We start from the raw sequence: 136,948 nt of genomic DNA, 5'->3' as shown, positions 1-136,948 counted from the left end.
AACCAAGGGACGTTACATTTGGCAGTTTTGATTCTGATTAATTACAATGATCTAGACAGAAGGCTCCCAAACTGCTATGTTACAGTCAGTCCTTAAAGCCTCCCTGATACCCGGCCCTTCCTGAGGCTGGGAGGGCCCAACTCTTTCTTGAATCCCCTGAGGTATCCCACCCAGTATTTGCTCTCCCCACCCCCATTTTCTTTTGTTTTTAAATAAGCCGGAGTTTGCCTTCAAAATAACCACGGGTAATACAGAACTCCTTCCAGAAGTAGGTCCCACCTGCTTCAGCAGAGGGGAAGACTGCCCTGGACTCAGAGTCTCACCTTAAACCCAAAAGTCCGGATAGTTTTCAGGCGGCTACTGCACCGCAGGCCCTGTACACGTAGCTCTTTACACTCCCACTTACACTAAACTGCTGTGTATCACCCTGTTTTCTTGGGATGACGACAGGGCCCAGAGAACATTTTAGAGGCACTCCCCCTGCTGAAACATGCGACTCCCCTTTTTGCCTCTGACTTCTACTCCACATTTGAGACCCAGCTGGGTCATCTCAGCCTCCAGACCCAACTCCCTCCCCCACGGCTTGCTTAAGTGCCCCCCAGAGAGCTCTACCCGCCCTCTCTGCTGAGCTCCTACACCACAAGCACCCTGTACCGTGATGGTCTAGTACCCTCTGGACTGAGCTGAAGGGCAGGGCCCGGGCTCTGCTTGCCTTTGTGCTCACTCACTCCCCCAGCTCAGCACAAGGCACTGGACAGCGCTGCTGCGGCTCAAGGCTAGCTCTCAGGGAAGGTGTGTTAAGTGAATGAATGGATGCGTGTGAAGCAGAATAGGAAGGGCAATTTTCTTTATTTTCCAGGAATTCAAAATTGACCAAGCGCCCTTTTGGATGCCAGGCACGATGCTGGGCCCCGCAGGGGTAGAGGGTGAGGGGAGGACACAGATGATTACGATGTGCTCTGACCACCCCCCGCAAGGAGCGCTCAGCACCCCGAGGAGGTGGAACCCATCTCTCTCTTTCCTCCCCGCAAATGAACCAGTTCTCCAGTGATCCTACATGCTTTTTTGCCTCTCTCCCACGCTAAACCCGGTCACGCGGGGCCTGAAGGAGGGGGACCCAGGCGGCTCCCTTCCCCGCATGCAGCGCGGCCGGTCCTGCCCCTCCCGGCCGCCCACGAAGCTGCAGCGGCGGCTGGGGTCCTGCGCCCACCGCCCCCACGCGTGGAGCCCCGCGAAAGACTCCGCTCACTCCTGCCTCGGCGCCGCTCCCCTCCCTGGCACCAGGGGGCGCTGCCGCCTCGCGGTCGTCGCCATGGTCACCGCTGGCGGCGGAGTGGGGTTTACGTAAAGGACGCAGCGTCCCCCGGGGGGCGGAGGCGGCCTTCGCGCCGGCGCCGGCGCCCTGAGGAAGCGGCGTTAGTGAATTGGGGCCTTGGGGAGCCCAGGATGGAGGTGGCGGTCGCGGTGGCGGCGGCGGGCCGAGCCCTGCGGCTGGCTGGAGGTAAGGGGGGCCGCGGGCGCGGCGGGCCGGGCCCCGGACTCGGGCGCGGTGTGAGCGGTGCGGCAGCTGGGCAGTGTCCAGGGCGCGCGGTGTGGCAGGTGTGAGATCCGTGGAGCCCCTGGCACCAGTGTGGGAATGGTGACACCCGTGGCACGGGCGTGGGCAGCGTGGGTCTGGCACAGGCAGCGTGGTTTTCCCGGCACGGGTGTCAGAAGACTCACCCCCACCTTGGTGCGGTGGTGGCTGCCCAGGTGTGAGGCGGGCACAGCCCTCAGTGCAGATTGATGATGGGCACAACACTTGGACCGGTTCTGGAGTGGCGGTGGCCAGCCTGTGGGCGCATGGTGGTGCCCCTGGCAGGGGTGTGAGGAAGTGCTCTCATTAATAAGGTGTCGGATGGTTCTGGCCTTGACATGGTCTGGAGTGATGGCACCCGGGGCTTGAAGAATTTGTGTCCTCAGCACGGCAGGAGTTCCTAGCGTGACTGTAAGAAATGGCCCTGGCACAGCGTGGTGCCAGGGCAGCCTGGCCCTGCGAGGGGAGAATCCGTGGCCCTCAGACCCTGGTGGATGGGAAGGGTAAATGCCCATCCTCCCACTGTGGTGATGCTGAGGGGCATTGCCTCTGGCACTGCGGGCCCACCTTTAATATCTGTTGGGTACACTGGACTGAGGAAGGCAGAAAGCTGAGAGAAGGTTGGTGTCCTTTATAATGGACGTGAAAGAGAGATGCCTGGAAATGCTTCTACCCTGAGGACGCTGTTGGTGATCCAGATGGAGACCTGTCCTAGCATTGTCCTGGGCTCATGAATTCATCTAGCTTTGGGGAGGAGAGGAGAGGTGGACAGTTCTCAGGTCTTCTCACTCTCCCTGAGCATGCGTCCTGAGGAACGTGCAGGGCTGAGAGGTGGGCCACGTCGGTGGGCAGGGGGAGGTGTGTTACTGCATCCATCTGCAGTCCCCGGGCCCTGCCTTCTCCTTCGCTCCTGGGTGTCTGGGAGTTGCCTCTCTTCTATGACGCTTGGAAGCCTTTGGGTCCAGAGGCTCATTTGGGTGATGTTTGAAAGACGAGTCTGCAGCCACCAGGAGTGTGCTAGGATTGCATCTGCCCTCACCAGTCCTTTGAGAAGCTCTGGGCGAGGGTCACAGTCAGCGTCACCTGTGTTCTACTTCACAGAAGGGCAATTTACGACCCCCAGAGAAGTCTTAGGATGTGGGGGAATTTGTTAGGTCTTTGTGGATCTCTTGGGGGTAGAAGAATAAATGAGGCTGGGCCTGGAGAAGACCTTTAGGAGTCCAGAAAGACCAAGTTGAGGGTATGGGAGACTAGGGTGGGGGTGGCAGCTCACTTGCCAAAGTGGGTGCTTGGAGATGCTGCTGAGGTTCCTCAAAGCTAGAGGTTGTCCAGTGCGTATGGAGCCAGAAAACTTGAATTCCAGCCTTGGCTGTGTGACCTTGAGCAGGTGACTTTATCTCTCAGAGACACATCAGAAGGTGGGCGCAGAGGATGAAAGATGGTGCCCATGGAAACCCTTTGTGAAAGGCTGTCCAAAGGTCAGGGATTATCATCAGGTAAAGAGACCAAGGCAGGAGGCAGAGGAAATGGAGGCATGGAATGTGATTGGGGAGGAAGGCGGCCCGGAAGGTCGAGGGCCTGTCACAGGGAATTAGAGGCCCTGAGCGTAAGGGCTCCTGGTGGGGAAAGTGGGATCTGTTGACATTGTGAGTCAGCTGCCGAACAGGAACCAGGCCCCAGGGCTCCAGAGGACTGTCCAAGCGTGGCTGCAGCAACTGTAGCATCCTGCAGGAGTGGCCAGAGCAAGAGGGAGCGCTTCGCCGGGGCTTGCAGATGTGCTCGTGGCCGCGCAGGGCTGGGAGGTGTCCTTGGCTGACAGATCCGGGGTACCTGGGTGGGAGCGAGACTTGGAAGTGTCCACTTTCTCTTGAGAATTTCCTTTAGCTCTGGGTTCAGAGGATAGGGGTGGGGAGAAGCTGCATCAGAGTTTTGGGGGCTGTGGCCTGGAGAGAGCCCAGTGGGTCAGAGTCACCAGAGGGATGCAGGGCTGGGTGGTCCTGTGAGCGAGGTTGAGGCTGGTTGGCAGGAGGCTGGGGCCCATGGGGGACGCCCTCGGATACACGGGGCAAGGAGAAGGGGTGATGGGCACCCTCATAGGGGTCTCTGAGGGCAGACAGGTGTAGCAGGAATTCCCCAGGACGTGGGCCCACTTCTGCCTGAAGGGCCTTCCCAGGTGGAGAAGCTGAGGGTGGCTGGCAGTTGCTTTACTTTCTGCCAGTGGGGCCTAGTTCCTGATAATGGGCTGCAGAGCCTGGATTACATAGCCCACGGCTAGAAGGCTTTGCACTGGAAGGCCCGATTCCGTGAACCCAGGCCCGGTTTCTCCAGCATTCCATGTGAGTGTCTGCCTTAGCCAGCAACCCATTTCACAAGCTTGGTCCCGAGGCAGAAAGTTTTTGTCCTGTGTCCATGCTGCAGTGTCAAGCCACAAAGGGAGAAAGAGGACACGGCCCCCCAGGCCCCTGCCCAGGGGTTGCCGCCTGGACACTGCCTGGCGCTGCAAGTGCCTCCTTGGCTACTTGTTCCCAGGTCATCCGTGGGGTGTCCGAGGCCTGTCCCACGTGCTCCCTGGGCCCCTTTGGCTGCCTCCCCAGGAGTTGCCAGCACTTGAGCTCCTGCTTGGAAAGCTCTCCTAGTGCAAGTCCATTAAGAGGAATCCTCAGGCCTCCCTGATGTGAATATTCGGCATTCACATCCCCTCAGCTCACCCACCACACCTCCGCCTGTTTGTTCTGATTTGTGGCTCAGCCTCATGGTTTGGGGATCCAGGAGCCACCCCTTTGCAGCCACCCCTTGCCATCTGCTTGGGATGCTGGGACTCTGCACAGCAGAGCTGGGTGGCAGGCGGGGCAGATCGGAGACGTCGACAGGAGGAATTGGCCTCTGTTTCCCAAAAGCAGAGCAGGGCTTTCTTCCGAGTCCTCAGGGTTTGAGGCCGCAGGGAGCCCAGCCAGGTCACCACCACCCCTCGTCGTGCTGCACAGCTGCTGACTTTGAGCAGATGCCAGCTGGGGCAGGGGGCTGGTAACGCGGGAGCGGCCATCGAGGGCAAGTGGCTGTCTGGAGCTGAGATTGTTTTCAACTCTGGTCCTCAGTCCTGTTCCTATTTCTTTGTCCGTGTTTCTCCAAAAGTTGCTTAACTCAGCTCCTGGCAACCTTTCCTTCCTCAGCCACCTCATACATCATGGTGCCCAGCGGCTCAGCTTCAGGGGTGCCAGGGAATCGGGCATCTTTGGACAGAGGCTTCCTGGGCCACAGCTGAAGGCCCGGACCTTCCCCGCAGTCCCTCTCGCCGGGACCAGAAAGGGATCTCCCCTTAGGGTTTAATCACCTGTTGGCCCACGTTCCATCTGAGTTCAGTTTCTCCCTGGAATAGCTTTACGTTACACTCTAGTGGACCGGGTGAGTGGCGCTGGGGAAATATCAACGAGCGTGCGGTCAGAGGACGATAAATCTTTTAGAGCCGTGGAGCCCAGGACATTGTGGGATGTGGTTACATCTCAGCGGGTAGGGCTAAAGACTGTTAATCTTGATTTTCCTTTTTCCTTTCTGATACCGACTTTGGCTGGACTGGATCCCCCTGGGTGGACAGGACACTGGGTGTGTAGGCGAGGAGGATCCAGGAAAGCCCCTTCCCTGTGGGGTCCTCTTGGCTGCTGAGGGGGGTCCAGGGAGGTGATGTGGAGGGGAGTGGTTTGGCCACAGGTGAGGGCGGTGGGCAGGAGTGCCCAAGTCCTCTGCAGGATCACGGTGGAGACGGGCAGGGGTGGGGCTGTTGTCACTGCACGGCTGCCGGGCGACTGCACGTGTGCAAAGCCGCGTGTGCCCGTAAGCAAGCGTTTCTGTGGGAAGTGAGGGCTGAGGGGGTGTGGAGCGCCTGGTGGCGGGGGAGCTTGTGGGCTCCTGTGTCTGGCTGGCCTGGTGTCAGTGGGTGTGTGCAGTGGGGTGTTGCTGGGCCCCACGAAGCAGGAGAGAACTGTGGGAGTCAGGGGGAGGTCTCCTTCCAGCTCCAGGAGGGTGAGTTTAACGTCTCCATGTGATTCTTACGAGAGCAACCTTTCTGCTTTCTCAGTATTCCTTAGAAGGACGCCCAGGCTGGGGATGTGGCTCTCTGACACCCATATGTACTCACACACGCCTGCTTCCACCTCCTCCCCAAGCCCACTGGGAAGTCAGCCGGAGACAGTCCGCCCGGGTGACAGAAGAGAGCGCTGTAGCCCAGAGGCCTTACGGCTTGGGACTCTGAAGTCAGACTCGAGTTTGAATCCTGCTATCTCTTTACACCTCAGTTTCCCCATCTGTAAGATGGGGACAGTAAAACCTCCCACAGGGGTGGTTGTAAGAATCCCATGCCTGACGAGTGGAGAGCTCATGATGGAGGCAAGCACGTTTGGTTTATGTTTTTGCTCCTGCAGGCAGGATCTTTTCCACAGAAACGCAGTTACATTGTCATCTGCTTACATTAGCAGCAGGGGAGATATCATAGGTCATGTCCCTTTTCTCGATAAAGAGAAATTAGCTCCACCCTACCCTTGGCATGGATGGAATCTGGCCTATCTGTTAATAGAATCACATGCAAGATAATGTTTTGGCCCCTGGGGAATGGTTCCACTCCGACTGAGTTGATAGTTATTTCTTGAGCACCCACCGAGGGTTGGGGTCAGTGAGGGCCATGAAGATGAGGTGGACACACTAGTGCCTCTACGGTATAGATTCGGGTGTTCACAATCTATTGGGAAGATATGAGATGGACACAGAGGTCTACGCTGTAACGTCAAGAGGCGGGTGCTACCGGCGGTCAAAGGAGATCAGGGGAGACTTAAGTGGTGGTGACCTTTAACCTGGGCCAGCCAGGTGATTGTAGAGGAAACGGCAGCAACGGGGGATATGGCTGGGAAAGCGAGGGGTTGACCGTTTGTGGTCTGGCTTGACTATGGGCGCCGGAAACGGAAGTGAGGAAAGGTTGAAACCGTGAGTTGGGGCTGGGTCCCCAAGAGCCACAACAGTGAGGCTGAAGGTTTGGCCCGTGAACGTGGGCAGTCCCTAAAGTGTTCTGAGCGAGAGTCTGGCAGCCAGTGCCGGCGGGACCTGGGGGCAGGAGTGGGGAGGCCAGATGGCGGCACTCGGGCGGGTGCCGGGTTTGGAGGGCTTGAACTGGGGCAGGGGCCGCCCTGGGGAGGGCGGGGAGAGGCCACCCTTACTGATTTGCGGAGGGGAGGTGGAGGCCCCAAGGTCTGTCACTTTGGTCAGTAGAGGCCGGGGCTGGAACAGGGCCTCTTCCCTGCCTCTGATGGCGGCTCCCACACTTGACTTTCAGCTGCTTTGACTCCGGTGGGCTCCAGGCCCAGAGTGTGAGTGGGAGGCTGTTGGGGATCCCCTGAAGGAGGCTGTTCTCGTCCCTGAGGACCCACTGAGGGGGTTCCAGTATTCTTAGCACTTATTTCCAGGGCTTGGTCATTTTCTCACCAAATTACCCCTTGAAATTTCTCCTGCCTGAGTTCAGCCCAGGAGGTTACTATTCTAGGAAGTTTCATCAAAACCCCTCTGGGCATTTGAGAGCTCTCTGAGCCTGGGGGTGGGGGGGAGGGGAGAGAGGGTGGGGAGGGGGAGGGGTGGGGGAGGGGAGAGGGGGGAGGGGGAGGGGGAGAGGGGTGCGGAGGGGGAGAGGGGTGCGGAGGGGGAGAGGGGTGGGGAGGGGGAGCGGGGAGAGCGGGGCTTATCTTCACCTGTGTTTTGGGAGCTGCTCCTGAGAACCAGTTCCTCCACCTGGAGATGCTCCTGGCCACAGAGCCTGCAGGCCGGGGCCAGAGAGGCTGGTGTAAGGTGAGGCGGGATGCCGCCTCTAATTCATCTTGTCCTCGCATCTCCTGGAGCCATTTAATTAATTTATGATTGATGTTCCTGGACTTACTTGAGGTTAATTTATTATTGATGTCTCTTCATTATAGACAATCTACCCTGCACCTCCCAACACATGGCTGCCCCTGCTGGGCAGGCCTCACGGTGGGGTGAGCTTGGGTGGGGCTGCTCCTCTGGCCCCCACCCCCACCCCCACCCCAAGGACAGCACCCTGTACTTGGCTTTTGCTAAACCCTCTCAGGTTTGGGGGTCGGGAGGCCTCAGGGCATCTGTCTCCAGGAGCCTTTGCCCAGCCACAAAATAACAGTAATGATAGCAATCGTTTCCATTTTGTGAATTCGGGGAACTCAGCCTGGCACAGCATACAGTATAGACGGGATCCCATTTACTCCTTGTAATAGGTATCCCTCTACTCCCCCCATCCTTCTACCCCTGTCTTACAGGAGGCTCAGACAGGGTGAGTTACCTGCCCAAGGACACACAGCAAGTAGGTGGGAAGCCAGAGTTTGAAACCAGGACCCCTCCCTCTGCTCTGTGAGCCCTGCCTCTCCTTCAGGCGCACACAGCCCCCCCCCCCGCCTCCCGTGACGCCTTTCTTCCAGCCCCACTTCACCCCGAGACTGTCCTACCTGACGTGATCCGGGGGCAGAGCGCCGGCGCCCCTCTGAGCGTGTGTTGTTAAATGTTTGTGGCTTGTTCCCCTCGCTAATCCATGTCCTCATTGAAGGCTAACAGTGATGGCAAATAGCACTTACTGAGTGCACACGCCAGGCGCCATGCTAAGCACTTTACATGCGTTCGCTCATTTAATCCCCGTGACCACGCGAGAGGCAGGTGGTATTAACCCATTTTATAGGTGAGGTTTAGAAATGTGCTCTAGGCACTCAGCTAGTAGAGGGCAGGGCCTCCTGGACTCCAGAGGCCTTGAGATGCAGGGTGCTGGTCTCGTTCTTCCTGTAATTCTCACCTCTCTCCATCTGCTCCGGCCTGTGTATCAGATATCTGTATATTTATCCAACGCCTCAAACCTTTCGCCTGTCTGGCCTGATGTGTCGGGCGCCATCCTTTGCCATGCGGACCAGGAGTACCTACTCCTGGGATCCCAGGATGGGTGATTTTAGGGAGACAGCAAGGCAGGTGGAGGGTGCTGGGCCTGGATTCTGCCCCTGGCTCTGCTGGGCAACTTCAGATGAGTCACTCAGCCTTTCTGAGCCTCGGTCGCCCCGTTTGTATAAGAGCAATCCAATGATACTCTCTTCTCCTTCATGGGCTGTCCCCATGCTCAGAGGTGATGCTGGATGGGCAAGACACTGTACTGATCAAGGGTTAGAATTGCTTGTGTGTGAGATTCAGAGCTTCAGGAGCTGGCGTGAAGGCCAGGAATGCTTAAGCCGGGGCATAGTCCCGAGCCGGGGCATCTGCACCCACCCTCTGAGTTGCCCGGATGGGCTAGTGAATTCCATGGTTTGCCAGCTGGAAGGCCTTGCTCAAGGACCCTGTTGGGCCAAGAGCTGGGCAGGAGGTCCCTAGAGTGGGGGCCAGACCGCAGTCTGGTGTCCCAGTTGGCTGACCAGTGCCTGGGCCCTTGGAGGCCGCCCCACCTGCGCTGGGGCCTTGGGTTGTGTGGAAGTGCGTGGGGCCCACCTGGGGTTCTGGGCCTCACCACCCCTCTGGTCTCCCACACGCCTGGGCAGCCTGACCAGGTCGCTTCAGGCAGGGTTTGGTGAGGAAGGAGGATAGTTCACCACGCAGCCGCCGGGACCTCTCCTCACCCCTCAAAATATGCGGAAAGCCTGGTGAAGAGGTGAGCCTGCGTCTGTTCCAGAAAGCGGTGAGACTGTCAGCCTCTCGAAGGCGGGCTTCCCAGGGCGTTGGCTAAAAACCCTCTGCTTTCTCATCAGCTTTACTCCGAGCACGTTTCAGCGCCGAGCTGGGCACGGGGAGCGCAGCGTGTGCTTTCAGGGCTCCCCCGGGCCCCGGAGAGGAGGGCAGAGGCCTCAGACTGTGGGTAGGGGCGAGGCCTGCCTGGCATGACTGTTGGAAATCTGTGGCCGGGCTGCAGTGAGGTGACAGCTGGTTTCACTTCCCAAGTTTCCACCCTCTGCAGGCGGGGATTACATCAGGCTCCACTTCATCCACGCTCCTGCACTGCCCTGGGACAGCTGCCCTGCTGCAGCTTCAGGCCGGCTGCAGGACCTCCTGGCAGCCCTGGGCCCAGCAGCCGAGGACACTGTCCTGGCCTTTGCAGTCTCGCCGGATGCGCTACCTCCCAGTTGGCACTGCCCACCTGGCCCGCTCGGGACTGCCGGGTCTCCAAGACGGTGCTGCCCTTTCGTTCCTCCCATCACCCACCTCTGATTCATTTTCTTTCTCTTTAAATTCAGTGTAACATAGGCCTGCAAACATGGACTTTAGCATAAAGCTCTATTTGGGTCCACTACTACTTGGGCAAGTCACTTAACCTCTCAGAGCCTCGGTTTCCTCCTCATCTCTAAAATGGGGGATCTAGTGGGATGTGGCACACCGGGCAGCTGTCGGGATCAAATGAGACGCTACCTCTTTGGAAGTTCCACCCAATGCCAAGAGCACTGTCAGTGTTACCTGCTGTCCACTCTTCTGTCCCCCCAGGCAGTGCTAAACTTAGAGGACCCTCCCTTTCCTGGGGCTGCGTCCTGCAGCCAGGCAACCCTTGCACCACCCCTGGCACTTCTCAGAGCTGGCAGTGTCTCACCGTCCCTCTGGCACTGACCCTGTTCCCGCCCCAGCAGTCTCTGAGGCTGCCCGTCCTTCTTTGGTCCCTCTCCTAGTTTGGTTTCCTTCCCTTTGGCACCTCTTCCATCCGGCTGCCTTTTTTTTTGGTCCACCTTTTCCTCCCCTGAGGCCTTTGGGGGAAGCCAGGTTTTTCCTTAGACACTCTCTGACCCCCCTGTGCCAAGTGGCAGCCCCCCAGCCCCTCCCGCTCCCCTCGGCTGTGGGTGAGCTTGTGCATCCCAAGCATGGCAGTCATGACTTGGCCTCACAGCCAAGAACACCGGCAACCTTGACAAGTCCAGAGTCCCGTCCGGTCCGTTCCAGCCCTGGGAGCCGGTTGGTTGGGGCAGCGACTGGAGAAGGAGGCCAGCCTGCGGGGCCACAAAGCCCCGCCTGAGGCTGGAGGTTCCCGTGACAGCAAAACCTCCCTGTCCTCCTCGGTTCCAGGGACGTGTGGAAGGAGAAGGCCAGAGTCAACCCCAGTGTCCCGGAGCCAGAAAAACCAGCCGCATCTGGAGTCTCTTTCCTCCTGGGAAGCCAAGGAATTTTTCTCAAGAGGTGGTTTCAGCCTCATACCTTTGAGAGAACTTGGTCTTCCGCCGACACCGTCCCTGGGACTGGGGCCAGACTGCGGAGCAGGGATAGTCCTGCCGCTTGTAAACTCCCGTCCGCCCGTCCTCAGGGACGCTTGTCAAGCAGCTACTGCACGCTTAACCCTGTGCCTGGAGCTGGGAATAAGAAAAGTTACCACCACTTCCTCAGAGAGCTCCCAGGTCAGGGACAAATGTAACAACAGCAACAATAGCAAAGCGAGTCCTCTCTGCCAGGCACCTTCCTAAGTGCTCTATGTGCCATAACTCATTTAATGCGAAGGCTAGCGACCGCTCTCGTGCGGTGGGCGCTCACCGTGCTGCTCTGTGCTGGGGCACTGCCCTGGGAGGGAGGCGCGTGTGTTTGACAGCTGAGGGACAGGTTGAGGATCTCAGCTTCCCTGGAGAACTGAAGGGACCTGCTAGAGGCCGTGTACCTGCAGCCGGCCGGCTGGGCCTCGGACCCCCGTTTGTCTGGCCCCTGCTCTCAGGGTGTTCCTTCTTGCTCCCCCATCTCGCATCAGGTTCGGGGACCCCGTGAGCCACAGGAAGGACAGACAGGTTCCTACAAGAGGAAGACCCCCTATGGCCACCCTGTTGCTGAGAAGACAAGCCTGCCCACTCCTTCGCCATTGCCCGTGTGTGGGCCCGTCTGTGGCTCGGACCCTGCGCCTCGCCGCCCTGGCAGGTAGCACAGGAGGCTTCCTCTCACCCCCACGCTCCCTGCCAGCGGCGCTGAGCCGCGAAGATTGCTCTCCTTGCTGCCTGCCCACCGTACCGTGCAGTTTAATAAACGCCTAACAGAGGGCCCCCGTGCTCTGGGGCCACCTTCTCCATTTCTTGGCCCCTTCAGAGAGCCTGACCCCCACCCCCATCCCAGGCGAACCCCATTCAGCAGGCTTCCGGCGGCGGTAACTAAGCCGGGCGCCCAGCCCACCACCTGCTCAGTACGTTATAAGAGTTTAACCTTAATGGTATAATAAGCTCCCATCATAAAGCAGCTGGAGCAGTGCATCCTGGGATGTATAAATTATAGGAGCCCTCTGAAGTTGTAACTGGAAATGGCAGCAAGTGGAAGGTTGAAAGGGGCCGGCCTCGTTGGGCTGAGCACGGCTATTCTCTGCTACCTTTCAAAAGGCCCACGGAGCTGAGTCTGGCTGCGAAGAAAGTATGTCCTCAGACCAAACTGAACTCCTGGTTGCTCCGCCCCGGTTCCCACTTCCTGCCCCCGACTGTGTCCGCAGAGCCTGCGGGCTTAGGAGGCGGAACCCCTACCCCGGCCTGGGCCGCAGAGCGAGTGGGCCGGGAGGGAAGAACACAGGCGTGGACGCAGCAGACAGGGAGGCCCCCCCTCCCCGCCGGCCCGCCGTTTCCCGGGGAGCGGTTGGTCTGACTCCCCCCCCGCCCCCCCACCCCCGCCGTCTCCGAGGTTTCATCTGTAAAGTGCAGAGTCGGAGGCCACCTCTCACAGTGGTTGTGGGGCTTGAACAGGAATCCTTAGGGGGTGTCGTGATTTGGGGTGAGGGGCTCTGGAGCTGGACCGTACCGCTTCTAGTGGCAGCTCCTGCGGGCGGCACTTGTGAGACCTTAACCAAGTCAGTTAACCTCGCAGCTGCAGAATCTCAGCTGGAAAATCAGGGGAATAATTGACCTGCGTCTGAGGAGTGTTAGGATGGGGTTAAGGTCTCAGCAAAGTGCTGCTTTAGGGACTTCCCCGGCGGTCCAGTGGTTAGGACTCCGAGCTTCCACTTCAGGGGGCATGGGTTCGATCCCTGGTCAGGGAACTAAGATCCTGCAAGCCTCGAGGCGCTGCCAAAAAAAATTAAAAAATTAAAAAGTGCTGCTTTAATGGGCACACAGATCCCCAGAGCTTGCCAATGCAGATTCCCGTTGAGGCTGGATGGGACCCCAGATCTGCTCCTCAGGATGTGGCTCATGGAGCACACCTTGAGCAGCCAGGGCACAGCGTTCCACCCATAGGAAGTGCTTACTAAGCGCCAGCAGTGCTCGCCCCTCCAGGCACAGTGCCCATCGCCGGCACCCACACAGGCTTAGCTGAGCGCTCCTGAGTGTGGCCCATGAGCCAGCCGCAGCACCTGGAAACGGGTTAGAAAAGCAGAATCTCAGGGCGCCCCTCCTCCCTCCACTGGATTAGCATCTCTGGAGTGGGGCCCAGGACTCTGCAGTTTAACCAGCTCCGAGGTGCTGCCTCTGCTTGCTCAGGTAGGAGGAGCATTGGTGGGCTTCATCCTCGAGAGTAGGGCTTCTCTGAGTGCAGGGAGGTTCAGAATCTCCTGGGGTTGGCCATGATGGGGCTTGCTCAGCCATAGGCTCCTGGGCCCTACCTTGGACCAACAGCTTCAGAATGTCTGGTAGGGCCTGGAAACCTGCATTTCCCATCTCCTCCCTGCCGATTAAAGTTTGAGAGTCACTGGAAATCACTGACTGTCTGAGAGCTGTGGAGAAGGGCAGGACCCCCATCCCCACCCCTCTCCCCACGTTCTGCACAAGGCCCCGCCTCTGCTGGGGGAGAATGAACCCTAGAGAGAGCCAGGAGCCCTGGGCTGCAGCACCACCCCATGGGGGCCTGGAGCCACTCATCCTGGGGCCCAGCTGTGGGGCTTTTCTCACAGGGAGAAGAGGGAAACAGCCTAAGGGCCACCAGTAGGGAACTGGTTGAATAAACTCACATACTCCATGTGCATGGACTGCTCCACAATAATGAGGGAAGGTAGGGCTGGAAAAATGTTAAATGAGGAGAAATGTTCACCTTCTCTAGCTCAGTGAAAAAAAGCGGTAGGTACGGAATGATCCCATATTTGAACAGGGAAAAAAAAACTAGACAGATGTTAATAGTTAATAATTTTCCTAGAGGGATCATGGATGATTTCTGTTTTCTTTCCCTTTCTCTCTCTCTTTTTTTGGTTTCTGTTTTCTGTGGAGAACATATACTTTGTGATAAGAAGGAAAAAGTAGGCATAGATAAGCATGTCTGGTCCAGGGTCCTCAGGACACAGGTGCCAGTGGCAGCCCCAGACTCCCAGGACAGTGTTTCTCTTGCTCGGCCTACCCCCGCTGGGATATCCTTCACCTTGGTCCCTCCTTTCCAGGCTGTGCCCAGTGTTCCACAGTCCTTCCTGCTGTTTCTCCCACTTTTTCACTTCCTCTCTGCTTTGAGTCTTCCCTGGTGATGGCGGGGCACGTCCTCCTCTTTACACAAGAGGAACGAGTGGGGAGGGGAGAGCCGAGGGATGGGAGGCCCCCCGGCTTGCAAGCCTCTGGGGCAGAGTTCAGTTTTCATCAGGGCATCGCCTAGGAGCCTAAGCCTAAGTTCCAGAATCTAGGCACATAGAATGTGCTTGAGAAGTAATGGTTGAATGAATGACGCTTGGAATGCAGCCAACAAGAGGACAAGGACCCATAGCTGTGTGACCTTGGGCACATCAGCGCACCTCTCTGGGCTTCAGAGTCTTCATCGCTAAGAGTCAGGGAGTCTTGAACTCTGATTTCCCCGGGCCCTTCCAGCTCTCCTCTCTGGTGAGTCACATACCTTCCCACTCCTGCTCCTTTGCCTGATTTTCTAAGCAATTTGTGTTGTCCAGGAAGACCCCACCTGTCTGTTCCAGCTGCCCAGTAAGAGTGTGTGCAAAAGCAGCTGCTCAGGGCAGGGCCCTCAAGGCAAGAGACAAAGGGAGGAGCAGGAAGAAGGGAGACCCATGGTGCTGAGAAAGCCACCAATGGTAGAGGGCTTGAGGGCATTTGAGCATTCCTGGATCTGATATAGTGGCCTCCCGTGTGTCATTTTTCATCGTCTCCTGACCGAAGCTGCCTTTATCCCAGTGCCTCTTGCCTGGCTTTGCAGCTGAGACCCAGTTTCCATCAGGCCCCAGCAGCCCCGAGTGTGGCCCTTTGAGCTGCTGTTTTCCAATGAGTGGCTCAGTGGAGAGAAGGGGTGGGAGAAATCCATTCAAGCCATTTGTTTTAAAGACATTTCAGTAAACTCATGGGATTTGTGGTTACATCTTTTCAATGTTCTTTCAAAGAAATGGGTGGGTTTCTGGGTCTCTCCAACCACCAACTCCCCTGCCTGGCAGCAACCTAGAGGCAGGAGTTGGGAGCTAACGGCGGTGCTCAGCACAGAGCGCTTCCAGGGCAGAGGAGAGGGAGACAGGCTCTGTGCTGGCTGGGGCCCAGCCCCTGCACAAGGTGCATTGGCCCCCGGGGGTTCTGGGAGGCTTCTGTGTGCGGGGGGGCAGGGGGAGGTGGCGGAAAGAGTGAGCCTGGTTTCGCCCCTCTTTCTGCCTGGTGGTGAACTCCTGCTCAGCTGTGAGCACCCTCCTGGAAGCCTTCTCTGTCTGCCTTGGGCTAAGCAGCTGGCCTTGCTGTGGGGTCCCTGGCATCAGAGCCTTGTACTCACTGACCTGCGTGTGGATTTCCTCCTCATTCTACACTGTGAGTGCCTCAAGGTTGGGGCTTGTCATCTTCGTGTTCATAGCCCCAGAGGCTCCTTCTTTTTTTTTTTTTTTTTTTAATTTTATTTTTGGCTGCATTGGGTCTTTGTTGCTGTGCACGGGCTTTCTCTAGTTGTGGTGAGCGGGGCCTACTCTTCGTTGTGGTGGCTTCTCTTGTTGTGGAGCACGAGCTCTAGGCGCATGGGCTTCAGTAGTTGTGGCTCACGGGCTCTAGAGCGCAGGCTCAGTAATTGTGGTGCACGGGCTTAGTTGCTCCGTGGCGTGTGGGATCTTCCTGGACCAGGGCTCGAATCCACGTCCCCTGCATTGGCAGGCAGATTCTTAACCACTGCACCACCAGGGAAGTCCCCAGAGGCTCCTTCTTAAGATCCTGTTGAGCACATCTGAAGCCTCGGCTGGGCAGGTCTGCTTCCCCACCCTGGTCTTGGAGCCCACCTGAGGCAGTGGGTGGGGCGGACTCAGAACATCACCCTCCCCTTACCTATGCCCAGAAGGTGGTCCTACCTGGGCAGGTGTCAGGCTGCAAGGGATGGGAGTAATGGAGTAGGTGGCATTCAACAGTGAGGCACCAGCCCGGCAGGACCTTGCCCACCAGGCCCCCTGCACACTCAGGCAGTCGGAAGCAGTGAGGTGACCGCTAATGCCAGACGCCAACCGGTCTGGCGGGTTTGTGGGGACCTGGCCGGGTTTCTTGAGGGATGGGGTGTCCTGCTGGGAGCAGGCTTTGTGCCTGTCCTCTCTGTCTTTACCCTTTCAGGCTGCTCCTCTCCTGGCTTTGCTCTCCTCTTGGCCCCGCCTCCCTCCACTTGGGCAGAGCCTTGACCCTGCCCTTTCTGGGGTTCAGGGCAGCCTTTAGTGGAGGTGCCCAGGCAGGAGACTAGCCAGGGCCCCACAGGAATGAGGTGGGCCCGTGAAGGCCTAGAGGCACTGAGACCCTGGGAGGCAGGATGCCCAGTGGCTGGGGAGACGACAGGCACGGGGCCGGAGCTGGCAGTGGCCTTGGCGACCGTGCTTCCACCCCCTTCCCCACTGCTGCGTCAAGCATAAGGGACCAGAGCCCCGAAGAGGCCACAGGGCAAGGCCTAGGGCCTGAGCCCTCACTTGTAGGGCTCCTCTGAGCCCTGACTCCTCCCTGCCCCGCAGCCAGGCTCCCCTTTCAGGGAGCAGGAAATGGGGGCGTTCTCTTGCCCTCTGCCGGGAGGGGCTGGGCACCCCGCTCCGTAGGTGTCAGCGGCACTGTCACCCAGCGGTGGGTGCCGGTGCCGGGATTTCCCTGGCTGACTCACTCACCCCGGCCTGGCTGTGCCTCAGCCCAGGCAGGAGCTGTTTGTGAAGGTGTCTGGGTAGCGAGAGCGGCTCACACAAAGGGAGTCCCGGGAACCGGGCGAGTGGGGGCCGGGGGGAGGGGGGCAGTTCCCTCCACGGAGCCCTCAGGCCTCCCTCCTGCCCCACGGCACGCCCCCCGCCCCTCCCCACCTAACCCCACACCTCCATCATGCATAGTGACCCCACTTCCCAACACGGGAGGAGCCGTGAGGCATCGAGGGTCCTGAGCCCAAAGAGCGGGCCTGGCCGCTCCCTGCCTCCCTGAAAGAGTCCCCCAAGGGTGATGAAACGCCTTCCCTCCAAAGAACAGAGAAGCTATTGATTCCCTTGATCCCCAGGCATTTCACAGACAGGGCGGCCCGATGGGGGTACTGAGAGGCAGGAAGTGGGGCCGGCACAGTGACCCAGCCCAGGGGCCAAGGACCCTTGGAGAAAGGGTGAAAATTGTCGGCTCCCCTCCAGAAGAATTCACACAGGCCTGTGCGCAACTTCCGGGCCCACAGATGCCCCGGAGCACAGCTTCGGCCCTCCGGGCTGCCAGCGGCCTGTGCCGCCCTCCAGAGAGCAGGCTGCGGGACGAAGGTGTCGCAGTTACGGTGTGTGGGGGGCTGGGGAGGACCGAGCAGACAGAATGTGGAGCGCACGGCTGGAGAGCGGGCCTGTGGGGGCGGCAGCAGCAGGGCCGCGTGGGGCAAGCCGGGCTGGGGGTGGGATGGGATGCACAGTTCTGGGTGATTGCCCCAGAGCTCCTGCCTTCCACTTGCCGAAGCGAGGGGGAGTCGCCCCCTGACCTCTCCAGGCTGGAATGGCAAGGGCCAGCAGCCCCCCACCGCCCTGGGGGCCAGGCTGCCAGGGCTGAGGTCCCTGGGCGACATTCAGGACCCTGGCACAGTTCAGTCTAGGTGGGCAGGCTTCTCAGCCCCCTACCCACCCTCCTGGTCTGGTGAGAGATGCAGCGGTTTTTGTTGGCTGGGTGCCGGCGGGGAGCTCCAGTGTCTCTGATGAGCGGGCTGCCTAGCCCCCTGGCCGGCATGTCCAGCCTTGTTGGCCACACTAGTCCCTCTGTGAGCAGGCTGAGGACAGGGTGGCCCGGGGAACGAATGGGGTTCGTGGGCCCAGCCTCCAGAGCAGTGGGGCTGCAGGCACAGCCACGAGGGCAGGGCTCTCCCTCCCCGGCTCTCAGCTCAGCCCCCTGCTGTGGTCGGGCATGGAGGCTGCTTCGCAGCAACCCGAGCAGGCAGGGCACGAGGGAGGCCTGGCCCGAACTGGGTTGGGCCCTCGAGACAGGGCCAGCACACCTCAGCCCTCCAAGGGCAGCTTTCTTTAAAGACCAGAGGACAGCCCTGCACAGGAGCCTGCGGAGGCCCCCGGGAGCTGGGTTGCAGGCCAGGGGTCATGTTCTGCCCCCGACCTGCTGCTGACCTTGGTGTGGCCTGGGGCAGGTCTCTGCATCCTTAGCCCTCACTCTCCTCCCTGAAATGAGCATGTGTGACTCAGTGGCCCAGAAGGTTCCTTCCCACCCAGATGTTCTCCTGTTGTTCACTGAGCCCCCAGCTTAGAGACTGAGGGAGGGCCCGAGGACCTTCTCCTGATGGGCCTAGGTGGCCAGGTGCGCCCGCACCGTGGAGCAGGGCAAAGGTCCTCTCTTGGACTCTCCATGTCTCATCCCTCCTCCCTGGGGTGATGGGCTAAAGTGAGATAATGGCCACAAGCTTCCAGTACAAGACCTCTGACAGGTCGTTGGGCTTTCGCTAAATAGTAGTTGGTATTGTCACCCTTATTATCATTATGTTTGAGATGTTATAATTGTGGTGGAGTTGGCTCCCCAGAGCCTGCAGGGGGCTCCCTGGAAGGGGTGGTGTGGCCCATGCCCTGGGCTGGCATCCAGGCCCCCAGTCTGCTTGAGAAGCAGGAGGTCAGACGGGGGCAGCTGGAGGGTCTGGGCAGGCGGGAGGGGTCCTGTCCCCTTTCAGGCTTGGCTGAGCCACCGACTCCCATCTGCAGAGGGGCGGCCCGCCCTCCGCGAGTTGGCTGGGAGACCTCAGAGCTGAGGAGTGCGTGTTCTCCAAACATCTTGTTCACAGCAGATGGCAGCCACAACTCCCTTTCTCCCTGCAGTTCCGGCTGCACTTCCCTTCCCTGTGCTCACCCTCCTGTTAACTTTGCTTTCTGCTTTTGGAGATGGAGAGGCAGCCTGCAGCCCCCGAAGCCGCCTCTGACTGTGGTGAAGCTTGGTGCTCAGAGCGTGGACAGTGTCCAAGGGAGGGGAAACCTCGAGCCCCCATCTGCTTCGGCAGGGAAGCCGTCTTGCCCAGGTTCCCACACTCCATCTTAAGTCTCTTTGGCGAAACAGGCCAGCAGCGTGATCTCAGAAGAACAAGGGCCTGGGCCTGGTTTGACTTTTCTTGAGCAGCTGCTAGGCACCAGGCACTGTCTGGGTGCCACGGACACAGGCAGAAGGTGCAGCCCTGCCCTCTAGGAGCTCCCAGCCTGGTGGGGAACCAGGGTACATGGGGCGGGAATGGAGGGGCACTGATCAGGTCTGCCTCGGGGTTGGCAGGCTTCCGTGGGCTTCACCGAGGAGGTGGTGTTTAGGCTAAGCCCTGGCGGGCTGAGGAGTTCCCAGGAGAACGGCGAGAAGGGCCTGTGCAAAGGCACGGAGGCATGAAGAGCTCAGGCCCTGCAGAGCGCTCAACTGTGGCGAGTGGTAGAGCAGGCGAAGGCCAAGCTGCTTCATCGGCGTGAGCCGTCCAACCCCGGGGTGGGGTCTGCAAGGAGGGGCAGACAGTGCCCCTCTGGCTGCTTGTGGGGCAGGGCCAGCCTGAAGCAGGAGCCCTGCATGGGGGCCAGTGGGGCCCTAAGCAGCTGGAGGGAGTTCCGGGATCTGACTTATGGCTGCCCTGAGTTTGGGACCAGCAGGAGCATCCCCTGCTGGTGGAGCATCCCCTACTGGTGAAGCAGCCCCTGCTGGTTGAGCCATAGGTTAGATGTCTCCCCCAGGGGCTGAGGCCAGGAGGCCATGAATGAGCATGCCCTCGGAGGGTGTGGTGCAGACTTCCACGGTGCTGCCCCTCGTTCTGTGACCTGTCCCAGCTTCACCCCACATCCATGTGGCACTGGACAGAGCCCCCATGAATTGAGACCCTAGTCTATGCCAAACTGCGCTAGGTGCTCCCACGCGGGCCTCCTCCCATTTAACCTTCACGAGAGCGGTGCACGTGGGCATCACCCCAAGGTCCTGAGACTTGTTCAGAGTCACCCAGCCAGGACGTGGCCAAGCTCCAGGCCCAGGTCAGCCTGACCCTCCCCTTGCACGCCTCCTGCGGGCTTACGTACCCTGTCCCCTAGAGAAGTCTCGGTGTGCAGGGTGGGGTGGGGGTGACCCACAGTATTTGCTTTTCCCAGCCCTGCTTTTGCTGCGCCGCCAGCACCTGGCTGACTGTTTGCCCAAGGATTCGTCCTCCAGGAAGATGGGTGGGGCTGGACGGGGGTGGCAGGCAAGTGGTCCGCTGCTTCTGGGCTTCCAGCCTTTTTGCATAACTGAGAAGGGCTGCACTGCCCATAAGCGCCACACCCTGCAGTCCACGATGCTGCCCCAGCAGTGCCTGGCCTCGCCCACGCAGAGCATGTGACTTTGCAGTGCTGGGCCTGGCATGCCTGGCGTGCCAGGGCAGCAGTGGCAGCGGCAGCTGGACAGTCAGCAAGGAGCAAGAGAGGTCCCCAGAGCCCTTGTGTCAGGGCACCAGTGTGGAGGCGAGGGGTGGCATCAATGGGACTTTTGTGTGGCCAGGGTCAGAGGAGCACATGGCCCAAGCCAGGAGCGTTCCACCAGACCCCTCTGCCCCTTCCTTTCCTGGGGTTGCTGCGCCTGTCCACAGCCCCTGCCCTTCCTCCCAGCGAGGAGAGCCTGCCTGGTTTCAACCAATCCCTGGCCTGCCCTCACCCCCTTTCAGAAGAATCAGCCCCAGGAACTTCCCTGGCCCTGGGCCCTCCCCTCTGCCTGCCCTCCTGAGAGTGGCTTTCACTGACCCCGAATGTGCTGGCGGCTCCCTGAGGCCAGGGGCCTGGTCCTCGGGGTCAAGGGAGACAGATCAGGTAAACAGAGGCTGGGAGGGCCTGGTGTCCCAGGGGAGAGGGAGCCCTTTCTTCCCCGGAGCTGGGACCCCAGGGAGACGCCTGCATTAGCTGGGCAGGGAGCCGCCACCTCCCTCCCTGCAGTCTTGCCTGTGGCTCCGGTCCTGGGAGGATGAGGAATCTCGCCTCACTGCAGGGTGCCCACCTTGCTTTGCACTGTGGCCTTTAGCAAGCCCACTGCTGTGGCCTGTGGTCACTCCACCACTTGGTAGCTGTCAGACAAGCGGTGAGGAATAGCAGGCTGTCACCAAGAGGCTGTACTGCACCCACCATGGGCAAAGAGCTCCGTACACAGAGGGGAGCCAGGAGAGTGTCCTCGCTCAGGCTTGGGGACAGCCTTCGCAGGTGGGCACAGCTGCAAGAGGTTGTCCAGTCACCCATGCTGGCCCTTGGGGGGCCGGCTGTGTGCTGGGGCTGGGGAGGCAGCCTGGTCCCTCCACCACCACCTCTTACCTGGGGAGCAAGGCTGACATGGAAGAGGGGAGTCTCCTTCTAAGTCACAGTGGCTGCCAGGCCCTGCCCAGCCCTCTCTCCCGCTGCTGGTCAGGGATGGGTGCCCGCTTGGGGATGGACACAGAGTCTGCAAGCTCGGGAGGCATTTTAAACAGCCCCATCGTCAGGCCTTTCATCCAGAAGGAGGCTCCTTAACGTACCTTGTGCTCGAGCCCCTTTTACAGGAATCGGGGCTCCGAGAGGTTGCACCTTGCCCACAGTTAGTAGCAGCCGAGCCCAGTACCAAGCCTGGATTCTCTGACAGCGAGCCCCATGCGTCTCCCCCTCTGCCCCCGACTGAAACCAAAGTGCTAATAAATGAGCACATTGATACATAATTCATCCCACCTTGGATCCCTCTGGCCTTTTTTTCTCTGAGGAACTCTGAGCCCTTCCCAGACGTGATCTCATGTGTCCTCCCAAGGCCCAGAAGAGTTGAGAGGAGGCCAGGCGCTGAGGGTGGTGGAAGGGCCCCACAGAGCGGGCCACGGGGCCTAGAAACCAGCCTGCCCGCTGTCCAGGCCCCCTTTAGCCCTCTGCCTCTGGTAGGGGAGATGCTGGGGCGGGGACGTGTCTCCCGGTGGGCCTGTGCTCTGCCTCTGGTCTCCCGATTGTGCAGGTGTGAGCCAGGAGGAGAAGGGACGCTGGGAGAATCCTGATGGGGCCCCACGGGGGGATGTGGGGGGGGGATGTCGAAGCCCAGGGCTCTGTCTTAAAGGGAAGTAATCTCGTTGTGAGGCTTTTTATAGTGCTTTCCTTCTAAGAAGCCTCCGCTCTGTCTTGTTTGTTCTCCTCACATTCCTAGGAAGTTGGCAGAGAGCAGATGAGGGTCACGGGGAGGAGGCAGAATGAGGATCTGCAGGGCAGGCCCTTCACCAAGTCGTCTCCCGTCCCCCAGCAGCCCAGGAGGCAGCCACTGTTCCCGTCTCCATTGTCTGGAGAGGAGCGAGGCTTAGAGGCTCCAGGGTCACAGGCAAGTCACTGACAGCCTAGGTTTGGGCCTTGGTTCGGATTGATTTAAAACACTGTGCCTAGAGTGGTCCTTCCTGGCCCATCTCCCTCCCAGGGCAGCCATTCAGTGGCATCAGCATTTCAGCATCTTCCCTGGGATTGTGTCCCCCAGGCAGAGGCCGAAGGCCCTTGGCAGTTGGGCGTTCAGGGAAATAAAAAAGCGAGTCCTGGGGAAACGGGAGATCGCTGAGGCTCTAAGAGGGGAGTCATTCCCCAGGCGCTCCCTTTCCTGCTTGCTGACAGTGGGCCCCAGGATCCTGGGGAGCCCCCCTGGCCACCCGGGCTGCAGGCACATGGGTCCCTCAGGGACCCTGTCTCTGGGAGGGGACTCGAGTGCCCACTGCGTCCCGAGAGCACGGCCTGCAGTGCCCTCCCCGCTGATGTGCGCCCGCCCCCCAGTGGCAGGTGGGCACTACAAGCCACCCCCCACGGACAGGCCAGCTCATCAGTGCGGTGGAGCCCCTCAGTGGGGTGTGGGGCTGGGGTGGTGGTTGACCAGCAGACAGAGACACCCTCTCCCCGAGCCTGTTTCCCCTCCTGTAGGGGGTTCCCATCAACTCTGAGGTCTCCTCTGCCTGAGTTACGCCCCCCCCACCCCGCGTGGCCGTATCCGTGGTCAGAGCCAGTGGCCGGAAGAGTAAGGAGTTGAACATTGAAGGAGAAATGCCTCCAACCTCAAGCTCATTGTGGGGAGCCCTCAGGTGTGGGAGCAGAGCCCAGGGACCACCCCTGAATGGGTGCCTGCTGGACCGACACCCTGGCCTGTGGCACACCCGAGGGCAGGACTGGGCCGAGCTGAAGCTCTGGGGAGTGCGTTCCTCCAGGATCGGGGGAAGCAGGGCGTGGTCCATCCTTCCCGGACTGCAGGAAGCGCTCCAGAGCCCACCGGCCCGGTGTCTCAGGGCTCCGAGGGCTGATGCAGTGCCGGCCCCTGCGCCTGTCCAGTTGCACGGCAGTCAGCCTGGGGCCTCCTCGGCAGCGCCCATCCCGTCTGTCGCCACTGTCTGCTGAAGCTCAGTCTGAGCCCTGCTCCTCTCCCCACCCCCGTCGTGCCCGCCTTGGCCCGGAGTTTCCCACTGCTCCCAGGATGAAGCCTGGCTCACAAGACCCCAGGAGCGTCTCCAGCTTGGCCCTCCCGTCTGGCCAGTCTGGTCTTTAATCCGTGTCCTCCAGGCTCTGCACATGGGCCTCTTCCATGTGTTCCCCCGCTACTCTCTCTCTCTGTGGCCGCCTTACTCCGTCTTATCCTTCAGATCTCAGCTCCGGCTCCCAGCTCTTAAGACAGCTGCCCCTCACCTCCCTGCTCAGGCTCTGACACGACCCCTCTTCTGAGCACAGGTTGTAGAATTTTTCACCGTTGTGTGTGAAGATTAGCTTGAAACCTCTTTCCTTCTAGCCTGTCAGCTCCGGGAGGGCTGGACCCACCTGGGCCTTTATTTACTGCCGTGGCCCCTGGCATGTAGTGGGCACTCCGTGCGGTGGAGGGTGGAGGGTGGCTGCATGCGTGAACTTAATTTTTACTAGGCTTCACCTGTGTTCACACCCCCAGGCCCCACCTGGGGAGCTGTTCCCAGCCTCTTCTCGCCTCACATCCTTGCGCCACCCTAAGCCCGGGAGTCTGAAACCAAACTCTGGCCACATGTGAGGGCTAGGGTCCTCACCACTGCCAGGCCTGGGGCCGCCTCATGTCCTGTGCTCCTGGGTCAGCCCAGCCTGGGGTTTGGGGCCCGGGTCCGCCTGGGGTCTCTTGAGGAGGGAAGGGCTCACTCAGACGCCTGCCACCGATTAGAAGGACAGTCACAGTCGAGTGCATCCAGGGAGGCTTCTGGGGAGATGGCAAGTTTGGAAGCCAGGTGGGGTTGCCGAGGAACCGTGGACTGAGGAGGGGGCCGGGGGCCCGGGGTCAAGGGGCCTTGGAGCCTTCAGGCTTGAGGATGGAGGCTGTGGTGGGTGGTTACAGGCCTCGCCTCCTGTCTCCTCTGTGGGTCGGCCAGGCCTTCGCTCTCTGGGGACCCAGTGTCCCCGGCACTTGCCGCCAAGGTGGTAGAAAGGTTGTGGGAGACTCGGGGTTGGGAAGCCGCAGCCGTCCCCTCAGTGTCAGGGTCTTCCCAGCCCTGGCGGGGACCCCACTCAAGGTGGGGGTGGGCTGTCGGGCTGCAGGGACGTTCTGGTCGGGCAGCTCCATCTGACGCTGGCAGGGAGGGGCACCCAGGAGGCCCCTGAGCCCACGATTCTAGGTCACCTCCTGCACCATCCAGCGGCAGGAGTGGTATTTATAGCAGCCAGCAGCCACCGAGGGTGGGGCAGTCAGCAGGAGCCGTGACGCAGGCCGCCCCCCTCCAGTCCCCTAGCTCTCACCGACTCCCTCACCCCCCCTCCGCCCCACTCCAGAGCCTTCCTGGGCAAGCGGCAAAGGGCTGGGCCTGCCGAGGGAACAGGCATTGTCGCACTCCCCGCCGAGCCCCAGAGGAGACAAGGTGCCACTTTCTGCCTGGCAGGAGCCTCGGCCTCAGCCGATCTGGCCAGGACCCTGTCCATCTCCTGAACCCCAGGCGGGCATCCCGTTAGCACTCAGTGCACGGCCCTGCTGGTCTCTCTCGATGGCGCCGTCAGCTCTTGTTGAAAGGTTCGTCCCCTGGAGTCACCAGCAGCTTTGCCGACCTCCCCAGGGCTGGCAGGTGCAGTGAAAGGCCTGTCTCATCCCTAGTGGTAGTGGGCAGTTAATGGGGCCATGGGCACCTGCCCCAGGTTGACTGGGAGAGGCCCCGCCAAATGCCCATTAGCTCCCTGCCGTGACCTTGTTAAGTGGTTATGGAGTGCCACGCAGGGCTGGAAGGACGGGCAGCAGTCCAGCCCTCGGTCACCAGGGCTGTGCCGGGCAAGTGGCCGCGGCTCCACCTCCTGCCACACCCAGGGAGGAGGCCAGGAAGCAGAGGCCACAGAAGTGACAGTGTGATGAGGCTGGGGCCCCAGGCCCTGAGGGTGAGTCCTCTGGGAAGGAAAGTGACACCCAGCTCTGCAGCCGGAGGTCGGGCCCTGCTCCCTCCGAGCCTTCACCTGCCCAGATACAGGGCAGGACCGAAGGGCGTGAGGAGGCAGAAGGCTGACCTTTGTCAGGTGCCTGATGGGGTGGCCCCCACTGTGGAGGCCAGTGTTCCCCCCATTTCCAGTCTATGTGGCCTCGAGCTTCTGGGCGCATCCCCCAGGCCAGGAGAGAAGCAGGGGGAGGACAAGGTTTCCTCCTTGGGGGCCTCCAGTGTAGCAGAGAAGGTGAGGCAGGAGCGCCCGGAGCCTGCGGGAAGGTGGGCTGCCACTTCACTGGTTAGCCACAGGCTGACCAACCAGGGCTGGGGCTTAAGGCCAACTGGACAGGCCCTGAGCTTCGCCGGGGAGGAACCCCTGGAGTGAGCGGGCGTCTGGAGAGCAGGAAGCACTGGGCAGGGCCCGCTCCATTGATGAGCAGGAGATGGACATGGGAGCAGGAAGCAGGCTTGCCCAGTGGCAGGGCCGGAGGGGCCTGTTGGTGGAGAGCTTTGTAGCTAATGCTTGGGAGTTTTAATCTTATTTAAAGGGCAGTCAGGAGCCCTAACGCACTTTTGAGGAAGGGGCTGATTTAACTAAAACTGTAAACGTGTGTGCGCCTAGCTAATGCTATCAAGCGCCCGCTCTGTGCCGGACCCGGCTCTCAGCACTTCACAGCTTTGAACTCACTTTGTCCTCTTCCACAAGGGAGGCGCTGTCATCACCATCCCGTTTTACCGAGGAGGAGGAAGCAGTGGTTGATTCGTCTTGGGAAGTGACTCCGTGCTGTACCGTACTTTGAAGGTTCAGTGCACGTCTGAGTGGACAAAAGCCGGGTCCAGCCCTGTCCTCCATCCAGTGGCCTTCGAGCCCGCACCGCTTCCCGGAGGCCTGTGGTCACGTGCTTGGGTCTGGCTTTGTCATGCCTGGGGAGGTGCGAGGGGATGAGGGGCCTGTAGGAGTCTCTGAGCACCTGGCTCAGTGTTTCCTTTGGCCCTTTGTGGCTCAGGCCAGGCAGACACGTGTGATGGTCGAATTAGCTTGGGCTCCTGGGTGGAGCCGTCCTGCACCAAAATAGCAAGTAGAACTCTAGAAGTCAAGGCCAGAGTGGACCTGACAGGTCATCCTGTCCAGGGCCTCTCAAACATTTTTAAGCACTGAGACTGTTTAGCTCAAACACAGTGTTACCAGGAGCCCCAATATGTAAAAGAGGTAAAAGCCGCTCTGACCATCATAGCCTGCAAACCCTAGCCTGCTGTGACCGTCTCCGCTTATCTGGGGGTGTCTGAGGGTTTCCAGAAACCCACTTGGGAGAGTGCTGCCATCCGCTCACTGGGCACAGGAGGGGAGGGCCACAGAGGGGTAGGGCCTGGGCTGAGGCCTGAGGGCCGTTGGAAGCACCACCTACCACCTCCAGCGATGCTCTGTGGGGGGACGGGACGCTGGCCCTCCGGTCACACGCGGGAACTCTGCAGACCTCCTCCCCAGGGAAAGAGCTTGTGTTACGCAGTCACTCGATCCCTGCCTGCTTCTGCGATGCCCAGGGAATGGTTGAAGTGAAACTCAATAGCCTGAGTGCGGGCCTGTGCCCTAGATGGACGTGCTGCCCGGGCAGGTGGCCCCTCTGCAGATCCTCCGTGGCCCATGCAGCCTCCTGGAGTCTGGAGAGCATTTCCCCCAGTGCAGGCAGACGAGGCAGGCGCGATAGGACCGTGGTGGCACAGGGTATGCTGGGCGTGGGGGTGGGTTCCCAGAGGGGAGGTGTCAGGCTAGGTGTGCCCACTTAACATTCTCATTAGCAGCCTCGCTAGGGGCCCCTCATGAAGTGGAGGGTGCTAATTCCTCTCAGAGGTGTTGCGGCACCTGGAACAGGGAGTCTCTTCTCGGAAGCTCTTGGGAAGCCGGCCAGAGCATTGCAGATGAACTGCCTTCTGGGGGCCCCCGGGCACTGGCTCGCAGGAGAGCAGAGGCCCTGGGGGAGGTGAGGGGCGAGAGGGCCTGGCGGGGACTGCCAGTAGGATGCAGAACTGGGCAGATGGGCATGAGCAGTGGGCTGCTGCCCCTCAGGGCATCCAGCCACTGAGCCACTGAGCTGGGAACACAGACAGACAGGGGCATTCCGCAGGAGCACAGGTGTGGCCTTGGGCCGGAGCTCCCCAGTCCCAGCTGAGCCGTGGGACGGTGATTCCCATCTCAGTGGCTCTTCGTGGATTAAGGAGGCAGGGCCAGTGAAGCCTCAGCCTGGCAGGTGGGGCTCCTAGGAGAAGCTGCCATCCCTGCCTGAGAAGGTAGGTCAGGGCATTATGTAGGCTGGCACGGGTGAGGGCAGGCATGGGTCAGCCTGGTGCCAGGGGTTGGGAGCAGGGCCTTTCCGTGTGGGAGGCTTGACTTCCCTCACGGAGATCAGCAGCCCTGCCACAACTCGGGCAGTGAGGACGAGGTCTAAGCGCTCTCAGGAGAGGTGATGGATACATAATAATGATATCAACTAATACTTCCCAAGAGCTGAGTGCTTCATATGCATTATGTCACTTGCTCCTTATGACCCCTGTGAAGCGGGCGCCTCCATTGTCCTCCTTTACAGATGAGGAAACTGAGGCTCTGAGAAATGAAGGTCACAGGCAACTAGAAGTGACAGAACCAAGATTCAGACTCGGGGCTGTCCCACTCCAGGGCAGGAGGGAAGGAAGCGGCAGGCTCCTTCGATGAGCCGTCACCCTCCAGGTGCACGCATTTGAGAGGGTGGGTTCCAGGGGAGGCGGGGTAAAGACATTTAGCACGTGAGGGACTCTGAGAAGACCACAGGGGCAGCACAGAAAGGACTCCGCCTGGACAGAAACAAACCTGGGCTGGGTGCCTGCATCCATCCACAGACGGGAGGAACTGGCCAGGCGCTGGGAAACCCAGGTGCCGCGAGTGCCCATCAGGAGGCCAGCAGAGCCCGCCTCTTCCCCGGGCACCAGAATGAGTGTGGGACAAAGGCCATTCCTAGTTTCAGGAAAGTAAACAGTCTCCAAGGAAGAATTCAGAAATAAAACCTGGCCTGGCCAGAGGGGAACCTCTTCCACTATGGGAAACAGGTCTATTCCGGCCCAGAACTAAGTAAGCCCTGGTGTAACCGCACCCCCCGCCCCCAAGGAGAGCACGGGGAGGGCTGCGGAGTAGCCACGGGAGGGTCCTGCTGCCTCCCGGGCCCTCCCTCCTCGTCCCCCAGCAGCCAGCCACTCTCCCAGAACAGCTAGTTGATTCCCGGGGAGCTGGCTGGTGTCAGTGACAGGGCCCGTGGCAGACGGCAAATTCTGTTTGTCGTAGATGAGTGGAAAATAATTAGCGTGAGAACGAGAAGCTGGAGCCTCTGTGATAAAGGGAGCCCTGATGAGGGCTCGGGAGGGGCTGAGAGCGCAGACTGGATGGAGCCTCGCGGCCTGGCCCTCACCAGCTGAGTGACCTTGGGCAAGTTTCTTAACTTCTCTGGGCCTGTTTCCTCATCTGTAAAGTGGGTTAACAATAGCACTTACCTCATAGGGTTGCTCAAAGGACGCAATTAAAGTAGGTAATATCTGTGAGCTGCTTGCTCCTACTGTACCTGGCGTGTAGTAGATGACACATAAGAATTTTTTTTAAATAACTGGTGATAGAATAATGGTTGGAGCTATTTCCGGGTCCAGCCCAGCATGACCGTAGCCGTGGCCCCCAGTAGTTGGGGCCCCTCCTTTTCATCCTCTTCCCTGAACTCTGTGCCCAGCTCCCAGATTGCTCTTTCGTGGGGAGGGGCTCTGGCCAGCAAGCACGTGGATGTGGAGAGAACGCAGCAGGGAGGCCTGGCTTCGAAGCCTGACTTGGCCTCCCACTCCCTGGGTTATTTAACGTTGGAGCCTCGGTTTCCCTATCTGCGACATGAGAACAGCTATACCCACCCATGGGCTCGTGGTGAGGGGCATAGGAGGTGCTTCCCCTGGTCCTTCCAGCCTGCCCTGGTGGGGAGGGCCAGGAAGGGGCTTGCGAGTCTGAGACTCTGCGGGGGGAGGGGAGCAGAGGCGGCAGCATCCCCCCCCTCCTGACCCCACCGTTTCAGTCCCAGGGCCTGGGCGTGTGAGGACCCACCTCTTGCCGAAATCCGGCCTCAGCCCCGGGCTGGCTCGGCTCTACCTTCTGCTTCGGCACAGCTGACGTGTGAAAAGCAGCAGCTTTCCGGCCCCTAACTTGGGTTGCACACACCCAGGCCCAGGCTGGCTGTGCACGTGGCCCCCGGCCCACGCGCGCTCCTTCTCTGTCGCCTCCTTCGCTGCCCTGCCCCTCCCCGTGCCTCCCAGAGCCCAGCTTCTGTGTGGGACCCCACACCTGGGAGGGAGAGGGACTCGAAGAGCCGAAGGAACATGTGGGAATAAGGAATCGCACTGACGGGCAGAGAGTTTTCCTTTTAAGTAACTCAAGGAGGCTACTTTGAAATCCCAGCCCTGCCTCGTCTTTGTCATGGGATCTTCGGGCAAGCCATTGCCCCTCTGTGACCTTGGTTTCTCCATCTGTAAAGCTGGGGTGGTACCCCTACTGTCTGACGAGGGTGGAATAAGAGGACACATAAAGTTTCTAGCTCTGGGCCCACCACCCACGCACCTCCAGGCAGCCCGTGGACCCACCCCCCGACCCCCGGGCTCAGTTTTCCTTATCTGCAGAGTGGGGCCAATGCCCGCAGTCTCCCCGTGGTGGTGTGACGAGGAGTCTGGAGCCACAGGAAGACCCGGAGAGCTCTTTGTGGTCCCCGAGGCCATGGCCCCTCACTCCGTGGGGGACACAGGACGCCTGCTCCTGGGTTCAGAAACAGGCCTTTAGCTGAATTCTGCTCCTCAGAAGCAGCAGTTAAGACACGGGCTCTGGAACTAGGCTGTGTGGCCTGGAGCAAGTCACTTCATCTCATCTGTAAAACATGGTAATAGCAGTGCCTACCTCACAGTTACTATGAGGATTAAGTGAGTTATGTTTGCAAAGGGCTTAGACAAGGCCCAAGACATGGTAGGCAACTGACAAATGCTGGAGGGAGCAGAACACCTGGGTCCCCAACTTCAGGTGGGCTGAGCTCTCCTCCATCGCCCTGGAACCGCCCTGCAGCCTCGTGAAATGATTCTAGTTAATACGAGCGGATCCCCTCTCTCTGCAGGTGCTCCCTCATTTAAGCCTTACAAGCCAGCAGAGAGATGAACTAGCTCTCTTAACTAGCCACACAGCTGAGAAGTGGAGGTGCCGGGATTTGACCGTCCCTGGAGCCCATGCTCTGGACACGGCTAAAGAGTGCAGGAGCCGTCTGCCAGCCCACGTAGGCCAGAGGGCGGCCCCTGGTGAGCCCACCCCAGCTGGGACAGAACCTCTGGGGGCCACCACTCGCCCTGCAGGCTGCCCGGGGTCCAGTCTCCCTGCAGTCAGTCCCCCAAGTCAGATGCACCCCTCAAGACTAGACAAGCTCCAGCACCCAGCACAGACCCAGAGGGTCTAGCAGGCAGCAGGTACCTGTCCCTTTCACTGTTTTTGGAGCATCTTCTCATTTCAAAGCCCTGTCACATGGGGCATCCCATTCATTATGGGAATGGGAGTCCTGGGCCCTCCCCTCAGGGCCCCAAGGATTGCAACACCTTACAGAGCTAAGAGAGTCCTTACCCAATTTCCCTTTTAACCTTGGCCACCAGGAAGCATGGCGTCTAATGATAGTTTTACACGTAGCTCCTGTGCGGCCTTTATGCCTCGCACATGTACAACAATTTCCCCAACCTTCTATTTTAATCTACTTGCTTTTTGTTCTGAAGTTTGTTTCTACATTTATATTCCACCTTTTCATCGTTTGTGGTTCCTATGTAGGCACATGCAGCCTTAGCTGTGGATGTAAATAAATATTAACAAATACAAAAATAAAAGCCTCCCCTTAGTCCAGGCTCCTCATTCCTCAGAAGAGGTAACTGAGGTCTGGAGGGGTGGTGACTTTCTGGCCTGGGGATGCTGCCCTTGGTCTGGGACTGGCAGCTCTGGCCCAGTCACCAGGCCTCAGCAGGTAGGGCTAAACGGGGTCTAGGGAGGGTGGGCTTGAGGCTGAGGTGTCCCCTTCTTCACCAGCTGAGCTGCGGAGTGATGGGGACCCCGCCCGCTGAGAAGGTGGAGAGCTAGCCACTGGTGACTCTGCGTGAATCCGTACAAATGATTGATGCCGTCTTTCGGGTTGATCTCCAACGAGGGAGCTCGTGTGGATTTTGCCGGCTTCCAAGAGAGTTATGTATCAAGAGTGCAAAAGAGAGGATCTCAGCCCAGGCTCCCTGGGGTGACACTGCTAATGGGAGTGCTGTGAGGAAGGGGAAGGGATGGGCCAGCTTGGGGACTCTGACTGTGTGTTCAGCACCAGGTGGGGTGGAGGTAATGGGAAAGCTGGGAGCCTCTGGGGCCTCTCTCAGCCTTGGTTTACTCACCCATAAAAGGGGGCCCCAGGACTGTTTCCAAGGCCCCTTCTAACCCTGACGTTCCTGCAGTGGGTGTGGGCTTTGGACGGCAGAAGGAAGGACCTGTGTCTCTAGCCTGCTCAGCCTGTTGCTCCTCTGAAGGTGTGGGGCAGAGTCTCTGAGCCTCAGCCTCCTCGTTCTTCAATAGAAATATTTAGCGGAAGAGCCAGATGCACTGAGCACCTAGTCTGTGACAGGTGCTGGCTTAAGTGTATGACTCACTTAACCCTTGTGACAATTCTGAGGTAGCTACTGTTCTTAGCCCCACTTTAGAAATAAGGAACCATGGCACAGAGAGGTTAAGTAACTTGTTCAAGGTCACACAGCCAGTAAGTGCAGAGCCAGGACTCAGACACAGCCTGTTTTTAGAGCATGTGGAGTGAGAGCGAGGCTGTCACCCTGCATCACTGCTGTGAGGATGGCAGGTGATTAGTCCAGGACATGGGAGGTGCTCAGCTGATGTCAGGTGTATCCCGGTGGCCTGGACCTGGCTGTCATCCCTTCCTTCAGGCTCAACTTCTAGCCCATTTTTGGCCCGGATGCCTGAAGCCACCTCTGCCAGGTGGGAAATCTCATGGGCTGACCTAGAGGCTGCTGGTGACACTGGACGGGCCTCCTACAGCATCATCCTGTCCTCTGTGGTTCACACTGACTCTGGCGTCCTGGCCCCCCTGCAGGCAGGCGAGGTGACCTCCCATGTTCCACCCGCCCTGAGCTGGAACTCTCTGTCCCGGAGGCAGCCCGTGCCCTCCTCCCTTCCCTGGGAGCTCTCAGCACCCCACCAGCTGGGACCCACTGCCAAGGGGCACTTCTCCCTGAAACCTGCTCCCAGGACCAAGCCCAAGGGGACCTTAGGATCAAGGGTGAGGCCCAGCCCAGGGCAGTTTAAGTAGCAGCGCCCCTGCTCAAGGCCCCTGTCAGGGCTCGTATGTGCTCAGTCTGGCCCTTACTGGTCAGCTGGAGCCAATCATGGGCATCCCCAGCACCTGCCCAAACCCCAGCACCTGTCACAGATCACCCTGCCACGAAGTCCCCAGAAGCCCCTCAGGAGCCCTGTTGATGTGATGCCCCCCCACCCACCCACTGTGAACGGAGCCCTGGGCTCCGCCAGGACCTATGCAGACCTCTGTGACCTCGTCCCAGCCAGCTCTCGCTGCAGCCTTCCGTGGGGGTGCTGTTGTCCCCGTTTTGCAGCTGAAGAAACCAAAGCCCTAGCACAGTTAAGACAGCCGGAGGAGAGGATGGTCAGGGAGAGCGCTGGGGAACGACATTTCCCCCAAACTGGAGGATTTGAGCGAAGACGGAAGGAGCCATGCCCCCAGCGCTTATGGCAACTGCTTCAGGGGGATGGAGCAGTGGTTTGGAGGGGCCAGGGCTGCCCAGGGGGAGAGGGGGTGTGAAGAAGAGCAATGCTGCAAGGCCCCCGCCCTCCGGGACTCTCGGTTGAGCTGGGACAGGGATGGGCAGCAAGGAATCAGCAAGTGCCCAGGGCTACACTGGGATGAGGGATCCCATAAGGGTGCAGCCTGTTCTGCGTGAGAGGAGTGCGGGTTGCTGTCGGGGAGGGTTTCAAAGGGGGCCGACTTTTGGTCGGCCTGAGAAAGATGAGTAGGATGAGGAACTGGGGTAAACAAAGCACAGATTCCAATGAGGTGTTTTTAGGGAGGAGCAAGTTTGGGGGGTCAGGAAAGGAGGGTGAGGCAGTGTGAGAAGGGGCTGGAGTGCCTCCCCAGCCAGAAGGCGGCCCTGTGCCTATCTATGCCTGGGATCCTTAGGGCTTGGGGAGTATCTTCCTGCTCCAGGATTCAGAGAGGGCAAGGCACCTGCCCAAGGTTGCACAGCCTGCCTGCCAGTTACTGAGGCCATTAGCTGCTGCCTGAGAGGCTTGGACTTTATCCTGCAGACCACTGGAGCCATGGAAGGTTTTCAAAGTCGGGATCAGCATGTGCATCTTAGAAAACAGTTTTGCATTTTTAGAGAGAGGAACTCTGAGAATGGTTGATACTTAACTCGGGGGCCTGAATCTCCATCAAGGAAATTGGGCTTTGTGGGTGGAGGAAGAAGGGGGCCTCAGAGTGCCACTCAAGTCATTCCATCCACGTGTGGGGTTGTCCTGGTGCCTCCCTTCACACCTGCCTCTGTTGGGGGGGTGCCCAGCCAGGGGCATGGGAGGCGCCCAGCAGTACCCCCGTTCTCCACCCCCCCCACCGGTGGGGGCGCCACACCTCCCCTGGAAGTGCCCCTGGTCTGGGTAAGGAAGGGAGGCTGTGCGCTGCCCCCACTGAGGTTACTGAAGGGCACGGACCCTGTGCCCTAGGGCAGGAGAGCCAGAGGTGGTGCTTTGTGGCAGCCCCGGACCAGGAAGTAGCCTCTGCCCTCCCCCATCCTGAGACATTTCCTCCGGATGAAATCACATCCCCAGCAGGGGAACAGGCCCCCATTGTGAAGGGCTGGGGTCTCGAGAGAAAGGGCGTCTTTCAGGCCCTTAAAAATAGCAGCCCTGGGATGTATGAATCTGCATGGAGTAGAGTGGCCCATCCTCCCCCAGCAGCAGCACAGGCGCTGTCACCCCCCAGCCCACACCGTGACCTGGTGGTGACCAGCTGGAGAATCCACTAGCCCAGGCTGCTGGTCCACCGGCTTCACGCACTCTCCCTCTGCTTCGCCCGCCTGAGCTAAGACCGTCGCTGGCTTTGTCCAGCACTGCTGGGCCCTCTCGTATGGTCCGCACTAGACCCTTAGCGGGTGGGGATAATCGACACTTTACAGATGAGGAAACTGAGGCACAACTAGTAAGTCATACCTTTAGTGGGTGATGGAGCCCGGGTCGGAAGCCAGGCAGCGCTGGGCCTAGGATTCTGCCCAGCTGGGGGCTGGGCCCGGGTGCAGGCTGGAGGGCGTGGGGTGTGGTCCCCAGGCCTGTAATGGGGCACCCGGTGGGGTCAGCCCACAGCAGCCCTGCCACGTGACCTAGGTGGGACTGGCACTGACCACAGCTGTCGGCTGGGCACTCCCTGAGCCGGGGGACAGAGGCTGCCACTGGCCGTATCACTCCAGGGTCTTGACAGATCTTCGGCCACTTCTGCAGGGGAGCCAGGCTCACCCCACCTCTCCCGCCTGAGAGCAGGTAGGGCTGGGCCGCGTGTACCCGGGGTTGTTAAGTGAATGATACGTGTGAGTTGAGGGAGTTCTAGCCATTCTAGACTCCAAGAGGTGAAGGGCGGGGGTGAGAGCAGGCGATTGGGAAGGGTTCACCCTCGCATCCCTGAGCACGAGATGTTCTAGGCTCCTGGCAGGGCGGCCCTCACCCGCCAGCCCCTCTGGGACAGCCCTCCCCTCCTCTGCCGGGGTCTGGCCTGGTTAGAGCGGCGCCGCAGCACCTGCTGGGGCCTCTCAGTCCCTTCATCTGTGTGAGGGGCCCCTGAGCCCAACCCTACGCTCCAGCTCACCCTCCGTGGGCCACCTGGAATCAGGGAAGGGCTGTAGAGAGCTGGCGGCTGAAATACCAGCTGTTGGCAGCTCTGCCCTTCCCAGCCCTGCTGCCACCCATGGAGTCCCAGCCCCTCCCATCCCGTCCGTCCTTTCAAACCGGAGCCGTTGCGGTCAGCCACTTGTCACAGACACAGGACTGGAGCCCCAGCCTCCTGCAGTCCCAGACCCCCACCCCCCGGACACCCCGCCACGCAGCTCCGCGCTCTCCATCCTTCTCCTGCTTCCCAGAATCCGTGCTCCGACTCCTCCTTGGAGAGAGTGGGATGATGTCACTTCCTGAGGGTGGGGGGAGGAGTAGGCACGACCCCAGCAGGCTAGCCCGCCAGCCTGCCCGCCAGGCCGCCACCTCTCTGGGAGCAGCCTGGCAGCGGCTGGATGAAGCGGCTGCACCAGGGAGAGGGCGACCGAGACGGGCTGGGCTGGACGTGCTGGCCGGCCACCTGGCTCCACACCCCGTCGCCCACCCTGAGGGCCGCGCCCACCGGCCGGGGAGACTTGGCCACTTCCCGAGTGATGCCGGTCTCCGCAGACACTCTTTTTCCCTGGAGCCGTCACCGGGGAGAGGAGGACTTGCCGCCCACCTCTGGACCAGGTGCCATGTAAGCCTCTGCCAGCCTGGGGGCAGCTGCCCACCAGCACCCAGCCTCCCGCAGCAGGGGTTCCTCCGCACAGTTGAGCGCAGGGCTGCCCCGGAGCCCCTCACCCGTGTCTCCTGGGCCCCCCACTGTGGGGAGCCAACCAGCCGGAGCCCCTGCCCTGGTTCCTAGGGCTCTAGGGAGGGGGGGAGGCCCGGATTCCTGGGCCCTCCTCCCTGAGCTTGCCTGTGGCTAACTTGAATTCAGCTACTTCAGCGAGTTGAGATCTGGGCGGTAAAGGCTGCATGGCCCAGGGTGGGTGTGGGAGCGGTGGTCGCCAGGAGGATGGGATACCCGCAGGGCTTGCCCACTGCCCTTCCGGCAGAGGGGCTGGGCACCCCAGCTACACTCCTGACCCCCTGTCTCAACCACGTCCTTCCCTGCCAAGAGGCATAGCTGTGATTGGGAATTCTGTCTGACGGGTGCAAAATCAAGTCATGGAGCGTGCTCCCAGCATTCCGGCAAAGCACGAAACGGAAGACATCATTCCGCAAATATTTACTGAACACCTACTATGTGCTGGGCGCTCCCATCCTCCATGTGTGCCAGCCCCACGCATGCCCTCACCCCCACCTTCCCCAAGGCCTTCAGCCTTCCACCTGCCCGGCTCGGCTCATGCCGGGAGACAGGCTCAGGCTTGGCCTGGGAAGCCCTCACCCAACCCCAAGGACAGAATGAACTGGGCAGCAGGTGGTGGGTGAGGGGGCTCCCTGATCCCATGGAAAGGGAGGCAGGGGTGAGCCCAGGTCTTTAAGGGAGCTGAGCAGTTCCTGTTGGGGTGACCCCAGGCAGAGCTGATCCCAAGGGGTCTGTGCCAGTCTTGCGGGGAGGAGAGTCCTCACGGGTAAGACTGAAGCCAGTGTCTGGCTGCTACAGTTTTAGATATCGGCTCCAGGGGGTGGATACTGTGGGAGGTGGATCCTGCCCAGGGATAGGCCTGAAAGCCCTGGGGCTGTAGGGCCTGGGAGAGATGGCTCTGCTGCTGGGCACACCTGACCAGGAGCACGGTGGGCCTGGGTGCCGCAGCAGCCCGGGCAGCCTCAGGGTCCTCTGCTCTGTTTCAGGAGGTGAGCGCCAGGCCCGCTGAGCCTCTGCAGAGCTGCCAGCCATGCCCGGGATCGTGGTGTTCCGGCGGCGCTGGTCTGTGGGCAGCGATGACCTCGTCCTGCCAGCCATCTTCCTCTTCCTCCTCCATACCACCTGGTGAGTCTCGGGGCCACGCCACAGGCCTGGAAGGAGGCCTGCTGGCCATCTGTCCCAACCCTGTTGTGTTCCCAGCTCCCCGGAGTTGGTGCTGAAACGGCTGCGCCTTTAGGGCAATACCCCCGTGGAGCCCAGAGACCCCGCCTGGCCACCGCCGGACCTGACCCCAGCACTGGGCGGAGCCGCTGTGCTGTCTGCCCACGGCTGGTGGCTGGGCTCCCTGCTCTCGCTCCCCTGTCCCTGGATGCCCGTGTCCTCAGAGGGACTTGCTGCCAGGTAGACAGGGGTCCTGCTCCCAGAGCAGTGAAGCCCTCCACCCCGCGTCCAGGCTGCGTGCGGCTGCCCGCCAGAGGCCATGGGAGGTGCGTGGGCCGCCCGGCCCCTCTCATGTGCACGTTCCCCCAGGTTTGTGATCCTGTCCGTGGTGCTCTTCGGCCTGGTCTACAACCCGAACGAGGCCTGCTCCCTGAACCTGGTGGACCACGGCCGCGGTTACCTGGGCATTTTGCTGAGCTGCATGATCGCTGAGATGGCCATCATCTGGCTGAGCATGCGCGGCGGCATCCTCCACACAGAGCCCCGCGAATCCATGCAGTACGTGCTCTACGTGCGCCTGGGTAAGGGCCCCCTGCCGTGGGTGAGGGGGCCGCTCCGGCCCACCCCCACCCCCACCCTCCTCCTGGGCCCAGCGTTCTTTCGGCCACACACGATGGGCTGGGCCCTGTGCCAGCACCAGGGCCAGCAGCGAACAGGCAGACTTACTGGGCCCGGTTCTGGACCCGGGGTGGGCAGACTACGGCCTGAGGGCCAAGCGCAGCCCGCCGTCTGTTTTTTAAATAAAGTTTTATTGGAACCCAGCCACACTCATTCATTTAGTACTTATTGCCTCTGGCTGCTTTTGCATGACCACAGCAGAGCCGAGAAGTTGTGACGGACCTTATGACCCACAACATCTAAAAATATTATTTACTCTGTGGCCCTTTACAGAAAAAGGTTGCCGACCGCTGCTCCGTCTAGGCTGTGCATATCTCTTCAGCTGCTTTGTGACCCTTCCCCAAACAGCCCCCCACCCTCCCAGGGAAGCCCCTCAGGGGCCTGGACCAGCTCCCGGAGGACCCGCCTGTCTCCTCTTCTCCCAGTCACTCCTGGTGGCTACTCTGGTGCTCCTGTGGTCTGTGCTAGGTCCTCTTCCCGTGTTAACTCAGGAGGAGCCACTGTTGGCCTCATTTTGCACATGAGGAACCTGGGGCCCAGGGAGGTTACTTTGCTCTCTTAAGGTCACACGGCTAGTAAGCATATGAGTGTCAGAGCTGAGATTTGAACCCAAGTTGTCTGGCTCTAAAGCCTGGGCTCTCGGCTGCCACACTGGGATGGCTGTAGAGCAGGGGCTTCCAATGCTGCCCCCTGGGGGGCCGTCAATTCTCCCACCTGCCCCCCTAACCCCATCTCAGCCCTGGGCCCACTGCTCTGGTCTAGGCAGGGGACCCTGGGCAGCTGGCTGCTGGGGCCCCTTCCCTCTCCTGCCTCAAGTACCAGAGGCCCCCTCCTGGGAATAGCAGTTTCCATGAAATGAACACCCCGTCACCCAGTTCTCACAGCCCTGTACCGTGGACCTTGTCACCCCCATTTTACAGACGAGGAAACGGAGGCTCAGAGAGATTAGGTAACTTGCCTAAGATGCGTCTGATCCCAGAGTTCATGGATATAGTTCTAATTCCTGAAGGAACAGAGAAACGCCTCCTTTGCAGTCACCTTCTCAGGGGGACGTCGGGGCCTGAGGGCACATGAGTAGAACCGGTGGTGGGACAGCCACACTCCCTGGGCCCTCTGCGCCACGAGGCCTGTGTGGCAGGGGTGGCGGGCAGTCTACTGCCGAGCTGGCTGGGCATCCTGTGGCAAAGGGAGCCGGGCCCAGGTTCCAGGGCCTCCCCGTCCTTCAGCTGGGGCCCTGCTCTCCTTGCAGCCATCCTGGTGATCGAGTTCATCTACGCCATCGTGGGCATCGTCTGGCTCACTCAGTACTACACCTCCTGCAATGACCTCACTGCCAAAAACGTTACGCTCGGTATGTTGGTTGGCCCAGGGGTGGAGGGGCCGGGGCCAGCCCTAACCCTAACCCTAACCCTAACCCTGGCATGGAGGGCACAGGGCCAGGTTAGACAGGGCAGCCCCAGGATGGAGGGGACGGGGTCAGCCCTAACCCTAACCCTAACCCTAACCCTGGCGTGGAGGGCACAGGGCCAGGTTAGACAGGGCAGCCCTGGGGTGGAGGGGACAGGTCAGGTTAGAGAATAGGAAGCTCAGGCACCGTGAGAGGGAAACAGTTTCCATGAGGACGGAAGGCAGTCTGCCATACCCCCTTGGGGAACCCTGGGTTTCGGGGGCAGCAGCAGGCACAGCGCTGCCCAGGGCTCCAGAAACCCACACAGCTGTCTGCTCGTGCCAAGGATGGGCCTTGGGGTCACGGCTCAGCCAGGGGGGATGGCTGTGTGGCCAGAGGCTAGGGCCAGGGCCTTTGGAGCCTTGCTCTTGGGCCCCAGAAGCAGTTGGGGGTAGGGAGGCTGCAGTGCCCCTTCTTCAGAGCCAGAGAGGTGTCCCCAGCACCATGACCCTTGGCTTCCCACGGCCGCCTCCACAGGGATGGTTGTCTGCAACTGGGTGGTCATCCTGAGCGTCTGTATCACCGTCCTCTGCGTCTTCGACCCCACGGGCCGCACCTTTGTCAAGCTGAGGGCCACCAAGAGGAGGCAGCGCAACCTGCGGACCTACAACCTGCGGTCAGTGGGCCGGGCGGGCGGCGTCCCCCGCGGGGTTTGCTGACGGTGGACAGAGGCCGGCCCCACGCCTCTCTCCCGGCGTCTAAACCTGTGTGAGCCCCGGGCGCCGGCCAAAGGCTTACCTCAGGTTCCTGGTCTGTAAAGTGGGAACCGCAGTAATTCCTGCCTCGTGCTCTGCTGTGAGGTTTAACGGAGTGATTAACACCGTGCTCATGGGAGGTTCGTGCTCAGTAAATGGTAGCCACTGTCACCATCTCCAGCGCTAACAACACGAGAGTAATGGCGGGAAGCGCTCGGACGGCGAGCCAAGAATTGCATGCGTTAACTTACAGTAACTCGCCGAGGTAGCTGTTAGCATCATCCCCGTAATAGAGAGGAAGAAACAGAGGCACAGAGAGCTTATGTGAGTTGTCTGAGGTGACACAGCTGGTAAATGGTGGAGCTGGGGTCAAGCCTAGGCAGCCTGGCTTTAGAGCCCTTGCTCTTAAGCACTAGGCGAGGCTGCCTCTAGGATTAAGGGGGCTGGAGGAGGTTAACCAAGGAAGGCTTCCTGGAGGGGAGATGTTTTGCACAGTGTTTTGGAGAAGCGGGGGAGGCCGTGCCATGGCAGAGAAAATGCGGGAGGACGTCCAGGCACATTCACAGGGTTCCTGTTTATTGAAAGAAAAAGAGGGGAGTGCTTCCAGGGTGGGTCACAGTGACTCCTATATATTGAGCTTCTGTTCTGCATTAGGCCCTGCACTGAGCCCCTTCCGCCATCAGTCTGTTTAATCCTTTTGCCAACCCTGGTGCGGTTGTGACACCCATTCTACAGATGAGGGGTCCAAGTCCCAGAGCGGGCAGGTCACTTGCCCCAGGTCAGGCTGGTGGGGAGTGGAACTGGCACTCCATCCCCAGCCCAGGGCAGCAGGGTCAAGAGCCCTCAGCCAGGGGAGTGTGCTGCCCAGGCCCCCACCCCACCCTCACGCACCTCTGTGTCCCAGCTCCCCTGGGCCCTCCGCGTCAGCTCGGCACTGTAGCCAGAGCCTCACCCGTGCCTGGGCTGGCCACCTCCCAGCCCCAAATGCCAGGTTTTGGAGCCAAGGCCCCGGAGCCTGTTGTTCCTCCGGGTGCAGCTGGCCACGACCACCAGTACCATTCTGCTCATTCCAAGCACATGCCCCCACCTGGCCTGGTTTCTGGGCTCCTGGGGCCCTGGGGAAAAAACTCTCCCCTCCCCAACTCTGGGTAATTGCCTTTGGGGCCCAGGGCAGCCAACGCCTTTTCAGTTGGGAGTTGTCGGTGGCTGTCATCAGAATTAGAAAGTTTTCCAGCGGTGCCAGGCCCTGTGCGGGTAGTGAGAGTCCTCAAGCTCACAGGTCCCCACCTGTTGTGCTTTGTCCAACTCTCGAGCGGGCTTGGGAGGGCAGCCCAGGCCGCAGCTGGGTGGCTGTGACCACCTCTCAGGCTCTTCCCCACTCGCCCTCCCTCTGCTCTGAAACCAACAGACAGTTTTTCTAACAGGGCCGTTTTCAAGCCTGCTGACCCTTCATCCGCTTCCAGGTTTGGGGCTGTGCACAAGCCCTACTGCCTCACACCAACGGGTTATTTTAGTCTCTGGGAATCAGGGAGCTGTTTAAGTCCTTTGCTCTTTCTCCTTCCAGTGAAATCTGCTGGGGTTTGGGGTGGGTTCTTCCCACCACTACTTCCTAGAAGCCTGACCTTGGATCTTTGCGGAAGGAGTGTCTGCCCTCCCTTCGCTTTAGTGAGCCCCAGGGCGGGGGATGCTGGATCCATGAACTTGCTGTCCAGACTTTTTTTTAAATTAATTTATTTATTTTTGGCTGCATTGGGTCTTCGTTGCTGCGCATGGGCTTTCTATATTTGCAGTGAGCGGGGGCTACTCTTCATTGCGGTGCACAGGCTTCTCATTGTGGTGGCTTCTCGTTGCAGAGCACGGGCTCTAGGTACGCAGGCTTCAATAGTTGTGGCATGCGGGCTCAGTAGTTGTGGTTCACGGGCCCTAGAGCACAGGCTCAGTAGTTGTGGTTCACGGGTCCTAGAGCTCGGGCTCAGTAGTTGTGGCGCACGGGCTTAGTTGCTCCACAGCATGTGGGATCTTCCCGGACCAGGGTTCGAACCCGTGTGCCCTGCATTGGCAGGCGGATTCTTAACCACTGCGCCACCAGAGAAGCCCACTTTCTGTGCAGATTGAGTGTGTCTCTGCCTGTCTTGGTCTATGTAGCCTAACTGATGCTTTATGCCAAATGTGTCATTGGCTCCATCTTCCCCCTGGTGGGCATAAAGGGTACTGCAGTAGAGTATACAGCTCTTAACATCTGCCGGAGGGAAGGGAGGAAATTCTCTTCGAATGTTTAAAAGCCAATTTGGTTAGAAAGGGTTAAAGAACGTGATGCTCTGGGAACTCAGCTTGGCCAGCATGCAGTCCTTTCATCAAGTCCCCAGTAGGGGGGACGTTGGCTTAGGATGTGAGGCTGCCCAAGTCCCTTAGGGCTGGCAGGTCCCAGAAATAGCAAATCCCTTGCACCGTTTCCTAACCCCCTCCTGTAGCCCTGGAAGGCTCTGTGGCTTTCCCTGTCCTTGTGGCCCATGGCCTGTGGAACCAGGGTTGGGAGCAGGAAGCGGCCCTTAGTTGCAAAGAGGAGCCGAGAGGCAGGGGAGGGGGGGACCCGGTCTGTCACTCCTGCTGGATGCTAAGTGCTTTGCAGGCACCCAGGGCCACCCGTGTCTGCCCCTCCTGACCACCCAGCGCCAGGCTCTGAAGGAGCTGAGGGGAGGGCACATGTCACAAAAGCAAGCCAGCCCCTCGTGCTCAGTCTGGAAATTTACTTTTTTTTTTTTTTTTTCCGGTACGCGGGCCTCTCACCAATTGCAGCCCCTCCCGTTGCGGAGCACAGGCTCCGGACGCGCAGGCCCAGCGGCCATGGCTCACGGGCCCAGCCGCTCCGCGGCATGTGGGATCTTTCCGGACCGGGGCACGAACCTGCGTCCCCTGCACCGGCGGGCAGACTCCCAACCACTGTGCCACCAGGGAAGCCCTGGAAATTTACATTTTTAATATTGGATCTGTTATCTTTATGCTCAAAACACACCGACTTCTGGGCACCCAGCATTGGAAAGGTCTCCGTGGATAATCGGTCAATAGCTCTCCCTTTGGGTGCAGACTCCTGGGTACCCTGACTCCCCATCAGAGCAGCCAGACCCATTGGGGCTGGGGTTGAGGGTGGAACAGACAGGGGCCAGCCATGCAGATGAAAGGCAGGGGCCCTCTCCCCTCTAATGTAACAGATCCAAGGAGTTGAAGAATGCAGAGCCTCATTCAGCCCCTTAAACTTCCCCAAGTACAGACAATGTGAGAAATCCTTTCTGAGAGGGGAAACAGGTCTCTCCGGCAGGTCTGCTCCAGGCCAGGAAACAAGTCGGCAGAGAGGCCAGCACCCTGCCACCATCTCCCAGGGCTCTTGATTTGAGCTTTTGGAGTGGACTGCAGGGCAGCCCCCAGTTCGGGCTGCCAGCTCTGAAGCCCCCCAGAGCGTGCTGTTGTCAGTCTGCCAGAAGTTGGGAGCGTAGGCCCTGGCCTTGGCCAACAGTGCACCATCTTAGGCCATCAGGAGCCCCCCAGGGAGAGCCCTGCTGGCTGATAGCCAGGTCACTGGCCGGCCAGCCTTGGCCGGACCCAGGCCTATTCTCCCCTAGACCCTCCTACTGGGGAGCCCTTTGCTAGGGTCCTGGGAACAGGCTGTCCTGTTTCTGTAATGTCTGGGCCCAGCTCTTCTGTTCGGGCCCTCTGACCTCACACATACCAACTCTCCCCCACTGCAGGCACCGCTTAGAAGAGGGTCAGGCCACCAGCTGGTCGCGCCGGCTCAAAGTGTTCCTCTGCTGTACTCGGACGAAGGACTCCCAGTCAGTAAGTACTGGGAAGTCGCCGTCCTGGGGCTCACATCCTGCTGTCGGCGACTCAGGAGGCTTCCCTCCGCAGCTCTGCCGGGTGGGGCAGGAGTGAGGTGACAGCCTGCTCCTAAGAGGACCTGTTACTATTCACTGAAGGACTCCCTCCAGCATGTGAGACAGCCAACCCCTTGCTTTGTCAAGGAGACAGAAACATGTGAAGACCTTTTATCCACCCCCTTGGAACTCAAGAGTTTAGTTTAGGAGAAGAGATACTCAAATATCAGGGCAACCCGAAGACAGAAAAGCAGCATCTCAGCAGCTGCAGGTCCCTCTGGAAGATCCGTCCCTCGATGCGCACTGTTAGCCTTCCGCACCCGCCAGGGCGCTGCGGGTCAGTGGTGCGTGGCCCCCGGGTTGGGGAGGGGAGGCAGGGCCCTTAGGGGTCATCTAGTCCCACCCTTCGTTTTGCAGATCAGGCAGCTGAGGCCCAGAGAGGTGGAGTGACTTACTCAGCATTGCACAGGTAGTTAGTGGCAGAGCAAGTGAGGTCAGGAGACCGCTCCTCCCCAAGCCAGACAGCAGGTGCCCTGCATGGAAGCCCCCGGAAGCCTTGAGTGGCTCCTACCCACTAGCAGCCCCTGGTGAGCCGTGGAGTGAGTAATCAAGCGTAAGAAAGTCCCTCCCACCCCCAGAGGTTCCCTGGTGGGTGGGAAGCACCCCCACCCCCACCCCGGGGCTCTCGGGGCAGTCTGAGGGGTCTCAGCTCAGGGCGTGCAGAGGACACACCCACCCCTCCTGGCAGACAGCTTCAGGGCTGGCGTTGGAGCCTGGGGAAAAAGCAGAACGTCTTTTCTCAAAAGGCCGGGGCTCCCCAGAACCTAGGTCCCATCAAACACTGACGGCCTGGGGGTCAGGTCAGGTCAGGTCCAGCCCAGAGAACGTTTTGATCACCTCATGCTGTGTTGCTTAAAAATTTGAATTGGTGGCCAACATTTAAAAATGAGGGGAGTGTAGGGAAAGTTCAGTATTTCTAGATTTGCCCAAAGTGGGCCTCTCAAAGCAGTAGCAGGCTCTGTTTGGCCCCATTAGGCTTTTGAGTTTGCAGCCCTTGATTTTTCCTCTCTTGCATGTGCCACACACTCAAGGGTGAAACCCAGCGAGAGAAAACCAGTTGCCATGAGTTTCTTCCCATCACAGCCTCTCCTGACCAGTTAGGGAAGAGGTTCCAGACTTCAGCTTGTCGTGGGGCAGGGCAGGCTGCACTCTGCTGGAAGGGCTGCGTCTGTCTGCCTTGCCTCCCGCCCCCAGGCCCCAAGCATGGCTGTCCTGAGAACAGAGCTGGCAGGACAGCTAGGGGGACCAGTGGCCCCAGGTCACATGCCCCTTCTGCAGGCACATGGTGGGGGTCCCTGAGCCTACAACTGTGGACAGGTCGGGGAGGGGGCCTGAGACCCAGGGCTCCGTACAGCCCTTAGGAGGGCATTCAAGGTCACAGCTGGTGGGAGGTGGGAAGAAACTCAGTGTGGGGAAAGCAGCCAGGAGCTTAGTTTTGGCTCCTCTGCTAGAGAGAAAGGCTGAAGGAGAAACAGGCCAGGCCCAGGCCTTGATTCCTAGTCCTGAGGAAAGAACAGGAAACGGCTCCCGGGGGCATCTGTGCGGGGGTAGACGGTGCCCGGTGAGCGCCGAAGGAGAAGGGTCAGCCGTGTCTGGGACAGCCTCTGCAGGGTCTACAGGGGCCCGGAGCCCAGGACAGGGCCCTCAGGGTCACAGCTGCAGAGGGCCGCATGTGGGGGGCTGGGGGAACTTGCACAGGGGACCCCGAGCAGACACCCAGCCCCGGACATTCACGCCCCGTGTCTCGTCCTCTCTCTTGCTCCCCTGCCGCCGCCTCCTGCCTCCCTGGACCTCGTAGGACGCCTACTCGGAAATCGCCTACCTCTTTGCCGAGTTTTTCCGAGACCTGGACATCGTGCCCTCCGACATCATCGCTGGCCTGGTGTTGCTCCGGCAGCGGCAGCGGGCCAAGCGCAACGCCGTGCTGGACGAGGTGAGCACGCGGCCATGCTCAGGCCACCTCCCCGCACCGCCCTCCTCCCGGGCCCTCCCTGCCGCCCCTGCTGCCCCCCGGGTTCCACCCACCCTCTTGGCCCAGGAGGCCACCCTCTGACGTTCACTTCCCTCCCTTCCCCAGCTCACCCTTCACCACTCATGGCTCTTGCCTGAGTGACTTCCCTCTGCGGGGCCGCAAGGCTGCCTCCAGGGCCCCAGGGGACGTCTAATCACAGGGGCCCAATGAAGCATCCAGCTCCACGCTCCAGCCTCTGTGCTTGCCTCTCCACCCCACCCCAGCCAACACACCAGTCCTAGTTGGGGTCTCCCGGCATCCCATGCAAAATACGTTTTCTCCCGGCCTGGGCTAGCGACGTCCCAGGGGATTGATGCTTTGGGTGGAAGGGGAGCAACTGGAGATATGAGGAGACCTCAGATTTTGGAAAACTGGCCAGGTCATGGAAGAGCTAGAAACCACATGCCCCTTTGGGCTCTCAGGCCCTGGGGAGGCAGGCAGGGTGCAGAGCTGGGGGCCTGGACCCCTTTCTCAGCCGTGCAGCTGGACCCGGGTCAGTCACCGTAACGCACCTGTCTTCCAGGCCAACAATGACATCCTGGCCTTCCTGTCTGGGATGCCGGTGACCAGAAACACCAAGTACCTCGACCTCAAGAACTCGGTGAGTCCGAGCCACCCACCTCCACCCGTGCCGGCTCCTCTCCCTCTGCCAGGACGACCCGAGCAGACCACCTGCCCTGGCAGCATTGGGCACACCTGCTCTGCGCGGGTCCCCCCTCAGCCCTCCAGGCGGCCCCCCTTCTCAGTTCACGCCCCCTTCCTCCCGAGTCTCCCCCAGCGGCCCCACCCCCACCCCTGCGTCACGCTGGTTCTACAGAAAAGACCCCTGAATCGGCCTCTCAGTGCTCAGAATGCTTGGTCCTGGCCTCCTGAGATGATAAAGGGCTTCAGGAGGGTGAGCTGTTACTATTATTGCCATGGTTGTTACTGTTACAAAAGGCAGCAGGACACAGCACTTTGGTTTCCAAGCTTTTTTGAGTAGCAGAACTTCTTAAGCGCCTTTAGGAGAAATCCAGTGTGTGTGTCCCAGTAAAGGAGCGCCTCACCCAGGGCTGAAGCTGCAGCCGGAGGGCCGGCCCTGCCCCAGAAGCAAACCGATTTAGTGTAGCCGGGGGCTGTGACCTTGAGCAAGTCCCTGACCCCTCTGAGTCTGTTCCTGCGGCAGCATAAACGGTGCTGGGCCTGCCTTTCACCCAGAGCCCCGGTGGGGAGGGGATGAGCCATCCTGAGCCCCGTTCCCTGCACGGCGCCAGTCGTGCCAGTCGGGACAGCGTTAGAAAGGATTCATCCTTCACAATCTGAATCCCCTGGAAAAGCCTGTTCTGTTTGCCCCTGCTCCCCAAAATGGGCATTTGTATCCTTTCTTAAAATAGCCTGTCCTCCCTGGTGGCGCAGTGGTTGAGAGTCCGCCTGCCGATGCAGGGGACACGGGTTCATGCCCCGGTCCGGGAGGATCCCACATGCCGTGGAGCGGCTGGGCCCGTGAGCCATGGCCGCTAAGCCTGCACGTCCAGAGCCTGTGCTCCGCAACGGGAGAGGCCGCAACAGTGAGAGGCCCGCGTACTGGGAAAAAAAAAAAAAGCCTGTCCATAGCATGTGCCCAGAGCAGCCGTCCCAGCCTCCCGGGGCTGCCCAGGCCCGCTCTCACCATGCCCTCTCTCGCCTGTGGGGGGCAGGGAAGGGGCAGCTGAGCCTCCAGGTGCCAGCGCCCTGCCCTCCTGCCTGAGCGGAAGGGGATACCTCCCTCCTCCAGTGCTTTCCTGGAGAGCAGACACCTCGGGGCCCTGATGAAGGTGCTGTTTATTTCACTTCACAAGATGACTAATCACCCTCTTCACCTTTTACAAGGTGACTAATTCCCTCTAAGTGCAGGAGTCCCCAGTGCCTGGGGCACCCGGGGCACCGGAAGCTGCTTTGCTGGGATATCTGGGCCTCCTTACCTTCCTGCAGCCGGTCAGGCTGATAACCGCCACCGGCCTCAGACACCAGCTTTCAAACCGGCGCCTTTCTCAGAGATCCCAGTCTGCCCAGACGCCCTGACGGTGGGCCACTGGTCTGGTCCCCAGCATGTCCATGTCTCCAGGGCCCGCCCTGCTGCTCTGTGGCCTGGGCAACCCCCTCTGGAGGGTCCGGACCTCTCAGGGTTAAATCCCCCTTCCCGGGGGCCTGATTGCCGAGGTGGGCGATTGTCGCGGTAACCTCCCCCTCTCTTCCCTTTTCGGGAAAACGGGCGAGGAAATCGATCCAGTGCTCTGAGTGCTTTTCTGTCCCCAAATCATTAATTTCTGAGATTGGTGCAATGGGACAGGTCTTAGGAGGATTCGTGCCCTGGTTGCATGGAGATAATTAGGGAAATGCAATTATCTGGAGGAGCTGGTCCTCCAAGGCGGGGGTGGGGGTGGTCTGCAGCCCGTTGGGAGGGCAGCTCCTGCCTCCATCCTCCATCGAGGGGAGCCCATGGGCCCTGAGGCTACAGGCAGGAAGGGCAGGAGGTGACCGCTCTCTGCCTCTTCTCTTCCAGCAAGAGATGCTCCGCTACAAAGAGGTCTGCTACTACATGCTCTTTGCCCTGGCTGCCTACGGGTGGCCCATGTACCTGATGCGGAAGCCGGCCTGTGGCCTCTGCCAGCTGGCCCGGTCCTGCTCGTGAGTATACCGGCCCGTCCCCCTAGCTAGCGGCATGTGCAGAGGGGCTGTGGTCACGATGCCGGGCCTGCCCACGGGGGGCTCTCCCTAAACGGACTGTACCTGCTACCCTGCCCCCTGTGGCCCGCGTTGCTTCTGTTCCGCACCATCTCTGGGCCTCAACCTTTCTAGTTCGGTGTTATCCCTGGATGGGGAAGGGCATGGGCTTTGGAATCACACGGTATCAGGTTTGAATCCACGCTTTGTCACTGGCAGCCTTGGGCAAGTCGGTCTACCCCTGCAAGCCTCAGTTTCCTTATCTGTAAAATGGGGATGTTTGAGAGGACGAAATGAGACGTTGCCCAGCATCTGGCTGTGCGCTTACCCCTGTCCCATCTCTCTCCCTGCCCCCTCAACTACTCCCCTCTGCCCACATCTTCCTTCTCCCGGCTCCCTTCCTGTGCTCTGCCTTTCTGGAAGAAAGGCCTTTCCCGGTTGAGCCCCAATCCATAGAAGCCTCTGGAAGGGCAGCAAGAAGGCCCTTTGTGAAAGGCTCCAGCCCTCTTCACAAGGAGTTGGCAAGGCCTCAGCCAGGGTGCCGCCCTTAGCCCACCGCGGGGGGCCGGGGTGGGCTCTGCTTTCCTAAGTGGGCCAGAGGAGGGCTCAGCTCCACGAGGGCCCCTCCCCTTCTTTGGTGTCTCCATGCTCTGCCCAGGCCGGGCAGAAGGAGGACAGCTCCCTGGGCTCCCTGTTCCGGAAAGGCTGGCACGCTGGGCGGGCAGCTTCTGTTCCACGACGCTACCGCCCTTGGGGCACAAGTAGCCACTCCCTCCTTCAGCGTCCTTTTCCCAGAAAGCTGGGGGGCTCTCAGGCTTGTTCTCACCATCCCCCAGCGACTGACACAGCTGACCAGGGCATCTCCACGCCCCTCCCCGTCTTTGCCAGCCCGCACACTGCTTCTCCCCCCGCCCCCAGCATCCTTGGGAGCCCCTGCAGCGGCTGAGAGGCTTCTCCAAATGAGCACTGGGCCAGGAGTCCTGAGACCTGGGCTCCGACAGCCCTCCTCCATTTCTCACTGGCAGAGTGGGGACGTCATTTGTACAGGCAGTGTTCGTCCTGCCCACCTGTGGGGTATTTCAGAAGCCAGGGAGTCACTGGCAGCCTGGGCACTTGGGGGGCTCTGCAGACAGGAGCGAGGCTGTACTTGCAGCAGCTTCTCAATGCTGCGGGGAGAGGGAGCAGAAGGACCTCAGACCCCGTGAGGGCTCCGTGAGAGCCCGGTGCCCTGGGGGGCGGAGAAGAGGCAGGCCTGGAGTCCCGGCCTGCAGCCAAGGGTGTCAGGATGGAGGCCAGAGGGCCGGGCTCCCTTTTCTGAGTCCCAGCCTGTCCACAGCAGCCCAGAGTCCCAGCACTGGCTGGAGGAAGGAGGGCAGCCCACCTGCCTCAGGCCCAGGCCCTTCACCTGGAGTGGTCCTGCCATCCCACACAGAGCATGGCAGGCCATGCCTGTCTATGGCCCCGCCACCCTGGGGACACCCCACTCGGCTCCAGCCCTGCCCTGGACGTGTGGTCAGTCTCCTGTGGGCAGGAGAGGCCCTGCCATGGGCCAAGCGGGTCCTCAGGCTCCCAGGACCTTTGAGCCCCTCAGCGCCCCAGCCTCCTCTAGGCGGGAGTGCTGGCCTCGACGGTGCCGCGGGCCCCTCCCTTCCAGGCTGCTGGCCCCGCTGCTCTCATCGGTCCCCCTGGCCCTCAGATCACTGACTCAGGGGCAGCCTTCTCCCTGGAGAGAGGGGGCATCACCATTTATTGGGTCCCTATTGTATGCCAGGTGCTTCCTGCATCTTGGGCCTTTGATCTCACCCCAGCCTTGTAAAGTAGCTATCAGCACCTGCCCACCAGGCCCTCGCGGTCAGGAAGGGCCACCAGAGCAAGGGTTCAAGCCCAGGTCTCTGTCTCTGAAGACTACGTACACTTGGGCAGCCACCTGCTCGGTGCTAGAGGGCGGGGCTGAGGTTGGAGAGGGGCCACAGCTTCCTGAAAGCGGGAGCCTGGCCCACAGGCCCAGACCTGTCCCCACTTGGCCCAGCAGTGGCGGGTGAGGGGTGTGGGGGTCTCCCAGAGTAAATGGAGATGGTTGCCCACCCCAGGCCTGGTTGCTTCCGAGACTTGGCTGAACCCTGGGTCTTCTCAGTGAGGCCTCTTCCCATTGAGGGGTATGTATCAGTCCCTCAGGCGCTGCTCGAGTGAAGACAAACCTCTGTGCATCACCAAGATCTAGGATTCTTAGTATCAATAAAATCTCAGCCGTCAAGCCAAGAAAGCAGGCAGACAGAGGTCACATGCTCTCAGGGCTCCGGGGCCCCATCTGTTGGGTGCTGGCCCCCTCTGGTGGCCCGAGGAGCCGCTGCACTCGAGCTGGGTGCCCAGCTCAGCCGCTCACCCGTTCATTTTGGGGAATCCTGCTATGTGCCTGGTGCTGTTTTTGGTGCTGGGCACGTAACTGTGAACCAGGCAGAGCAAACCCTGCCCTGTGGAGCCCACCGCCTGGTGGCAAGGCACAGACCAGGAAATGCAGCCCATTGGAGCACGTCAGTGTTTTGGAGAAAAATTAGGCTGTCTGTGCTGTCAGGCTTGGCAGGGGCGAGCTATGTCAGATGAGGTGGCCCAGGCGGCGGACCTCCCGTAGCATAACGTTTGAGCAGAGGCCTGAAGGACTGAGGGATCTGGCCACACAGAAACCACGAGAAGAATGTTCCAGGCAGAGGGAACCACGGTGCAAAGAAGCTGAGGCAGGAATATGGCCAACGCATCCGAGGGGAGTCGCAGGCAACAGGCCAGAGGACCAGGGCCAGGTGGGGCCGGGCCCTCGGCCCTTGCAAGGACTCTGGCCTTTATACCGGACAGGAAGGGCAGCCTTGGAGGGTGCTGAATGCAGCCATGTGGCTTGACGTACATCTTAAAGGGCCACTCTGGCAGCCATGTGGCTTGACGTATATCTTAAAGGGCCACTCTGGCAGCCATGTTGAGAACGTAAGGGGCGAGTATAAATGAGGGAGACCAGTCAGGAGGCCCCTGTGACACTCCAAGGCAGGGATAAGGTGGCTTGGAGCAGGGTAGGGGGTGGCGGTGAGGGCAAGCGTTCGGAGTCCAGGTCTGAATTTGAAGGCAGAGCTAGCGGACGTGCTGACGGACTGGTGTGGGATGTGAGGTGGGGTGAGGACCCGATGGCGCCGAGCGTGGGGCTGAGCTGCGGAGCACAGGGGGCGGGGCCTCGGGGACTGGGGCCTGGAAAGGTTGCAATCCTGTGGGACATCTGGGAGGAGGTGTTGCACAGGCAGTTGAATGTGAGCAGGTCTCTGGGGCTTATTGGCACGTAGGTGGTATTTAAAGCCCAAGACTGGATGAGGCCCCAGGAGCGAGTGTCGCTGGAGAGAAGAGGAGCTCCAGGGCTGACCTCTGGGTCCTCAGTGAGAGGACGAGTACAAGGAGGCTGCCCCGAGGGAGAAGCAGGCTAGGAGAGAGGGTGCCTCCAGCCGAATGGGGAGAGCGTTTCAAGGGGGAGGGCGAGTCCCACTGGGTCTTGTGCTGCCGAGAGGCCGAGTAAGATGAGGGCTGGGCCCAGCCCGGGCCGGTGGAGCTTTGCAGGGGAGGCCTTAGAGAGAGGGTACGGCTGCAAGAACCAGTTCCAGAGAGTATGGGGGAGACCGCTGCTCCGTCGGGGTCCCTGGCTCTGAGCCCTCTGCCACCCGCCCAGGTGCTGCTTGTGTCCCGCACGGCCCCGGTTTGCCCCTGGAGTGACCATCGAGGAAGACAACTGCTGCGGCTGCAACGCCATCGCCATCCGGCGCCACTTCCTGGACGAGAACATGACCGCGGTGGACATCGTCTACACCTCCTGCCATGATGCGGTGAGGGACTGGGGCGGGCTTGCCAGGCTGGTGCAGCATCCCCCCAGCCTCGGTCCTCCACAGGCCACAGGAGGCAAGCAGCGCTGCGGCCTGGAGAGTGTACACCGTCCACCTCAGCGGCCGGAGCCCTTGGCTTGGCTGGCATGGCTGGCCGAAGCCTCCAGGCCTCCCCTCGCTGGGCAGACCAGAGATGGGCCGCCTCCTTCTCCCCACGTCCTGGCCTGCATCCGCTCTGGGGCTAGGAAGTGGACCCCAACCCCGCACCCGGCACTGGGGCTTCCTGGCCCCAGCCTTTGGGGGAAGGAATTGAGAGGGAAGAAGCCAGAGGCACTGGGGAGGGGGCAGCCCCTCAGGACTGAGCAGGCAGGGCGGCAGCACTCAGGGCGCCCGTGTCAGCGGAATTAGGAAGGCCGGGTAGGCTGTGTGCCGGGTTGGGGGGGACCTACTGTGACCCTTGCAGGCGTCAGGGGCCCAGTGGCCAGTGGAGCCAGATTCCCGGGCCCTGAAGGAGACCGACTTCAGTCACTTCCCCAAATCTGCCTCCACCCTGGGGGCCGTTCAGGCTCATGAGCCGCCCTTCTCCTAGGTCTATGAAACCCCCTTCTACGTGGCAGTGGACCACGACAAGAAGAAGGTGGTGATCAGTATCCGGGGAACCCTGTCCCCCAAGGTACGCTGCCCAGTGACCCAGCCCACCCCGTGGACCCCCTCACAGCCCCCGAGGGTGCCCGCCTCCTTTTTCCTGTTCTCAGTCCCGCCCCTCACCATCCTCTCTCCCCACAAGGACGCCCTGACAGACCTGACCGGTGATGCCGAGCGCCTCCCTGTGGAGGGGCACCATGGCACCTGGCTGGGACACAAGGTACCCCTCCTCGTGGGCTCCCCTGGCGGCCCCTGGCCTTCTCCTCTCCGCTGCCAGCACGCAGGCCTGTCCTGTTGGGGTGGGGGCTCCTCCGGTGTCACTGGGCTCACCAGGAGAGACTGGTCAGAGAGGTGCGGATTCGTCTGGAAAGTCCACTGGCCCCCACTTGCCAGGACCCCCACAGCCCTGCCCGACGCAGATCCTGTCCCACAAGAGCTCAAGGAGGCAACTGGGAAGAGATCTCACTGGTTCCTATTAGGCACACCATCCCTCTGAGCCTCAGTTTTCTCATCTGTGAAATGGAAATGATGTGATTAAGTGTCCACCAGCGCCCCCAGCCAGCTTGTCATGAGGACCAAAGGGGGAAATGGGAGGGACAGGGTTAGTGAGCTTCACATCCCTGTGGTTTTGCTGGTCCCTGACAGGCCTCCCTCCCTCCCTGTGACGCCCACCTCTGTTCCTCCTCACCCAGGGAATGGTCCTCTCGGCTGAGTACATCAAAAAGAAGCTGGAGCAGGAGATGGTCCTGTCCCAGGCCTTCGGGCGAGACCTGGTGAGGCGTTTTCCATGCCATGAGCCCTTGCCACACCCAGCTCGCCCTCCCCCAGGGCAACAGACTGGGGACAGGACAGGTGAATGATGGAGCCTCCCCTGCAGGCCAGGCTCCTACACTCTCCTTCCATCCCTGGCTCCCAGCCCCTCCTCACTTGCTCAGTCCCTCCCACCCTCTCTGGCCCTTTCTTCTTTTGTACCAGCTCCTCTTGAACACCCCTGCTCAGCCCCACGCAGTTGTGAGCACCCGCTCGGTGCCAGGCACTGGAGGCTAAAGATGGCTCAGTTCTGGGGCTTCCAAAATGTTGAGCAGAATGAACATAGAAGATAATTGCAGAACAGATAGAAGGGGTGCTGCTCTGGTTGAGGGCGATCTGGGCCTGCCCACTGCCCACTCCTCCCTGTGCAGGCAGGCAGCTCCTGAGGTGCTCCTAACTGCCCTTCCCAAAGCCAAGCAGTCCCTGGCCTCAGGAGACCCCAGTCTAGTGGTTGGGGCACAGGGATGGGAGCAGGTGACCAAATGATTATAATAGAGTGTAATCATTATATTTAAAGGTCTATCCCAGGTGCAGATGCAGTATCTAGGAGGGAGCAAGCCTCTCCTGGAAAATCAGGAAGGGCTTCTCCAAGGAGGTAACCTCTGTGCAAGTTTTTGAAGGCTGAATAGGAGTTTGTTATATAGTCTCCCCAAGAAGTTGCTCTGTGGGGGCCTAGCTCGGCCCTTCCTCTGCCCCAGCAGCCACAGCACAGACATGATCCCAGGACTCTGGGAAGCCCCCTCCGCCTCCCTGGTGTCAGCTTGGCAGGCAGCGGGGCAGGACTCTCAGGGCTTCTCTCGGTCCCCAGGGCCGCGGAACCAAACACTACGGCCTGATAGTGGTGGGCCACTCCCTGGGCGCAGGCACCGCTGCCATCCTCTCCTTCCTCCTGCGACCCCAGTACCCGACCCTCAAGTGCTTTGCCTACTCCCCGCCAGGGGGCCTGCTGAGGTAAGCAGTCTGGGGCCTCAGACTTGGCTGGGGGCGACTGGAGGACAGCGCTGGGAGCTGGCTCGGTCAGGGGGCTGGACTGGGCAGTCTGGGTTCCAATCATAAGGGAACCTGGGAACGGCCTGGAGAGTGGAGGCGGGGGTTCTGGCAAAAGCCAGGTGGACCCTGGGATCTAGCCCCAGCAAAGCCTTGCCGACGGGATAGGCGGGCAGGGAGCAGGCAGCCCCGCCCCCCAGAGGGTCTTGGAGTGCTGGAGCCAAGCCCGCTCGGGAACACCGCGCCCCTCCCCTGCCTTGGCACCCCCTCGGCTTCCCTTGCAGCGAGGACGCCATGGAGTATTCCAAGGAGTTTGTGACAGCTGTGGTCCTGGGCAAAGACCTTGTCCCCAGGCAAGTCGCTCCCTCTCTCCACCTGCCTGGCCTGGGCTGTTCTGCCACCTCGGGGCCTCACCCAGGTGCCCCGTCTCTCTCACTCAAATTCCCACCTCCTCGAGGGACCCCCAGAATCCCCCCAACTCAGGTGTCCAGGGTGAGAGGGCAAGGTCGGCCCGCCCTGCCAGGCCTCCCCTTCCTGGCGGGGCCCTGCCGAGCTGCAGGCTCCTCACCCACACCGTGACCCTGATGGCCTGGTCTTCTTGTTCCCGGGAGCCCTGCTGCCCCTCACCCCGCTCGTCTCCCCGTCCTGGGCCAGCTCAGGCTGACGCCCCGACTGGCTTCCTTCTCCAGGATCGGCCTCTCCCAGCTGGAAGGCTTCCGCAGACAGCTCCTGGACGTCCTGCAGCGAAGCACCAAGCCCAAAGTGAGCTCACTCCCCTCCCTGCCGCCGGGGCACCCTGGGCTCTGGGCTCCCCGTTTGTCTTCTGCCCCACCTGTCCCTCGGCCCCCTGCCACGTGAGGCCAGGCTGGGGTATGGTTGATGTCTTGGGGACCCCAGGCCATCAGGCCCTCAGCGTCTCCGAGCTCACGCCATCCGCCCCCCACCTATCCTTGTGCAGATGGGGGAACGGAGGCCCGGGGTGGGCAAGGGACTTGCTTTTGCTCACACAGCAAGTCGTAACGCAGTCAGGACTGGAACCGAGGGCTCCTGAGTCCTGACTCCTGTGGCACAGAGCTGCCTGCAGTCGGGACAAAGCAGTCCCGAGGTCAGTGCTCCGAGTGTGACGGAAGGCCTCCTCCAAAGCCCACTGCGATCCCCAGGCTCAGGGAGGCTGGAGGTCGCCGGGGGAGGGGCTCTGGGGGCAGTTGGTTCCGGTTTTCCCTGCGGCTGAGAGGAGAGGACCAGCCCTCCCTAACCTCTCCTCAGGCCTGCCGAGGACACTGGGGGCTCTTCCTGTAACACGGCCTTCAGCGTTCCAGGCTGGGGGGTGGGCACGCTGCAGCCAGGCGCCCTGAGGCGGGCAGGGGGTGGCCGGCCAGGCCCAGCAGGGCCTCTGTGCCCCCAGGCCCGCCCTCACCCCATTCACCCTCTCAGCCCAGTTGGGACTGTTCCCAGCCTTGGTGCCCGTGACCATCTGGCAGGCAGGGCACCAGGTGCCAGGGTGAGCAGGCAACGAAGGTATAGGAGGAGCTTAAGGACATGGAACTGCTCCACTCAGACCCAGTCCTGGGTGCTTGTCAGGCCCAGGAGGCAAGTGGCGGGGAGCCGCCCCCGATGTGGCCGGGCCTGGTGGGTGCAGCTGGACTGAGCTTCAGGGTCTGTTCTGCCTCTGACTTATGCGATGACCTAGAGCAAGTCCCCTCCCCTCGCTGGACCTGTTTCCCCTCCGCTAGATAAGCGGTTGACTAGTGTTGCAGCCCTGAAGTTCAGCCATTCCATGTCATCTGTCCTTGGCACCTTTTCGGCCATCGTGGCCGCTGGACACCTCAGCCCCCGCCTCTCCACTGGGCGTTGCCCTTCCCTCTGCCCCACGGCCATCCCAGCTCCCCACCGTCACCTGTGAGCTCTCCTGAGCACCCCCTGCCCACCCGGGCAGTGCCACTCAGCTCCATCCCCCTCTTCTCCCTGTCCCCACAGTGGCGAATCATTGTAGGGGCCACAAAATGCATCCCCAAGTCGGAGCTGCCCGAGGAGCTGGAGGTGACCACCCTGGCCAGCACGCGGCTCTGGACCCACCCCAGTGACCTGACCATCGCCCTGTCTGCCAGCACCCCTCTCTACCCCCCCGGCCGCATCATCCACGTGGTCCACAACCACCCAGCGGAACAGTGCTGGTAGGTGCTGCCCGCGCCCGGTCAGCTGGGAGGTGGCGGCAGCCAGGGCAGGGGAGTGGAGGGTGGGGCCAGCCTTCATTTTGTCGCCCTTGGGGCGTAGGTGCAGAGGCTGGTGACGGTGGCCCAGGGCGCCGACAGCAGGGTTGCCCCAGCCTCGGGCCCTGGAAGTGCAACGACAGGCCAGTCCAGAGCAGGACTCCAGGCCCCTCTCTTGACGGTCCCGGTCTTCATCCCCAGTGTCACCCTTCCCTAGTGTCCCCCAGGACAGCTGTCCCCACTCACATCCATTTAAAAGCGGACGCCCTGGAGGGTCACCCTAAAGCCCTGGCCAAGCTCACGCCTCAGTTGTCACTTGGCATCGCGGCTGGGATGAGTTGGCGGACAGCTGGCAGGGGCAGGAGAGAGACCAGGAGAGGGCGGGTACGGTGACCTCTCCAACCTCACCCCCGACCCCTTCCTGCACTCTCAGAGGGTTGGGCTGCCTCCTCGACAAACTGCTTGCGAGCCGGGATCCTCCCTGGGGTGGAGCAGGTATGGCCCAGGCCACAGGCAGGTGACAGCTCAAGGTCAGGCTTTCCAGCTCCACGTGGCATAAATGTTCCTGGCTGCGGAGGGCTGGTGGCGAGGGCTGAGGTGAGGCAGAAGCAAGGAGCCCGGGGACACAGCCCTGCTGGTCCAGCCGGGCAGGGCGTCTCCAAGGCCCCCCCATCCCCACCAAGCCAGGGCAGAGAGCAGGGCCAGGGGCCTGGGGGCCAAGGCCAGGCTGCCCCCTGCCCGCCCGCTTCCCTCTGGCCCCTGTGCCCCTCAGCTGCTGCGAGCAAGAGGAGCCCACGTACTTCGCCATCTGGGGCGACAACAAGGCCTTCAACGAGGTGATCATCTCGCCGGCCATGCTGCACGAGCACCTCCCCTATGTGGTCATGGAGGGGCTCAACAAGGTGAGCCCCACGGTGCCTGGCTGGCCGGGTCTCCGTCCCCATGTTACACACAAGGGTGCGACGCTCCCTGGACACTTAGTGGGCCAGAGAGCCCACTCGTGTCCTGGGCTCCACACCCACCTCTGTCCACACCACCGTGTGGTCCCGTGGTGGGTAGGGGGTAGGAGACACCCAGGAACCTGTCCCTGAGGCAGGCTGAGCTCAAACCCTGAAGGCCACCTGGCACTTGGCGGACGCATGGCCAAGCAGGGGCAGCCTTGGCCATTGCCCGGCCATGGAAGGGCCGACCGCAGTGTAGGAAAAGTCCAACCTGTCCCATCTGTGGGGTGGGCGAGGCACAATCACAGGGCCTGGCCCCGACCTTCCCGGAGGAGCCGGGCCCCGTGTGGGGAGGAGAGCAGGCCCGGCTGACCCCATGAAGCTCTGCTGAGCCTGAGAGGCCTGGCCTGCTGCCCCGCCTCCACACGTGATTGTCACCCCTCCGCCGCCACCAGCTTCCCCGTCCTGTCCCCAGGTGCTGGAGAACTACAACAAGGGGAAGACGGCCCTGCTGTCTGCTGCGAAGGTCATGGTGAGCCCCACGGAGGTGGACCTGACTCCGGAGCTCATCTTCCAGCAGCAGCCACTGCCCACGGGACCACCCGTGCCCGCCGGCCTGGCCCTGGGGCTGCCCGCCGCAGACCGCCGAAACAGCAGTGTCAGGTGAGCGCCGTCGCCCCGCAGCCCCGCCCCAGAGGGTGTGTGCAGTGGCCACGCGCGTGCTTTCAGCGCGCGAATGCTTGTGCACGTGTGCGTTCTGTGTACACGCCGGGCCCTCGTATGTTCACGCCACTCTGTACGCGTGCACGGGAGGGATTGAACTTGCCTCCACTGCTCGGGGTCTCTCCTGCTGTGCCCCCACTGTCCCCCAGCCTGCCACCACTGAAGCCCATGTGGGCTAGTAGGCATCTAGGGTTGCACGGACCCCTGACCACAAACACACAGATTCACTCATAGCTGTTTAGACCCAAACAGATGGACACCCATGCACTTACACGCACACACATATTAAAGCTTACACGTGTGTATACATGTGTTCACAAATAGTAGCTCTAAGTGCACAGAGCCCCATACAGACAGACTCACGTATAGAACACACACCAAGACAGAGGCCAAGACGCTTGGACACAAGGACACGCTTGTGTGGGCAGCCATGTGTGTAAATGATGGATGCACCTGTACCCAGACCCAGCCTCTCAGATACATGGGCCGACTGACATACAGACGCCTAATATGCATGCTGCACGCAGAAACACAGGCGTGTACACGCTTCCAGACGCAAACACACCCCACATTCACACGCACTCTTTTGGGGGTTGGGCTCTGAGGCCGTGGCTCCTGGGGTGGGTGGGGATCCTCCTGCCTCTCTGGGACCCTTCCCGCCCAGGTCCTGGGTCCAGGTTACAGATCTGGCCTAGAGGCTGCTAAAGAAGGTGGTGACTGCTTCTTGGCCCTTGGTGGGGACACCTGGACTTCGCTCCCTATCTCACAAGCATTTCCCATAGCGGCTGCATGACCAGATGGGGGAGCCAGTGTTCGTTCGCAGTTGCAGTGACTGCTGCGGCCCGACCCTGGCCCTTCACTCACCCCCTGCAGGCCAGTGTGCGGAGACAAGGGGCTCCAGGGCCCCGTCCAGCAGAGGGCTACACCCCATGGGAGAGGTGGGAGGAACCCCCGGGTGAGGAAGGAAGTGATAGGAGCTCAGGAAGGGGCCCAGGGGGCTGCTGGCCCGGGGGTGGGGTTGAACCCAGCGGGGGCGGCTCTGGGCCTTGCTCTCTCCCTCCCTCCCTTCCCTCCTTCCCTCTCTACCCTTCCACCTCTGCCTCCAGTGACCTGGGGCAGCCAATCTCTCTGGGCCTCAGTCTCCAGGTGGGTACAGCGACGTCGGTGCAGTGATGGGCACCAGTGCAGGCCCCTGGCCCCCTCTCCCCAGCTCAGCCCTGCATCAACTCTCTTGTCTTCTATCTTGGGGTCTGGTTTTTAAAAAGGAGGGTTCCCTGTCCCCAGACTGTTCAACCACTTTCCCCTCCTCCCCCTCCCCAAGCTCCCTCCCGCTGGGGAACTAGGGGTGGGCCCCCGCCCCGCTGAGTCTCACCCCTCCCTGCCCCCTCAGGAGCAAGTCCCAGTCTGAGATGAGCCTGGAGGGCTTCTCGGAGGGGCAGCTGCTGTCCCCTGTGGCCGCGGCAGCCCGCCAGGACCCAGTGGAGCTGCTGCTGCTGTCCACCCAGGAGCGGCTGGCGGCCGAGCTGCAAGCGCGGCGGGCGCCGCTGGCCACCATGGAGAGCCTCTCGGACACGGAGTCGCTGTACAGCTTCGACTCACGCCGCTCCTCCGGCTTCCGCAGCATCCGCGGCTCGCCCAGCCTCCACGCCGTGCTGGAGCGCGACGAGGGCCACCTCTTCTACATCGACCCCGCCATCCCCGAGGAGAACCCATCCCTGAGCTCGCGCACCGAGCTGCTGGCGGCCGACAGCCTGTCCAAACACTCGCAGGACACGCAGCCCCTGGAGGCCACCCTGGGCAGCGGGGGCATCACCCCCGAGCGGCCCCCCAGCGCAGCCGCCCACGACGAGCTGGAAGAAGGGGGTGGCGGCGGGGCAGCCCCCCGCAGCGGGGAGCTGGCGCTGCACGACGGGCGCCTGGGGGACTCGCCCAGCCCTCAGGTGCTGGAGTTCGCGGAGTTCATCGACAGCCTCTTCAACCTGGACAGCAAGAGCAGCTCTTTCCAGGACCTCTACTGCATGGTGGTGCCCGAGAGCCCCACCAGCGACTACGCCGAGGGCCCAAAGTCCCCCAGCCAGCAAGAGATCCTGCTCCGCGCCCAGTTCGAGCCCAACCTGGTGCCCAAGCCCCCAAGGCTCTTCGCTGGCTCGGCCGACCCTTCCTCGGGCATCTCGTTGTCGCCCTCCTTCCCACTCAGCTCCTCGGGCGAGCTCATGGACCTGACACCCACGGGCCTCAGCAGCCAGGAGTGTCTGGCAGTGGACAAGATCCGGACTTCTACCCCCACCGGCCATGGGGCCAGCCCCGCCAAGCAGGATGACCTGGTCATCTCGGCACGCTAGCACCCCAGGAGTTGCTACCAGCTGAGGCCCGGGCCAGAGCAGGCGGCTCCTCAGGCTTCTGGTGGCTGCCCCCCAGGCCGGGCAGCTTTGAGGAGAGGCCCCCACGGGGCCAGTGTAGCCTCAGGCATTGGGCATTGCTGCTGAGCTGGGGGTCCGCATCCCTACCTCAGCTTTGGAACCCCCAGAGCCAAGGCAGCTGGGATCTGGGCCCTCCAGATAGGGAATGACAGGGAGGGGCGTGGAGCAGGGAGAAGCCTGGGGCAGCCTGCCAGGTGGGCAGGGCGACGCTCCGCCCTCTCAGCCTGAGTGCCCCCCACAGGGCCATCCTGGCACCTCCTATTCCGGGACAGGCCATGAGTATGCTGACTCCCCGTCACTGCCCTCTGGCTGCTCTCCCAGGGTGGAAATGGAGAGCGGCCCCCTCCCCACGGATTCTCATCTGTGGTCCAGGCTGGCATCTGCCCTGGCCACCCCCAGATCTGGTGCCTGCTGGCCAGCCCCCTGGGGTGACCCCCCCACCAAGGTGGCCCGCAGTGCTGTGTATGTTTACAGAAGCTGCTGGGCTGGGCTCAGGATGTGTCCTGGGCTTGCAGGCCCCCTGACCCCCGCTGCAATCACGTGTTTAGTAGCCCCCTTCTGGGCAGGCAGGCACCAGCCTCCACAGGGCCCAAGGCAGCCATGGGGCCTGGCGGGGCCTACAGGAGGGTGTGGTCAGGGCCGCCCCTTCTCTGCCTGATATCCCTCATGCTGATCCCTCTGTCGATGGGTCCTGGGTGCCCAGGCGTGCCCCATTACTTCCTGGCCTGCCTTCTACCCCCGGGGATCCTGGCCACTCAAAGGGTGGAGGGCACAGGTGTGACCACCCCTGCCTGCAGAGTCAGTGCCCTGGAAGGAAGGAGGGCCCCACCAAACCCCCATTTTGGTCCTGGGCTCTGCAGCCAAACACGCCTCCACTCTGCACAGCTGCCCCTCCCCGCTGGCCTGGGCTCTCTGCTGGGAGCGGGCCTCTCTTCCCTCCCACCCACAATGTCCTGTTGGCACTAAGTGGAGCCAGGCGTGGGGTATTGTGGGAGCCGGCTAGAGACCCAGGAGGGCCAGGGGCCCTGGGGCCATCCCAGTTTAGCCTGAGGCCTCCACAGCCCACACTTGGGAGGGTTCCTTCCCTGCTGGCTTGGAGAAGCAGCGGGGAAGTGGAGCCCCTGCCTGTCCCCAGAGGCAGAGCGGGGAGGGGGCGCATGCCAGCGCGGGGCGTGTGTGTGCATGTGCATGAGTGTGTGCCGAGGAAGGGGCTGCTGGGGCACCCTCCCCGCCCTGCCCGCTCTGCCTGCCTGCTGCCCCTCCCAGCCTGCCAAGAAAACAGGCAGCAAACATGATGGGCACCGTGCGGCGGGGGCCGCGGGACGAGCTCGGCTTCGGACACGGCCTGTCCCCCTCGTCTCGCCGGCTGCTCTGACCCCTAGTTTGGAAAACTGGTGTGTGCCGAGCCGTTGACCGCCCGCTTGTGCCTTCATTTCCTTGGAGGCAAGGTCCCACGACTCTGGGCCCGCCCATGGCCTCCCTGGGTTGGCTAGGCTCCCCTGACCAAGACCCCCGTCTCGTGATCACTGGTACCTGGGACCCCTGCCCACCCTGACACATGGGGACAGAGACCTGGGAGCTGGGCCTCCCTCACCCTCTGCGACTCCCAAACCTCATCAGCCCCATCAGGCTTCTGCCCCTGCTGGGCCCACCCCCTTTCCCGCAGAATCAAGACGGAATCAGTGGCTCTTAAAGTTTAAAAAAAAAAAGACAAATCATAAATCAGAGTAAAGTTCCAACAAGCACCCCAGCCCGTAGCAGGGAGACTTGGGGTCTGCCCTTTTTTTTTTTTTTTTCTTGCGGTACGCGGGCCTCTCACTGTTGTGGCCTCTCCCGTTGCGGAGCACAGGCTCCGGACGCGCAGGCTCAGCGGCCATGGCTCACGGGCCCAGCCGCTCCGCGGCATGTGGGATCTTCCCGGACCGGGGCACGAACCCGTGTCCCCTGCATCGGCAGGCAGACTCAACCACTGCGCCACCAGGGAAGCCCAGGGGTCTGGCCTTTTAACTCCTCCTCCACCAGGGTGGGCCTGGGATCTCTGAGGGGGCGTGGTGCCCACCCATGCCCAGGACTGAGCCATCAGGGACAGACCCCCCACCCCCAAGGCTGCAGCCGCACAGGGTTACAGGCTTGGGGCTGGGGCAGGCTCGGACTCAGCCCTGGATGCTCCAGGGTCAGCCCACATCTCACCCGCCCCCTCCCCGCCTCTCCGCTGCAGGATGGGCCTGCTGCGTGTCTCTCCCTTCCTCTGCACACCACACTTGGGGGGTCTGAGCCACCCCCCTCAGCCCAGCTCAGACTGACCCCTACTCTGTCCCCCAGACCTGCAGCACAAGGTTTCCCGGCCGTAGGCTGGCCTGTCCTCCCAGGGGCCCGGGCGACCTCCATATGCAATCGGTAGTGAGCAGCTGGGCCCCGCAGACACTCACGCACTGTACGTGCCATTCTCCCATGACTTTTTTTGTACTAAATGTATGAAAGATCCAAACTAATATTGCTGTAAAAAGGAGAGACAAATTAATATAGCTTATTCTATAAATATATCTGTATATAAAAGTTTCTGTATATTGTATAGAGCTGTGTATAAACTGGATGTAGAAGCACACTGGCCGCCTTGAGTGACCTCTCTTCCCCGCAGGTGGGGTGGAGGCTGGGTCTGAGTGGCAGAGTGGCGGGAGGGGACCTCTGAGGTTGGCTGTCACCGCTGTCGATGCCCTGGTCCAGGACCACACTTTGAGTCGCAGTGAGAGACCAGAAGACCCTCAGAGCCCCATTTGAATGGGCGGCAGCTCCTTGTTGAGCCCTACGTGCATGAGGTACATGGCTCCGTCTGACCTCATTAGGGCCTTGAAAGATGGGACTTCTTAGCCCCTTGGGGGTCTGGGGCTCCTAGAGGGTAAGTAAACTGCCCAAGACCACAGAGGTAGTGATGGGGTACCAGGCAGGTCTGACAGTGCCCGCCCCTTCCCCCCAGTGCTGAGAGCCAGGGTGAGGTGAGGGCACTAAAACTCCCTGGCTGGGTAGCAGTGGAATGCAGGGCCCACTGGAAGTCTTTGCTGAGGGCTTCTCTAGGAGGGTGCGAAAGACCTGGCCAGGCCCAGGGCACCCCAGGGACGCCCTCCCAGCCTGGCCCCGGGACAGGGAGGCCTGGGGAGTGGCTGCAAGGCCACCGTGGGCAGGCAGCTGGGCCTCCAGCCAGCCCCGTGCCCAGGCCTGCCACCTCCTCGCAGCAGATGGCGCCGTTCCTCTAGCCAGTCCCAACAGGACCTGCAGCGTGCGGCCCAGGCACTGACCCAGCCAAGTTGTGACCGGACCTTGACCTTCCCTCCCCACACTGCCCACCCTCCCAGCCCTGAGTCCAGAGTGGGGAGCTGGAGAGGATGATAGAACAGTTCTGTCTTCACCTAGGCCTCTCTTAACGGAAGAAACGGAGGCTACGTGAGGGTGGAAACTTGCTCGAGGTCACTCAAGCCTGGGGACAGATCTAGGACCAGAATCCAGGCCTCCAGGCCAGGACTCCGGCCTCCACTCTCGCCTCATGGTTTTCAGAGGTTCTTCACACCCTGTAGTCTCATTTGGTGTGCATATCATCCTATCTGATTAGTGGAGCAGAAGCAGAAGAAGCTGAGGACCAGAGAGGTTCTGTGACTTGCCTAAGGTCACACAGCCAGAGCGAGGAATGGGAAGGGCCCCTCGTGAGGAGCAATTCCAGGAAGGGCTGGAGCAGCGCTCTGCCTCCCAGACCCTCGGATGTCCCCTTCCGTCTCCGCTGGGAGGGAGGTGGGAGAGAGGCTACCCTGCAGGGTCCCCAGCCTCACTGACTCCCTGGGTTCACACCCACCACCCTTTGGGCCCTCCTCTCTTCCTCTGCAAAATGGGCGGATGCCAGGGCTGCGTGGGCCCACGGGAGGCCTGGAGTGCTGCGCTAGGGAGGGTTCTGTCCACAGAACCCCACCCTCTCCTGGGCTGGCCTCCAGCCCGTTACTCATTAACCCTCAAGTCCCTGCCCCCCTTTCCCCAGGGCTGCCTGCTGAGCTGCCAGCTCCTCCTGGCCCTACTGGCACTCAAAGGCCAGCACTGGGCACTGGAAACTGACCCGGAATCAGAGAAAACACCATTTATCAATCACTTCCCTGGTACTTTACCTACACCGTGAGGTGGCAATAATGGGCTGATTTAGAGATGAGGCCTCCAAGGACCAGAGGACAGGGCTTGGAGAATGGCTGGGACAGCCACGTCTGCCGGGCCACGACTGAAATCTCGGTCCCTCACTCATGTGGCTTGGTGGGGAGGGGGTACCAATGGGGACCCCTCTCCATGGATGAGCCCCTCAAGGTCCTGATTGTGCAAGGCTCCCTGGGGCTCCCTCGCCAGTCTCCACCTCCTTCATTATGGATTTGGGGGTGGCAGCCTCGACTCTTAGCTGAGCCCTGGAGTCTGGGACCTTTCAGCCACCGTTCTCCCCCAGCCCAGAGATGAAGATCCCTAGGGACCGTTGCTCCTTTGCTCAGTGGCCCAGTGGAGTCGGGAGACGGCAGGGCTAGAACCTCCGAGCAAGGCCAGCTCCCACGGGATTAACAGGAGGCTGCATCCCACCCCGCACAACTTCAAGGCTGACCCAGAGACATAGTAATGCAGCCTGCGAAGTTGGGTGTTGGGACCAAAATATGCATAGCCCACCCACCCATGGCAAGGGCAACGCAGAGCTCATTGGGATGGCCCTCTGATGGTGGACTTTTTGGTACCCTGTGGGATGTGGCAGAAAGACCTGCTCGTGGGGGAGGCTTATAAAGAAGCCGGTTTTCCAGCCAGTCCTGGGCAACTGCTAAAATAAATTCATTTTTAAGTATCACACGGCGTAGGCGGTGTCTACTGTGTCCACAGGCAGGCCTGACCCGGGTGTGGGAGGGGGCAGAGCAGAGAATAACAATTGTCTTAAGGGAGGCTGCAGAGGGGGAAAAACCTCTGGGGTGTATCAGCTGGAAAAGAATAGGCGTCTCAGTGTGGCCCTCTCCCCCCCCCCGCTTGGCCCGGCCCCTGCGGGGCAGCACTGATCACCACACACAGCTGGGGCCTCCAGCAAAATCCCATTCTATATATCTAAGAGCAACAGCTCGGAGAGCGGCCCCCGGGGGACAAAACCTCATTGTGAGGCGCCCGCCGGCCTGGGCGTCCCCTCCCCCAGCCCCAGAACTGTCGTGGCATTGACCCTCCTCAGCGGGCCACCGCAAGCCTGCTGACTGGGCCACATCTGGGGCTCAGGCCCTGGCTGTCCCTCCCCTGTGGCTGGCCGCTGGGGAGGGGGAGGGTGGCCTGGGAGGAAGCCGCTTTGCAGGCTCTCACCCCCACCCCTACCAGGCAGCCCAACTCGTACCCCACTCTCCTCTGGGGGGCCACTGGTGGGCAGAGTTGAGAGCTCTGGGCTGGCTAGGCTGGCATCTTGATCTGCCAGTGAGTCCTCCCACCCCCCAAGGGCCTCAGTTTCAGTTTTGGCTTCTGTCAAACAGTTCTGGGGTGGGATGGGTTTTTCCAGCTCTAACCTGCTGTGTCTGAGGACCCAGGGAGGCTGTGAGCTGAGCCACTCTGTAGTGAGATGATTCGCTGGGTCCGGGATTCCAGAATTCTCTGCTTCCAAGGTTTCAGAGGTCTAGGATTCTGCAGTGTGAAGCTGCCACCATCCATTCATTCATCACATATTTATTGAGCACCTACTGTGTGCCAGGTAGTGTTCTTGGTGCTGAAGCTAGAGCAATCACCAAGCCAGAAAAATCCCTTACCCTCATAGAGCTTCCATTCTCGAGCGAGGAGAAGGATAATAACAAAGAGTAGATACAACTCTTTTATGTGGGGAGAAAGAAAGGCCTAGGTAGGGGGAATTGCTTTCAATGGGGTGGTCAGTGAGGCGATGAGTGAACTGAGACCTGACTACTACAAGGGAACCAGGCCTGTGGGATCAACATTGCAGACAGACGGAACAGCATGTTCCAAGGCCCTGCGGCAGGGAAGTCCCTGGTGGTCCAGTGATTAGGACTCCGCGCTTCTACTGCAGGGGGCACGGGTTCGATCCCTAGTCAGGGAAATAAGATCCTGCGTGCTGTGTGGACAAAAAAAAAAAAAAAAAAAAATCAAGGCCCTGTGGCAGGTGTGGGTCTGGCATATGTGAGCGATGGCAAGGAGGCCTTTCGGTGGCTGTGACTTAGTGAGCAATGGAGAGAAAAATAGGAGCTGAGGTCAGCGGTCCAGGCAGGGGCAGGTCATACAAGGCCTTGGAAACCAGGGCGGGAGCTTAGGTATTGGTTTTTAAATGTTTATTGAAGTATAGTTGGTTTACAATGTTGTGTTAGTTTCTGCTGTACAGCAAAGTGAATCAGTTATACATATATAATGCCATTTGCAGCAACATGGATGGACCTAGATATTGTTTTGAGTGCAAAGGGAAACCACAGGTTTTGGCAAAGAAGTGAAATGATCTGATTTACATTTTAAAGAGAGTAATTTGGGAGGATGATAGAGGAGATTGGGTGGGGAGAGAGGCTGTGCAGTTGGGCAGAAGAGAGATGAGGGGGCACTCACAGGGGTGGAGGCAGAGGGACAAGGCTGGTGGATTCACTCAGGACCCTCTTGGATGATTGAGGGGGGAGTTTCCCAAGTCAGCCAGGATCTGGCACTGATGCTGCCTTTGATGCTAATTACTTGGAAACCCTTCGACCTGCGCTGTTCAATACCGCAGCCACACGTAGCTATTTAAATTTGAACTAATTAAAATTAACTAAAATTGGGAAGTCAGTTTCTCAGTCTCAGCAGCCACATTTCAAGTACTCAGTAGCCACATGTGGCCGGCGGCGACCGTGCTGGACAACGCAGAGAGCATTTCCATCGTCACGGAAGGTTACACAGGACAGACTTCCTCAGACGGTACTGAACTTCACTGAGCCTCAGTTTCCTCATCTGTAAAATGCACATAATAGTTTCTCCTTGGTAGGGTACCTGAGAGGACAACGTGAGATAACCCCTGTAGAGCAGCTCACTGTGGGCCTGGCACATAACAAATATTCGAGAAATGCAGGTTATTATTATTATTGCTGAGAAGGGGGTGGATAAAGGAGAGGAAACGGGGGATGCCTCTGAGGTTTGGTTCTGAAAATCTAAGATTCAGAAGCCCGCTATCTTCCCCTGCCCAAGGGGATGCCGAGGACTGCGGGGGCCCTGCCCTCCCGGCATAGAGGCTGGGCCGCCCCTCGACCCCCAAGCTGGTTAGGACCCCGCGCCGAGCGCCCCCTGGAGGAGCCCCGCGTGTCCTGCCCGCCGCGGGGCTGCGGCGCGGGAATGGGGCGGGCCGGCAGGGGGCGCTGCGCGCGGTGGGCGGGCGGGGCGCGTGGGGCGGGCAGGGGCCGGGCCAGTGCCGCGCGGGGGGCGAGCGCTGCGGCGGTCCGGGCGGGACCGCAGCCGGAGCCGAGCCGGGACTGTCGCGCGGGCCGCGCCGGCGATGCCGCGCCCCCGGGCCGGGCTGTAGCGGGGCCGGGGTGGAGTGTACGCGGGGCAGGCCGGACATGGAGGTGGTGGACGAGACGGAGGCGCTGCAGCGCTTCTTCGAAGGTGAGGGACCGCGGGCCGGCGGGGGCGGCGACCCTCTCGCGCTGGGAACCCGCAGCCGATCTCCCCGGGGACTGGGACCCCCGACTGTGCTTTCATCAAGCTGGGACCCCCCCACCCCCCGCCCAGAACACCTCCTCTGGGCTGGGGCCCTCCTCTGTCTCCGCTGAAGTTGGGCTCCCCACTCCCCGTCCCCCAACACACAACTTCCTTGGAGCTGCATCCCCTTCCCTGCTCGGTCCTCCTTCATGCCTTCCAGGACCTGCAGTCCCCACTAAATTCTGACACCTCCCACCCCCAGCGCACTTCCCGACGCCGGGACCCTCTACTGTGCTTCCCTGGGACCCCATCCAGGCTGGGGCCCCCAGCATGCCTCCCAGAGACTGGGACCCCCGCCTAGAGACTCAGGCACCCTATGTGCCTTTCAGGTTGGCACCCTACTCCCAGCCTGACTCCTGCCCCCAGCGCCTCCCCACCAGTGCTTCCCTGAGACAGGGACCCCCTTCAAGACTGTCACCCACCTTCCACAAGGCTGCTCCCCCCCACGGCTGAACTTCCCCTTGAAGCGGCTATCTCTCCCCTACTTAGGGCTGGGAACCCCTCCCCAGCATTCCTCTGTGGGCTGGATTTCCCCACCTCCCACCCTGGAATACTCTCGTTGGTTCTGGAACCTTCTTGAAGTTGGCATCCCCCCATTAGCCACCTCCGCACTCCGAGACCCTCCCAAAGCTGTGAACTGCATCCTGCCAGCTCTGTGTGGTTCCTTGGGGCTGTTTCGCTCGCACCTGTCCCTGGAGCTATGCCTCCTCTGGCTGTGCCCCCATCCCAGGAGTGACCTCATCCCCTCACCTTGACCCTGAGAGGACCCTCCCCAGGGCTGGGATCTACACACACCCTACAATATTTTCTTCTACCCTCTCCCCTCTCCTGGCCAGTGGTTTTGGGGGTCTGCTCCTACATCTCACCCACTCCCCTTTCCTGAGTAATCTCTGCCCCTTGAGGCTGTCCCCCTCTTGGGTTCTGGGTTCAGGAGGGATGAGACAGAGTGTGGGAGGGGGTGCAGAGGTGCAGGCTGACTCTCCCAGCTTCTCAGACCCTCCGGGTGCTCTTGTGTCCCTCTCCACCAACCTCGGGAGCCCAGCCTCTGCCCCCACCCTCCCCCTAGTCCCTAAGTCCATCTCCAGCACCTCAGTGACTTCAGAACCCAAAACTCAATGATCCAGAACCTTCCATTAGTGTGAACCTGCGCATGGCGAGGCGCGGTGGCCCACGGGGCACATTGTGCTACAGCTGTTGGGCCACAGGGCGGGGAATTAGGGCCCACGTTTCAAGCCCAGCGCCCAGAGCCCTTTGGAGTCCCATGAGGGAGCAAGGAAGGCCTTTCTTTGACTTAGCTTCTCCCTGTCTGTGACTGCGGGTGTGTGTATGTGGGGGGGAGCCTTTGTGCACTCTGCTTGCCGAACAGCCCAGGTAAGGGCATCCCCAAGCCTCCGGCCTCCCCACTCCAGGATTCTGGACACCCCCAGAATCCAAGAAATCAGGTTTGGACTAGATGAAGTGGTTGATCCTCAGGTAGTTGGGCCATTTGAGGGTCCTAGGCGTTTCCCCGTCAGCCCCAGGGGCTCTTGTTCTCCCCAGATCCTTTTCCTCCTTTAAGAGCCTTGAGGGGCCTTATGGGGGCTGGGGGCTCTGGGGAGGTAGGAAGGGGACACTAGTCCTTGCTTGGGAGCCACTATTTTGGGGGTGCCCGGAGCCCGCCGGACATCCCAGATGACTCACGGACCAGGCCCCCTTGCTTCCTGCAGAAATCCCTGTGCCCCCTTCCCCCAGGACCCTGGGCCTGGGCAGAGGGGTGGGCCTGGCTGGCCCAGGCTCCCTGTCTCCTGAGCCAAACTTTCCCTCCTGGCCGTGGGCGGGGGGTGGGGTGGGGTGGGGGTGGGGCCTGACGCCACGGCTCAGCCATGCGGCCGGCCTGGCTGGCCTGGCGGGGAGGCTGCGCTGCTCCCTCCAGAGAGATAAGAGCAGACTCAAGAATGTCTGTGGAGGGAGCCAGGGGCTGGAGAAGTGCTCCCAGAGCCTGAGATGGGGGGAAGGTGGGGCGGGCGCTGAGGGCTGGGGTCTCCGGGGGCCACTTGGTGGGGAAGGCCTGGCCGGGAATCCGGTGGGCAGCGGCATGTGGGGGACGTAGTGGGGTTCTTGGGGCGCCCCTGGGCGGGGGCGCTGCTGAGTGTGCTCACGAGTGGAAGTGTGGAAGTGCAGCGGTGCTTTTGCGCACGTGGATGTATTTCCCAGGAGGAGGGTGCTTCGCACTTGGGGCTGGGGACACCTGAGCGCTCATCCTGGGTCCCGCTTGGCCTTGGTCACTCCCCAGGACAGTGGGTATGGCGGGCAGGGTCTGTGCTTTCAGCTCTGGACTTGGAGGTGGGAAAGGGCTTGGCTGAAGGGGGCAGGGCGTGCCCAGGTCCCTCGTGTGACGTGGCCCACTCTCCAGGCACACCAAGCATACGCCCTGGGTCCTGCCTGGTCCTGTGTGGTGGGCCTGGCTGTACCCTGCCTCAGGCTGGTGGGCTGGAAGCTAAGGCGCTTTGGGCCTCAGGTGGGAGGCTGGGACAGGGCGGCCCCCTCGAGGCTGGTACCGCCGGGCCCCCGTGACTGCCCTGCTAATCCCCTAGAGGGAGGCTGCGGCCGCCCAGATCGGCGGGCACAGGGCCTGCAGAGAGGGGACCCTCCGGGCAGGATGCACTGGCTCCCAGCAGGTAACCGGGGCACAGTGGCAGGTGTTCCCCTCATCACCTTGACCGGCTGGGGCCTTGAACTCTCAGAGCCCGTCAGGGACAGGGCAAGGCAGCATCAGAGGATCCCTATAGGACTTGAGAGGTTCTGGTGCAGACTTGGCCACTGAGAGCTGCGTGACCCTGTGCAGAGCTCTTGCCCTCGCTGGGCCCCTTTTCCTCACCTGCAAGACAGGAGTGGGTGGCAGAGCAGGTCCTGATGATGCCCGCAGCTGAGCCTTGTCCTCCAGCCCTGGGGAAGAGGGATGTTTTAGAAGGGGGAGGGTGCTGGCCCCTGGCTCCGGGGGCACACGGGGCACGAGTGAGCAGTGATCAGCACTCGGTAAGCCGGTGGATGTGGAGGAAGCCGCTGAGGGGAGCTGGGCTGGAAGGGCCACCGAGAGGTTGGGGTACCTCCCTTGGCCTCTAGAGCCCCTCCAGGGCTGGAGGTGGGAGCCGGGTTTTCACTCCTTCCATACCTGATGGGTGCCTTGGCCTGGTGACTTTATTTCTCTGGCCTCACATCCCCTCCTTGGGTAGGCAGGTGCGCTGGACCAGAGCAGGGACTTCCAATGTGATTCTTTTTAGCCACCAAGCAAAGACAAACTCCTGGCCTCCGAATAGGACATATACACTGGACACGGGGCGGATGGGCTCCTCACAGACCCCAGACTCCAGATCCTGGTTTGAAAGCCACCCTTCCCCAGCTCTGGGATGTGGGAGGGGAGCGGTGGCGTTGGCCCCCTTTCCCAGGGCCTAAGACCGCGGCTCTGAGAGAAGGGAGTTAGCCAGCGTGAGCCAGGGCCGACACCCAGGCCTCAGAACACCCCTCTGCCTCCAGGGCTTTGGGGGAGGGAGGGTGGCCTTCCTATGGGGACCAGCATCTCTGCCTCCAGAGGGCAGGAGGAGGCCCCAGGAGGAGACCACCTGACCGCTTGTGGGAGAGGACGCCCACCCTGGACAGGAATCTGGGGCTGAGGCGCGGTGTATGATGGGATGGCACTGTGCCTTGTGTCCACCTGTCTGTCTGCAGTGCGACCAGGGAGTAGGTGGATGGGGGAGACCGCCAGACCCCTGATTCTCAAGGAGATGAGATGGAGTGCCTCTTGGGTCCACCCAGAGCCTCCCCGGAAGACTCCTGTCCCAGCCCCACCTCCTAAGGTCCTGACTCCAGCTGGAGGGGAAGTGGTAGCCAGGGGTCTGACTCATCGCCCTGTCCCCAACACACAGCGCAGGGCCACACGGGGTGGGAGGGGGGCAGGAAATGTTCCCAAGGAATGGAAGCAACAATGACTGTGTGAACAGAGGCGGGGTGGGGGGCGCACCCCAGGAAGCTGACTCTCTGTGAGGGCCTGGCTCGGTACAGGGGAGCGGAGCCACCGGAGCCGGCCGCTTCCGACGTGCTGGCCTCAGGGCCTCTCCTGAGTCTGGGGGCCTGGGCAGAGTACCCCTGGGGGTCTTAGGCAGAGCCAAGCAGGGTGTCTGGGGGAAAGACAGGCTGCTCTGGGCAGAGCGGCCTCCTCCTGGGGGCCTGGCCCCGGCTCCCTGACTCCCAAGGGCCTACAGGACTGCGGGGGGCCCTGGTAGCAGAGGCTGCTGGGTAACAGCCCGGCAGGGCTGCTGATTGGCTGCTGCCCTTGGACTTTGCCCACTCGATAAGGACAGGGAGAAGAAATCATTAACTAAATTATTAACCAGGGATGGCCCCGCCCCACCTAGGCTGCCTGCCCTTTTTTCCCACCTTCTTCCTCCTCACGGCCCCCTCCTCTGGGCCTCATTTTTCCTCACAGCCTGAGTGTGTGTATGGGGGGCCTCCCCTCTCACCTCCGTCTCCAGCCCCTGCTGCCACCGTGTTGGGCAGCCCCTCGGGTCTGTGTTGGTCACGTGCACTCCCTGGGGTAGGCTGAAGGTCGGTCCCTAGCTCTGCCGCTTACCCACGGTCCTTCTCCTGGGCCTATCACTGCACCTCTTTGTGCCTCCATTTTCCCATCTGTAGAATGGGAATACAGCTGCAGTAGGAGTACCTGCCTCTCAGGGTTTCCATGGGGGTTAGGTAAAAGGGGCTTGAGCAGGGCCTCATGCAGTGCCTGGCACGGTTCCACTCCATGAATGTCAGCCTGGATTGTGATTATTCTCCCCTGGGAGGCTTACAACAGGTATTATGCTCCCCACTTGGAGGATTTATTGGTCCATGGGTAGGTCAGTGCCCCCAAACTTGGGCTGGGGCCTGTGGCTGGCGCTGTGTGCCTTGGGAAAGCCCCTCACCCTCTCTGGGCTACTTATTCCAGGGATGAGCACACTCTGTACTCCGGAGCTCTGCTCCGTGACAGGTCTGGCCCTGCCTGGTCCTGATGCCTGCTCCAGCTGGGCCTGCCCCGCCCTCTACCCCAGAGATTCGGAACTTGGAACTCTGGCCCTTGGGCAGGTGGCAGGGGGAAGGGTCTTGACTGTCCTTTGTCTTTGCCTGCCACACCCAGGCCGGAGGTTTTCGCATGTGGTGTCTCCCAGGAGTCCTGGGCCTCCGTGGAAGTGTGGGTGGTGCCCCCTCACTTCCGAGAGGGGGCTGCTGAGGCAGGAGGGGAAGGCGATGGGTCAGGCTCATTCAGGGCGGCCACGGCAGAGCTGGGCTGGGATCCCGGGTCCCCTGACCCGTCACAGTTGGGTGCTAGCTTGGAGTGGGGCGGGAGGAAGCCTCTCCTCCTTGCGTGCTGAGGGTCCTGACCCACCAGTGATGGCTGTGCTGGGTGACTGCCGTCCAGCCCCTTGACCTCTCTGGGCCTCAGAGCCCTCACTCAGATGATCTAGGTTGTGTGACATAAGCAGTGAGACCCCCCAACGCCTGGAGTGGGAGGGAGGGAAGTTGGGTCCTGAGCCGCCACTGGCCTGGACTATGCACAGGGGGCTTCAGGGCTTCCTGGCCTCCCCCTGACTCCAGGCTGCATCAGTGCGAAAGTTTTCCCACCATCTGACCTAGATCCCTCCAGCCCCGCAATGCACAACCGCAGCCTCTGTCTCTCTGAAGGGTTTGGGACCCTCCCTCACTCCCCTCTTCATCATCTCAGTCCCCTGTGCTATCTTTTTCCCCCATGGTTCTCCCTCCTGGGGTCTGTGGCCTTGGCGGGGGATGGGGGGCAGTCCCCATCCCCTGCTTTGCTAACTTGGAGGGGGCTGCCTTTGGTGGTGGAGTTTGGGGTCTGTGACACTGAGTTTGCTCAGCTGGACTGGCTCCACCTAGAGCTGATGGGGAGGTGTGTTGGCCTGGGCCTGCCATTGGGTCAGTGAGCATTGGTAGCCACAAATGTAGAAGTCTGTGAGGTGTGCTGAGATGTGAACATGCCTCAGGGCCTTTGCAGTGCCTCCCCACTGCCTGGAATGCGCTTCCCAGATGTCCATGTGGCTCACCTCCTTCGTATCTTTGCTCAGTAAAGCCCTCCCTGCTATCCTGTTTAGAATTGCAACTCTTCCCCACCCTCCTAGCACCCCAGCCCCTCTCCCTGCTTTATTGTCTCCGTAGCATTTGTCACCTTCTGAAATGCTGTGGATTTTGCCCACCTGGCTTGTCATCGGACTCTGCTTCCAGAGTGTCAGCTCCATGTAGGTAGTAGGTTTTGTCTGTTTACTGCTTTATCTCCAGAGCCTAGAATTGTGCCTGATACACAGTAGATGCTCAGTAAATCATTGTGTGAATGAATGAATGGGCACACTTGGAGCATGCCGGTATGTGCACATGTGTGTGTCAGTGTGCGGGGGGTGTGCCTCTCTATATTTGTATGTTCGGATGTACACGATCATGTGCGTGCCAGTGGATACATGCCTGGGAGTGTGCCCTTGTGTGTGCACATGCCTGTTGGGCATGCTGGTGTGTGAACACAGGTGGGCATGGGTAACCCTGATAGAGACCTGCTCCCACCCCAAGCTGCAGGGTCTCTACTCTGCCTCTGTGGGGAGGGGCCTTCCCCAGCTTGCCTGGCCTAGTCCCTGTGGGAGAGGGCTGGGGGCCCCCAGAGCAAAGTGGAGATCCCTAGGGACCAATGTGGGTTCCCTAAGAAGAGGCCACAACTGCTGGGCCAGGTCTGTTGGACCTGGCTCCGGAGCATCTTCGGGCTGTGAGTTCAGCCTTGTGTGGACCTGAGGACAGGGTGGCAGCTGTGTGGGGACTAGGGGAGGACATAGCTATAGCTCAGGGGTGGCTAAAGATTTCAGGTCCCCTGGAGGATCTGGGTCTCTGCAGGCAGGAGGCAGGGCTCTACCGCATTTTTGGCAAGAAGTTGAGAGGGAACAAAGACAACTGTGGATCAGATTTAAGGACCTGATGGCAATGACTCCAGAGCTACATCCTTGTCACTCAGCCCCAAGGTGATTGGGGATTTGATGCAGAGATGCAAAGCGTAGCTTGCAGAATCGAGCATTTGGCCTGAAGGCATTTTGAGTGAGACGGCTCTGGTCACAATTTGAAGCCTGAAGTAGTTGTCATATTAATCAATTAATAAAGATAGAAAGTCCAAACCAAGGGAGGTGAGAGCCCTCTGTGCCCTGTCCCAGTGTGAACTAGTTTGGTGCATGTTGATCAGCTCAGTCAATGTGGGGAAATGAGCCACAGCACTGGGGGCCCTCTGTGACTGGGGTGATCGAGGAGGGACTGCCAGGGTAGGCAGGCAGTCACAGAAGGCTTACCCGCTGGAGAGGGGATGGCTAGAGCCAAGTCCTGGAGGCTGGACTGTGCCATGCGTGTGCCAGAATAACAGCATGGCACAGGCTGTGCTCGGGCAGGAGAGGAGATGGGAGCCCAAGAGAGATGGAAACAGAGCAATGTGAGGAATGGCCTTCTAGGAGTGAGGAGCTTTCCCACCATCTCACTGATGACTCACGACCACCCCGTGATGCAGGGATCTCCTTCACTTGAGAGGGAAGGGAACTGAGGCACAGGGAGGTCAGGTCACTTGCCGAGGGTCGCGCAGCAATGAAGGGGGACCCGCATTAGCAACCAGGCCTCTTTGACCCCAGGGGTCCCTTAGGGCATTATGGGGATGCCAAGGTGGGCAGTCCCCTGATCACTGCTACCCTGGCCCAGCCATTGCCTGGAGGCAGGATGCCCCTCAGATTCAGATGCCTAGAGTGGACACTCAACAGCAGGGGGTTAGACCTGTGTCCTGTTAGCCCCAGGTTCAGATCAGCTAGGCCTGGCCGGCATCCTTAGGCCATGGCCTGCCCTGCCCACAGCCACGTGGCCGACGGGATTTCCGCCATGTTTGGGGCATGAATTGACAAGTGCCTCATTGACGGTTGAGGGGGAGGGTGTGGGCAGGGCACAAGCCTGCCACTGTGCCGGGTCCCCACCCTCCCCCGTTCCCCGGGACAATGGCCGAGACTCAGCCAGTGGCCACAGCTGGTGGGGGGGGGCATGAGCATGCGGGGGCAGGAAGGGAAGGGTCCAGGGTGGAGGACCACCTGGGCCCCCATCCGCCCTCATCCCGCACCTGGCTTGTGTCGCCTCGGTTCCTCTTCTACCTAGCTGGGTGGCCTTAAAGGGAGGAGGAGACAGGAGGGGAGGGGCTTCCTTCCCACAGCCCCGATCCCGCCTGCCTGGGAAGGAGCAGTGTCTGGCTCCTGTTAAAAGCAGGTAATAAAGGGCCTAATTAATGAGGAGCAGCTGGGGTGCATAGCTCAGCAGGGCAGGGGCGGTGCCTGGAGGGGCCCTGTCTAGCCCTGAACCCTGACCACAGCATGGCCGGGCGGAGGTGCCCAGACTCGGGCAGGCCTGGTCCCAGTGCCCGCTTGCCACTTTGCTCATTCATCCCATGAACATTCATCGTGTGCCTGCGGTGTGCTTAGATGCTTACACGGCTGAGAGACAAAACGGGGCAGGACTCACGGCCCAGCTGCCACACCTCTAAGCTATGGGAAAGGCGTTTATCCTTTCTGAGCGGCAGCTTCCTCATCTGTGAAAGAGGGAACAAGAAAACCACCTACCCCGTAGGCTTGTTATGGGAATTAAATACGAGCCATATAAAGTGTGTGGCATGGCTGGGCAGAGTGACCGCTCGGTGAGTGTGTGCTACGGGCAGTGGGTGGGCAGAGGACTGATTCTTCCCCCGAGGTGTGTGCTGGGCAGGAGAGCAAAAAGCCTGATGAGAAAGTAGAAGGGAGGCCGCTCAGGAGAATGGGGGAGTCAGACATGGTCTCTCGGAGGAACTTACATTTAAGCCAAAACCTATAGAGTCACGAGGAATGGGAACAGCATGAGGGAACAGCATGTGTAAAGGCCCTGATGTGCAAGGGGGTGTTTGTCTCAGGATGGAATGAGGCGGGGGCTGGACTGTGGAGAGTTGCAGGGAGGGGCACTGGGGCAGGAGCGGCCACGGGGGCGGGCAGGGGGTCGACCGTGCCAGGACTTGGACGGACGAGGGTTCTGGTTATTCCGAGCAATGGGAAGTTGAAGGGTCTGGGGAGAGGGAGGGCGGGGATGCTGGTTTGTGACCTGGTGGTGCCACCTTCAGGCTGTGGGACCTTGGGCAGCCTCCCCAGCTCCCAGGGAGGTCTTGAGGATCAGCATGAGACTCTCAGCTTCCTTCCTGACTGTACCTGCCGCTCAGCGGTGTTCCAGGATGTTCCAGGGTTCTTTGGGGAGCAGTGGGGGAGGGGGCCATGCCTTTCTCCTGGGTTCCTGGAGGCTCTGCCCCAGCCTCAGGAGTCAAGGAGCCACTCCACCCTGTCCTGCTGGAACGTTGGGTTAGAGATCTCCAGTGTGGTTCATGGGATAGGCGGGGGGCATCTCCTGGGTGGCTGGACCCTTTGGGACAGGCGGCGAGGACTCCCAGAGAAAGAGGAGGTGTGGGGTCAGTGGTCCTCAGGAGGCCCACCAACCCCCCAAACCTCATACTTCTCTCCCACCCATTGGCCCACCCCCACCCTGCCCCAGCGGCTCCCCCCTCCCTCCTCCATCCTCCCGTCCGCCCGGCCCCTGGCACCGAGGGTCTCTCCTCCCCCCAACCACATCTGGTTCTCGTTAGGGTCTCCCAAGATGCCTCTGTCGGAGGCACCCCCCACCCCGGGGGAGGGGGGCAGGAGGATTAGGGGTGATTAGGAGTTGCTCCTGGCCGGGGGAGGGGGAGGAGGGGGCCTGGCCTGTTATAAATAGCAGCACCAGGACTCTGTCACCCCATCATTCACTGTGGATTCCAAGTTCAGTCTCAAAACCCCGCGGCTTCAGCAGCCAAGGTGGGAGTGACGCTCCAGTACCCCCTCCTGTGCCTGGTCCTCCCTCAGGACCACCCGCTCCCCGTCATCCAGTGGGGCAGCCCAGCATGGCTGGGAAGCCTCAGCGACCACCAACTACACTTTCCCTCTTGGAGTCAGGCCCCTGCACTTGAGTTTGGCTTCTCCTTGCTGGGTTGCCTTGGGCAAGAGGCTTGACTTCTCTGAACAAAGGGGATGATGCTAATAACAAACACCAAGTCTGCAGGGGCGATTGGGAGGAGAACCCGTAAAGCACTTAGGATGGTGCTGGGGCCTGGCAGGCACTCAGTCAGTGTGAGCCGCTGTCATTGTCACCGTGATAGGTTGGGAGAATTATGTCACAGTGCACAGGAAGAGCCTGCAGGATGCCTTACATATAATAAACTCCTGTGGTTATTAACGTACTTGGCTCTGAAAGTGTCTGGCACACAGCAGGCGCTCAGTAAATGGGACCTTTGGTTAACAGGGAAGGACGGGGTGGGGGTCCTAGAACCTCGGCATGCAGCCTGGTCATTCCCAGCTTGAGAAGCTCCCCTTGCCCTGGGCGGCCATTGGCGGTGCTTGGTGGGTGTCCCTTGTTCCTGGCTGGGTGAGTCCAGTGTGGGGGCCAGCAGGAGGGCCTGTCCCAGGCAGCGCGTGACTCCTAGGAGGGCTTAGCCACTCATTAATCACCTAAGCGGGGCTCAGCATTCTTGAAATGCCGGCCAGGGCCAGGGAGGGGCCTGGGCTGGGGGTTCCTGGGGACCCCAGGGCTCTGGGGAGTGGGGACAGCCACTGTTTGCTGAGCACCCACTGTGTTCCGGGCACTTTATATACCTTAACTTGTTTCATCCTCAGAAGAACGCTGTAAAGTGTTAGCTGTTCATGTCCCCATTTTACTGAGGCGACTGAGGCTCAGAGAGGGTATGTGACCTGCCCAAGGTCACACAGCAGGGAGTAGGTGAGCTAGGATTTATTACTGGACCTGAGCTCTGTTCCCAGGGTTCACCAGGGGAGGGGGCATGAGGCGCAGACCCCAGACTCAAGGCCTAGGGACCTGTGGGAGGGGTGCCTCCTGCCTCAGTGGGGCCGGCCAGCCCAGGTCAGCAGTGTGGGTGGGGCCGTCCTCCATTATCGGAGTTGACGCATCTCCCACGTCAGCCCCCTTATCACCCAGCACTCCAGCTCCCCCTGCAAGGTGACCCCGGGAGGGGAAAGGCCAGCGCCTCCCCCTCTCCTTCGCTGCTGATGCCCGAGAGCACTGGGCTGCCTTTTCTGTGAATCCCTCCCGTTGGTGGGGCTGGGGCTAGCGGGGAGGGCCCAGGAGAGGTCAGGCAGAGGAGCAGCCCTCAGGCCGCCATCGTTCCCCGCCGAACCTCTCTGGGGCTGTTTCCTCCTCTGGGCTCAGCCCTCAATGTGGGGGTGATGGGCACACGCAGTGAGGGTGGGCTGGGCACTCCTGACTCCGACCCCTGCTCCCTCGCCACCTGCAGCTGGGGCCCGGGGTTCAGGAGTCTCCCCCAGCCCCATGGGCCCCCCAGGATGTGTGGTCCAGCCCCACCAGGCCTCCTGGTCCCGGCTGCCCGCAGCTGGGCCATCTGGAACCGCCTCCCGGAGGACAGGGCAGGACAGAGTCAGTGAGTCTGGGTCTGAGTCAGTGAGGGGGCTGGTATCCGCTGTGGTATCCCGGCTAAATAAAGCGCCTCGTTTGCTCCTCACAGCACCCCACAAGACGGGGACACGGTTACCCCATTTTATAGAAAAGACGAAGGGACTTGCTCATGTCACGAAGCTGGAAAGGAGAATGGAGGGGCAGGAAGCAGCCGGTCTGTCCAGACCTGCACCCTGGGCCCCGCCCCTCCTTGCAGAGTCCAGCTGGCCTTGTGGACTGAGGGCAGCACCATCAATGCCTCCCGGAGGGCTGGCAGGTGGGGGTGATGAGGGACTCCCCCTCCACGTGGATGCACAGATGGGGAGGGCCCAGCCTGCGGAGAGTCGGCGGGCTGGGCCGATCTCTCACGTCCACCCCTCCCCCACAGGCCACGACATCAACGGCGCCCTGGAGCCCTCCAACATAGACACCAGCATCCTGGAGGAGTACATCAGCAAGGAAGACGCCTCTGACCTGTGAGTGGCCCCCGCGGCACCCCAGCCCCTTTGGCCTCCACCTGGGAGGGGTGACGTGGCCCCGCCTCTGAGAGCTGCTCCTTTCCCAACCACTGAGCCCACTGCAGCGTCCAAGCCGCCCTGCAGGTGGGAGCCCCCCGGGAGGGGCGGGGGTGCCGGGCTGGCGCTGAGCTTCCACCCTTCTCCGCAGCTGCTTCCCTGACATCTCTGCTCCAGCCAGTGCGGCCTCCTATCCCCACGGGCAGCCAGCGATCCCCGGCTCCAGCGGGGCCCACCACCTGAGCCCCCCCGGGGGCGGACCCTCCCCGGGTCGCCATGGCCCCCTCCCACCCCCGAACTACAGCGCCCCGCTCAACTGCAACAACAACAACGGCATGGGTGCTGCTCCCAAGCCCTTCCTGGGGGGCTCTGGGCCCCCCATCAAGGCAGAGCCCAAGGCTCCCTATGCCCCCGGGTGAGTGAGGGCAGTGGGGGTGGGGTAAGATGCAGAGACCCAGGCCCAGGCGGCCTGTGGGACCAGTGACTGGGGGCCTGGGAGGTGCCGGCCAAGGCTGGGCAGTGGGCATCGGGCTGCCCTGTGGGTAGGTAAGGTGGCTGGGGGACCAGGGCCAGGCTGAGGAGGTGCTCACGGCTTTGTGCTGAGGCAGTGGACAGCCACGGAGGGTTCTGAGCAGGGGAGTGATGAGGGCTGACCTAAGTGCTAGAAAGATCTCCATCCCCGAGAGCTGTGTGGAGAGTGGCGGGGAGGGAGTGGGACTGGAGGCAGGACTGTTTACGTTCAGGGGAGCACCTCTACACGCATGCAGGCACCCAGGGCACCCAAACCCCTCCCTGCACCAGGCCTACCCAGTCGCTCGTGCATTTATAGCTGCTGTTTCCCACGGCCTCAGGGAGTTGGCCGATGGCGCAGGTGCGGGACCTGAAGTTGGTGCAGGTGTTGGGACCCTACCCAAACCGGCCCCCAACGTGCTCCCTGGCTCCTCTCCAAGGAGTCCACGTCAGCGCCTGACCCAAGGGCTCAGCCTGGGCCCGGCTGTGACCCAGGGTTCCAGGTGGCCACCAGCCCAGCCAGACTGCAGGGCAGTCCACAGGCACATGCTCGTGGGGAGAGGCGGGGAGCGTGGGTCTGCTCGGCTCTGCAGAGGGGCTCGGAGAAAGTTCTGGGTTCCCGGGCTCAGGCAGGGGGCAGGTGACCCCATCTCTGGGTGGAAGGATGACAGGGTGCTGGGAGCACAACGCCGGCCAGGCAGCCTGGCTCCGTCTCCAGCTCCACCATTTCCGGCCTTCTGGGTGCTAACCCATAACCTCGGCACCCCGGCTGTGAAGGGAGCCCCGAATGCTTCCGCCCCTGCGTGACTGTGGAAGTCAGGGGAGGAAATCCAGAGGAAGTACTGGGGGGACAGTGGCTGTGTCTTGACTTACAGGGGGAGGGCCGTGGAGGGGAGCTGGGGTGCCAGCCAGGGGTGAGCCATTGCTGCAGGGCAGCTGGCCGCTTGAGGCGCAGAGGCTGTCCCTAAGCCACAGGCCCCGAAGGGCAGGGAGGGAAGGGAACTGACACATCATAAGCACCTGCTGGGTGCCCGCTGCTGTTCTCCATGCCTCTGCAAGAGCCCCTCGACTGTCCGCAGTTACCAGCTCCTGGGGGACCCCAAAACCAGCCAGCCTGCGAGTAAAGCCCCACCCCGCTCATGGCAGGATTCGGATGGCACACTGGGGCCGTTTCCTAGAGAGAGAAAGCACTTGTCCAGAACCACTCAGACACGCTGTGGCCCCCGGGCCGCTCCAGGGCCACTGCCCCCACCCATGCCAGGCCCTGTTCTAGGTGGTAAACAAGGCAGGCACATCCCTCCTATAGTGGCTCCTGCGGTCTAGTGGGGGAGGGAGTGACTAATCAATAAATCAGCAAATCGAGGACTCGTGCACCGTGAGGAGTTACGAGGAAGAACACGAGGTTCTGTGGATTTGGCACATTTGATAGGGGCCAGAGGGTGAGAAAGACCTTTACTCAAGGCCGCTGTCAGGGCAGCGCAGGGAGTGGGGGCAGATGGTGGACCCGGAGCTGGAGAGGCCCCGGTCAGCCCGCTGGGCGCAGCAAGGACCGAGTCCCCATCACCTTTTCCTGTCATCTTCACACGGCCTGCAGGGTTTGGGTGAGGGGTGGCTTGTCCAGGGGAGCTGGGGGACCCTGCAAGCAGCCCAGAGCTGTGTCCACAAGAGCTGGGCCGCCTCAGAAGCTGCCTGGGCATGACGGTGGGCAGCCTTTCCAGATGTGGGGACCAGGGTGGCCAAAGAGTCAGATCCCTCAGAGAGTGGCCGCAGCCGCCCCCTCTGGGCGGACTCAGGGCTCATGCAGGACGTGTTGACCTCTCAGAGTGGAGTTTGTTCTTTTGCCCGAACCACTGATAAAACAAAACCTGCAAGAAAAAAATAAGTGCAGGCCTGGCGAGCTGGCTCCCTGCCCAGCCTACACCTGCCTGTGGCAGGGCAGCCCCCCCGGTGACCCACTGAAGTTTCCCAGGCCCGGCCCCTAGAGTTTCCAGGAAGTGGGACTTCTGTGGGTGCAGGAAGGAAAGAGCTGGCCTGGCCCTTCGGGCTGCAGAGGGAGTCCTTGAATCCCTGTGCCATCATCAGGGACACAGGTGACACGCTCCCAAGTGCCCTGTAGGTCTGAGGGGATGCTGGGCCAGAGCCCAAGGCCTCCACCCACAACTGGGCCCTGCCAGGCACCCCAAGGTAGCTGGTACAGAGAAATGCCCATAACGGGGGCTGCGAAGAAACTTCGAAGCCTCCAGCCCCTGGGTCTCCGGGACCCTGCCCCGCAGAAGAGCTGCCCGGCTGGAAGGCAGGGGCTCGGCTGCCCACTCAACCACCCTTTCCTCTTGCTTCCCAGCACGCTGCCAGACTCCCCCCCAGACTCTGGCTCCGAGGCCTACTCCCCCCAGCAGGTGACTGGTGAGTCCAGCGGGCACCGCCCGCCCCCTCTGGGGTTTGGGCAAGTGGCTGGGGCGGCCTTATCGGGAGGGAGGGGGCCAGCGGCCGCCCAGCAGGCCCAGATTATCGCTGGTCAAATACTCCCCGGCGCTGGCTGTTGTTCCCCACGGGAGGGTGGGGAGCCTGGCCCTGCCTCTGAGCAAGTGTCCCTGCCGGGGATGCCACCCGCCTGCCCGCCTGCGCCATCATGGACGCGCCCTTCGGCGGTAAGTGGACGGCTGGGGGAGGCTGGGTGCAGCCTGGACACAGGCCTGGCTGCCGCCGGGCCCACCTCACCTGGGGAGGTGCTCAGGGGTGCAGTGGCCCCCAGGTGGCCAAGAGCAGAGGGATCACGGGCAGCCAGTCTCCCCACAGCCCAGAGAGGGGTCAAGAGTTCTGTTTATCTTACCAAAAACATCTCTGGAATGCCTCCTGGGGAACAAAGGGAGCTGGGGCCTTCCCCCTCAGGCTGGGGGGCTGGCCCCTGGGGCCCGCCGGAGGGAGGAGGGCCCCCCCGCAGGACGGTGCTGGGGGTCCCGGAGACTCCTTCCTGAGGCTCAGAGGAGGAGCAGGCCTGAGAGGGGCTGGGGGAGAACCTTGGGATGCGGGACCTCCCCAGGGAGCCTGGCCAGGCCCGGCCGGCCCGGGGGAAGGAGCTGGCTCGGATGGGGTGAAAGGCTGCCCACCCCCTGGGCAGGGTCTGGCTTCCCCGCCCGGGCCTGTAGTGGCCAGCCTCTACACTGCCCAGCCTCCTCCCACGTGGGGTCGGCGGGAGGGCAGCCCCCAGGCTGGGTTCAGGAGGGGGCGGGTATCAGGAGACCCCGCCCCGGGGAGAGCTGGTGCCGGGAAACCTAATGGCCACCCCGCATCTCTCCCACAGACCCCCATCTCCTGCGCACCCTAACCCCTGAGAGCCTGTGCCACGTGGGGGTGCCCTCCCGCCCGGAGCACCCCCCACCGCCGCCCCCGCCACCCCCGCCTCACTACCCCGTCCTGCAGCGGGATCTGTACATGAAGGCTGAGCCTCCGATGCCCCCCTACGCTGCCATGGGGCAGGGGCTGGTGCCCACCGATCTCCACCACACGCAGCAGTCCCAGATGCTACACCAGCTGCTGCAGCAACACGGAGCCGGAGCCGAGTAAGAGTTGCGCGGCCTCCCCCAGGGCGGGGGCGGGGGCGTGGGCGGCCTCCCCCAGGGCGGGGGCGTGGGCGGCGTGGGCGGGGATGAATGAACCCAGGAAGGACCAAGGCTCTGACCCCAGAGATGGGGGTCAGTGTCATGTATATGTATGTGCGAGCAATGCATCGGGCACTTATGGCCAAGGCCAAGTGCTCACAAGTACCTTATTTGACGGGCATGGCCACCCCCGTTGCCCAGATAGGTAAACTGAGGCTTGGGGGGTGGGATGCTTGCCCTACGGAGGTAGGAGGGAGCTGAGCCAGTACTTGAACCTGGGACTGTGCTCTTACCCAGACACCAGTGACTTTCCAGTCACCATGGAGTCCTCGGGTTTCTGAGGAGGTTCTAGGCGTAGACCCAAGCTTCCTGCTCTGACTCCAACCCGTAGAATTGTCTATTTTATCTGTTTTGCACATTGAGATTTCGTGAAAGATTTCATTCAAGGAAAGATTCCACTGGCAAAGCTTTTTGTAAACCAGAAGGGGAAGGGGTGCTGTGTAGCCCCCAAATCGTCGTCCCCCTTCCCAGGAAACTCTCTTTCCCAGCCCTCGTGGCCCAGGCCCTCTGCGGCTTGTCTCTAACCATGGAGGCGGCTCTGCAAAGAGCCGTCGCTATAAAGAGTGACACTGAGAATGGCATCACAGGGAAGGGACAGACTCGTTCATTCCACCAACGATTCTGAGCGCTTTGTGTGCCGGGCCAGTTGCTGGGCATGATGGGAACACACAGACAAGTCAGGTGTGGGTCTTGCCCTCCTGGATTCCACAGTCTGGGGGGTAGAGTGGAGGGACAGAAGCAGAATGATAACACAGACTGATGGGGGAGCACTTAGGAGGTAAAGGCGCGGGCTTCGTGCAGGAGGTATCCCCTGGGCTGGGCGTATCCCGCTGAAACAGGGTGAAGAGGGGAGCGGGGGTACTGCCCAGTGGGAGGGGGCTCGGGGAGGGCCAGCCCCCCATGGTGCACACCTGTGTCCCCCCCAGGCTCCCCACACACCCCTCCAAGAAGAGGAAGCACTCCGAATCCCCCCCCAGCACCCTCAATGCCCAGATGTTGAATGGAACGATCAAACAGGAGCCCGGGACTGTGACATCCCTGCCACCGCACCCAGCTCGAGCCCCATCCCCACCCTGGCCTCCCCAGGGCCCGCTCTCACCCGGCCCTGGCTCCTTGCCCCTCAGCATCGCCCGGGTCCAGACGCCGCCTTGGCACCCACCAGGTGCACCCTCACCAGGTACATGGCTGGCCTGCTCAAGCTTTCAAGGTGGGGGGGGGGGAGCCGGGGGCCCAGAGCCCGTGGCCCATGGCCGTTCTCTCTCTCCAGGTCTCCTTCAGGACAATGATAGCCTCAGTGGCTCCTACCTGGACCCCAACTACCAGTCCATCAAGTGGCAACCACATCAGCAGAACAAGTGGGCGACGCTGTACGATGCAAACTACAAAGAGCTGTGAGTGACCTGTGCTCCCCCCACCCCCCGGCCACGCCGTCCTAGAGCAGGGCTGCGGAGCGCACCGGCCACGCGATGGCCCCCGTTTCACAGAAGAGCAGACAGGCTCAGGGAAGAGCTAGGACTGGCGCTCAGGGTTCCTGACTCCGGAGCCAGCCCGAGGCCTCCTGAAGAAGCTGGTGTCCGCCAGGGAGGGGCCGGTGGGTGGAGGGGTGTTTTCTGGCCCCCCCTTCCCCTCCCCCACTCCTCCTTCTGCATTCCAGGAAGGTAGCCGGAAGCAGAGCGTCAGCAAGGCCCTTCCAGCAGCCCCCTCCCTGGAGGGGAGGGATGAGTGGGTGGGGGAGGACTGGGTCAGAGGCTGGCCGGGCATTCCTCGCTCTCCTTCATCACCCACCCATGTGGATTCAGCTTCCTGGGACCTGGCCAGGAGCACTCCGGGACCAGTCCCCTCACTCCCACAGAAGGCCAGTGAGGGATGAGAGCATGGCTCACCATCAGCTCATTTGGACATTGCCAGGCCTGGGCAGGGTGTCTGGGACTTGGCCCTCTCGCAGCTAGACCAGCCTCCTGGAGTTGGGTGTCCCAGGCTATGTCGGGTTGTTAGCCACAAGCCCTCAGGGCTGGGGCAGGGGGCGTCCAGCTGATGTAGTGGTGAAAGGGTCCTTTGAGGCCCTGTCTGGGTGGCGGGGGCAGGTCTTTGGCTGTCCAGCCCTATGGCCTGGTGAGGAGCCCCCATTCCTACTACTATACTTCTTGGGCCAGCCCTGCCACCCCAGGTCCCAAGGTCAGGAAGTTGGCAGCTGAGGCCCCCAGTGTGGCCCAGGCACTTCCTGGGTGTTCCCCTGGGTCAGGCAGGTGGGTGGAGCCCAGGGAGGGAGAAGTAGTGAGCTCTGGGCCTTCCCGTGGATGTTAGCCAGGCCCAAAGGCCTCTCCCCACAAGTTTGGAAACATTGTCCCTGCCCAGCTTCCTCCAGGCGGGCCCTGGGCATCCGGGGCACTGCTTGTGCCTGGGGATCTGGGTGAGGGCGGGCTGACAATCACCCCCTTTCAGTCCACCTGGAGGTCCCCCAAAGGGTCCAGACTTGGAACACCTTGCCAGCAACAGATGTGTAAACTGAGACTGAGGCCAGGCTGCCCAGAGTGCCCCCTCCCCAACCGGGCAGATGGTGGAGTCAGAATGAGGACGTTTGGGGGCTTGAGCAAGCTGGTGGGCAGGGGCTGGGCCAGCGCAGAGCCGGCGCCTGGTTCCACCGTTTCCATGGCAACCAGCTGTCAGGCGTAGTGAGGCTCCACAGACGCATCCCCTCTCACCCCGTCTCCCGTGAGGGAGGGGGCTTCGGGCAGCGTTTTGGGAAGAAGCCAAGTGTGGTGAGGGGTCGTCAGGCCCCCTCCTCAGGAGTTCCCTCCCGTCCAAGTGTCTTGCTCAACCTGCCCCCATCACCAGGGTGGGGTGGTCCCAGGCATGTAGTGGGAAGAATATTGGCTGAGGCACTGGCAGACCTGAGCTCAAATCCTCCTGGGGACTCAGTTTCCATCTCTGAGAAATGGGGGCAGCCCCGAGAGTGCTTTGAGGATGGGGGCACCACGTGGGAAGTTGCGTTGGAACGCAGGCATGTGGGTGGGACGGGCAAGGTAAGCCCGGTGTGCGGGGCCTCGGGTGAGTGCCCCCACCTGTCCCCAGGCCCATGCTCACCTACCGCGTGGACGCCGACAAGGGTTTCAACTTTTCGGTGGGCGACGACGCCTTCGTGTGCCAGAAGAAGAACCACTTCCAGGTGACGGTGTACATCGGCATGCTGGGGGAGCCCAAGTATGTCAAGACGCCCGAAGGCCTCAAGCCCCTTGACTGCTTCTACCTGAAGCTGCACGGAGTGAAGGCAGGTCTGGGGCTCGGTAAGGAGGGCGGGGCAGGAGGGCAGGCAGGCTGGGGGGAGTCGAAAGAGCCCAAGGCCAGGTGAGTGCGTCCTGAGGAAACCCCTCGTGGCTAAGTCCAGTCCCCCCTTTCCGCCTGTCCTCCCGTGCCTGCCCCTTAAGCGTCAGGCCCCTCAGCCCTCTTCTCAGGTACGCTTCCCGTTTCCTTCTCTACCCCGTGATCCCAAGTCTGCGCCCCCCAGCCAAGACCCCTCTTCTGACCCCGCTGTCAGCCGTCTCAGTGCCACACCCCCAAATGAACTCCCTGGGAACTTGCCCCTCTCCCGGGCCCCCTCTCTGGGAACGGGGCTCCAGGGCCCTGGTTACCTGAGCCACGAATCCGGGGCCCACTTGCCCACCCCTCGCCGTGCACCAGGCCCTACTGTCGCCCAGAACTCCCCTCTGTCTGGTCCCCTCCTCCTCCCCCCACCTCCACCTCCTTGTCTGACCTCAGCAGCTTCCTCTGTGGCTCCTGCCTGAGATCTTTCCCATTCTGCCTTCCAAGGCCTCCGGGACCCCATCTCCCTCACCCCAGCAAAGCCCTGACTGCTAGGCTGGGCCTGCAGAGGCCTTTGGGACCCCAGCCTCACCCGTTCCCGCCATTCGCTGTGCCCAGTCGCAGCCCCGCCTCCCCCAGGCGGCTCCCTTTCTCGGGGACGCCCGCTGAACACCACTCCATCCCTCCTCTGCCGGCTCGCTGCTGTTCCTTGACCTTCACCGTTCACACTGCCCTGAGGCCCATCTTGACTTGAGGTCCCTCCCCTGCAATCCCCCGGCACCGCCACAGTGGTGGTTGATCTTGAGCCCATGAGCTCCCAGGGGGGTCGGCCGGGTGCGACTCCTTCAGTGTCACGATCGAGCGGCGCAGCCAGCGCTCGTGGAGGGGTTGAGGGGAAGTGGGTGTGGGACGGGGTCTGGGAAATGTTGGGTGGCGAGTGAGCGGGTGGCTGTGGAGGCCGGTTTGGGGTGTGTGCTCAGGGCTGGGAGGGGTGTGCGGACGGGAGTGGGGGCCGGTGAGGGTGAGTGTGTGTGTGCACGCTCATGCGTGTGCACATAGGTGGGGGAGTGGCATGGGTGTGGGGCTGTGGGATGTGTGGCGTGTAGGAGAAGGCACCAGCGTTTGTGGGCTGAGGGGAGGGCAGGGCCTCGGTTCCCTCACGAGCCCCAGCTGGGCCAGGCCTGGGCCGAGAGGCCGAAGGAGGGCGGTACCAGGTGGGGAACCTGGGCCCTGAGGTGCCTTTGGCCTCTGCCCCTCCCCCAGCTGGAGGCTCTCAACCAGTCCATCAACATCGAGCAGTCGCAGTCGGACCGAAGCAAGCGGCCCTTCAACCCCGTCACGTGAGTGCCTGGCCCGTGGCGGGTGGTCCCCAGGAGGGCTCACCCTGGCAGGAGCTGAGGGGAGTGCAGGAAGGCACCCACAGTGTGCACCTCCTACACACTCCTGCCCCCAGTGCCCCACTGCGGCCTGGCTCTCCGCAGCCCCCTTCCCTGCGCCCTGAGTACCCTGCCCCTCCTCTGCAGGGTCAGCCTGCCCCCCGAGCAGGTCACGAAGGTGACTGTGGGGAGGCTGCACTTCAGCGAGACCACCGCCAACAACATGCGCAAGAAGGGCAAGCCCAACCCTGACCAGAGGTGAGCAGGCTGGGCCCCTGCCCTGGAGCCGCTCCATTTCTGAGGACGAGGGGCGGGAGGGTGCCACCCCACATAGCACGCCAGGCACAGAGTCCCACAGACTCACCCATTTCACAAAAAAGGGACCTGGGATTCAGAGCCCTTCCTTAATGACTTACAGATGGGGGAGCAGAAGCCTGGTTCCTAGCTGGTGGGCCCTGGGGAATTTCCGCCCCCTAGTGGAGACTCAGGTTCCTCCTCTGTAAGACGGGGTGTTCATGCCCTCTTCCTGGCTGGTGGGAGCCTGGGCGAGATGACCGAGTGGGCACTGTACATCTGACCCAGGAAGGCTGGCGGGGGGTGAGGTGGCAGTGGGGCAGGCCCCTGGGTGCCTCTAAGACCCCTGTGTGCCCCAGGTACTTCATGCTGGTGGTGGCCCTCCAGGCCCACGCACAGAACCAGAACTACACGCTGGCCGCCCAGATCTCAGAACGCATCATCGTGCGGGTGAGGGCCACCTCCCCGCAGAGGGCTGAGAGTCCTCCCCAGACCTGGGAGAGACAGCACCCAGGAGAGATACGGGGGTCCTCAGGAGTCAGGAGCCGGAATGCTGACCCTGCTGGGCACTCGCTGTGTGGCCTTGGGCAAGGCTCCCACCCTGTCCGGGTCACAGTGTCTCCTTCACAATAAAGTGTGGAGGTGGCCAGGACCTGGTTGCCACAATGGGAGGGACAGTTTAAGCCGCCCCTCGTGGTGGGGTGAGGAGGTCTGGCTGGAGCTGGAGAGGTGGCTGCGGGGTTTCCCCCTTTCCCAGGGCGCTGCAGGTCCCCCATCCCCCAGGGCTGATCCAAGCCCAACTCCTGCTAGGCCTCCAATCCGGGCCAGTTTGAGAGTGACAGTGACGTGCTGTGGCAGCGGGCGCAGGTGCCCGACACCGTCTTCCACCATGGCCGTGTGGGCATCAACACAGACCGGCCCGATGAGGCGCTGGTGGTGCACGGCAACGTCAAGGTCATGGGCTCGCTCATGCACCCCTCGGATCTGCGGGCCAAGGAGCACTTGCAGGAGGTGGGGGCGGGGCTGTGGGCGGGGACAACTGAGCGGGAGGGACTGGTGCCCGGGGTTGCCCGCGGGGGGCGGGGTTGCTTTGTGGGCGGGGCTCTGTAGGGGGCGGGGCTGCAAGGGAAGGAGTTGGGGGAGGCTGGCCCTGGATCTCTGGATCCCGCGACCCTAGTAGCAGGGTCTCCCCTCCACACTGCTGCCGCCGGACGGGCCCAGGACGGGAGTCTTTCAGTTCGGCCCTGGCTCCCGCGCAGGTGGACACCACCGAGCAGCTGAAGAGGATTTCGCGCATGCGACTGGTCCACTACAGATACAAGCCAGAGTTTGCCGCCACTGCTGGCATCGAGGCCGTGGCGCCAGAAACGGGTAAGGGTTCACGTGCGCAGGCTGGGATCTGGTAACCCCGACCCTGTCCCTGTCCTCTGGAAACCCTACTCCCAGGAACCCCTTCCCATGACTCCTGGAAGCCTGCCCCCGGGAATCCCGGCCCTCCGGAAGACCTGCCCTTTGGGCCGGACCCCTCGCCCTTTGACACCGGAAGCCTGGGACTTGTGGCCTCGGGATCCTCGCTCCTCTGTCCCCTAGATGAATCTTGCCTTTATTCTCCTGGATCCCTGCTCCCTTTCCCCTGGGGTCCTTACTCCCTGGAATATGCCCCTATCCCTAGCCCAGGGAACCCCACACCTTGATCCCTGGAACTGCGACCCTGTGCCTCGGAGCCCCCTGCTCCGGGGCTCCCTGGATCCCAAATCTCTAGCCCCCAGAATTTCACCCTCACCGATCCCTGCCCCTGCTTACATTACGGTGCTGTGGGCAGTCCTCCCCGCAACAGCACTTGGCTTGCCCCTCCCCAGGTGTCATCGCTCAGGAGGTGAAGGAGATCCTGCCCGAGGCCGTGAAGGACACTGGAGACGTGGTCTTTGCCAATGGGAAAACCATAGAGAACTTCCTGGTGGTGAACAAGGTCTGTGGAGGAGGGACTGAAGGGAGCCCAGGGGGCAGAGGGGTGGACCCCCTGGAGGGCGTTCACGCCCTCCGTAGAGACCGGGGACACTGAAGTGCAGAGAACAGGAGCATTCCCCCTGCCCCCCAGTCTTCTCTCAGGCTGCTTCCAGAGCCCCCTCCCCACCCCACTGGGAGAGGTGGAGGTGGGAGGTGGGGACTCTGCCAGTCTGAGGCTGTGCGATCAAGGGCAAGAGGAACGTTCTGAGGGTCATCTTCCTCCCCTGCAAAAGGAGGGAAACGACACTTACCGCTAAGAAGTTCTAATGTGGTTATGGCAAAGCTTAAACGTGGGGTTTGTCATGAGGATAATGTTTGTAACCTTCCTGGCATGAGGATGGGCACCAACGAGCATGTGATGTGTTTTGGCCTCTGCTGAAGTCTGAGACATCGTGTTCATCAGATGGGGAGATGGAGGGTGGGAGCCTCTGAGAGACAGCGGGTTCTGACCGTGGGTGGGGAAAGGTGCAGAGGTGGGATGCTGTTCGGACGCAGGCACAGGGAGCCGAGGGAGCTGAGGCTGGACGAGAGGCAAGGCTGGCCTGGGTAGGGAGCCTCTGAATGCCCTCCTCAGGCGCCCCAATGGGCCCATAGCCTGGGGCTCCCAGGGGCTGACTGTGCCCTTGACACTGGCCGTTGCCTGCGGCAGGAGCGCATCTTCATGGAGAACGTGGGTGCTGTGAAGGAGCTGTGCAAGCTGACGGACAACCTGGAGACGCGCATTGATGAGCTGGAGCGCTGGAGCCACAAGCTGGCCAAGCTGCGGCGCCTCGACAGCCTCAAGTCCACCGGCAGCTCGGGCGCCTTCAGGTGGGGGCTCGGGGCCGGGGAGGGCAAGACCCCCTTCCCAGAGGCACCTCTGACCCTGCCCTCTTTCTGCAGCCACGCAGGGAGCCAGTTCAGCCGGGCGGGCAGCGTCCCCCACAAGAAGAGGCCCCCCAAGGTGGCCAGCAAGGTGAGGGTGGGCAGGGATGGGGGGCAGGGACTAGGGCCTCCCCATCCTCGTGGCCTCCCTTTCCAGCTGGCGCCTCTCCAGGCTCACTGACTCCAAGCGCTTCCCCTCCCCTCCCCTCGCTTCTGGACCCTCTAGCCCTCCCAGCCCCTGGTTTCTCCTTCCTCTCCCTCTGCCCCCCGAGGGGATGAGTACCCCACCTCCAGCAGAGCCCACCGTGGGTCAGACCACGGGCTCCCTAAGTCTGGGCCTTTCCCCCCTTTCTTCTTGGTCTTCAGTCATCGTCTGTGGTCCCAGACCAGGCCTGCATCAGCCAGCGCTTCCTGCAGGGAACCATCATCGCCCTGGTGGTGGTCATGGCCTTCAGGTGACTTGTCCCCCAGACTCTGGGGGCAGCTGGCCAGGGACGTCGGGCTGCCCACGGGCCCAGTCCTGGGGGAAGAGGAGGGCGGGGCCTGGGAGATGAAGTGGCTGAGGTCTCGGGGAAGGAAGGGGGGCTGCCTCGTTCTGTCTCCTCCCCTTGGGACTGGGGAGACCCGCGTACAGGCATCACTTGGGAGTCCAGCCCCTGGGACCAAAAACCACAGGCCCCACCCTGGAGAGAGGGCGCCAGGTGGTGGCTCCAGCTCTAACAATGGCCCCTTCCTGTGGCTCCCAGCGTGGTGTCCATGTCTACACTGTACGTGCTGAGCCTGCGCACCGAGGAGGACCTGGTGGAAACTGATGGGTATGTCCCTGGAGGCCTGGCTGCGGGGGCCATCGCCAGGCCGGGCGGGGCTTTGGTGAGCAGCCCAGGGTCGGAGGAGCCCTGGAGGCTGTCTCCTCTAAAGGGGGTTCCACCTCAGGCTCTTAGCCCGCCAGGAGTTTGTGGGGGTGGGTGGGAAGGCCTCTCTGGAAGGGGGGCAGCTGCTTCACAGTCGTACTGAAGCCGATGTTTCTCCCTGGCCCACTCAGTGCTCCTCCAGGTGGCTGGGCCTCTGAGTGGCAGGGGGCATCTGAGCAGCCCAGGTTAGAACAGCGGGTAGGGGAAGGAGGGCCAGGGTGGGGCCTTGGGCTCTTCTGCCCACTGTCACCCTCAGTCCTTGGGCCATCTCTGACCGTGTCTTCTCTTTCTCTCCTCCCCTGTGCCTGCCCCCTCTTTTCCTCTCTGCTGCCCCTTAGCTCTTTTGCCGTGTCCACTTCCTGTCTTCTGGCCCTGCTCCGGCCCCAGCACCCTGGGGGGAGTGAGGCCATGTGCCCATGGTACGTGTCTGGACCAAGCCCTCTCCCTCCTGCCTCTGCCTCCTTTCTGCCTTCCTTGTCCACCTCCTCGCGCCCCTCCCACTGCTCTGGGACTCCCAGGCCTCCTGCTCAGGCTCTCCCAGCCCCTCTGAGCTCAGCCCACCCTTCCCCAGCAGGTCCAGCCAGAGCTTTGGGACCACTCAGCTCCGACAGTCCCCTGTGACCACTGGGCGGCCGGGCACGCAGCCCTCTCTGCTGCTGGGTGCGTGCCGGGGCGTGGCTTTGGAGGGGTGGGATGGGGAGCAGTGGCTGTGTTCTGGGTCGGGGGTTCTGCTGCCCCACTCCGGCTCATACAGCCTCTGGCTTCCTCAGTTACCACTGGCCTGACCAGCTCGGCCCCAGCTCCAGCCCTCCGCACCTTGGACCTGTGCTCCAGCCGCCCCTGCCCAGTCGTCTGCTGCTCCTCGCCCAGCCCCAGCCCCACCCCTGACCCTAGCTTTAATCCTGGCCGTGGTCTCAGCCCCAGTCCCGGCCCCTCCACCAACCGCTCAGGTATGGCTCGCTTGGGGCCAGGTTTTGGGTTGGAGGGGTTTTTACAGGAGGCCTAAGAAAGGCCCCAGAGACTCATTGGTGGGAGGGTCTGGTCTTCTGGAGCCCAGAATGAGGCTCTGGAGAAAGACTGGGGGACCCCTGAGGAGACCAGGAGATAGAAGGGAGCCACCCAGAGTCCAGTCGGGCCCTCAAGACAGCTGGGCAGGAGGCAGCCCATGCCTGCCTCTCAGCCTGTGCCTGGTTCTCTCCACAGGCCCCAGCCAGATGGCCCTGCTGCCAGCCACCAACATCAGAGCCAAGTCCTGGGGCCTGTCAGCCAATGGCATTGGCTACTTCAAGCATCCAAAGAACTCGGACCCTGTGGCCAGCCCTGCGGTCCCCTTTCCTGGAGGCCACGGCAAAGCCAAGAACAGCCCAAGCCTTGGTCTCCATGTCCGGGGCCGCCGAGGGGCCCCTCAGCTTGGCCTGAGCTCTGCTCAGCCCACCCAGGCCTGGAGCCAGCCAGGTACCTGCCCTACCCCTTCCCCCGCTCAGCCCAACCCGGCAAGGCTCACTGGCCGGGGCCCATTTCAGCCCATCACCAGAATACCTGGGTGCAGAATTGTCAGTCGACAGACATTTGCTGAGCATTACTAAGTCCCAGGAGTCAGGCCAGGCTGATTATATAGCGTTATATCCATCGCCTCGTTTAATCTTCACAACACTCTTGCGAGAAATGAATCGTCCCCATTGTTCAGATGAGGAAATGGAAACTTGGGTGAAGTGACTTGCCCAGGGTCATACAGCCTGTTAGCGGCAGGGGTGGAATTTGATCCCAAGTCCACGTGGCTCCTTTTATGTCACCATGCCAGGGCAAGAAGGGTACTGTTCAGGGTCCCCCCAGTTTTCCAAACCTCAAACCTTTGGTTTTAACAAAGCTAGAGAACCCTTTATTGGTTTTTAAACCGGGTTTCTCTGAAGTATCTCCGGGGCTGCCTTGGAGGTTGAAGGGGAGGCCGAGAACCTTCCTGGCTTCAACCAGGCACCTCTGCTCTAGGTATTGGGCTTCCTCATCAACTTCCATTTGATGGGTTTTGTGGCTTAAAGAGAAACAAAACAAAAAAAAGCTTAGAAACTGGTTTGCTGAGATTGAAGTTCAGAGTGATGGGGAAACCCCACGGGGTAGGTGCTTACCAGGCAGCCGTTTCCTGGGCCCCTTCTCTGTGACTGGCTCCGTACAGGGCACCGGGGGTGATGGAGATGGATGTGTCCTGCCCCCAGGGGCTCACAGACACGAAAACAGCAGCGTGGTGAGACTCTGAGGGGACACACAGGCAGCTTGGCGACTGGGGAGGGCACAGAATCCGGACTGAGGTGCGGAGATGATCAGGGGAGGCTTTCCTGGAGGAGGCGACATTGAAGCTGAGTCTTCGAAGGACAGTGGGGCCCTGATTTGTGTGTGTGAATACCGCCGCCATGGCTGATTTCAGGCTACCAACTTGACGTCACTGTACCCTGAGTTGGGAAGAGATGTGTGCAGTCAGGGACAGGGGCCTGAAGAGCAGGCTCCTGTATGCCCCGTGCAGGGGATATGGAAGACCCATCCCTACTTGTGGGTGTCCTGGGTCCTCAGGCTCTTGGGAACTGTGTAGTCCTAGGGCTGCTGGGGAGGATGGTGGCGTGACCCCAGCCGTTGTGGGAGTCTGGAAAGAATAACCTGAAATGTATTCCTGCTGAGGTGTGAATGACTGATTCTATTCTCGGGCAAGGACAGGTTTGGCTGCTTCTCATTTGTGTCCTGTCTTGTCACCCTCCTTCCTGCACCAGTGGCCTCTCTCCTTGCAGACCCGGTGCCGTCCCTGACCTCCATCCAGGTGCTGGAGAATTCCATGCCCATCACGTCCCAGTACTGCTCCTCAGAGGATGCCTGCAGGTGGGCTTGGCTACCTCCCTTCCCCCACCCCTGCCCCAGGACAGGTTCCCTCTGGTAACATGAGCCCAGGCGGTCCAGGTGTTCAGATCTTGCTCCCCTCGGGGAGGAACTTCCCCCTCAAGGTGGGGCAGCCCCTTTCCAGGCCCCTGAAGGGCTCCACTGTAGACTGGGGGCTGAGGAGTTGATGGGAGTGGGGGGGGGGGGGGCAGGGCAGGGAGGCCTTGTTGAGGAGCCAGCTTTGCCCTTTCAGGCCTGGACACTTCACCTACCACATCCCCGTCAGCAGCAGCACGCCGCTGCACCTCCGCCTGACCCTGCAGATGAAGTGAGTGCCGCCGTGGGGATGGGGACCCAGTGGTCCCAGGCAGCCGGGGGAGGGGCTGAGGAGGGGTGCTAGCTTTATTGCCTGCTCCATGCTTCACTGGCTGTGTGACCCGGCAAGCTCCGGGCATCTGTTCCTCATCAGTGAAATGGGCTGCTGCCTCCCAGGGGCTGTGAAGGCTGCGTGGGACGGTGGATGGGACAGGGTTTGTAGCCGTCTGGAGCCTTGACGGCTACGCATCATTTTCAGGCTGTGAGGATTCAGTGCCCTGTCTCACCGGGGTGAGGGAGGTAGAGTGGACGGCTGGCTGGGAGCGGGCTGGGCTGGAGGAGCTCAGAACCCCACTTCCCTGCTAACTGGGTCTTTCCCAGCTCCTCGGCCCCCGTGTCCGTGGTGCTGTGCAGCCTGATGTCAAAGGAGGAGCCGTGTGAGGAGGGGGGCTTTCCACAGAGCCTCCATGCCCACCAGGACACCCAGGTAGGAGACTGGGAAGCTGTGGGCCAGCCAGGCCGGAGCTTCCTCCCCGCCGGCACATCTGGGCTCTCAAGCCGGAGAGGAGAGGGAGCTGGAGTCAAGAGTGCAGGCATCTCCACGGAGGGCATTTTGGGGCCTGGGCCTCTGTGTCGCAGGGAGCGGGGCATGCGTGCACCGCTCACCACTGAGTGTCTCCTGGCCCTGTGCCCGCCCTGACGAAGGCCTGGGGAGGAAAACAGTTCCATAAGGCCTAACCTGGGGTGAGCGCAATGGTGGAGACGGGGAGGGCGTGTGGAGGGCGTCCTGGGAGCCCGTGGCAGGGAGAGCTGACCTTGTGTGGCCTCAGGGTCAGGCCAGCTGCCCCCAAGTCATGTTTGATTAAGATGAGACCTGAAGAGCAATATGGGATCAGCTGGGGAAAGGAAAGGGGACAGCGTCCCAGGAGTAGGGGAACAGCGGGTGCAGAGGCCTGGCGGCCAGGGAGAGCATGGCGCGCTGGCAGAGCTGGAAACGTGGCGAGGGCTGTGCGCCCGGGGAGATGGGAAGGAGGCTGGACCTGAAGCTTGGGCGGGGGCAGTGGCATTGTTCCATCTGTGACTTTGGAAGATCTCTTGGGCTGTGTGGAGGGGGCTGCCTCCTGGTCTGGGAACCTGTCTCTGTCGGGCTCCTCCCTGGCCATGTGACCCGAAGTTGTGACTCTCAACACAAGTTAAGGGAATTTCTTCTCACCCACTCGTCTGTTCATTCAAGAAATATCTGTTGGGGCCTCCTCTGTCCCAGGCCCTGTGCTGGGCCCAGCTGAGGGGAGACAGAGGTAGGGAAGAAACAGGCCTTGCCTTCCAAGAATGCACTCTCTAGCCAGGGAGAAAAGAGGTGCAGAAAGTAGCTTGAGTAGAGGATGGAGTGGGTGAGAGCCCTGAAGAGGCTCAGGCCCTGGGCGGGGAGGGCTTGAATCCCAGCTCTGCCCAGCCTCGGTGTTTAGGCAGGTAACTCAGCACTGTCCCCGTCTGTAAGCGGCACCGCCTCAGTGGGTTGCAGTGCGGATGGGGTGAGTGAAATACTTGGATGTGCCCAGAGCACAGTGGTGAGAGGGAAGGCAGTAAGAGACCAGCGGCTGTGGGCCCCCGGGTGCCTGGCACGGAGTATACACAGACGGTGGGCGCTGTTGCTCCCCGAAGTAGAAAGTGCGCCCTGCGATCTCTCTTCAGATCTCTGCTTCTCCGCTTTGTAAACCATGCCACAGAGCCAGGGCTGCGACGGCCATGGCGGGGGATGCCAGTTGGGATGGGACAGGGGGTGGGGGGCTGCGCAGCTGTCCTGACCCCTCTGCCCCCTTCTCTCCCCAGGGCACCTCCCACCAGTGGCCAGTAACCATCCTGTCCTTCCGCAGATTCACCTATCACTTCCGGGTGGCACTGCTGGTGAGCACCTGCGCCCTGTCTGCCCCCAGAGGTTCAGGGTGGGGCTTGGGGGAAGGGGGGGGAACTGAAGATCACATGGCGGGACATGGGCAGTGTCAGGCGATGTCAGCACGGGGAGCGCTCTGGCACTCACCCCCCCCTGGAGCCACCTCACTGGTTCCCACTGCCCTTCCCTCCAGGGTCAGGCGAACTGCAGCTTGGAGGCCCCGGTCTGGCCGGCCGCAGACTACTACTTCCACTTCTACCGCCTGTGTGACTGAGCTGCCCAGGGAGGCAGCGCCACAGCAGGGCCCGGGGGTCCCCGGGCGCCCCCTCCACACTGGATGCCATGGTGTTACACTGGAGCCCGCCGCTGGCACCTCCTTGGAGGAACTGAGGCGGCTCGGCCCTCCCCGTGCCTGGTGAAACTGGAAGTCCTCACACTGGAGCTGCTGGGCCTGCTGGCGGCGCCCCCAGACCACGGAGGGCGCTGGAGGGAGACCTGCCGGGCCCAGGCCGGCCCGATTCACATGTGTCCGGATTCGGCCCATGGAGGGCTGGTGGGCGGCAGGGCCCCAGAGGCGGGGGAAGCCCGTGACTCGGCCCAGAGCCTACCCTTCCTGCCTCCCCTTCTGCGATTGGGAGCCACCCCTCTTTTGGAGAGAGGACCCGTCTGCCTTTGAGACCGGCAGGGGCTTGGCTCGAGCCCTCAGAGACTTGGCTGGACCCACGAGTCAGTGGAGGGCAGACAGCCCTCACCCTTGAAGCTGCTCCCTGGGGAGGGCTAGGTAGTGGACTTCTTAGGGTCTGACTGTTACTGGACTTGGACTTCTAAGCTTTAAGCATGGCCCAGGAGGTCTCCTCTCCCTGGGAGAGCTTGGCTCCAAGAGCTCCCAGGGCAGCTGAAGCCAGCCCTGGATGGGCTGGCGACCGACCACGTGCCTTGTGTACACTTAGTGCCTGGCTGAACCAGGGGAGCCAGTGGGCCAGGTAAGCCTTGGACCCTTGAACCTGGAGTATCCCGAAGGGAAGGAAGTTCCCTGTGAGCCCCCAGATGGCGTTGCGGCCCCGCGGCCTGGGCCCCTGGGAGCTTCCAGAGCTCACAGAGGTCTCTGAGCAGAGGAGCGGGAATCCCTGCGAGGCAGCAGGCTGGTCTCGTCTGGTGGGTGGATGCAAATAGCTTTTGCTGTTATTAATGAAATATTTACTAAAATGCACTTAAACCCGGGCAGGAGTCGAAGGATGGAGATGGAAAGCCCAGAGTGGGCCAGAGCCCCGGGGGGACACTTGAAAGGCAAGGCCCTGGCTCTGATCCGTCCCAGGGAGCTTTGAGACACCCACCCCACTCCCGACCACCAGGACTGGCCTTTCCCTCCACTCTTGTCTGCTGGTGGCCTCACCTCCCCAGATTCAAGGGCTCCTGTGCTGGGCTTGGACAGCCAGGCTGGGGGCCCCGTGCTCGGCAGTAGTCCCAGTTCTGCCCACTCCTCCCAGGAGCAGAGTGGTGGGCTTGGGTTACGGAAGAAGTCTTATCTCAAGTGCCAACGTTAACCTTTCTTAGTGGGTATCTGGAGCTTTCTGAGGCCACATCCAGGCTCATGGAAGGAGAGTGGAAATCATTTCGTCGTGTCTGCCATGGGTTCAGAAATGGGGACGGAAATGCCATCCTTGCCCTGTGATATTCTGCCACCGCTTTGGGAGCCAGGCCTTGCCCCATCTACCTCTCATTCTCAGCTTTGAGTGGGAGGCCTTTCTGTGGGAGACCTGAATCTTGAAGAAGCCTAGGAACCGCGGGCCCCCTTCTGCTATGGATGTCAAAGCACTTCTCCTAGGGATAGGGAAACACAGGGGGAATGGAGGTAGCAAGGTTACCTAGCCTCCCAGCCCCCTCCCCAGTGTGGCTCCTCCTTCCGACATAGGAATTACGTGGCTCCCCACACCATGCTGGCGGCAGAGCCTTACTTAGCGCTGCTCTGTTCTCCTTCCTCCCACTGGGGGAACCCTCCCTAAATGCCATACAACTACCGAGCCCTGCCCCTTCTAATAGGATTCTGGGGCTTCCTCAGTGGGGGTGCAAGTTCTTGGACCGCAGCCCCCCTGTGCTTAACTGGAAGGTGACCCTCCACTGCTCCCTGGAGCCATCTGGACACAGCATCGCCCCAATCTGGTTGGCAGCTGGCTGTTTCCATGCCTGGGGAGGGGGTCCTCAGTGCTGAGTTTGGGGCCAAGGCGGGGTGGGGGGGGGGAGGTCAACCTTGGACTAAAGTTGCCTTAAGCCCAGTGAGGGAAGGGGGCTTCAGGGAAGGCCAGTGGGCCACCTGCTGGAGGCTGACAGCTGCCTGGCGGGTGCCGGTGAGTGGGTGTCGTGGCTCCATCCCCTACCCTGGGCCCAGCAGCCTACCCCTCCCTTCCTCTCTCCCTTTTGGCATTTACTCCTGTAGCCACTGGGCCGATCTCCCCCAGGCTTCGAGCTGTACACAGCGCCTCTCGCCTCTCGATGCACAAGCGCCCCACCCCCCGGAAAGCCTGCGTGTGCAGAGTGCGCCCCTTCCCTCCCACTTAACCGCCCCTTCCGGCCCCTGAGCTTTGACTCTGGAGTGGGCAGAGGGGAGCAGCCCCAGGCCTGCTTGCTTCCTGTCCCCTGAACTGTTCTTTTCTGAAGTAAATATACGTATATAAATAAATGTATAAATACTGCTTTGTATCTGAGCTTGCCTCGCCATCTTCTTGAGATTGTTCTGGTGGGAGATGGGGTTGCCTGTGGGCCTGGGACCAACTGGGGCCCCTGAGCCCGATGGATGCTTCGTACCCCATTATCCCTCGTAGCTTCAGGCCCGGCTTGCGAACAGGATGCAGCAGCCCCTTCCCCTAGCCACACCCCACGGACCTACTGCTGCCCTGCCTGGGTTAAAAGTAGCCACCTTAGGGAAAAGCTGAGCCTTTCGAGGGTCCCCGGCACCACTCAGAGGAGGGGACTGGCCCAGGGCAGACTTGACTGGTACGGGTTCCTACAGAAGTTTACACTAGAAGCCACAGCGGAAGGCAGGCCAAGCCCCTTCCTATCCACAGGTGAGCCCTCAATTCTAAGGATAAGACACTCCCCATATCCCTCTCATAGGCAGAGGGCAGGGCTTCCCAGCAAGCAGGAACCACCTGAAAGGCAGGTGAAATGGGAAGGGGTGGGACTGGGGAAGTCGTGGGTCCCAGCACCTGCACCACTCCCACCCCGCAGGACGGGCACCAGGCAGGGCTGTCACACATCTGCCTTTATTGTGAGCAGCAGGTGGGACATTTCCGGCATAGTAAAAAAAAACTAATTTACAAAAGCAGGGATTCAGTGAAGCCGCCTGGCTGGTACCTGAAAAAGAGGGGTATCAAAATGAGAGCAGTGACCCTTCTTTCCATCCGCTTTTCTCACCGAACCCCTGTGCTCCTGGGGCAAGCGCTGATGGGCGCTGTCCTTGGGAGCAGGGCCGCCAGAGCCGACTGACTCTAAGTGACCTGTTTGGTGGCTCATCCGCAGCAAGGTTGTGGGTGGTTTTTTTTTTTGTCGCTTAGTCAAAATTTATTTCAATGACTGAAAACGTTGAAACTAACTAAAATGCTACTCCTGGAAGCAAGTCCCAGATCCTGGCCCCTTGCTGGGTCACTCCCCAGCGGCTCTCCAATCACTGTGCATGACGGGTGAGAGTGCAGACGTGTAACCACGGGAAGCCTGTGCCCACAGCCCTACGTAGTATATCCCAGAGCCAGGTCGAGGCCCTGGACGGTGTGGAGACCTCAGAACTGACAAAGGTGGTCCCACTTGGCTCAAATCCCCATTAGGAGACAGGGAAAGGGGCACCTGTGTGTGGTGTCCCTAACCATTCTGCTGAGTCTCATTCCATTAACCAAGGGGTCATGCAGGCCCAAGGACCCCGCTGATGTGGGCGTGGGGAGGACTCTCCAGTGTCCCACCCTGCCATTGCTCTTACCCTTGGGAGTTCACACGTAGATGCCGACCCAGAGCAGCAGGAAGAGCACTCCAAAGCCCATGAAGAGTGAGGCCACCAAAGAGATGAGGAGCTCTTTGTAGATATCCCGAGTGTATTTGGTGGAGGTGACCTCATAACTGGCAGGGCAATTAAGGAGAAGCAAAGGGGTGGCTGGTGTGGCTCTGGGCAGAGGGGCCCAAGAGGTGACCTAGACTCTGGTGCTCCTACCACCCTTCCAGCACCCATGAAGAAAATGAAGCCCAGAGGGGTTAGGTCACACAGCTAATGAGCGGCAGAGCCGGGACCTAGCCCTCGCACCTCCTGACACCTGAGCACATCACAGGGCCCCGTACCTAGCCTCCAGTCCAGCCAGGCCCCTCTGCTCACTGTCCTGGAAACCGGAAGAGCGAACTGAGCTCACCTGAACCTGGAAAATAAGGCCACAACCTGACTTTGGACGTCAAATAGCCTTCCCTCAACCTCCTTACCATCCCCCATCCCCACACCGGAACAAAACTGGCAGGGTGCATGTACCCAGCATGGTCCCTCCCTCAGTTTCCCACCTCACTAATTCTGGCCCACTGGCTTCTCAGTGAAAGGATACACGAAGAACCAGGCGGTGAAGAACATGCCAATGGCCAACAGCACCACGGTCAGATGCGGAAAGACAGCCGGGTTCACTGGACTGGTGTATCTGCTCATGGCCTCAAGCTCCTAAGGGAAGGCGTGAGATCAGAGCCATCAAAGAATCCCATGACCTCAATCTGGGGGCACTATGGGGTTATCACGGAGCCTTGTGTTGCTGTGACTGCTAGGAGCTTATTTCAGCTTGGGAAATGTGGAAATCCCTCAAAACCACCGTCAAATGATTCCGTTTGGGAATGACAACAATTACATCTTACACTAAGGTGGCACTTTGTCTTTTCAATATGAGACAAGATGGGCGGCTGAGAGTCAGAGGCTGAGGCACACAAGGTGACTGATTAGCTACAGATCAATGCAATGGCCTTAACATTTTCTGAGGCCACCGGCCACCATGAAAAACACGTGATGAAAGGTATGGACTCTTTGCCTGGGACAAACCGCATACAAGAAAAAGTCTACTTATAATTTTAGAAGCCTTATGAACCCATGTCTGTAGATGTCAAGCTCAGAATCACTGCTGAAAGACAGACTCTGGACTGGTACCCAGATCTCAACTCCTAATCTTGTATTCTTCCCATTACACAACTAAGGAATCCCAGGACCTACAGGCAAAAGACATAACTTAAAATTCTGGGGCTTCACTGGTGGCGCAGTGGTTAAGAATCCACCTGCCAATGCAAGGGACACGGGTTCGAGCCCTGGTCCGGGAAGACCCCACGTGCCGTGGAGCAACTAAGCCCGTGCGCCACAACTACTGAGCCTGCGCTCTAGAGCCCGTGAGCCACAACTACTGAGCCCACATGCCACAACTACTGAAACCCGCGTGCCTAGAGCCCAGGCTCTGCAACGAGAAGCCACCACAATGAGAAGCCCAGGCACTGCAACAAGGAGTAGCCCCCACTTGCTGCAACTAGAGAAAGCCCAAGCGCAGCAATGAAGACCCAAGGCAGCCAAAAATAAAATAAAATTAAAAGTAAGTAAATAAGTAAACAAGTAAAAAATATTTTTTAAAAATAAAAAATAAATAAAATTCTGGCTCTACTGAATAACATGAGCCTCAGTAAAGTGATTATAATAATAACTCTCTCACAAGGCTGACGTATGATTTAAGAAAGGCGACAAACGCAATAGCATCTAACTCACTGCCTGGCATAGAGTAGCTGCTCAATAGGTGTTTGTTTCCCTCCCAAGGTTATAGGGAAGATTATGAGATAATGCTTGTGAAAGAGGGCTGTAAACGTAAAGTTCTGTACAAATGTTAACTTCCATTGTCACCCACCAACCAACGCTTCTAAAATCCAGAACACAACAACTCTAGAGAAGTAAATTGACCTCATTGTTCTCAGAGACACTGGAATTCAATTCAGTAAACATTTATGCCCCCCTAAAAATGATGAAGACAATCGCTGCCATTGATTGAGCTTCCAGTTGCCGGCCCCAGTGTTTGGCACTGGAAATACAAAGATGAATAGACATCATCCCAGGGCCAGAGGCACGTCAGATGGTGGTCACTAGGAGGCGTGGCAATTAACAAATAAGTCCATGACACGTGGCAAGAGGTCTGTACATAGGTTGCGGGGCTCCCAGGAGAAAGAGGACAAGTGCCCAAGACAGTTGTTAGTACTTCATCAAGAAGGTGACTTTTGCCCGGGACCGTGTAGTATGAGTACGAGTTCGGCAGGCGGGAAAAACTTTCCAGACAGGGGTAACAGATTGATCACAAGTAACAGAGATAAAAGCTCGAAGGTATTAGAAATGCTCCCCATGCTCCTCATCCTTATAAATCGTTAGATCAGAAACCCATGCCATCAAAACCTCAGCCTAAAGAGTCCATGGCAAGGGGCTTCCCTTCCCCGCCCCTCAGCCCAAGCCGAAGGATCCAGGACCCTCCAGCCCTCTGGACCTTGGACATCTGAGGATTCTGCGAGAAAAAACAGGGCGCAGGACGGGCCCCGAGCGGTCCCCAAAGTCCCATCCGGAACTCCCCTCAACCCTCTCACCATTTTGCCGGACACAGGGTAATCCGCCGCTCAGCCACCGGAAGAACACGTCGGCAGGAGGAGGCGCGCTGTTCAGCCGGAAGAGGAAGTGCAGCTGTCCAGGTGGCATTGTGGGATTTGTAGTCGTGTGGTTTCGGGTGTGGCGGGATCTGAGGCCTGCGAGGCGACCGGGGTGGAGTGGGGGCAAGCAGTAGAGAAGGGTAGGGTCGGCTCGCTGAGCGAGTCCGTTCACCCTGGCGGGACTGTTTGTCGTGAGAGAAGCTGGCCGAGAGGGCCGGGGCCTGTACTACACTTCCCAGGAGGCTGTGCGCCGCGGCAGGTCACGTGACGGGAGCGCGGGCTTTGGAAGGCGGCGGAGCGAGAGTGTATCAGCGGCTAGTAAGGAGGAGGCGGCTGGGTTGAGGAGCGAGTTGGGCTGAGATCTGTCCTGGGCCACGCCGGAGCGCCCCAGAGGCCAGGTGAGACCCTCCGGAAGCGTCTCCGAGAGCGGCGGGCCGTTTTGCCCCGGGTGCTGGGGAAGGCCGGCTGCTGCCGCGGGCGGGGCGGAGCGAGCGCGGGATTCGCGGTCAGGCGGGCCCGCCACTTTTCCCGCTCTGAGCCCGGGGCCAGTCGCTTAACTTCCGAGCCTCTTTCATCATTTGTAGAAAGAAGATAATTGCCAGCTCATGAGGTCGTTGTGTATTGTGACTAAGCTCCTGGAGGGGAGAAATTTTTTTGAGCTACACTCGTTCACATCCCTTTCCTGCCTGCGTTTGTCGGACGCAGGGGGAGGATGCCCGGCTAACGAGGCAATGTCCCCTCGGTACACGTTCTAGCAAAGCAGGCAGCTTGAGGCACGAACCAAAGGATCGAGTGGGTTCTGCAGGAAGAACGTTTACAGAGCACTTAATCTTTGTCGGGGTTTTTGTTACTTCAGTTAACTCTCAGGAGGCCTTAGTATTAATTGAGAGGACTTCCTTACTAGACTGTACGTTTCCTGACGATGGGAGCCTGTCTTGTTCTTTCCATCTTCCGAGGTGCTGACTTGGTGTCGTTTTGTTGTGCTAGATATGTTTAGCCGAGGGCGTGAAGTTGGTGAGATAGCACCCCTGGTAACCCTTCCTCCTTTTGCATCCTTTAAGTTCCACCTTGTCTTACCTGCCTTTCTCTTTTAGCTGTCCCTCTGTATTGCTATGGGAATTCAAGGACTGGCCAAACTGATTGCCGACGTGGCCCCCAGTGCCATCCGGGAGAATGACATCAAGAGCTACTTCGGCCGCAAGGTGGCTATCGATGCCTCCATGAGCATTTATCAGTTCCTAATAGCTGTTCGCCAAGGGGGGGACGTGCTGCAGAACGAGGAGGGTGAGACCACCAGCCACCTGATGGGCATGTTCTATCGCACAATCCGAATGATGGAGAACGGCATCAAGCCCGTGTACGTCTTTGACGGCAAGCCGCCACAGCTCAAGTCAGGGGAGCTGGCCAAACGCAGCGAGCGGCGGGCTGAGGCGGAGAAGCAGCTGCAGCAGGCCCAGGCTGCTGGGGCCGAAGGGGAGGTGGAGAAGTTTACGAAGCGGCTGGTGAAGGTCACCAAGCAACACAATGATGAGTGCAAGCATCTCCTGAGCCTCATGGGCATCCCATACCTCGATGCGCCCAGCGAGGCTGAGGCCAGCTGTGCCGCCCTGGTGAAGGCTGGCAGAGTCTATGCCGCGGCCACCGAGGACATGGATTGCCTGACCTTTGGCAGCCCCGTGCTCATGCGGCACCTGACTGCTAGCGAGGCCAAGAAGCTGCCCATCCAGGAGTTCCACCTGAGCCGGATTCTGCAGGAGCTGGGCCTGAACCAGGAGCAGTTTGTGGATCTGTGCATCCTGCTGGGCAGTGACTACTGTGAGACCATTCGGGGCATTGGGCCCAAGCGGGCCGTGGACCTCATCCAGAAGCACAAGAGCATCGAGGAGATCCTGCGTCGGCTCGACCCCAACAAGTACCCTGTGCCGGAGAACTGGCTCCACAAGGAGGCCCAGCAGCTCTTCCTGGAACCCGAGGTGCTAGACCCGGAGTCTGTGGAGCTGAAGTGGAGCGAGCCGAATGAAGAAGAGCTCGTCAAGTTCATGTGTGGTGAAAAGCAGTTCTCCGAGGAGCGAATCCGCAGCGGGGTCAGGAGGCTGAGCAAGAGCCGCCAGGGCAGCACCCAGGGCCGCCTGGATGATTTCTTCAAGGTGACCGGCTCCCTCTCTTCAGCTAAGCGCAAGGAGCCAGAACCCAAGGGGTCCGCTAAGAAGAAGGCCAAGACTGGGGCAGCAGGGAAGTTCAAAAGGGGAAAATAAACGGGTTTCCCTTCATTATACCTCCTTGACCCCAGAATATCTGCCATGTTGTACCCGCAAGAGCTGGCGCTGGAGAAACCTCCGTGGGGGTGGGGAGGGGCTTGCATTGCTTCCCTAGCACCACCCTGCTCAGTAGTGCTTTTCCCTTTGTTACTTGATCTCATGGCAGAAAGGCCACAGAGGTTTGTTGTTTTCTTCTTTTTTAGCTCAGGAAAAGTATGTCAGGCTGAAGCCGCCTCTCAGGCAATTTAATGGACACTGAATCCATTGTTACATGAAAGTGATAGCAACAAGTTTTGAAGAAGAAAGAGGGAGATAAATGGTGGAGACAAAAGACTGGAAATGATTTCCTGCCTGGGCAACTGGGGGCTGGTGGGAGGTGACCGGGGGACTAGACTGTGCTCTTTGGCTCAGCCTTGACCCACCCTAAAGGGTAGCCATCAGGAATATGCAGTCTTAAACAGGTGGGAAGAGCTGCCGAGACATAAGATAGGCAGAGTCCCTGGAGTTGGCAACAAGGGTTTGATTACCAGCTGTGTGTCCCAGGGTGGGCAGAAACTTGAACTTGCTATGTACATAACTCTAGTCTTTACAGTGGTTATTCAGAGGCATAAAGTGGTGGTGCTTCACGTGGCCTCTCTGAGGCAGTTAATTGAGTTGAAACTTTGGGATAAGATGCTGGGTTTTTTGTTTTGAAAGATATGAGGAGAAAAGAGTCAATAAAATTATAAAAGTAACCAGAATGTCCTGTTCTTTGAGAACATTTGAAGACATCTCAAGTGCCCCAGGTTTCAGGCAGTTTAAAATGTTCTTTTCACTCACAAGTTAACATGCTGGAATTGCACTGTAGTAATGGGTGGTTTGAGTGGCCACAAGATGGCACTGTGCTCCATAGAATGGTCAAAGCAGCTTTGGCAGTACTTCAGCCATTTAGAGGATGATGCCTAGCTTATCTTGCTGGGAAAGGAGTTTTAATAAATTGAACGAATTTCTAGTTTTCCACCTACTGTGTGAGATAAAGGAGCTCCTTTGAGAAATCCTCACAATTTAGATCAACTACTTCATAGCATCCAAGCACTTACCAGTTTGTAAATCGTGAAAGCTGCCATTCAAAAATCACTTTCTTGTTCCCTTTGTGACGTCAGCTTCAGGTTACCGTTTTTCGTAGAGGTGGAATGTTTTTGTACTCTGAAATTTTTATAATCCTAATAAAACTTGATAGGGGGCTGTCCTGTTTGAGTTTCTAATTTTGTAGCATTCCTATCACTTACTGCCATTTAAAGTTAACCAAGGACACTTAAGTGGTCTGAAATTTAAGTTGACAATATTTCAACAGATTAAGCAGGTAGGACTAAAGACCAGTAGTTTTCAAACTCTCGATCTTAGTATCTGTTCACTGCTCTGTCTCTAGCAGTTGACAAATGAAACCAATTTTCCAGATTGAAGCAAGCCACGCAACTTATTTGTTTTTTGTTGTTGTTGTTGTTTTGGCTGCACCACGCAGCATGCAAGATCTTCATTCCCCGACCAGGGATCAGACCTGTGCCCCCTGCAGTGGAAGCGTGGAGTCCTAACCACCGGACCGCCAGGGAATTTTCTTGAGCTCCATTTTCTCATTCAGGTAATTCAATTCTAAGCCTGCAGTAATGGTGATGGGGCCCAGAGGTGGGAAGACTTAGGTGTTACCACCTCAGCGCAGTAGCTCTAGTTAAGGGCCTGTCCCCTGTGGTAGCAGGTAGCGTGTGGTTTGTTTTCCTCTTATTTTTGAAGTTGAGTTACCTGGTCTTTTCCAGTTTATTAACCACTGCAGGGAAAATCAATCCTGCAAATCCTATTTAGCACATTTTTTTAATATAAATTTATTTTTGGCTGCACTGGGTCTTCGTAGCTGCACGGGCTTTCTCTAGTTGTGGCAAGCAGGCGTTGCGGCGCGCAGGTTTCCCATTGTGGTGGCTTCTCGTTGCAGAGCATGTGCTCTAGGCACATGGGCTCAGTAGTTGTGGCTCGCGGGCTCTAGAGTGCAGGCTCAGTAGTTGTGGCACATTAGTTGCTCCGCGGCATGTGGGAGCTTCCCAGACCAGGGCTTGAACCCGTGTCCCCTGCATTGGCAGGCGGATTCTTAACCACTGTGCCACCAGGGAAGCCCTAGCACATTTCTAATATCCTCGCTTGGAGAGGAGAGCTGTTCTAGTAGGGCAGTGGTTAAAAGGGCATTGCTTTGCAGTCCAGCTCTTATTACGCCTTACAGAGATTTAGGCAAAAAGGAAACTTATGGAGACTACCTACACAGACTATCAGACTTTAAAAGGGTGAGGGCATTGCCGCATGGTAGTAGGAAGCAGTGCACTAAACACTAGAATTGGCTAGCGCACACAGGCAGTCTAGCATTGGAACATGTAGGTATCATGGGAATGGGCTGGCCTTTCTTCTCCTTGCCACAGTCCACCTGTGCCTTGGTGTTTACACAGCAGCCTGATGACCCTTCCTCTGCCCCAAGGGGCTTAGGCAAGGGGGAGTCAGTATGGGGACTCATTCAGAAAGAAGTGAGAGGGCTTCCCTGGTGGCGCAGTGGTTGAGAGTCCGCCTGCCGATGCAGGGGACACGGGTTCGTGCCCCGGTCCGGGAGGATCCCGCATGCCGCGGAGCGGCTGGGCCCGTGAGTCATGGCCGCTGAGCCTGCGCGTCCGGAGCCTGTGCTCCACAACGGGAGAGGCCACAGCAGTGAGAGGCCCGCGTACCGCAAAAAAAAAAAAAAAAAAGAAAGAAGTGAGAGAGTCGGATAGTAACTTGTAGCAGAGGTACAGGGACTCCTGTCAACAGATGCAGGAGAGCATCATGGATTATAACAGCCTTCGTTTGGTCAAAATTACCTTTATTTCTCAGTTTTACTCCATTGGCGTGTGGCACACATGAAAAGGATGCTGACATTGGGTCTGATTAAAATGCCTCTGGCAAAGTGGTAGGAAGATGAAAGTAACAAAGATAAGCATGTAAGTTGGAGTTTTTACAAAGTGAGTTCTAATGTTAGTTCTGCCGCATCTATGACCAGAGGCAGCTTATCCTCTCTAATCCTGTTTTCTCATGTCATTGTTTGGATTTGAGATCACTCATGTTACCTTGCGACGTCTGAGCTTTTTGTCACTAGTCTGTCCCTTGGTGGCCACGTGAGACCACACTGGTCCAGGCTAAGGAGAGAAGGCCACAGTGGTTGAGGTGCTTTGAGGGCTCAGACTTGGCTCAGTAAGTTTCGCTAGCTCTGCTCGGATCGGGCAGTCTGGGCCCAAAGCCAGATGGCTTGATGGGCTGGGTTCAGCACCTGTTCTGGAATGAAGGCGCCAGTGAAAGTAGAACTCTCCAATTCTGCTCCTAATTGTTCTACCCAGACTGTTTCAAGCCAGGTTCTGCCCAAATGGAAAAGATCTAAAATCTTCTGTAACCTGTTCTGCCGTGTGTGCGTGTGTGTGTTTAAGTCTGTCTTTGTTTTGACAAACCTCTAAGTAATCACAACAGCCTTCCCGTTAGGTGGTGCCTCTAATCCCACCCCAACATGCCTTAGGACCTTCATCTCCCTGATTACCATTCTCATCTCCTTGCCGTTCCTTTCCTAAACTAAATATGAATTCTCCCAGGTCTCTGCTTTTTCCCTGTAGTTTAAGGTACTTTCTTTCCAGTGTCCAAAATCCTCAATATGCTTCGAGTAGATGCTGTTGGGACGGGTGAATGATCCCCTCACCTCACCTGCAAGGCTGTGGGTGTGGGAAGGGGAAAGGGTGTGAATGCTGGTAACCCATGGGGCACAGTCCTGTGTTCACTCTCTAGAAATGGGTTAAACTGTTTCTATCTTTTAGAAAACGGAGATTAAAAAAATTGTATTTCAGTATTAGACTGATATACCTTTAAGAGATTCTCCTAAATTCCTACCTGGTCTCCAGCAGAGAAAGGTACTTGGACAGAATTGCCAGAGGAAGGATGCTGAAGGGCAGCCATGACGATCACAAACGTCTGTGTTTTTCCCTTCCTGTTTCCGGTTAGAACTATGAAGTCATTACACTTAACCCATTGCTCCTGCTCAGAAGTAATGCTGTAACATAATTTAGGTGATGGAAAATCTCTTACGGCCCTTATATTCTTTATGACTGAACCCTGTGTTTTCGTCATGACTGCTAATTCACCCTCTCCCAGCTTGGTCACTTGTGCTCACTAACTGCTACTTTATTAAATTTGGAATTACAGGTCGGGGAGCAAAGGGAAACCCCTGGGAGCCCCCGTTCGTTTCTATGGAGGAGAAGACTAAGCGCCCGTCTGCCCCACCTGCTTATGGAGCAAGAAGTAGACTCCCCATCCTAGGAGTGTTCTCTCCCTCGGGTGCTGGTCAAAAGAGGTGAATCAGAAGCTGAAAGGATTTTTAATGGCCAGCGACTCTGCTGGCTGTTTTGGCAAGCCCTGGGGCCTTATGCTCCTTTGGTACCCTGGATGGAATGCAGGACCAAATCCTGTAGTGCCAGCATCCTTCAGGGCCAGATGCCTCCGACACCACAGCCCTGGCCTTTGTCCTCCCTGCTTCTAAAAGTGGAAAAATTGCTTCTCCAGGAGCCTGAGGCAGACATGGGTCACACCTAGCCCTAGAGTGAGCCAAGCTGCCAGGCCTCAGGCGCTAATGCTTCCTTTCTAAATCTTGCCCAGAAGGTTCAGCTGCTCTGTCCTCCTCCAGCCTGCGAACTTCTGAGGTTTGCAAGCAAGAGTGGAGATGGCACTGAGAAGTGGACCAGTGGGATGAGCTCTTCCCTTTCCTGGATGGAATTTTTTTTTTTTTGGCCACACCGTGCGGCATGTGGGGTCTTCGTTCCCCAACCAGGGATTGAACCTGCGCCCCCTGCATTGGAAGCACGGAGTTTTAACCATTGGACCGCCAGGGAAGTCCCCTGGGTGGAATTTTAGTGCTAAATCTCTTCCTGATTTCTGGGCGCAGTAGACCCTCCCTATTCTAACACCCTCCTGACTCCCTCTTTGCCCACCAACCACTTGCATCTGCTAAACAAAAAAGGAAACAAAACTTTCACATCCCTGTCCCAACAGCTCCACCCCCCCTTCCAGGGGGCTTGCGCACCCCTCTTTGGGTCTTAGATCTGTGCCTAGAAGATAAAGGGGAGGGGTTTGAGTCAGAGCCTTTATCTCCTCAAACCCACCCCCTCTGGACATTAGGATTTTAGTGGCATTGTCCCCAAGCCCCCCTCTGCTTTGGCTCCAAGGCTCTTCTTCCAGATGGGAGGCTGCTCTTATTGGTGGAGATAGGCATCTAGCCAGAGCTGCCCGGACTCTCTCAGTGAGCTGAGGGGACAAGATGGGAGCAGGCGGTGAGGGAGACAGAGTGGAGAGGAGCCCCAAAGCCATACCCACCAGAAGTGCAGCAGTGAGGCCCTTCCAGAGGTGATGTAGGCCCCCTTGACTTGAGCACTCGCCTCCCCTTTGCTTCTGAGAAAGGGCTTGGGCCATGGCACTGAGAGCAAAGGCCCAAACTGGCCACAAGACCAACAGAGCACCTGGCCTTGGCCTTGGCGACCTCCATTCCAGACGACCTGGGGACACCTTCCTGTGGCTCCCACCCCATACTTCACCACTGACCCCACTGCCCTGCCCTCTTCCAGCCCTCCCAGCCCTCTTCCCAGGCTCAGATACTCACTGGACAATGTCGGCAAAGGCTGAGAACAGGGGCTTGGACTGGTACTCTATGCCATGCTTGGCACACAGGGACTGCACCAGGGGAGCCGCTTTGTGGTAATTGTGTCGAGGCATCGTGGGGAAAAGACTTCACGGAGAACAGGGGACAGTCAGTGGCTCCAGCTCCTGTGGCGCCCCATCCCCCTCCTACGTGGACCCTCCCCAGGTCCCTGCTTCCCAGGCCTCCCTACTCACTGGTGCTCAATCTGGAAGTTGAGGTGGCCACTGAACCAGTCATTGAAGGCCGACTTATGGACATTGCATGTTGCCTGGAGCTGGAGGAGAAGGATGGGGGAGCATGGCTCTGGGTACCAGATGGAAAGGCCAGCCCAGCCTTCTCCAGGCAAAGCTGGCCTGTCCCTGGTCACTCCCTTCTCCACGTGGTGGCAGGAGAGAAGCTTCAGGCTAACGAGGCAAGGTTTGGGAGCGTCTGTTGTTAACCACCGCCCACCCCCTACCTTGGGTCTGTGCCCACCCACCCTTCTTATTAGTTGTGCCCAGGTCTTCCAAGTGACTGTCCCTCACCTGGGTGGAGACCCAGTCCACGTTCCTGTCGTAATCAATGTGCATGGGGATGTGGTTCATCTGTGTCACCCAAACAAACCAGTTGCTCTCCAGGAACCTGGTGGACATGGCACCCAGACAAAACCACAAGCAGAGCCCAGAGTTCTGACTCTCGCTCAGAAGCTGCTCCAACCCCGCCACCCTCCCCAGCCAACGCCCCCAGACCAGACTGGTTACTCCCACACATCTCTGCGCCGCTCCCTCCTCCCCCATCAAGTACTACCTGACCATGAAGAAAAGGCCCAGGAAGCCTTTCAGTCCCAGCAGCGGCACGTAAGTGAGGAAGATGCGGACGTAGAAGCTGATCATCCAGGCCAAGTCCTGCAGCGAGAGGCAGAGCCCTGTGACGGCACAAAGCACCTCTCCTCTCACGGCACTTGTTCCTCTGCATGGAGCAGACATCCTCCCCGGTCCTCAGACTGGAGTGCTCACGGCAGCCTCTCCCAGCTGCCCCGTCCAGCACCGTCTAGCTCCGCTCCGTTCCTAGTGGCGCCCCCAGCCCTCCTTGCCTGTTTCCTTCACAGGTGCCAGGTCTCCCTGCCTCCACTTCCTCCCAACCCGTCTCCATCCTTCACCCCTTCATCACGCTGCCAGTGAGTCTTCCAGGATCGTGGCTCGGTCTGTGCCGGTGCCCCGATCAAATCGCTGGTGAGTTTTCTGCACCACCCTCCCCTGACACCCGAGTCCTCCACCACATGTCCGGTGACCAGATTCGCCCCTTAATTCCCAGCTTCTCTGCTCAGAGTCCATTCCACCTCCCCTGCCTCCGCCTGTCCTCCAAGGCCAGCTAGGTAAGTGACTTTGCGAAGTCCTTTCTGATGCCTCCCATCCAGCCAGAGGTGGTCAGGCCCCTTTCGGAATCCCCAAAGCTGCTGCCTGTACCTCTTGTCTGGTGTCAACCACATCCTGTTTCATCAGAAGTTTCCCGAGTAAAGGTGCCGTCTCTTATTCAGCTTCCCCCTCCCCAGCCTGGCCCCTGCTTTATGCCGAACACAATAACCTCAGGAGATAACTGGCTGAATTAAATAGGGCATCAGGAGTCAGGTTGCCTGCTGAGCCCAAATCATCTCACCTAGAGATAAGGAAGGGTCTTTACCTGGTTCTGTTACTTTGCTCTAAATTAGGCCTGGAGTAAATCTCAGTGGGATTTCCCCTGGAGAACCCCCTTCCCATCCCTCAGGGTACTGGAGACAAAGGATGTGGGATTTGGGGGCCATGGATACTTACCACCCACTTCTTCCTCTGGATAACAAAATAGAAAATATACCACTGGAAGTAGAGAGGCAGCAAGGCTGGGGGCCCAACTGGGGAGGAAATGGACACAAGGGGGGAGGGGTGAGCAGCACTAAAGTGTCACTAAAGGGCCAGCTGGTGCTGGACAGATGGCCTCCAGCACAGGGCTGCCCCTCTGCCATCTCCTCCTGTTGCCCCTCCAGCTGCCTCGGCAGTCCTCAATCCATTGGAACCGACGGGCGCTGGAGGTGGGCATGAATGCAAGTCTGAAGAAAGCAGAATCTCCCAGTGGATGCTGAGACGGTGAGGTGGGGGGAACGTGGCATTCTCTTCCATGGAAAAGGATACCTGGGGAGACAAGCTCCATGCACGGAACTTGCTCTGCTCCTGTGCCTTTAAAAAGGTACTGCTCTGGGACTTCCCTGGTGGCGCAGTGGTTGAGAGTCCGCCTGGCGAGGCAGGGGACATGGGTTCGTGCCCCAGTCTGGGAAGATCCCACATGCCGCGGAGCGGCTAGGCCCGTGAACCATGGCCGCTGAGCCTGTGCTCCACAGCGGGAGAGGCCACAACAGTGAGAGGACTGCGTAACCGCAAAAAAAAAAAAAAAAAATTCCTTTGAACGAAAATGGGATCAATGGACTCATCCCCTCCTTTTCTTTAAAAATTTGAATTTTTAAAAGGGTTTAAAAAATTTTAGACATTATGGAGATTTTTAAAGCAGGGAATATACACAGCAGTCTTAAAGAGCTTAAGACAACCACAGCAATGTTTTCTCCCCAGCTCCCTCTTCAGATCCAATCCTCCCATTGCTAGTCTATCTATCTTTGTCCTTCTGGGTGTTACACTGTGTCCCACTGCGTCACCTTGGCCCTGGCCTGTTTGACAAGATTTAAAGTGAGGTTTCAGGCTTAGTCGGGATGGCCCCCCACCATTCAGTTCCCTTGTGGAAGCCAGGGTGGGCCTGGAGGAACTAGTTTGCCCCCAACACAAGTGACCTTTGACCAAACATTAGCCTAACTCTTGCCTTTGCCCCTTGAGAAGGTAGACTGCCCCCTTGCAGGGGGCACCCTGTTCCAGGTGGAGATCTTCCTCCAGCCTTCACTTCAAGTACCGCAGTCCCGAGGCAGCGTCCCAAGCCCCACCCCCCGGGGCTGGATGAGGACACTCACTCAGGAAGAAGTATCTGTGCTGGTGGTTGTATGGCATGTACTTTTTCTTCTGTTTCCCAAGCTGTGAAGGAAAGCAAACACATCAGCACCCACAGGCCAGTCACCAATTCCCCTCCCCGTGACCTTGGCTTCTCCCTGCTCAGGAGCTGAGGCCTCCTGTGGGGGCTGTCAGCTTGCTGGCGCCACGGAAGGCTCCAACAAGCCCAGCCTTACCTCCAGCTCCTGGCGCGTGAAGCCCGGGCTGCTGGATTTGCCAAGCGCACCACACCGTGGACGCAGCTCGGTGGCCCACACCCACAAGAGGCCTGGGCACAACGGAGCCTGCAGGTCCTCAGTACACCTCGTGCTCAGCCCGAGACGCCCTTGTCAGGTTTCCAGGCCCTTCCACCTCCCCTTCCTTTCTCCATCTGGTACTCTTTTGACACCAGGGTCTCCACAGACAACAATTTTTACCCTTACATGGGCCAGGATCCCCTCTACATCCAGCCCCTGACCTTCTCCAAATCTTTCGGTCTCTTCAAATGTCAACATGAGCTTTATAAAATCCCTTGAAAGCTAAGCACAGTTTGGCAAATATTTGTGGAAAGATTACCAAAATCAGCTTGGCAATCTGAAGGCTCTGGCAAGGTTTTCCCCAGCGGCTGGTGGTGATTTTGTAAGCTGAGCAGCCGTAGAGACAGGCTGGGGCTGCCAGGCCAGCCGGTCAGACCGGGTCCCCTAGCGGGAGCTCTCACAACCATGACAGCGAAGCACTGTGCTCGTGTTCGAGTCATGGCTCCTTCTGTTCCTCGTGTCCTGGTCAGTTCTGGCCACCAGACGACCACAGGGCCCAGGAGGGACTCTACCCCAGAGCAGAATGCCAGCTCACCCTTCTTTCATGAGTCCATCTACTGTTTTTTTGGTTTTTTTTTTTTTGTGGTACGCGGGCCTCTCACTGTTGTGACCTCTCCCGTTGCGGAGCACAGGCTCCGGACGCGCAGGCTCAGTGGCCATGGCTCACGGGCCCAGCCGCTCCGCGGCATGTGGGATCTTCCCAGACCGGGGCACGAACCCATGTCCCCTGCATTGGCAGGCGGACTCCCAACCACTGCGCCACCAGGGAAGCCCCCATCTACTGTTCTGACAGGACATTTACTGATACCTTATCCTGTGCCAGGCACTTCTGCTAAATGAAGCCTTCTTTCTCCATTAAGTGATTCATTCAACAATTTATTTATTGAGCATCAACGTGCCCGGCACTGTTCTAGGTGTGAGGATATAGAGATGAATAACACGAAATTCCTACCCTCGTGGAGCTTATCATCTGAGGAGAGGAAGCTGGTGATAAATGTGTAGACAGAGCTCAAGGTAATTACAGATTAAAAACAGGAAAATATGACAGAAAGTGAGGTAGGCAGCGTTTTGGCTAGGACAGTCCTATATATGGCCTCCTGGGGCCCTGACATCAGAACTGAGACCTGAATGGTGACAAGGAGCCAGCAATGCAGACATTCGGGGGAAGAGCATTTAAAGCAGAGGGAACAAAGGTTTGGGCCGTTCAAGGGACAGAGCGAAGGCCAGTGTGGCTGGGAGTATAACAGAGGAGAATGGTTGATAAAAAGCCACAAAACTAGGGGTGGCGGCACCATGTTGAGCCTTAGCCCTGGGGAGGCCACAGGAAGGTGGTTAGATTTCACCCCAGTGGGGGTGGGAACCCGGGACGGCTCTCAGCAGGTGGCACCATCTGCTTTGTGCTTTAAAGGCTCACTCTGGCTAGAGGTGTGGGAATGAACTGTAGAGGGCAGGTAGCGTTGAAGGGAAACCGGTAAGAAGGCTGCAACAATGATCCAGACCCGGGGATGGGAGGCAGGGGAGAAGGAGAAGTCGATGGACTGGGATATGTTCTGGAGGCAGCAAGCCTTGCAAGATGACCTGGAGGTGGGGGTGAAGTTCATCCCATCCCGAGCAACATTAACTGAGGCGGGGGAAGCCGGAAGAGGAGCATCTGTCTTGTTTGGTGGGGTGTGTGCGCAGAACTCTGGCCTCCTTATTTTGGGACTCTTCAGGAAGGGAGCCCTGTCCGCTGGCTGCCTCTTCGAATGGCAGTCAAATTAGGATTGTAATGGCCATTACAACCCTGATCACTGCCCCACTGTGTTTCAACTCTTGGAGGCCAGAAAGGTGGTATTTCGGGTGAAGTGTCCCCTGCACTTCCTTGTTGTCCAGGAGAGTTGGGAGGCACTGGGGCGATGCTACTGGGTCAGCCCAGGGATCAGTGCTCAGTCAAACTGGACCCAGTGAGGCTGAACCAAGTGCCAAGCAGCCTGTAGCCCACGCATTTCCTAACAGCCTAACCTCAGCCTTGTAACTGGGCAAAAAAAAAAAGTTATTTTTTTCCCAGAGCGTTCTCTATTTTTAGTGTCTGCAGATAGGAGTTTCCTAAAAACCTTAGTACCAAGAAGCAACAGACGCAGTGGTGTGAGAAGACTCCCTTCCACTTAAGACTCCCATCTTTTTTTTTTTTTTTTTTTGCAGTACGCAGGCCTCTCACTGTTGTGGCCTCTCCCGTTGCGGAGCACAGGCTCTGGACGCACAGGCCCAGTGGCCATGGCTCACGGGCCCAGCTGCTCCGCGGCATGTGGGATCTTCCTGGACCGGGGCACGAACCCATGTCCCCTGCATCGGCAGGTGGACTCTCAACAACTGTGCCACCAGGGAAGCCCTAAATTAACTTTTTAAAGAACTCCCCTGCCCACTCACAGCCGTCCATCACTTTACACTCACTAAAGGCTCACCAGATCTCCACTCACCCCCAGGCTTTAGCAGCTACATTATAATGGTTGCTCACACCCTCAGATGACAACTCAAACCCAGTGCTGACCACCCTGAAGGTCAGGCTAGGATCAGGCGGGTGGGAAGAATTACTCAGTGAATGAATATTCTAGATAATGGGCATCAGAGAAGAGTAAGCCAGTGTAGCCGTTGTGTAAGAGAGAGGATTACAAAGTGCAGGGGGCTGACTGCCTGGGGTGGGAGTGTCTAAAAAGCACCTGCAAGGAGGGTCATCCATCACCTTCAAGGCCGAGCAGGGTTTGCACAGCAATCTGGTCATCCTTTGGGTCCTTAGCAGCGTGGGGTACCTTTCTGCAACAGCTATTTGCTGACTTGAACTCATGAGGGAGGACAGGTGAGTGTCCTGGGCAGCCTGCTTACTGCCTGTGGCGTCCCACAACTTTCAAACAGCCAGCCAGCCCGGCCCCCAATGCCTTGCCCACACTGACAGCATTGTGAGCACTTCCCTGCAAGCCCTGTGTGCTGCCTGGTTCCCATTCTCCGAGACCTTCACCGATACCTCTGCTCACCTCCACAGAGAGGATCTTCCCCAAGGCAAAGAAGAAGGGGTGCATGTTGATGTCCGGGTCTTTGCGGAAGCAGTTGGGCTTGGCGTGGTGCTGGAAGTGCAAGTGGTTCCACCAGCTGGCAGGTGCCCCCTGCAGAAACGCGGGGCATGAGTATGGAAGCCTGGTGCCCCCCCTCCCCCAGGCAGCCCATTGTTGACTGGAGTTTCAGAGAGCCCCTCTCCGTCCCATTGACCTTCAGGTGGCCAATCACGAAATGATGTAGCAGGTGGTTCCATGTAGAGGTGCTGAAGACGGACAGGTGTCCAAAGTCGTGCTGCAGCCAGCCAGCCTGGGCCTGGGTGAGAAAGGCTAGCGCTGAGAGCAGCCCACCAGCCCCGCATCTGTCTCAAACTGACTCGGCCTCTCCCTCGTCCTTCATCTACCTAGGCCTGTGCTGGCCTAACTGAGCACATCAGGAAAGGAGTCAGGAAGCCTGGGTCCTGCTTCTGGCTCCGCCACTGACTCACGCGAGAGCTAGGGCAAATCACTACCCCTTCCCTGTTCTTTGGTGTCCCCAGCTCTGGAGTTCTGTGACTTCCGACGGACTGAACATCCAAACTACAGAACAGGACAGAGTGACAAACTCAGGCAAGTAGAAGGCTTAACTAATGGGTTCTGACAGCCAAGTATTAGGGCCCCAGCTGAGAAACCAGAATCTTGGTTCTTGGCACACCTGGACTGTGACAGAACCTGAATGTGAAGTTTCAGAAGAGAAATGCCACGGGAAGAAGGGAGCCCTGGGAGAAGCGGCTGGAGAGGCAGTGGGAGAAATGAAGGTGCACATGTGGCGAAGACGAGCAGATGAAAGCCACAGATGACGCAATGTGTGCTCTTTCTGCACCAACTCTACCGCGTGTCCTCAGCTCTGCCCTGGACAGAGGGCTCCTTGGCCTCCTGAGGGGTACAAAGAATTTTCCCCACGGAAGCTGAGCTGGCTGTGTTCTTGACAAGCCCAGGGATCTCACCTGAACTGTGCCGAGCAGCACTGCACAGAGGAGGAAGGGCAGGAAGGATGTCCCAAAGAGCCAAAGAGTGAGCCAGGCGGCAACATCCAGCAGCAGGATGTGCAGCAGGTACAGCAGGAAGAAGACAGGGTTCGCCTGCATGAGCCCCATCTGCTCCACCGTGGCCTGCAGCGCCCGGAACTCCTCAGTCAGCTCTTTCTGTAGAAGAGTGGAGATGGAAAGGGTGTTGTTCTCCCCAGATGCAACCCAGCACTGGAGCCAAGGACCCTCTTAAGCTCAAGGCCTTCCCACCAAGGTAGCTGAGGGAAGCCCACGGTCCTAGGTGAAAATACCACAATGCTGAGGAGGGATGACAGAAGGTGATATGGGATTAAGTCTAAGAGCATGTGGTCTTTGGAGTTAAACAGAATTCATTCAAGCCACTGCTCTGCCACTTAGTAATGGTGTGACCCTTGGCCGAGTTGCTTAACCTCTCTGAGACTCAGTTTTCTCATCTGTAACTATGTGTGGATTATATGATGTTATGCTTGGCACAGAATAAGTGCTCGGTCGATAGGTCTCATGTTGAGGATGGGGATGGTGGTGGTGGCCTTGTGAGAACCACAGGTTCCAAAGCCCTGCAACCCAATAACTACGCAGGAGAAGCAAGGGTCTCAAGATTCCCAAGAACTACTGACTGTGGTCCCCTGTGATCATATCTAGGGCTTCCTTCTACCCTTTGCCCCTCAACAACTGCAGGATCTCCAAACAGCAAATGGGGTCTCACATTCTTAGTGGGCTCAAAGCTGGGCTGCTCCGGAGACAGTTCTCCAATCAGGAGAGAGTTCATATACTTCCTCACAAGGCCCTTGTTGATGTGGAACGCCACAAAGGGATCCTGCAAGTTTGGGGAGAAGGCAGAACAGTGAGGAAGTCAGCCCGGCCCCCCCAAGATTTGTGAAGGGCTCACACCAAGGACCATCCTCCTGATCCAGCAAGGAGGCTGTACCCAAGTTCAAACAGACCCCACCCCCCTCCAGGCAGCTGCCCTTTGAGAGTGCTCAGACCTGTCCCTGGTGTCCACAGCTCAGGATCACCCAACAACTGTGTTCTAGGAAGAAGGGTACCATGCCAAGGAATAGGAAGCACGGGTAGGGCGACCACAGAAAGACCTGCCTGGGCTGGCCTCTCCTCTAGGTGTCTCATGAAATGTGCTGAGGGAGACTCCCTGTGTCCAACTGGAGGACTTTTGCATTTCTCCCCCTTCCCTCCGCTGCTGTTCTGGTAGGGGTTCCATATTTCCCTTCCCACTCTGAACACCCCCTGCCCTAGGGCACTAATTTTGGTTACGCAAGGTGGGGTCCTCAGCGACTAGATTAAGAGATTAATGTCCTGAAGGTCAGACAGCCCCACGCCCAAAGCCACAAGCTTGGAGGCGGAGGGAGCCGGGGCGGAGCCGGCGGCTGGTGGCACCACACATCCGGACCAATCGCGGTCTCCGCTGCGGCCGGCCCCGGCCCTAAATCACACTGCAGGAAGCCTGCTCCGTCTACGCATGCGCCAGTCCACACCTTCACCTTCGGCCACTGCCTGAGCTCCCCAGTGGTCACTCCGGAGACGAGCACAGGCTCAGGCCTCGACTCCCAGGCCAGCCGCGTCGGAGAGAGCGGCGGGTCCTTACCGCGTTAGGCTGCACCGCTACATCACGGGAACCCTAGTGGCCCGAGGCGCGCTCCGAGATGGCAGGGAGAAAGCTGGGGACAGTGGAAGGGGTCACGCCGCTAGGCGAAGGATGGGGGAAGGATATAGGGGGAGGGGACACGGCGAAGCTTGTGAACGCTCCAACCTTTGGGTCCCAAGGAGTGGACCCCCAGCTCTCAAACCCAGAAGGGAAGTGCTAGGTGCTTTAGTTCCGAGAGCAGGTCGTCTAGAGAGGGAAACAACAGAATCGGGGCTGGGACGCGCGCTGGCCCGCAGTGAGGCCTGAGGGAGGAGGGATGCGACCCAGCACGGGGCCTACAGCCCAGGACTGCAAACAGCTGCTGGCCTGAGGCTGAGTGACCTCCCCACAGGATTCCAGGACTGTTCCAGGGCCCTCGCTAAGTGTATGCTGATGCAGCCCCACCCCCCTTCAGCACGTTGCTCCCACTCTTTTTTGTGCACGAGCAGGCGCTAGCCCTCTCTGGCCGGTGCTGCCCCTTACCCACCCTCCGGTCTTCACCCTGTGCAGGGGTTCCTAAGGCAGCGGGCACTAGGTGGCTTCCCCGCTCAGGAAAATCCCCGAGTGTGGTTCCCTCGTTCTCTGCCCTACTCACACTCGCCAGTCTAGTCCGGCATGCTCGGCCCAGACGCGTCTGCGCTTCCCTCCCAGCCACCAAGACAGGTCAAGACTTGATCCCTCTCCCTGCCACTGACCCCTCCTCTCTTGGTCTCGGCAGTGCCGCCGTCCGGGGGTTCCACATCCCCGCTGTCCTCTCTCCTACCCCTGCTCCGGGGACTGCCCACGCCTGGAGACCGCAGACTCCGGGCAGCAGACGGAGCGCACAGACAGATGGCGCGGCCCTTTGTTTGTGCGTGCACGTTGCCGGCCTCCCTCCCTCCCTACTCCCCAGACTCCACTTTTCGCAGCCTCTCTCCTGCCCTTGCATCCCGTTTTCGCAGCACACCCAATCACCTGGCTCCTGCGCCTCCCGGCTTTTCCCCGAATTAGAGTATTCGGCCCTGAGTGCCAAATCTCTTGTCTCGCGCGCTGAGCCCCAGGCTCCGACCGCCCGGCCCCGCCTCCTCCCGTTCCCTGGACTGGCAGCGCTCACCGTGGCGTCCTGCCCCGCGTAGTGGCTGATGACCCGGGAGCCCCCGGGGTGCTGGCGGGTGAACTCGCTGATATTGTACACCTTCCGGTCAATCACGAGCCACCGCTCTTTGTCGCGTCCCGAGCGCTGCGCCACCTCGTCCCAGGTGAAGTAGCGCGGGATAGGCCCCTGGGCCGGGGTCTCGGGGGCCATCGGGGCCGGGCGATGCCGCGCACCGACTGGGCAAGGGAGGTCAGGCGCGCGCACGGGACCCGCGGGGTAGCGCGCACCGGCCTCGAGTGCTCTGGGAGCCGGTCCGCTGGCGCCCGCCTAGAGCCCGCCGCCCGCGCGTCGGGTTTTCAGCAAACGAGGTGGTCGGCGCCGAGCCCCGCTGCGCGCGCTTCTATTGGTCGAGCCGCGTGGCGCGGGGACCGAGTCCCCGCCTTCCCGCCGGCCCCGCGCGGGCGGGTGCTGCAGGAGGGTCGTGGCAGGCCGGCTGAGCGCGGGGACGCGCGCCCCCTCGCGGGCTCTTTGCGGGGGTCGCTGCCGGACCCCACTCTCCGACTCACGCCTGTAGCTCACAGGGGGCGCCGCGGGCAAGATAACGGTTCCTGTGGAGGCTCCTGGGTGCGGGGCCCGGCTCGCGGGGCGGCGGCACCGGGTGCGCGGGCGCCCTGGGCTACTAAGGTAGGGTGGGCTCGGCCGAGCCGGGTGAGTGGGTGCATGGAGGGCCGGCCTCGCGGCCTGGGAGCCCTGCCGGGGCCGCGGGTTGGAGATTGAGGGGTTTGGTCGGGGGGTGTGGAGAGGGGTTGCCCAGGGGCCTCATCTTTGGGTTGGGGGCGTCCTCGCCAGTCTCCCGACGCTGACCCTCCAGAGATCCACCTGATGAACTCCCGCCTCCTTGCCACGCCGCTCCACCAGTTGTGCGGCTGGAAGTTAAGAGCCTGAGAACCCTTGGCAATTATCTTGAAACAGCGTAATTACGGTTTATCTGCGCTGGGGTGTGGGAGTGGTTAACGCTTGACTTTGCTCAGTATAACATTAAAAATGCCCCACAGGGCTTCCCTGGTGGTGCAGTGGTTGGGAGTCCGCCTGTCAATGCGGGGGACACCGGTTCGTGCCCCGGTCTGGGAGGATCCCACGTGCCACGGAGCGGCTGGGCCCGTGGGCCATGGCCGGTGGGCCTGCGCGTCCGGAGCTTGTGCTCCGCGGCGGGAGGGGCCACAACAGTGAGGGGCCCGCGTACCGCAAAAAAACAAACAACAAAAAAAATGCCCCACAATTTTCGTAATTCTGTGTGCCTTTTTGGCTTGTTTGTTTTTATTTTTATTTTTTTTCAGTTAACTGGGATCCTTAAATAAAAGGAAGTGGCCTAGCATCTCTGGACCTCTGGGAGGGCCTGTGTGAAGAGCCTGGGTCTTCCAGCTGAGGCAGCAATGCTCCATCCTGGAGGAACCTGGGAGCCGTAGGAGGCCTTTAAGTAGAGAGGTTAGGGGTTCAGAGCTCTGAGCTTTAGGAAGGGGTGAACACAGAGGCTGGGGCCTGGGGGGAGGGGGAGTCAAGAAGCTGTTAAGAGTTATGAAGAGATTCAGTTCACGTACTAAATTTTATTTATTCAAAAAACACTTTACAAAGCACTACGTGCCAGGCACTGTTTTTAGTGCTTTGCAAACATTAACTCATTTAATTCTCATAAGAACTCTTTGAGGTAGGAACCTCACTTACAGATGGAGAAATTGAGCCACTGAGAGGTTAAGTATTTTATCACACAGTGAGTGGCAGGACTGAGCTTCGAACCAGCCTGTAGCTCTGCTGTCTCTCCTCTGATTATACTAATGGGATTCTGCAGCCAGGGGAAAGGAGGCCAAGCTTTATTCCACGCACTTGAACTAGAGTCTTTGCCCCTAGGAATCAGGAGACTAGGAGAAATACAGCCAGATTTCTGGTAGAAAAGGACCTTCATCCATTCAACCCAAATCCTTCATTTCTTGCGATATGAAAATTGAGGTTCAGAATGGGGAAGGGACTTCCCAAGTTCCCAAGGGGAAGCTCCAGTTAAATGCCAGGCAACTGCACCTTGCTCAGGAATGATGGTCCATGCAGCTGGCCCCCTGGACAGCCAATTTTCCACTTAAATAAAGACTTTGCTGAACAACGTCACGGTGTGTAACACAGGAGGTGGGGGACAAGGGGCTTGTGCAGGATGAACTCATGGGATTTCCATAATGCAGTTGTCTTCTTTTTGTTGTATAGAGGATAGACACCTTACAGACCAGTATATTAAACCTACTATTTAACAGATAAGGTGACTGAGATCCAAAGCGTGGGAGCCACACCTTTGAAAATAGGACATCTGGGGCTGGAATTTACCCTAGGACTCATTTATACCTTTTAGTTCCTCTCTGCAGGAGTTCCTAAACAGTGGGTTCAGTGAACGTGTTTGATATAAGTCCTCCCTGGTTCCAAAAAGAGGCGGCAGTGTCAGTGTTGCTGTCCTTGCTTCTCTGGGCACCTTCTTCCTTCCAGGTCCTTAGACTCGCCTCTATAAAATGGGAGAAGGCAGGCCTGAACAGGTAAGCCCCAGACCTTCGGATTTCCCCAGGAAATTGGTCTGCACTGCCCCAGCCATTGATGTCAGCTTTTTGCTGCTCTTCTAATGCAACTTTACAGTACGAAGGATCTCCATTTAAAATAAAGCAAAAAGGGGAATTCCCTGACGGTCCAGTGGTTAGAACTCCATGCTTTCACTGCCTAGGGCCCGGGTTCAATCCCTGCTTGGGGAACTAAGATGCCTCAAGCTGAGCAGCACGGCCAAAAGAAAAAAAAAAAATTGCAGTGCTGAAAAAATTTTAACCATAGATATTAGTTATATTTATGAGCATTTTCTTAGGATAAGTTCTATGTGTGTAATTAATGTGCTTAGTAAGAACGTTTTTGGGCTCCTGTTATGTGTTGGCACGTTGCTTCTCAGCAAAGTTGGTTTACTGAGCATCTACCGTGCGCTGTTTAGTTTCACTGCAGCTGCTGTTACCAGAAGAAAGGAATGGTGGCCTGCCGCTCCCTGGCCAACTGCCTCCCCGCCAATACCGTGAGCTCTAAACATTCATGAATGAAGCACCACCACTTGGGGTCTCTCCCGGGAGTCTCTCAATCCCCCACATTTTATCCAAGTAATTGTACTATCAACCTACAAGCAAGTTCTATTCTAAATGCCTTTCAGAGTTAGAGAAGGCTTTATCAAGTTCCAGCAGGATGTGATCACGGAGGGAGGCAATGGGATAGAATAGGAAGAATAAGGATTGCTACTTGAGAGACCTGGGGAAGTCCTGCTGCTCCACCGGCTGCTGTGCAATGTTGGATGCCATGTTAGCCTCTCTGGTCACAGATTCCATATCTAAAGTAAAGAGGCCAGATTCCTTCCAGCACTAGCAGTTCCTGCCTTTTTTGATGAAAATGTTACTCAAGATCCCATATCTCTGGTCGACATTCACCTAGAGATGATGCTTTTTTTTTTTTTGCGCTAGGGCCTCTCACTGTTGGGGCCTCTCCCGTTGCAGAGAACAGGCTCCGGACGTGCAGGCTCAGCGGCCATGGCTCACGGGCCCCGACTCTCTGAGGCACGTGGGATCTTCCCGGACCGGGGCACGAACCCGTGTCCCCTGCATCGGCAGGTGGACTCTCAACCACTGCGCCACCAGGGAAGCCCGAGTGAGGGGTTTTCTTAAAAGGGGAAGAACAAAGAGGCTGGGATTAATCATCGTCTTGTGAAAGTTCTCTGGCATTTCTTAAACGTAGTTTCAGGAGCCAGGATGTCTCTGGTTTACGATTCTCTGGACAAGTGATCCACGGCTCAGGGATCTGTTAGCTCATATTGCCCTGGAGAGACAATCGAGTTTGTATGTTTAATGATGAAATTTAGAATAGCAATTTCAGTACATTAATGATGTTATCAACAACAGTAATTTTAGTCACCTGACTCTGGTTGATGATTGTTCAGTTAGCACAGGACTGAGGTCAGAGGGGACAAGAAAGGGAATAAGTTTTGGATAAGGAGATTAATCGTAAACTCGGTAAGGGAACTCGGTTTTAGGGGAACTCGGTTTCAGAATCACTTGGCCACACTTTTACAAAAACTCTAATCTCCTCAGTCCTTAAAAAGATAGGTCAGATGCCACGGTACCTGGGGAAGGGGTTTCTCTTTTCCAAGGTCCCATATTCAGCCTTTCTGGATTGGGACTTTAGTTTTGGTCCAGTAAATAAGTGACGTGTTTAGCACACTGCCTGGCGCACTGGAGGTGCCCGATGACTCCCTGCTGTTATTAACATTAGAAGAAAGGGCCCTGGGGCCTAAGAGCCAGAGGTTCTAGGTTCATTTCCTGGCTGCAAATAACAAAAAAAGGAATTCTAATTAGTGTAAGGAAAAAAAAGAAAGTTACTGGCTCACCTAGCCTGGAGGACTAGCCAGACAGGTCACAGAACTAAACAGCTTCAGAAACCAGGGCCTCTGGAAGGAGCGATTCAACACTTGATATTTGTCTCTGCTCTTCCTTCCCTGTTGGCCTGCTTCTCTCTTACTGCAGAAAGGTCGTCTCCATGGGACAGAAAAAAATGGCTGCACCTGCTAAGCAACCCCAGCAGAAAGAATGTTTCCCCAGCCCCTGCTTCCTGCACTAATCCCCCAGGAATGGCTCTGCTGGGTTTGAGGTCGCATTCTGACCCTTGGGCCAATTACAGTTGTCAGAGGAATGAGACATTCTGCTTGGCTAGGCCTAGGTCACAAATGCAGCCGTGGATCCGGGCTTTGGGGAAGAGTGTCTGTTCCTTCTTGTGGGAAGTCCCAGATCAAAGGCAATCACAGGCCACATGAGTATTCCTGCTCCATCAGTTACTGCCTGATGTTAGGTCTCACAGCCTCTCAGTTTCCTCATGATAAAATGGAGACTGTAACTTCGGACTTACCACACTCAATTTTTTTTGTTTGTTTAAATAATGAAGATCAAAGGACACAAGTTGTATGAAAAAAAACGTACACATACTATCTTAGCTAACAATATTGGTCAGGCCAAGCTACTTTAACTAAGTACACTAGACAACAATTTAATTTGCAGCCAAAGTTGTTAACTATTAAAAAATTCAAGAATTTTCAACAATAAAAATGGCATAAACTTAATAAGGCTGTCAAATTCAGTTGCCTTAAATGACGGGCAACTATTGGGTAGTCTATCTAAGAAACGAGTTGTTATCAAAAGTTTCCCGACCAGGGATCAAACCCGGGCCCGCTGCATTGGGAGTGTGGAGTCTTAACTACTGCACCAGGGAAGTCCCTGCTTCCTTATTTTTTTCAGCCATTCTGATTTGATGATGTGCATTGAATTTTTGAGAGAGAGGCCTGATATAAGTGCAAGATATTTTTATTGCTAAGTCATTTTTTAAAAATTTCTAACCTGTTGCTCTTTTTAAAAAATAATTGAGGTATAATTGACATATAACGTATGTTAGTTTCAGGTATACAACATAATGATTTGAAATTTCTATGTATTGCAAAATGATCACCACAGGCAGTCTAATGAACAGCTAAATCATTTTAGATTGCAAAACTCTAAATGTTCACATCATTACATTTAATTACCCTCAGGCTCCACAGTGAAAACACAAAGAGCATTTGCCATTAAATTTATGTGGTTAGTCCAGGTCACTCTTTTGAGCTTCTAACTCATGTAGCTCATGCCTTGTGGCCACTTCCATTAGGATGTCTTACCATCATATCCGGATTAGCATGTCCAAGCCTTGAACTTGCCATCTCCCACTTCACCTCTCAAACCTCCCCTCCTGTTGTCTTCCCCGCCGTTATAAATGCCCTGTTCACTCAGTGGCACAAGCTAAACACCGGGGAGTCATTTCTGAAGCTTCACTCTCCAATGAGCTGCCGTGGTTGATTCATTGCCAAGTCCTGCCAGTTATACCTCCAAAAATATCATAAATGTCCTCCCTTTCCTCATTCTCCAGTGTCTCCACTCTATACAATTATTGTCACTTGCTCAGATTCCTGCATTAGTTTCCTCACTAGCCTTCCTGGCTTTATCCACATTTGACTCCCTCCTATCCAACCACAGAACAGCTAGAGTGGTCTTTGAGAATTTAAGATCACGTCAGTTTCCTGCTTAAAACCTGTCATTGGTTTCCCATAGCACTGGAAATAAAATTCATATTCCTGGGCTTCCCTGGTGGCGCAGTGGTGGAGAGTCCGCCTGCCGATGCAGGGGACACGGGTTCGTGCCCCGGTCCGGGAGGATCCCACATGCCGTGGAGCGGCTGGGCCCGTGAGCCATGGCCGCTGAGCCTGCGCGTCCGGAGCCTGTGCTCCGCAACGGGAGAGGCCACAACGGTGAGAGGCCCGCGTACAGCAAAAAAAAAAAAAAAAAATTCATATTCCTGTGGGCACTGCCTACATCTCCAATCTCATCTGGTGGCTCTTTTCCCCTCACCAAGGACACTATGGCCACAGTGGCCTTCCTGTTCCTGAAACATGCTAAATTCATTCTTGAATTAGAGCTTCTGCATATGGCTGTTCCTTCTGCTTCAAACGTGATCCACTGCTCCTTCCATGACTCGCTCCTTCTCAACCATCTGTTCCCAACTTAAAGTTCATTTCTTTAAATACTCTTTCCATGACTACCACTCTTTCTACGGAAGATCCCTACTGCTGCTTACTCACGATTTTAACATCCTCTTTGTTTTCTTCTCACGGGAATTGTAATTATTTTATTCTTTCTTTGCTAATTTTCTGTCTCCCTGACTGAACTATGAGCTTCATAAGGACGAGACTTGTCTTGTTCACTGTTATATGCCCAATATGTACTCAGTGCAATTAGTTGGATGAATGGATAAAATCAATAAGAAAAAAAAACCCAAATGAGGTGATACCAACAGGAGGTCATAGGAGAAAATGCATAGAGAGCCAATAAACATAAGAGGATGCCCAGAATTTGTCCCATAATTTAAAAGGAGGGAGACTGCACTTTTCATATATCAGACTGCCAAAATTTAGAGGTTTGGCCATATCTCTTAACCTTGGTGAGAGTTTGGAAAAACAGGAAAGCCCCAGTGTTTTTTTTAGAAAGCATTTGGCAATATCTATCTAATTATAAAAGGCGTATATTCATAGACCCAAGAATTCCAGAGATAGACTTACATAAGAATGCAAATAAATATCCTCCAGAGTGTTTATTGTAGCTTTTGGGGGGGGGGGGCTGTGCTGTGCGGCATGTGGGATCTTAGTTTCCCAACCAGGGATCGAACCTGTGCCCCCTGCAGTGGAAGCGCAGAGTCTTAACCACTGGACTGCCGGGGAATTCCTGATTGTAGCATTTTTTGTAATAGGAAGAATGTGGAATAATAACAGCTGACATTTTTGAGTACTCACTGTGTTCCAGGACAGTATCTCATATACTTCACAGAGCAACTCTATGAAGTGGTTTTTATTATTATATTCCATTTTGCAAGTGGGGTAATTAGCTGGCAACTTCCCCAAGGAACCACAACAAGTAGGTAACAGAGCTGAGAATTTAACCCAGAGCTGCACACTTGATCATTATGCTGTACTGTCATTTAGAACCATCTAAATATCTGTTTAAGTAGGGAACAAGTTACATAAATATGGTATTTGAAGTTCCACACGGTGTGTGCCTCCCACCATAAACAATTATAAAACTGAAAAAAATACATGAAGTGACTGTTTTTGGCCATTGCATAATCGGCAGTGTGATTCCCCAAGTAAAAATGAGGCATACAAAGTGGACCCCACTATATCGCTGGCTTTCTGCCTGATGGCACTTTCTGGTGCTGTAATGAGGTGATATTCAAGCAGAAAACAGCAGAGGTTAATTTAACATTAAAAAAAAATTTTTTTTTATTATTTATTTTTGGCTGCATTGGGTCTTTGTTGCTGCACGTGGCTTTCTCTAGTTGCGGTGAGCAGGGGCTACTCTCCGTTGCGGTGCACGGGCTTTTCGTTGCGGTGGCTTCTCTTGTTGCAGAGCATGGGCTCTAGGCATGCGGGCTTCAGTAGTTGTAGCTCACGGGCTTAGTTGCTCCGTGGCATGTGGGATCTTCCTGGACCAGGGCTCGAACCCGGGTCCCCTGCATTGGCAGGCAGATTCTTAACCACTGCACCACCAGGGAAGTCCCTAATTTAACGTTTGAAGCTGTCGAGGCAGCTGGGAATTGTAGATCAGAGTATTAGACAAAAGGGTGTACAGAAAAGGAGCTCCAGAAATTTGCATATGGATCGTCTTAAGTCTTTAGCCAAACACTAAAGACGTAAGTATGTTTAGGGTGCGACCTCACAGGCCTGGCAGAGAACAGCTGCTGGGTCTCACAGCACTGGGAGACATAGGAGTTCCTATTAGGCGGAATCAAGAGACATCATTAAATACTCTGAGCATTCAAATGAGACCCCAGAAAGGCCATGCATTAGGAGTAGGGCTACTCTAGCCCTGGACTATGTATCACTCTAGACCTTTCCAATAAAGCTTAAAAATAAACCATTAAAAGAACAACTTATCTGCCAGTAAATTAACTTTGCCAGAACAAGACAAACATCCTTTAAAGGAAAGCAACAAAATCCTGATATTCAAAAAATTTAACATTCACAATGTCCAACTTAAAACGTAGAATTGCCAGACATGAAAAACAAAAAATCAGGAAAATGTGACCTATAACCAGAGTGAAAAAAAAAAAGCAATAGAAATTTACCCATAGATGACAAATGTTGAAAGAGCAGACAGGTAATTTTAAACAGCTATTCTAAATATGCTTAAGGATTTAAAGGAAAAGATTAACATACTGGGTAAGAGATGGAAAAGCTCACTAAAGAAATAGAAACAGTAAAAAAAGAAATGGAAATTCTATTTTTTTTAAATTGAAATATAGCTGATTTACAATGTTGTGTTAATTTCTGCTGTACAGCAAAGTGATTTGGTTATATACATATATACATTCTTTTTCATATTCTTTTCCATATGGTTTATCACAGGATATTGAATATAGTTCCCTGTGCTATACAGTAGGGCCTTGTTGTTTATCCATTCTATATATAATTGTTTGCATCTATTAACACCAGCCTTCCATTACATTCTTTCCCCACCCCCCCCTTTCCCTTGGCAACCACAAGTCTGTTCTATATGTCTGTATGTTTCTGTTTTGTAGGTAAGTTCATTTGTGTCATATTTTAGATTTCACATATAAGTGATATCATATGGTATTTATCTTTCTCTTTCTGATTTACTTCACTTAGTATGATAATCTCAAGTTGCATCCATGTTGTTGCAAAAGGCATTATTTTGTTCTTTTTTATGGCTGAGTGGTATTCCATTGTATATATGTACCACATCTTCTTTATCCATTCATCTGTTGATGGACAGAAATGGAGATTCTAGATATGAAAAATGTAGCATCTGGAATATAAATTCACCAGGTGGAATTAATAGCACACTGGAAACTAGAGAAGGAAAGATCAGTGAAATTGAAGATAGGAACATAAGAATTATCCAGAGTAATGCTCACAGTGGGGGAAAAACGGCTGGAAAAAGGAAAAAAAAGCAATGGCTACTGGATAATATCAGAAGGTCTAACGTGTATAATTGCAGTCCTAGACTAAGAGGAGAAAAAGACTAGGGTAGAAAAAAATAATTTAAAGAAATAGTGGCCAAAAATGCTTCCAAATTTGAAGAAAAATATCAATTCATTAGATCCTAGAATCTCAGTGAACCACAAACAGGAAAAAAAATGCAAAGAAAGTCATACCTAGGCACAGCAGTCAAATTACTAAAGATGAAAAAGAGTTAATCTTAAAAGTACCTGGAGGAGAAATATACATTACAAATAGGCAAACAACAATAAGTATACATTACAAATAGGTGAACAACAATAAGAATGATCACTGATTTTTCACCAGAAATAATGCTATCAGAAGACAATGAAAAAATGCTGTTAATCTGGGAACCTATGTCCAGTGAAAATATTCTTGAAAAACAAAGGCCTGTGATGGTGGGGGTGGGGTTGAGGCGTGGTTCCAAGGGTATATGGGAATTCTTTGTACTTTTCACTCAATTTTGCTGTGACTCTAAAACTGCTCTATTTTTTTTAAATGAAGGCAAAAACATATATTTTCAGACAAAAAGGCTGAGACAATTCACCAGTAGACCTGCACTACAAGAAATTAAATGTTAAAGCAAGTTCTTCAGGTCAAAGAAAATGAAGTAAGGTAGAAACTGAGATTTATACGAAGGAAGGAAAAACACAAACGCCAGAAATGGTGCATTTGTAGATAAATAAAAAATACTTTTTTCTCATTTATTAAATTTCTTTAAAAATAACTATTCAGGGCTTCCCTGGTGGCGCAGTGGTTGGAAGTCCACCTGCCAATGCAGGGGACACGGGTTTGTGCCCCGGTCGGGGAAGATCCCACATGCCGTGGAGCGGCTGGGCCCGTGAGCCATGGCCTCTGAGCCTGTGTGTCCGGAGCCTGTGCTCCGCAACGGGAGAGGCCACAACAGTGAGAGCCCCGCGTACCGCAAAAAAAAAACAAAAAAAAAACCACAAACTATTCAAAGAAGAAATAATAACACTATATCATGAGGTTTATAATATAATGTAAGGTTCTTCAGTTACATGTGAAGTGGTATATTAACTCATGGTAGACTGTGATGAGTTATGGATGTGTATTGTATTCCCTAGAGCAACTATTAAAACAAAGATGTATATTTAAAAAGCTAGTGGAGGAGTTAAAATGAAAAAAGAAAAACAGAGTTTAAAAAAAAAAAACGCAAGAAAGGAGGGATAAAGGAACAAAATATAGATGAGACAAAGTGAAAGCAAAGAGGAAAATCATAGACTTAACTCAACCATATCAATAAATACACTAAATGTAAACAGACCGTATACTCCAGATTGTCAAACTGAATTAAAAAACAAGACTCAGTTATATACAAGAATTGCACTTTAAATATACTGACACAAATAAATAAAAGGACGGAAAATATATGCAATGCAAAGTGTAATCATAAGACAATCGGTTCAAGATGGTGGAGCAGAAGGACGTGCGCTCACTCCTTCTTGCGAGAGCACCTGCATCACAACTAACTGCTGAACAATCATCGCCAGGAAGACACTGGAACTCACCAAAAAGGATACCCCACATCCAAAGACAAAGGAGAAGCTGCAGTGAGACGGTACAGGGGGCGCAATCACAATAAAATCAAATCCCGTAACTGCTGGGTGGGTGACTCACAAACTGAAGAACACTTATACCACAGAAGTCCACCCACTGGAGGGAAGGTTCTGAGCCCCACGTCAGGCTTCCCAACCTGGGGGTCTGGCAACGGCAGGGGGAATTCCTAGAGAATCAGACTTTGAAGGCTAGCGGGATTTGACTGCAGGACTTCAACAGGACTGGGGGAAACAGAGACTCCACCCTTGGAGGGCACACACAAAGTAGTGTGCACATCAGGACCCAGGGAGAAGGAGCAGTGACCCCATAGGAGACTGAACCAGACCTACCTGCTAGTGTTGGAGGGTCTCCTGCAGAGGCTGGGGCTGGCTGTGGCTCACCATGGGGACAAGGACACTGGCAGCAGAAGTTCTGGGAAGTTCTCCTTGGCATGAGCCCTCCTGAAGTCTGCCATTAGCCCCACCAAAGAGTCTGTAGCCTCCAGTGCTGGGTCGCCTCAGGTGAAACAACCAACAGGGAGGGAACTCAGCCCCACCCATCAGCAGACAAGCCGATTAAAGTTTTACTGAGCTCTGCCCACCAGAGCAACACCCAGCTCTACCCATCACCAGTCCCTCCCATTACGAAGCTTGCACAAGCCTCTTAGATAGCGTCATCCACCAGAGAGCAGCCAGCAGAAGCAAGGAGAACTACAGTCTTGCAGCCTGTGGGATGAAAATCACATTCACAGAAAGACAGACACATTGAAAAGGCAGAGGACTATGTACCAGATGAAGGAACAAGATAAAACCCCAGAAAAACAACTAAATGAAGTGGAGATAGGCAACCTTCCAGAAAAAGAATTCAGAATAATAATAGTGAAGATGATCCAGGACCTCGGAAAAAGAATGGAGGCAAAGATTGAGAAGCGGCAAGAAATGTTTAACAAAGACCTAGAAGAATTAAAGAACAAACAGACAGAGATGAACAATACAATAACTGAGATGAAAAATACACTAGAAGGAATCAATAGCAGAATACCTGAGGCAGAAGAATGGATAAGTGACCTGGAAGACAGAATGGTGGGATTCACTGCCACAGAACAGAATAAAGAAAAAAGAATGAAAAGAAATGAAGACAGCCTAAGAGACCTCTGGGACAACATTAAACACACCAACATTCACATTATAGGGGTCCCAGAAAGAGAAGAGAGAGAAAGGACCTGAGAAAATATTTGAAGAGATTATAGTCAAAACCTTCCCTAACATGGAAAAGGAAATAGCCACCGAAGTCCAGGAAGTGGAGGGAGTCCCAGGCAGGGTAAACCCAAGGAGAAACACACTGAGACACTTAGTAATCAAACTGGCAAAAATTAAAGACAAAGTATTAAAAGCAGCAAGGGAAAACCGACAAATAACATAACAAGGGAACTCCCATAAGGTTAACAGCTGATTTCTCAGCAGAAACACTACAAGCCAGAAGGGAGTGGCATGATATATTTAATATTTAAAGTGATAAAAGGGAAGAACATACAACCAAGATTACTCTACCCGGCAAGGATCTCATTCAGATTCAATGGAGAAATCAAAAGCTTTACAAACAAGAAAAAGCTAAGAGAATTCAGGACCACCAAACAAGCTCTACAACAAATGCTAAAGGAACTTCTCTAAATGGGAAACACAAGAGAAGAAAACGACCTACCAAAACAAACCCAAAACAATTGAGAAAATGGTAATAGGAACATACATATTGATAATTACCTTAAAAGTGAATGGATTAAATGCTCCAACCAAAAGACACAGGCTTGCTGAATGGATACAAAAACAAAACCCATATATATGCTGTCTACAAGAGACCCACTTCAGACCTAGGGACACATACAGACTGAAAGTGAGGGGATGGAAAAAGATATTCCATGCAAATGGAAATCAAAAGAAAACTGGAGTAGCAATACTCATATCAGATAAAATAAACTTTAAAATAAAGAATGTTACAAGAGACAAGGAAGGACACTACATAACGATAAAGGGATCAATCCAAGAAGAAGATATAACAATTATAAATATATATGCACCCAACATAGGAGCACCTCAATACATAAGGCAACTTTTACCAATGGACAGATCATCCAAAATGAAAATAAATAAGGGAACAGAAGCTTTAAATGACACAGTAGACCAG

At 58.5% G+C, this 136,948-nt stretch overlaps 5 protein-coding genes across 6 annotated transcripts; 3 read left to right on the top strand and 2 right to left on the bottom strand.

Moving 5' to 3' along the window:
* Positions 1-36,577: 36,577 nt before the first annotated feature.
* Positions 36,578-63,705, top strand: DAGLA (diacylglycerol lipase alpha). Of its 2 annotated transcripts, XM_089914713.1 has the most exons (20): positions 36,578-37,038; positions 37,444-37,655; positions 39,002-39,103; positions 39,677-39,815; positions 43,638-43,725; positions 45,622-45,756; positions 46,358-46,435; positions 48,356-48,480; positions 52,214-52,367; positions 52,954-53,037; positions 53,152-53,229; positions 53,702-53,782; positions 54,628-54,770; positions 55,091-55,159; positions 55,496-55,568; positions 56,784-56,980; positions 57,789-57,920; positions 58,154-58,244; positions 58,433-58,620; positions 60,071-63,705. In XM_089914713.1, the coding sequence occupies exons 1-20, from the start codon at positions 36,944-36,946 to the stop codon at positions 61,020-61,022; spliced, it is 3,216 nt and encodes a 1,071-aa protein (XP_089770839.1). In that variant the 5' UTR covers positions 36,578-36,943; the 3' UTR covers positions 61,023-63,705. The 2 variants fall into 2 exon arrangements, with proteins under 2 accessions (XP_089770839.1, XP_022447516.1); XM_022591808.2 differs by lacking the exon at positions 58,154-58,244 and having other exon boundaries at positions 36,582-37,038; positions 57,789-57,918.
* Positions 63,706-80,625: 16,920 nt separating this feature from the next.
* On the top strand, positions 80,626-99,196 carry MYRF (myelin regulatory factor). The gene is made up of 24 exons (XM_089914712.1): positions 80,626-80,806; positions 80,997-81,260; positions 83,697-83,758; positions 84,657-84,915; positions 85,941-86,405; positions 88,087-88,282; positions 89,578-89,654; positions 89,838-89,948; positions 90,344-90,434; positions 90,795-90,995; positions 91,244-91,355; positions 91,844-91,953; positions 92,641-92,946; positions 93,222-93,310; positions 93,602-93,670; positions 94,105-94,185; positions 94,338-94,426; positions 94,537-94,716; positions 94,970-95,221; positions 96,523-96,628; positions 96,879-96,953; positions 97,322-97,427; positions 98,771-98,845; positions 99,025-99,196. The coding sequence occupies exons 1-24, from the start codon at positions 80,649-80,651 to the stop codon at positions 99,103-99,105; spliced, it is 3,615 nt and encodes a 1,204-aa protein (XP_089770838.1). The 5' UTR covers positions 80,626-80,648; the 3' UTR covers positions 99,106-99,196.
* A 2,879-nt stretch (positions 99,197-102,075) lies between these two features.
* TMEM258 (transmembrane protein 258) lies at positions 102,076-105,537 on the bottom strand. The gene is made up of 4 exons (XM_022591803.2): positions 105,444-105,537; positions 103,403-103,512; positions 102,799-102,935; positions 102,076-102,182 (listed from the first exon to the last, which is right to left on the bottom strand). The coding sequence occupies exons 1-3, from the start codon at positions 105,444-105,446 to the stop codon at positions 102,809-102,811; spliced, it is 240 nt and encodes a 79-aa protein (XP_022447511.1). The 5' UTR covers positions 105,447-105,537; the 3' UTR covers positions 102,076-102,182; positions 102,799-102,808.
* Positions 105,538-105,759: 222 nt separating this feature from the next.
* Positions 105,760-108,495, top strand: FEN1 (flap structure-specific endonuclease 1). The gene is made up of 2 exons (XM_022591800.3): positions 105,760-105,901; positions 106,598-108,495. The coding sequence occupies exon 2, from the start codon at positions 106,616-106,618 to the stop codon at positions 107,756-107,758; it is 1,143 nt and encodes a 380-aa protein (XP_022447508.1). The 5' UTR covers positions 105,760-105,901; positions 106,598-106,615; the 3' UTR covers positions 107,759-108,495.
* A 2,118-nt stretch (positions 108,496-110,613) lies between these two features.
* On the bottom strand, positions 110,614-123,825 carry FADS1 (fatty acid desaturase 1). Its single transcript, XM_022591790.3, has 12 exons — positions 123,580-123,825; positions 121,554-121,664; positions 120,788-120,985; positions 120,016-120,117; positions 119,784-119,912; positions 116,443-116,503; positions 115,268-115,344; positions 114,264-114,361; positions 114,002-114,098; positions 113,672-113,751; positions 113,439-113,564; positions 110,614-113,086 (listed from the first exon to the last, which is right to left on the bottom strand). Exons 1-12 carry the CDS (start codon positions 123,769-123,771, stop codon positions 113,035-113,037), a joined length of 1,323 nt encoding a protein of 440 aa, XP_022447498.2. The 5' UTR covers positions 123,772-123,825; the 3' UTR covers positions 110,614-113,034.
* Positions 123,826-136,948: the final 13,123 nt, after the last annotated feature.

Source organism: Delphinapterus leucas, chromosome 7 (assembly GCF_059928025.1).
Source record: "Delphinapterus leucas isolate spDelLeu-1000000601 "Yukka" chromosome 7, BTC_Dleu_Yukka2, whole genome shotgun sequence".
Taxonomy (NCBI): domain Eukaryota; kingdom Metazoa; phylum Chordata; class Mammalia; order Artiodactyla; family Monodontidae; genus Delphinapterus; species Delphinapterus leucas.
The sequence above is the reverse complement of the archived record's forward strand: the minus strand, read 5'-3'. Positions and strand labels throughout refer to the sequence as shown.

Bases quoted from the DNA above. Each gene is read 5' to 3' on its own strand.
- TMEM258 (XM_022591803.2), bottom strand. The intron at 102,936-103,402 runs GTATCCTTTCAC...TTGCCCTGCCAG, and splicing joins TTCACCGCCTGGTTCTTCGT to TTATGAGGTCACCTCCACCA.
- MYRF (XM_089914712.1), top strand. From the start codon at position 80,649: ATGGGGAGGGCCCAGCCTGCGGAGAGTCGGCGGGCTGGGCCGATCTCT. The intron at 86,406-88,086 runs GTGAGTGACCTG...ACCTGTCCCCAG, and splicing joins GATGCAAACTACAAAGAGCT to GCCCATGCTCACCTACCGCG. The intron at 95,222-96,522 runs GTACCTGCCCTA...TTCCTGCACCAG, and splicing joins CCAGGCCTGGAGCCAGCCAG to TGGCCTCTCTCCTTGCAGAC.
- DAGLA (XM_089914713.1), top strand. From the start codon at position 36,944: ATGCCCGGGATCGTGGTGTTCCGGCGGCGCTGGTCTGTGGGCAGCGAT. The intron at 53,038-53,151 runs GTACGCTGCCCA...TCTCCCCACAAG, and splicing joins GGGGAACCCTGTCCCCCAAG to GACGCCCTGACAGACCTGAC. The intron at 55,160-55,495 runs GCAAGTCGCTCC...TTCCTTCTCCAG, and splicing joins GGCAAAGACCTTGTCCCCAG to GATCGGCCTCTCCCAGCTGG.
- FADS1 (XM_022591790.3), bottom strand. From the start codon at position 123,771: ATGGCCCCCGAGACCCCGGCCCAGGGGCCTATCCCGCGCTACTTCACC. The intron at 119,913-120,015 runs GTCAATGGGACG...GCGTTTCTGCAG, and splicing joins TCGTGATTGGCCACCTGAAG to GGGGCACCTGCCAGCTGGTG. The intron at 115,345-116,442 runs GTGAGTGTCCTC...TTTCCTCCCCAG, and splicing joins GCACAGATACTTCTTCCTGA to TTGGGCCCCCAGCCTTGCTG.
- FEN1 (XM_022591800.3), top strand. From the start codon at position 106,616: ATGGGAATTCAAGGACTGGCCAAACTGATTGCCGACGTGGCCCCCAGT.